The following is a 144,179-nucleotide window of genomic DNA, read 5'->3' on the forward strand; positions in this document are numbered from 1 at the left end:
TGAAACCATGTCAAAAATCTTACTAAAGTGACACCCAACATGCCATCCAATGCTGATTCTCCTCCACTGACGATACCTCTTACTTTGTTGCAAAAGAGATTAGATTTGACATCTTTTGTTCTTGACAAAGCTGTGTTGGCTGTTACTTGTAAGTGCTTAAAAATAGCTTGTTTACTTGCTCCATTATCTTTTCTGGGCACTGAAATTAAATAAATTGGTATATAACTTCCTATTTCCTTCTTTCCTTTCAACAATACTGTTTGTCCCTTTCTGACCTATAATATCCCTCCACTGTAAATTCTCAAAGATAACCACTAGTAACTGAGATTTCATCAGCCAGTCCTTTAAGTCCAGGTAATGTGAAAGCAGCAAATGTCTGAATGTCTCACCTGGTCCTTTGATAGTCAAGTCTAAAATCCATCTATTTTTCCAAGTATCAATAATGCTTGATATTAAAAAAAAAAAAAAAAAAAGAAAAAAAGAAAAGAAAATGAGGTGCAAAAATATTAAGCAGCTTCGCTTTTCTCAGTGCTGTCTGTCAAAAACTTTCCACTGCTGCCTGATATTGGAGTAATCATTTGTTTGATTCCTTTCCATTTCTGGTAACGTACTTAAAATTTCATGCTACTCCTGATATCCCTTGCTAGTTGCTGCCTTCATTTTCTGACTTCATCCCTGCACGATTGGACTACATTTTTGTAGCTCTCCTAAGTAACCTGACCCAGCTTCTCTTTTCTGGATGCTTCATTCCCGTCTGAGGTTCAGGAAGAGCTTGTGACAGCCAGGGCTGATCTTTTACTCTGCCCCTTAGCTCTTCTGCATGGCTAGTTCACTTTTTTACATTCTTGATGTTATTTCTTTGAGGAACTGCCAGCTCTCTTAAACATCTTTTTTGTCTGCATCATCTCCCAGAACATCATATTGACTGGTTGTATGAGTTCATTGGAGTTTACTTTCATGAAACACCTTGTTTTTATTTTGATGTTGTTGCTTCTTCCTAAAATCACAGAATCTCCCTGCAGAAAAACCCTGTGAAGCCACATATATATGTATACACACATATGCATATACATGTATACACACAACTTTCTTTGTGAAGAACATTGAGAACTTAAAAATCGCCTGGCTTTTCTGACCCAAATAATTCAGTTTAATACCTATAAAAAGAAATGAAAGATGATGGGTAAGTCACCAGAAAAAAAGCTCATCAGTCTGCTGGAAAATGGAAGCAGGCAGGACTCCTTACTCCTTTCCTAATAATCCTGTACATAAATTGTTTGTTTTGCATCAGCTATAGCTCGTAGGTAAAGGCCACATGTGAAGGCACTGTGGACCCATTTGGCTCCTGGATTAGAAGAGAGTGTTAAAAAGTTTTCTTCCATTCCGCTCTTTTTACTGGTGATTTAACTGTGACTGTGTAGACATTTATTCTTACATCTATTATTTATTCTCAGTTCCACCACATCAGGGGTCTAAGATGCTGCCCAGGCTTCCTGGTTTCAGCCTCCTGGGAAAATTAGGAGCAGGGAGAGGACTGCACCAGTTCACGTTTGACAGGCTCTGCAACAACAGCTGTAGAAAACAGCAGTATGTTGTCCCACTGGCTCTCGGGGAAAGAAATCTTCAGATGTGGTATCTAGCACTGGCTTGGGTTTAAAGGACATCTTTACAATATGCTTTCTTTTCCTCCATGTCTCCCAAGGACTTGTGGTGTGACACTTGGCACATTTCCATATCCATCTCTATAATGCAAACAATCTCTCGTTTTCCTGCAAAAGTTCAATATGACAGAAAGGGGAAAATATTTCAATCCTAATCAATCTGCATCGGTTATGAGTATACCACACTTGGCTATAAAGATTTTCTGTAGGCATATGTCAGTATTTCTTTGTCTTTCTCTTGTATATTTGTAATCACTTGGATTAGTATATTTTTACCTGTTTCTCTCATATTTTCTAAATATTAAATATTTATAATTTATGGAAAGGACTCATTTTCCTTGTTTCTGAAGAACCATTTACTACTCCTGAAAATGCTTAAAATAAATAGTTAGTAGTAATTTGCAATGTATGCAGAATACTAAGCTGGGCTGTACAAATTTCACTTTCATACAGAAGAGTTTGGGGGGTTTGGGGTATATATTTTGCTCTTTTTTTTTTTTTTCCCCTTTTCTCTTTTTCCATTAAAAAACCTCCTACAATCTCCTTCTCACAACCTTAGTTCAGTTTTGAATTTAAAATTTCACTTTCAAGTCATGGAAGTAGCAAAAATGAAACTGGGGCATGGAAAACACCAAACATCGGTGGTATTTAAGAGACAATTTCTCGCCAGTTTGACGTACTTATGCCTATCTCGGGCTCTGAAATAAAATCCCGAGAGTTTATACAATGGGAACATACCCTCTTAAAAAGCACAGGAAGGGCTTTTGAACTATTTGAAGTATTTAAAAGTAAATATTTATATAAGTGATATATATATATTTATAAATATTGCGTATTTATAAGCGTGGATCTCTACAAACTATAGAACTTCTCAGGTTTGCGGCGATTATAATATGCATTGCACAGTCGTGATCACTTGTGCACGTATAAGGCGGTGTATTTAAATATTATTTAAGGCAGCTGATTGGGTCTGTGCAGCTGTACCTTCACCCCGACAGTAACACCCAGACCCCGCTGCCGGCGGTCCCAGGGGTGGCCGTAGGGCATTGCCACCGTCGCCTCACATTTCCTAGCCAGAAATTCCTCCCACATTTCCCAGGCGTTGCCCGTTTACACCGAGGCTTCCCACGCAAACACCTGTCGTGGGGTAACCCCCCCCCCCCCCCGCCCTCAGGCGGCTTCCAGGGCGCAGGACCCGCGACCCCCGCCGGCCCGAACCCTTTCCAGCCGCCGGTGCCTCCTTCCCGCCGCAGCGAGGGGACGGGAACGGGAGCACAGACGGCTGCCGGACCAGCAGCCGCTGCCGTTTCCACCGAAGCCCCGCCGGCCCCGGCCCGCCGCGCCGCAAGATGGCTCCAGGGGAGCGGGGCGCCCCTTTCCCCCGCCTCGCTCGGCGAGGGGACGGCGCCAGGTTTGAACGCGGGAGGCCGGCGGACAGGCAGCGGAGGGGAACGGCCGGGTTGAGGCCGGTCGGGCTGCGCTCGACGCCGCCTCACGGCCCCCACTCCATCCCCGGACGGGGCGGATCGGCCCCTAACGGGGCCGCCCCCCGCAGGTATAGGCGAGGCGCAGGGATGCCGCCCCCGGCGAAGGGCCCGGGACCTCGTACCGCGCCTCCGCCGCCGCTTCCCCCCGCGGCGGGCGGGCGGAAGGGGGGCGGGTGCGAGGCCCGCGCCCCCGGTGCCGCTGCCGGGCATGCGCGGTGCCCCCGGAACATGGCGGCGGCGTGAGGCGGGCGAGGGCTAGGAGCCGCTTGACAGGCGCGGCAGCCGGCGCGGGACGCTGGGGACCCGCTTCCCGCCCGCCCGGTGAGTGGCGGCAGCGGCGGCGCTCACCGCAGCGCCGGGCAGGGCAAGGGAGGAGCGGGGAGAGGAAAGGAGGCGAGGCGGGGGTCGCGCCCCCTCCCCGGGCTCCCGCCGCGACCCCCGGGCGCTGCCGGGGGAAGGAGAGCGGGGGCGGCCCCCGTCCCCTTTCTTCCTTTCCGGGGCGTCTCCGGCTGCTGCCGCCTCCGACCCCCCCCCGCCCCGCCAGCCTCGCCGCGCCGGAGGCGGCAGCGGGTCCGGCCGGAGCTGCCCGGGGCTCAGGCACCGGGTCCCGCCCTCTCCGAGCTGCCCGCTCCCCTCCGCGGCGGGCCGGGCTCCCGGCGCGGCGGGTCCCAGCGGAACCCGCCGGTCACTGAGGCAGAAGCGGCTCTGCCTCCCGGCACCAACAGAGCTCCCCTCCGGGGCGGCGGTGGCGGCTCCCGGGCAGCGGGAGCCCCGGTGAGCAAGGGCGGCCCGCGGGTGGGGAGGGCTGCCCGCCCCGCCGGTGCCTCCGTGGCGGGGCTGCGCCCGGGACGGGCCCCCCTCCCCGCCGCTGGCTCCGGCGGCGTTTGACAGGAGCGCGGGGAGGGAGGACACGCCTCCCCCGGCCGGGGCGGCCTCCCCCGGCTCCCCCCACCGCCTGCCGCGCCCTCCCGGGGGTGTCCGGCCGGGCTGCGGCTCCCGCTGCCCCGCTCCTCGCCGCCGCGCCGGGCGATCGCCCTGGCTGGCGAGGTGCCGGGAAGCGTTTGTTAAGCGTGAAAAACGGAGACGCGTTAAAAATCCCTAATTCGGAGCGTGTTCGGTAAGGGGGGGGGGTGGGGGGGAGAGGCGGGAGGGGGAGGGGGCTGGCGGTGGCCGGCAGAGGGGTGTGTGTGTGGTGTGTGTGTGTGTTGGGGGGCACACTTGTCGGCTGGCTGTGGCACCGGTCGTGTTTTCTTCAGGGTTAAACTGCGTGTGTGGCAGACATCGACTGCCCACTAAGAGGGGCTTTCGTCTGCTCCGGAGATGCGTGGTGGTCCGAGGAAAGTAGTTTAAGCGTGCTCTGAAAAGTTCTGTTCTCTTAGAAGTGGCGCTCGTCGTCGCTGCCTTTAGCCACGGGGACAAACTGCAAAGCAGATTGCAGTGCTGTAGTAATTAAATTAATATTCAAGTTAGATTTTATGCTTGGTTGTTCTTTAGCAATAGACACTGGAAGTGTTTTTAAAAAATTTCGAAGTAGTTACTTACTGCAATTTGAAGTCCGTGCCTTTCCCTACAGTTATTTTCTGTTTCTCACTGATGAATTAGGCTGCAGGAGAAATAATCCTAAAGCCTAAAAGGTTTATTGAAGAGGTGAGATACTGATATCTTAGTGAGTTATAATGATGGAAACCCCACTTGTGACGCATGCATATCCTAACTAATGTAGACTTGGTGATTAGAACTTAAAAAGCATGGACTTGGTAGATTTGACATCAGCTTTTCAGAGCGTCCTGTGTCTGACTTGCAAACAGCTCTTCAGGTTCGACTGGTTATAAATTTTTTATTATTCAGAGTAGCGGTCTTAAACCTTTGGATTTTTAAAGCCTTCATAACTGCACCTTGCTCTTTGCAGAGAAAAGCAGTCGGTGAGGCAGTCGCGCAGGGTCGGTAACGTGCAGGAAGGCATTCACTGTGTTACACTTATGTTTGAAGCTCTCGTATTAACGTCAGGTAATAAATAGCGAACCCGTTGTGGCGTACCGATTCTCCACGGGCCACCATCAAGTGCCGCTCAGACCGTGGCAACCCACAGCCCACGTGAGCGGGCTCGCTAGTAGCACGTCCGGGGAAATTACTTGTACAACCAGGCTGCGTGCTTGGGGGCAGGGAGAGCTGGTTATCTCCCTTAGGGTATCATAAAACTTAAGTGCTATTTAAGGATGATATGACTTGAATTGATGTAAAGGAAAAGTACATTGAAGATACTTCTTTTGCTACTTTATGGAAGTTTCAGGAGGAAATGGGGAAGAGTACATGGTAAAACTGAAGCCGAGACCTGGAAGTACTTGTATGGCTTTTAACTCCAACGTAGTCTGCCTTTGAATACAAAAGTAATGTTTACTGATTTTGTTAGCTGATGAAATTGATGCTCTAGTTTTCTATTTGGTGCAAATATGTAGTAATATTTGTTTAATAATGTAGTAATATTTGTGTATCTTTCAGGTTGCTTGGTATTATATATTTTCACAGTAATGTTCAGATTTGGAAAAGACAAACACTAGCTTTTGATTACGTGTTATAGCTGCAAGTATAAACTACTTTAATGTTAATTAGAAGCCATGTAGATAGACAAATGTGACTGGCTCTAATGCGATTGTTCTTAAAATTCGGTCCTATGTTAAGCTTTTGTCTTGATGTAGGCAGGTTCAGGGAAGAAGCAATGACAGTCCTCTAAAATACGTTTCCTCTGACTTTGTATATTCTCACTTTGAATGTACAGATGCCTTTTTTTTTTTTGGTTCTTTGCTGTGGCTGTCCTTGCTGCATCCAGCTCCTGGGCTTTCTTAAGGCAGAGGCATTGTTTTCTGGAATAGCTGCTCCGGTTCAAAAGAGGCATTGAAGAGTAGTGTTTCCTTTACAAAACCAAGTGTAATTTTGTTTTCACCAGAGTGAAATTTGTAGTACTGAGAAAGCATTAATTCCAGTATCTGTCTAAAAGTTGTGTGTGTAAAACAACAACGCAGCTTTATTTAAGAAGAAAGAATGTGAAAAAAGCTTGAAGCAAATTTAGGTAGGTCCTTCTGCCCTTTGTACGTGGGTGTCTTTTTCTTATAATTTTGTCTCCTTGTTTTCTTACTGTTCCAGTTGGATCGTTAGCTGTGTGAGCCGTATTTACTCCCTTTACCGTTGCAGTCGATCCGTAATGGAATGGCTGTACAGGGAGAAATGAAGTCTGCAGTAAAGATCCCTTGATATTAAATAGCATCACTAACAGGAAACAACGTTTGTCATTAACTGTCCAGGACACTGCAACTGGTTTTCTTGCTTGTCTGGGTAGACTACCTCATACAAGGATGGGTGAAATACACAGTTATTCTTGCCTGTTTTAAGATAATCTTTGAAAATAATATTCAACAGTCTACTGTAATATTTTCTAAGTGTAAATATAAAACAAATTACAGGTAGAGACTGGGTTGCTGCTTCAAGGAGTCTACACAAGGGAGGTTGTTAACCAACTTCTTGACCTCCTCACGTTTAAAGTTTTGTTTATTCCCTTTGAAAGAAATAGCCTTAGGCACTCAGCCTTAGTGCTGATTGCTTCTTCCAGAGATTAAAATCTTAAATGTAAAGGACTATGCAGTTTGTGTTCTCTAAAGTGTAAGACACACAACGTAAATGGCCCAGAACTCTGAGATTTTTCTAGCATGTGGGAGAATCCAGAAAATCCCATATAAAGTTGATGAGGCTCAATAGAGCAGTTTGTAAATACGAAGCAATGGAAATGTTAAATGGAAAATTATTTGTGCTTGAATGTTACAGGTGTTTTCATTTCAGGTAGTAGTCCTGGTATTTTTGCAAATATTTCTGATTGATTTGCAGTTTGGCTCAATGTAATTTGAAGTCCCAGAATATTTATTAAATTCTGATACGATTTGGTGAATGATTCTTTTTTTACTGTGGTTTATGTTTTGGTATGTAAGAGTATTTTTACTAGTACAATTTGTACGGTTTCTTTGAAGACTTCTTTTAAGGTCCAAGTGTTCTGTAATTTGGTGATATCTTGATGTGGCAGGAAGCTTTAATATGAGTTAATATCAGTTACATGCAGTTGAGTTTATTTTTGCATTGCAGTGGTGACTGATAGTGAGGTAAACGTGGTGTGTGTGAACAGCTTTACTTGTGATGTCTCCACTAAGTGGAGAGACAATTCATTTGCTTGAAGTAAAGCCTCTAAAAAGTGAAGCAGTTAAGTCCTTAAGTGAGTTGTAGTTTATTACAAGAGTGTATTTCTGTGCAAATACCATTTTTGTACCTTCACGTACCTGACTTGACCTGGCTGGGCAATGTGTACCCAGCTCCTGCCACCCCTTGCTCCTGCAGCAGTGCTGGCCCTGGAGCTGCAATGCTGCCTCTTGCTCCTGGGAGCAGCAAGAGGTGATTTGGTGAGTGACCAGCTCAGTGTGTAAACTCCTCACATTGCCTAAAACCTGTATCCCGTATCGGTGATTTCTTCAAGTATCCGTTGTCTTCTGGGATGGGCAAGGGGGGCTTGCAGGAGTGGAGGAGTGGCTTCAGGTATCTGAGCCAACAGTGAGCAGGCTCCCCTTTTATCCGGAGCAGATGAACAGACGAAGGGTAATCGATGCATAAATGGTGATGATGACCCTCAGAGGTACTCATATCTCTTCCCTGTTAGTCCTTGTGCTTGCTCAACAAGGACACAGATCTGGAGGAAAGTCAAGGAACTGCATCACAGCCATTCAGAAAGCAGCATCTGTCTTTACAAGCTGCCTTATCTCGTTTATTTGGGCTTGCTCTGATACTTTCTCTCGTATACAGTGAACACTGGGCACAGGTATATACAGGTAGACTATTTGTAGTAGAGGGGGTATACTGTCTCCTACCCTTAGCAAGTGTCCTCCCAAGATCCCTGTCACACAAAGTAACAGGTTTAGTTTCAAAGTCCTTGGAATAGGACCAAAAATCCATTATTTTCTTATCTTAGATCTAAATGAATTGAAGAAGTATACGCTTTTTCTTTTGATGGTAAGTTACATGTCTCTCTCATTCCAGCAGTGTAGATTCAAGACTGATTCATAATTCTGGACTTTAACAGATGTCTGCTTTATGGGTAGTGGTTGGTCATTTTGTATCCAAATTGGTGCAATACTAAGTGTGTGCTTATTGTGGTTCTTCCATGTGCTCTCTTCCTGCCTGAATTACTTGCAGAGCTTAATATCAAAGTCTTTCTGAGATACTAAGACCTTTAACAGAATTTTAGTGCTCTTCCATTTGTTTTAGCAGGGGGGTAGCCTTTCTGCTCCACAGGGAAGATGCTGTCTAGATATCTTATGTCCAAACTAATCCTAAAGTACTTTTTCTTTTTTGGATGTGTTGGAATAATGCTATATGCTGCTGAAGTATGAACAGTGGTTTGGACTGATATTTTTTACTCATAAATGATTTATTTTCTGTGCAGCTCCCCATTTGTATGTTGTCATCTAAAACCAAGCAAGACATTGCATTAAAGGTAGATGTCCTGGTTAAATAATTCGACTCTAGGCCTTCAGCTTCACAAATCGGGTCAAATTCTATTTCAGATACCAAGGGAGTTCAGCCTTTTCATGAAAGGGGCAAACTTCTTTGATGGAAATCTAAGTCTGTTGTCTTCTCAAGGTAATATGATATCCCTTTTAGCGTAGGGCAAAGACGAGGTTGAGCCTTTCATCATCTCTAGCATACATTAGTTCAGGGAGCATCTGAAGTTTATAAAAGCTGCAAGAGGGTAGCACCATTTTAATGAGGTGCATACCTAAAATGAAGCATGTTACCATTATTTATGTACTGCATGGAATCTATCAGAGATTAATGCAGGAAGGTTCAGTGGAAGGAGTGCAATTCTTGGGGCACTTTTAAAAGCCCATTTAAAAAGCACAGTTTGTAAAAATGAGTCATGTACATGGAAGAATGTGGAAGGGTATCAGAGCTGCTCAAATTTGGTGGAACTCCTTATTGTCACTATCATCTGTCAGGGGCTCAGAGATTAAAAGGGCTGTAGCATGTTTGATGGCAACTCTCATACCAAATCTCTTGTATGTGTACCGTGCACTGGAATGCTTGAAAGAGGCAGACAGGGGTTTTCTGGAAAGGTCAGAAGATACGTGCTGAATTTAATCACGAAATAAACAGTGTTACTATTAGCTGGAAAACTTTCTATGTGGCGTATAATTTTTTTTCAGCTTGTTATAGGAAAATGCTACCTAGGTCCTTGTCTGAATATTTTCCAGTGCTCAATGGTGTAAGCACTGGGTGGAGGAGGGAGGGGGGGATCATCTCCAGAAAGGTGAGCTCCAGAAGCAGCAGAAAGGGAGATGCTCTGCCTCTGTCATGGGCTGGAGTGGCACACAGCCAGTGACAGCTGTGCTGAGGAAGAGGTGGAGGAGGTAGCCCCGTTACAGCCTGCTTCACCTGTGGTTTTTTTATAATCAGAAAGTTGTCCCGGGAAGTGGGAAAGAGAGATATGGATTTGCTGTGGATGTTCCTGATGCTTTGGGTCTTCACTTTCTTTTATTTTTGAAGGGTGCAGCAAATACTACTGCTGAGTATTTGCAGCTGTCTAGTCCTTTGAGCGCTTACGAGTTCTCTTCTCTGACCTGTAAACACTTTGGTAGCTGCAGAAATGTCTAGCAGCACTGAATGGTGCTTATGAATGTTTGTCCAAATAGATGGACAAATATTTTTGGGGGCATCTGCGTGAAGGATGACTTCTTTCCCTCGTGTAAGCGGATTAAAGAAAAATTTTCCTTTTTAGTTAGAGAAATAAGAAGTTGGGGAAACGGCACAGCCATCAGTATCAGTAGCACAGGTGAGCCCAGTGCGGGAATGCTGGTATGCCTGGAGACTGCAAGCAGCTCTCTGGGGTTTTCTCCCTTCAGAAACATCCTCTGGAAGGGGGAGCTATCAGGAAATTGCTTAAGGGTTTATTTAGTTCTGGTTGGTTTGGTTTTGTGCCCCTGATTAGATACCGGTATGTGGGACCAATGTAGTTGTCTCATTGTATAAGCCAGGATAGACTGCGGAGCGTTGGAGCAGCAGATAGACGTGGTGAGGCAAGTTCTGTCTTTGTTAATATACAGTGGCAGGGAGTCGCAGCCAGAATTATGTTGTTCGGGTTCTCAAGTGGGGAGAGAGAAACAGATACTTGAAACACTGGGTGAGGATGGTAGCAGAAGTGTGTTGCTGCTGGCATTGAGTACAAGTAATTGTACAAGTATTGAGGCAAGCGTGTTGCTCTGAAACAAGCGGACTCCTCCTGGGGTGCTGGCAGCAGACTGATCCTATGCAGAAATGTCCCAAGACTGTTCTCCATACCTTCAGTGAAAAAAAAAAATAAAAAAAAAAATTGTGCAGCCTATTTGACTTTCATAGATTTCTGCATCAGACTAAAGGTGTTTGTGTTTCTCTAGATACTCTGTTGGATGAACAAAAAATTTGGACCACAGGGATGGATTTGCTGGCTATGAAATACGTGGCTAGAGCTCTGTTAGATCATATCTGAACCGAGCTTCCACAGTCCTTTTCAAGTTTGGAGGCAATGTAGGTGGGAGGAAGCCAAAGTTGCTGAAGAGGTTGTAAAATCTCTCTTCCACCATCCCTCCTCTGCTTGTCTTTCTCCCCCTCGTCCACTTATGTACACATACTCCCTGACTGCTGGTTTTAAAGCTGGTGGCATTGCTTGTTGTCTGCCAAAGACAAGCGCAGAAAAGCTCTATAGGGATCTGTAGCATCTGGGCATCTCTTCCCATGTTTGCAACAGCGATTTCTTTTCTCCCTTACCTGCTGTATTTGCACTGTGATAAAAGTATGATCGGTGCCTCACAGAACAAATAGTTCGACAGCTCTCTTCTGTGTCAAGGGAGGCAGAGGAGATGTATCTGAGTGTAGAGAGGATTTCATGCAGGTACGTAGCTCTTCGCCAGTGCTAACCATACAAAATGGTTGGGGGTTTTTGGTGCGTAATTTAATTACTTTGCTTTATGAAAGAAATTTAGGTTAGGCATTTGAACAAAGCCAGGTTGAATAATGATGATGAATGTTTTCAGGAAGAGTACTTCAGGCTTGAAAGGGGAAGTGGAAAACAGCACAGAGATTGAGTGAGCTGAATTCACCAAAATGTTTAAACAATTTGTCGAACTCCTGTGCTACTGTAAATAAGTACCAGTAAACTACTAAAACTGGCAGTTTTACTTAAGATATGTAATGTAAGTGCTGCAAGCTGTATTTTTGATTTATTTTAATATAACGTTAAAATAACCTTTCATGTGGGAAGACTGGCATTTTAAGAATATTTAAAGCTGTTAATGGCCAGTCAGCCGCTTTGCTGAACTGCTGACTTCACACATACCATTTCCTTTTTCAGGTTTTTACAACCCCACATCTTCTGACTTTTAAAGCAGGATGGGGAGGGAGGGAAAGAGGAGAAAAGCTATTTTTGTTTTCCACTGGTAGCCATAGAGCAGCTCTAAAGTTTAGTTTTTAAAATTACTCTCAGATTAGTAAATGTTGAATCTACGTGACATAAATTGTTTCTGTTGTCTGTTGATAAAAGCTGTACTATTCAATTCGGAGACCTTACTTTTTGCTGTTCTAATTTATAAGTATTTATTTCTTGTTTCAGGAATTTTTAGGACAAATCTTTGGTCTAAACCTTGTTAATGTTGCTTTTGAAAATACACAATGCCTTGCTCTGTACTGAATAATACACTTAGTACAGTTTGAGAGTTCAGAGAGATTTTTGTAGTCTTGAAATGTATGACTTACTGTAATTACAGTTGCTCATATTCTAAAGCAGATCGTAAACTTACCTGGAGAGAGGGCAGAACATTTACAGGCAGTATTTTACTGCTGACAGCTTAAAAGTTTGTTTATGCTAATCACTTCATAAATAGTGAGCAGTGCAGTGTTGGTGACTTTCTGCGGAATTTTGCAAGTGCAGAAAATTTCATCTTGATGTTAAGGCAAATGACATTACAAAATGATATTTGTAAAATACTAAGTACCCACTCTTCCTTTAATAACTTAAGAAATATTCAAACTTAGTTGTAATGATACATGTGGCTAGCTAATATTTGCTTTTTTGAAAGCCCGTAAATTTGACAAAAGCCTATTTCTCTTGGCTCTGTTTTTATCAACTATAAGAGAAGGTATTCAGATATATCAGCTCATTAGAAATTCTGCTGTATGAAAACATGGAAGTTTAATTTCCTTTTCTTGAAAGAATCTCACTTTTTTTTTTCCTACAAAGAATGTTGACTAAAAGGCATTCCAACTTGGATCAAATTTCTAAATTTCTTGTCAGAACACTGACTGATTACGTATTTCTGTGCATAAATGAAAGAAGACCTGATCTTTATGTTTCGTTTTGAAATCATGTATGTGTAATGTTAACTAATACTGATTTTACAACTACAAACCTTTTGTTACATTTTATAAACTTCTGATGCATTTGTATAAGTTTTTTTTCCCTCTTAGCCTTTGAGATCTTACTTTTCTATAATGATGCCACAGTATGCTCTAAAAGGTGTAAACTGATTATCTCTTACAGAAATAAGGAAGTATATGTCTTGAAGTATACTAAATGAATTTACACACTGGGTAACTTGCTGGAAAGTAAATTTTCAGGTATTGGAAATGTGGAAATACTGCGTTTTATAGAAATACTCCTTTTAAGTCTTACTTTATTTGCCTCTTTTCAACCCCTTAAAGACTTGTGAAACTGGTATGAAATAGGGTTTTTCTTTAAGAGAGAACAGATGAATAGATGATTAGGTTTAAAAATAGGTATTCCAGATTTGTGAAGGATAACTTTGAAGGAATGCAGCTAAGTCACACTTCTGGTGGAAGCAACTGGTGCCTGTAGGTACACGTTACCCATACGTGGAAGCTGGAGTGGGAACTGTGGCTGCCAGACTGTGTGTCAGTCCTCGGAGGAAGCCATGCAGGTCCTTTTCTTGAAGGGCTCTCTGCAGTGTTGGCTGTAACAAACAGCAAGAAGGGAGCGTGGTGATACTGGCCAGCGATTGTAACTGGTGTCTCTTATGAATGCTGGTGGTGAAAGCAAATATAGGACTTGTACACACGAAAGAGTTGGGAAAGAGTATTTCTTTGCTTACATTGTGCCTATTCTCTGTCTATAACTGGTTTTGCTGTTCAAACTATACATAATTCTTTCCCCCCTTGTGTATGGAAATTTGATCTGGGAGCATTTGTAGAAGACAAAGAATGAAGAACGAGAGGGGCAAGTATAACTCATTCAGATTGAGCCTAAAAAATGTCTGCCTGTATTTCAAGCTAAAATTAAGAAGAACTTAATGCTTCAAAGTGGATGTTTTGTTAGATTCCTCTTCTGTGCTGTGTATCTTCATAATAAAAGAACAGCCTCAGTCCTTATCCATCAGAGACTGCCCATTGATGACTGTCACTTCCACCCCTTGAGGATGGCAGTGATGAGGTCTGAGATACTGCATTTATACCAGTGGTAGGGTCAAAAAGCTAACAGGCTCTGAAATTGGTATTACTGTCTTACCTCTGAGAATGAGGTGCAGAGTCATTGACAGAAAAACCCTAATCTTTTTCATGGGGGCTAAACCCACAATCTACTGGTTGCTTAGGCTTGTTTTAGATGTTATATTTATCTCTGTAATTCTGTGCTATGTATTTTTATGAGCGGGCATGCTGTCAAGATAAACGTGCACTGCAAAGCCTTAAATATGCATGACTTTTTTCAGGACATTCGGCTTACTTGAGTGCATGGCTTACAGTGAGAAGGATAATGGAGATCCGTAGAAAGCAAAACAGAGAATGATTTTGACATTTTCTGTAGAATACTAGCTTCTTTGAAATGCAGCAATACATGTCCTTTGAGAAATTCTTTCAAAATGAGAAGAGCAAAGTTAGACAGGAAAAATGTTTTTCATCCTGTTTTCTGACATCTAGTATTATGTAGTAGCAGCGCAGAGAAGGTGAAGGCTTAGGCTTGTCTACTAATACACTGCTTTCTGACAAAGGGCTGTCACAGTGGGAGGTGGCTAGTAGAAGTGATTTGGGGGGATTAACAATAAAAACTTCAGTAAGGAATTAAAGGCAGATGAATGCTTTCCATCTGATTTTTAAAAAAGTAACTGATGTAAGGGACACTAATCAGAGAAGGAATAAAACTCAGTTTACAGGATGAATTGAGATGTAAATGATGCAAATAATACACTTCGTGAGTGTGGAGGTACTCCATGCTCTTTAAATTGAAGATACTTTGATGATGAATCCAATGTTATCCTAGGTTCCTAGACTTTTTTTCTTGGTGTTTTCAGTTTCCTTAATTTACAGCAAACAGTTTCTCACTGGTGTCCCATATGGATTCTGAACTGCCATTCTCTAAATCCGTGAGTTTTGGCCATTTTCTGTGTATGACTGACAATCACTATGCTTAGCTTGGTCTTTATAACTTTGGTTTTTGTTCTGCTGCTTTGTGCACCCTAAGGCCATTACGCTTCAGCCTTGCCATTGCATTTCTTTGTTTGTGTATTTCTGACCTTGTTTAGTTTCATTTTTCCCTTTGTTTATAAAAGCTGATAGATTAATTTCTTAACCCCAGCTTTCTGTATCACTCATTTGCCTTGCTTGCTGAGGTGCAGGTACAAGAATGCCTTGAGCTCTGTTCTTTCTATGTAATTTTGCCAAAATATCCCTGGAAGTTTCTCCCCTGTGTTTGCTAGTGGCTTTCTTCTCTTCTGTGGTGGGTGAGCTGTGGGTTGAGCCAGGCTGGTGATGGTGAGTGCAGCATAAGAGGACTCTGTCTTGGTTAGCAGAGGACATAACTGCCTTGCTTATGGTTTGCCGCTTAATGATGCGAGGCGATGGAAAGCTGTTCCTAGGACTGCCCCCTGCAAAAGAAGATACGCTTTATTTCAGACTGACTCTGCTTTTTTTTTTTTTTCTTTTGAGGTAATTGGTTTTCATTTTGCTATAACTCAGCAGCATGTAGTGATTGCTAGAGGCTCAGAAATACTATTCTTCAATGTTTTCTGTGACAAACAGTGCTATCTACAAGCTAATTTAATAAGCGGCTCTAAATTGAATACTTAGGTGTAACTAAGTTTTAAGTAGCACCTCTTTGAAATAGTTATATATTGTATTCCTGCAGTTGCGTTTGTCTCATTTCGAACAGCGCTTTCAAAACTTTCAGTTGTCTTATATTTTTAACAAGCTGGTGGGCATGCTGTAAAATCGCCTATCTGGTACAACACAAGCTAATGAAAAGCTGGAATCCTTTTTATGTTCTGACAGACGCTCCGGTTGTGCTAAACTTGATGACTATCACTGCGGGGTTGGAATCTTTATTACTGCACCAAGTGCAATCTGGTACTTGGAACAAAAAGATAAAAACCATGCACTGTTTTAAAGTAATCTGTAAAAACAGTTACTTTGACTCTGCATCACCTTTCACGATTTATTACTTGCAGCGGAAAAGCTTTGAATTTTTGGGGGAGTCTACGAAAGTATCAAGTATTTCAAATTTATTTGATGGCTTAAAAGGATTTCTGTTCTTAATCCTGATGACCACTTATGCTATGAATGCTATTGTGTAGCAAAACCTGCTTATTTTATGGTAGTATTCAGTTTTATTTATTACTGCTTTCAAGTCTCAATCTTGAGAGTTTTTGTAATAACTGTCCAGCATGTTCACACATGGCACGCACGCACTAAATGAATTCTTCAGTCACTGGCATTTTTAAAACCGTATTTAATTAGTTTTAGCCACGGGACTTGCACTGTATAAAGTTTTCATCGTGCAATCCATCACCATAGTGTGCAATCTCCTCGAAGTTTCACTGAAATGTCACAGTTTCAGGAAAATACTCAGATGCCTCTCTTGTTACATGAGATATGTATGTGTAATTTTATTTTTTTTTTAGCGTGTGAGTATAAGATTCAAGAAATTGATAGATAACTTGCTTTTCAACTATTGTTCCTTTTATGTAATGCTGGAAAGGTGTAGCTTCTAAAAATATTACCTCTGGTGAAATTAATCTTGGAACAAGTCTGCACGTGTTTACATTTTTAAAAAACTCTCGAACTTTTGATAATATCAACTTTAACCTTACAGGAGTTCCTTGAAAGGAAGTGATCAAAGAAGATAATTCAGAAATTTGAATGTATTTTTACCCATCATTACTTGAACAGTTAATGGAAAAGGATAATAAACTTGGTGGCTTTGTTGCTTCGAGGCCAGAAAGCTTCAAATGAGTTTGACTTGAATTGAACACAGTCAAAGTTCAAAAAACTAGATGCTGGAGAAGAAAATCACTGTAACACACACACACACACACACACACACAAAAAAACCCCAAACCCAAAGTTTAGTTTTGTTGTTTTACAGTAGTTTAAGTAATTTGGCCCTTCTAGTTTCTAAACCCCACGAGAACATGGCTTGCTGCTTTTATCTGCAGTTAACATTTCCCTAACAGGTTCTCTGTGCTCTGTTACAAGTCGTAGAGGGCAGGGGTATCAGTGGGCCCTTGGGCCTTTGTGTAGATTTCTTACATTAGTGTTTTGTTTACCCCTTCCACTGTAGTAGTGCAAGTTACCGTGTGTTTTACCCAAAGATATTTAAAATGAATGATTGATTGACTCTCTGCAAGTGAGGCAGGATGAGTGGGTTAGGTTAAAAGTCTTTCTTCCATTTTTCAGTAATGTATGTTGGGGAAAAAAGGGAATAAAGCATGTTTCTTTGTATTAGAAATCCAGAGAAAATGCAAATCATTATACAATTAACTGTCTAAAACAACGAAATACACGTTTGGTTTCTGTATCCTTGCTACTTTGATACATCCATTGTTTACACACGGTTCTTCTACACATAGTTTCTTAAACATTTGCAGCTTAAAACCACCAACTTAATTATGCACCAACACAAAAAAAAAATAAAATTCCTCCTTTCCAAAAAAAGACAACCCAAACCCCAACAACAACCTCCCCCCTAACTTGTTGTATTACTACTCCACAGGAAACTGTTGTGCTGAAAGGAAGAATTAACTGGTCTTTCAACTTCAGCCTTTTTACTGTGAGAAGGAAGATCACAGAAGTGTTACCATGGGGAGAACAGCAGCTAAAGGTAAGGCCTGGTAGCTTTTATCCAAGAGGAAAGAAAATAGGGAACCTGTTAAACTCTCTTGTTGAAGGTGGAGGGTTATTACTTGACAATTACTATACCGCTAGATTAAAGAAGACAGTTTATGGTATATACTGAATACAGGTAAGTTCAAACTTTGCATTGTTTTAGAGTAAATATGCTAAATTTGGCTTATCCTGGAGTTCTGCAAGTTCAACCAAAGCAATTTTGTCCTGTGACAGCCTTGACACTGTTATCCTACTCTAAAATTGAAAAATGTGTCTAAGTGTGATATTAAATAAAATGTACTGCTTTATTCTGTAAACTGCATATAATTTAGCAGGACAATAACTGAGTAGTACAAGGAAGCAAATTTTATCACAGCGGATGGCATTAGCAGCTATCTCTGGAAGATAAAATGAACATTTCTATAGAAATTCATCAACAAATGCAGAGTATATTACAAAGATGTGATTTCTGCTGTGTCACGTCTTCAGAAGTTACTTGTGAGTTAAGTGCTAAAATAAAGAGTGAGACTGAAGAAGAAACAAGGGTGTTTGGGTTGGTGAAACAAAGAGAATGTGAAGAGGGAAAGACCCACGGTCTGAAACAAGGTTGCTGCTGCTTTTCAAAGCTTTCAGCTGGGTGGTCTTCCCCCAGAAAAGGCTGATAACACTTCGGTACTTTTCTGGAGCTTTCCACCTTCAGCCCAGGCTGCTTTATCTGCTTGTGTGCTTCCTTGGTAAATAATTGTCTTTTGCTATAATAGATTTTCTGTAACGGCAGGAGCCATCTGTTTAATTGTTGCACCAAGAGTTTATGGAGGAAGTCTGTCCCCTTCTCTTGTAGGTTTTCTGCATGGCTGTTTTTAAATATACTGAAAGAGACACCCTGTTCCAGGCAGATAAGATAAGAAACCCACTAGGCAAGCACAAAAAGAAGGGAAAGGAGACATTTCATGCTTTTGACTTGGTATCTTCAACTGTGTGCACTGAGGCTTGGTGAAGGATAGCTAAAAGGTGCTCACAACCACGTGTGGTAGGGAGTGAAGAAGGCCCCCTCCTGAGCAATGGTAAGTCTTGGGCTTGTCTTAATAAACTTCACCTGAAGGTGAGTAACTGCATGGCCTGGGAAGAGCAAATACCCAGAGGTATTTCACATCCATCAGGAAGAGACAAGGGGTTTCTTTGAAAAAAAGTGGTCTCCTGCCATGTTTTGAACACGCGTCAGAGTTGAAGACTTTAAGGTGGCTAAGAAATAGCTGCAGAAAACTCAAAAACATGACTGTGAACTTCTTTTTCCCAACACTGGACAGCAAGCAAAAGCAAGTCTTAGAAGTTTACACATGTATGCTTCCTCATGTAGCACACCATTCTGTGGTAAAAACTAATGCTATCAAAAGATGAGATGCTTGCCAGCACACAGACAAAGCAGTCATCTTCTTTATTGAACTGTTAACTCTTCCCAGAAAGAAGTGTTGTGGCTTTTTAAAGCATCTCAGACAAGAAGCTGGAGTTCAGCATGGGAATTTATAAGAGGAATTATACATTGGTCACCAGGATTATCTTTACCAGACCTTATATTCTGAAGGTGCCTTTTCTGACTGGTTGTTTTTGGGGGTTGGTTTTTTTTTGGCATTCACAAGTCAGTCGAGATAGCTTTGTCTTTTTTCGTCCTTGTCTCGATTTTCTTGCATGATAGATGTGGTTGCTCTTGCCTGCCTTCTGTTGAGTAATCTTATCAGCAGAAGAATTCTGTGGTTACAGATAGGGTGGGAGTAATGTAAACACATGGAGTTTTGAATCGGTAAGCAGAAAGCACTATGTTAAATTATCTTACTCTAATCTTGTCTTGTAGATAGAGCTTTAGTTTATGAAGTGCACTGTAGAAAAACAGTTACTGAACAATAGAATATGCTGCTTTTGTAATTTTAGTATATGCTGTATTCTAATCTTGCTACCTAGAAGGAAACAATCTTTCATGGCATTTTGAAAATAAGTATTTAGCCTGTATGTATTATAGGATATATATATATATATATTTCCATAGCAAATATATAAACTCTGTATACTTATATGTATTACTATATTTTGCAAACTTTCTTGAAAAATGGTATCCCATTCTTTGCTGTTGGTTTTTTTTTTTTTTTTTTTTTTTTTAAAAAAAAGCTGAATAGCATGTCATTAAGCCCAAAGTAGCAGCATTTCATTTTCATTTGTGTTTTGACAGAATGATCTAAAACATACTCTGTTTTACATTGGAAGACAGACTGGAACTTGTGTCTTTAAAAATGGACTTTATGAATAGAGGAAGATAGATGATGAATTAAACTGACCTACTTTTTTTTTGTTGCCATGTTCTTCAAGACTCTAGAACTTAATAAGTCTCTTCTGTCTCTAATGTATGAATAAAGTTCCTATTTTCAAGTCCACTTTTCAGGTTTCAAGGGATTAGATTTGAATGTGGCTAGGTGAAGGAGATGAAAATAAAATACTCTTTTTACCAGCAGAAGTATTTCCCTCTGTCATAACCTCATTTTTGAGGTTTGACCTCAAAGTTTGACCAAGCTGAGGGAGTCATCTTCCTCAGCCCAGTGATTTGATATAATAGTCTTCCATGTCATAATTTTGTTTTCCATGATCTTTGAAATTAAATTTACTAAAAGTTAGGATGTCAAAATTTCAAATGTAGATTGGCAAGCATTTAAAAAAAAAAAGGAAAAGAAAAAAAAAAACCAAACATGTATTTCATATTTATAATAAAATTGGGTAGATACAGGGTGTCTCATGTGAAAACAGGTTAGTAATTCTGGCTGCTAGTAACTTCACGTCTGCTTAGACAAAACATTCCAGCTTTGTAACGGTGTTCCCAGCATTGAAGGTTGGAATGCATAAAAGCAGGGGGAGCCTTTGAAAACAATCTGGTTTTTATTCAAACTTATTTTTGGATGCTTCTGCATGTGCTGGGTGAGTTTTACTTGAGCTTTTTAAAGAGTAAATTTCTGGCCATCAAAAACAAGTGATAGTGACGATGCTTTGGGTTTATTATGAATGAAGATGCCTCCACCTCAAATGAAATAGATACTTAAACTGCTATTGAGGAATTCATTTCTTCTCATTAATGTCATCATCTCTTCTTGTTCTTATAGTTTTCTAATGGCTGATGATAAGAAAAATGTGTTCCCGAGAGTGTTCCATTTCAGCGCTTGTATTTGCTGTAACATTTGTGAGATAGGCACTAAACCTAACTGGTACAGGAAATAAATAATTTGGGCGGTGGTTGTCAGTGAGAACTCATCTGGTGTCCAGGCAGCGGTTTTTCACATTCTTTCACCTGTTCTTGATGTCTCTCATCATGAAAGGCTGTCATCTTGTTTGAAGTCTGGCACTGTTGGGTAGATACTCTTTCATGACTGTCCTTTCAAGCTTTGGGTGTTCGCAGGAAGCAGTTATTAGTTTTCTTCAGTAAGTCTCTTATGTGGGACTCCATTGGATTTCCTCTTCGGAAATAAGTGGATCGGAAAGTTATCTATTCTGTAAGCTGGCAGCCTGATGTCTGCAACAGTCTCATGACTGGTTTTGGGAAAGCCTGACTAACTGAGCTTAGAGAACATGGCAGAAGGTGAGCTGGTGATTGCCACTGGCCAGTAGAAAACTAGCTGGATTCAGTTCAATCCCAAAGAGGCTGAATGGAATATATTTTGATCTGTAGGAGGAAGAAGGTGAATGTTAGCCTTGTTTATTGTCATTGTTACTGAGCTAGTTTTAACACTATCCCTTCTCGGATTCCCAATGAGTTGTTGTAAGGACCTAGGGTGTCCACTTGTGTGGGTTAAAGCCCTACTCCTGAGGAACTACTGGGGTTAGAGCTCTGTGGGCACCATCCAGAAGCATTTCAGCGGGTCCGCCTGAAGTTGACCTCCACAAGGATTTTTTTTTTTGGGAACCTATCAAGTAGAAAATGATTCAAAGCAAACGTCTTCCAAAAGAAAGAGCATATAAGTCAAGAAAGAAGACTGAGTCAAGGAATAAATATAGCATTTTATTTCCTTTTCAAAGGATCTGCGGTACTCGCCATATCTGCTTTAGGAGAAAGAGGTGATATTTTTGCAGCATATTTTGATCAGGTACTTAGCTGTAGGTATATTTTCTAGGACTGTGGAATCTGGGTTATTTTTGGAAGGTGTGATGGCCCTGAGTACACTGATAGGCTTTAACGTCTCTGACCAACCTCACGTGGAGCCTCCCCTACCCTGTCCAGGGCCCAGGACCCCATGTTACCCTCCCAGGCCATCAGCCCCTGCCCCAGTGATGCCGGAACAGGGCCGGTCTCCAGCTCCCCACAGCCCTGCCATGCCTGGCAGTGGGCCCTGTCAAGCTGGGCTCACCCGTAGGCCCATTGTCCTGTCCCAGCCTTGTTCTGTGGGTACCTGAGGGTGCCCAGTGCTAGGGCTGCCCCCAGTGCCTGCCCCCTGGGGTAGCTCCTGGTCAGGGTGGTGGGGTGGCCCTGCCCGGCCGCCCCTGGGGTGCCCTGGCCACTGCTGTGCCCTGGCCAGAGGAGCACCACATCTTACCCAGCACAGGGCCAGGCGGATGGCTTATCCTCTTCTCACTGACTGATGGGGGAGGATTTTGGGATTGATGACTTTGGACTTGATGATCTGAAAGGTCCCTTCCAACCTAGATAATTCTGTGGCAGAAGATTGTCGTGGTTCAGCCCTTGCTGTATGTGGTAATTCCTCAATAAATAATGAAAGAAGTGGGATGGAAATGGCAAACATCACATTTTGATAGTCAGTACTCTCTGTTTCAAGAAAAGTCTTACTTAGAGAAAACACAGAAGAGAAACACTATTAAGGCTTAATCTTTTCTACAGAACAACTCATTGTATCTCAAGTGTTTCTGATCACCAAATACTTCTTTTTCTAGGTTAGGAGTGTTTTTATTTCCATTGTGAGCCAATCAATAGTTAAAGACTTAAGTACAAGCAAATACAGGAGTCAGCTACCAACACAATCTTTTGGTATAAGTGAGCCATCCCTTCTACCGTAACAGTCCAGACTAACTAGGATGACCCAAGGCTTAAACTGAGGAACACACCTTCCCAGAGGAGTGGCTCCATTCCTGGTGCCAAGGTAGTTGCAAACAGAGAGAGTTATTATGCCATGCAGAGCTTGATAAACTTTTTAAATATGAAAATGTAGCTGTATTTTGGTTTCCAATGCAGTGTCATATTTGAATTGTGCTTGAGTCCATGAGTGACAAAAGCAGGCCATCAAGCCAACATATTTTAAAGACTAAAAGGAAGGAGTGGAACTGGCTCCCTCAATCTTCTTCATTCTAGCCTCCCAGTCCCCCTGGGTGTCTCTCATAAATGCTGAAATCTGACTAAAAGAAGTATGACAGACTCCTTTCTGTATGCGTGTAGAGATGAATGATAGAGAAGGCAGATTCTTCTGGATGATTTTTTGAAATAACTGACATGTGCACTGAGATAGCTGCTTGCATTTGAGTATTCAAGAATTTAAATATAGAATTGAATCTTTAACTCAGAAATGGGTTAAAGATGGGCTTGGGTTTTTTTTCTTGTTTTTTTAAGTTCATAGTGGTCTAGACAAGATTTAAAAAGGTGTATCCAGTGATCTTGAGGATCTCAAATTGCACGTAGGATGAGTAAAGCTGTTAAAAATTAGGATAGGGTTGCTCTTCATGGAGCTAATACTATATTTTCTGCAACTAGATTTATGCTGATAAGCTCTGCTTTTTCATGCTGTACTTCTGAATATATTTTGAAAGAAAAATAGTGCAGTGATTAAATTTATAGTAAAAATACCTTTTTGATTATGCACAGAAATGAATAAAAGTCAATATTCGGAACAAGACATTCTGTATAGTTTGAAAGCATTTTATGTTATGCTGGACATCATTATGATGTGAATATTACATTTATTATGTAATGGAATCTTGTCTTTTAGATTCAAAGAATATTAAAAAAGAGAAAGATGGAAAGAATCAGCAGGCAAACAACCCGTCTTTAACAAGTGGTAGGTATTGCAGCTGTCAGGTTTTTAGTTAAGGTACCCTAAAAGAAAAAATGTGTATTTGGATTGTGCTGTCTCCTGAGGCTTTTTCTTTTTTTTTTTTTTTTTTTCCCCCTAATCTCTTTGGCTATTACTCGTGGGTAGTTAAAACATACCATTGCTTTTCTCTAACTCTATTAGGAAAGTATGTCTTGGTATAGAAAATGATGGTTGAAACTGCTTGACTTGAGCCTGGTATTTTAATAGCCAAGACAAATACTCTTTATATATATAATCAAAGATGCTGTGTAAACATTAATTTTTTTAGATCATTACTGATTTGTCTGTTCTTCTCATCATGGATTTCCCAGTTTAATGTCTTGTCTGCCACAGTTATTTTCTCTTTCCTTAATGTGTTTGCTGGTGCCAAAGAAAGGATTTTCAGTTTAATAGTCTGAGTTTTTAGGACTGGTAACTGGATTAAATTGCCTGGGATTCTAATTTTATTTAAAAAAAAATTCTGTTTTCAAATCAATTGTGGTTTTATAATATAATTTATAATTTCCTCATTTTATAATGAGGAAACTACACACTTGCCAGAAATGATCCAGCTTCTTATCAAACTTAGACAGTTTTTGCTATCCTCAGCAAGTGCCATAGGGCAGCATGTACATGGGATTGCTGGCAGTTTAGCTTTTGTGGGCTGCAGTGAGAGGGCAACAGCATCCTTATATACCCTTTGTATGTTCATGTTGGCTGTTTGAATTTGGGGCAGTCAGAAATGTCATGAGTGCTGTTGACCAAAGTAGAAAATCTCTTCAGTTGCTGTTGATAAAATGTCACTGGATTACTTAAACTCTCCCTCTGCTTACATTTCTGTGCCCTCTGACTCCTAATAGATGGTGCTTTTCTTGTCCTTACAAGTAACGTAGTCACTGAACAAATGTGCTGAGATCCTAACAGGGTAGCTGGGTAGTTGAGGTGATGACTTTGCATAAAAGATATAACACCCTGTTACCACCAGTCATTGCATACCTGTCTGCTGTTGTATTTGCCAGAATTAATTCTTCCATTTCTTGGGATCCTAGCAGTGATGTTTGTTATTCTTCCCCATTACTTTGAGACACGAAAGGAAGTGTATTTGTGTCTTGTTTTGCCCCTTCTGCAGTGTAAGAGGAGCCCCAGTTAAACTGGACTCAGATAGCACGTTGGTGTTTTAAAATAATGTTGTCTGACATGACAGATGGAGCCCCATAAGACACCCCCCCCACCAGCAAAGTGCTTTTCATGTGTGGATAAGATAAACATATTTCATGAGTCGCTGGAAAACGACCCTGCCTCCTTCTTCAGTAGAGAGCAAGGTGTTGAAAAAGCTTTGTGGAGAAGCAGTGCTAAGCAGGCAAGCCTTATTCTGTCATCTGTGTTCTTCCACTCGGGACTACGCTGTTAGTCTAGGGTCAGAGCACTGAATTTACTCATGAAATCTAGATTGAATTCTGTCAGACACTTAGAGAGTGCTCAAGATCATGCAAGATCTCTCATTTTTCTATAGATGAGATGGTAATAATAAGTCGGCCCCTTTAGGCACCCAGCTGAAGTGCCTTTACACAAATGCACGCAGCATGGGGAACAAACAAGAGGAGTTAGAGATGTGCGCACGCCTCCAGGGCTACGACATTATTGGCATCACCGAGACGTGGTGGGATGGATCTTACGACTGGAGTGTTCGAATGGAGGGTTACAAGCTCTTCAGGAAGGACAGGCTGGGCAGAAGGGGAGGGGGTGTTGCCCTCTATGTCAAGGACCAGCTGGAATGTATGGAGCTTCACCTGGGGATGGATGAAGACAAGACAGAGAGCTTATGGGTCAGGATTAAAGGGAGCACGGGGGCAGGTGATGTTACAGTAGGAGTCTGCTACAGGCCACCAGATCAAAGTGACAGCGAGGATGTGGCCCTCTACAAACAGATAGGGGCAGCATCGCGCTCACACGCTCTGGTCCTCATGGGGGACTTCAACCACCCCGACATCTGTTGGAAGGACAACACAGCAGAGCACAGGAAATCCAGGAAGTTCTTGGAATGTGTCGACGACAACTTTCTTCTACAAATAATAGAGGAACCAACGAGGAAAGGAGCAGTGCTGGACCTTGTCCTCACCAACAAGGAGGGGCTGGTCGGGAATGTCAAATTCGAGGGTAGCCTCGGCTGCAGTGACCATGAGATGATAGAATTCAAGATTCATAAGGCAGCAAGGAGGGTGCGCAGCAAGCTGGCTACCCTGGACTTCAAAAGAGCAGACTTTGATCTCCTGAGAGATCTGATTGGTAAGGTAGCGTGGGAAAAAGAACTGGAAGGGAGAGGGGCCCAAAAAAGCTGGGTGGTATTTAAGGATTGCCTCCTCCAAGCTCAGGAGAGGTGCATCCCAAAAAAGAAGAAATCGGGCAAAATAGCCAGTAGGCCGGCGTGGATGAACAAGGAACTGCTGGACAAACTCAGGACCAAAAAGGAGGCCTATAGAGGGTGGAAGCAGGGAAAGGTAGACTGGGAAGAATACAGAGAAGCTGTCCGAGTCACCAGAAACCTGATCAGGCAAGTGAAAGCCCAGGCAGAACTAAATCTAGCCAGGGATGTGAAAAATAACAAGAAGAACTTCTATAGATATATCAGGGATAAAAATAAGACGAGGGAAGCTGTGGGTCCCCTCCGGAAGGAAACGGGAGACCTGGTCACCCAGGATATGGATAAGGCTGAGCTACTGAATGACTTCTTTGCCTCAGTCTTCACTGGCAAGGGCCCTAACCACACTGCCCAAGTCACGGAGGACAAGAACAGGGGCTCTGGGAATGAAGAACCACCCACAGTACAAGAAGACGAGGTTCGAGACCTCTTAAAGAACCTGAAGGTGCATAAGTCCATGGGACCTGATGAAATCCATCCACGGGTCCTGAGAGAACTGGCGGACGAAGTTGCTAAGCCCCTCTCCATCATATTTGAGAAATCGTGGCGGTCTGGTGAAGTTCCCACTGACTGGAAAAAAGGGAACATAACTCCAATATTCAAAAAAGGAAACAAAGAAGACCCGGGAAACTACAGGCCGGTCAGTCTCACCTCTGTGCCTGGCAAGATCATGGAGCAGATCCTCCTGAAATCCTTGCTAAGGCACATGGAGAATAAAGAAGTGATTGGAAACAGCCAACATGGCTTCACCAAGGGCAAATCGTGCCTGACAAATTTGGTGGCCTTTTACAATACTGCCACAGACTTGGTAGACAAGGGCAGAGCGACTGACGTCATTTACCTGGACTTATGCAAAGCATTTGACACTGTCCCGCACGACATCCTGGTCTCAAAATTGGAAACTCATGGATTCGATGGATGGACCACTCGGTGGATAAGGAACTGGCTGGATGGCCGCATCCAAAGGGTTACAATCAATGGCTCAATGTCCAGGTGGCAGCCAGTAACGAGTGGTGTTCCGCAGGGGTCGGTACTGGGACCAGTACTATTTAACATCTTTGTCGGTGACATGGACAGTGGGATAGAATGCACCCTCAGCAAGTTTGCTGATGACACCAAGCTCGGTGGCGCAGTTGACACGCTGGAGGGAAGGGATGCCATCCAGAGGGACCTAGACAGGCTGGAGAGGTGGGCTCGTGCAAATTGCATGAAGTTCAACCAAGCCAAGTGCAGGGTCCTGCACCTGGGACGTGGCAACCCCAGGCACAAATACAAGTTGGGTGGAGAATGGCTGGAGAGCAGCCCCGAGGAGAAGGACTTGGGAGTGCTTATGGATGAGAAGCTCAACATGAGCAGGCAGTGTGCACTGGCAGCCCAGAGAGCCAACCGTGTCCTGGGCTGCATCAGGAGAAGTGTGGCCAGCAGGTCTCGCGAGGTGATTCTGCCCCTCTACTCTGCGCTCGTGAGACCCCTCCTGGAGTACTGTGTCCAGCTTTGGAGTCCTCAACACAGAAAGGACATGGACCTGTTGGAACGGGTCCAGCGGAGGGCCACGAGGATGATCAGAGGGATGGAGCACCTCTCCTATGAAGACAGACTGAGAGAGCTGGGGTTGTTCAGCCTGGAGAAGAGAAGGCTCCGGGGAGACCTTATAACAGCCTATCAATACCTGAAGGGAGCCTACAGAAGAGCTGAAGAGGGACTCTTTGTCAGGAAGAGTGGTGACAGGACAAGGGGCAATGGTTTTAAATTGGAAGAGAAGAGATTTAGATTAGATATAAGGAAGAAATTCTTTACTGTGAGGGTGGTGAGGCACTGGAACAGGTTGCCCAGGGAAGTTGTGGATGCCCCATCCCTGGAAGTGTTCAAGGCCAGGCTGGATGGGGCTTTGAGCAACCTGCTCTAGTGAGAGGTGTCCCTGCCCATGGCAGGGGGGTTGGAACTCGATGATCTTTAAGGTCCTTTCCAACTCTAGCCATTCTATGATTCTATGATTCTATGATTCTAATTTTCATCCTGTGTTGTTGCTTGTTGATGCCATGGAAGAAGAAGGAACCTCTTGAAGCTGGATGAAGCAGGATGTCTTACAATGTTTTGGGCTAGCATCCAGGAAACCTCCAGGGTTTTCAGGGGGATGTGTGATAGCAAAAGCTGAAGAGGAGGACACATACAGAGATGTGAGAAGAACAGGTGAAAAAATAGACTAACGTAGGTAGAGAAAAACAGGAGGAGGAGAAAAATTCTAATTGAATGATCACAACATATAGAAGGAGGTACAAGGTATAAAGCAGGGTATGAAATACCTTACACTTAAGCTACTACGTCTGCAGGAGTATGTAAACAAAAATTCAAAGGAAACCTCATCTTTGACAAAGAGATTGTGGGATGAATACTAGAAAAGATACAGCTCTGTGTCAAAAGTCTCAGATCCATGTCAAGGGAACCTAGGGATGAGATGAGAAGATGAGGTGCTCTGTCTGCTTAGTGTTTAGGCTATGTTGATACTGTGTTAAACTAACCTGAATAAACCAGGACCTTAAATTCTATCTATCTACAAGTGACACTTAACTCACAGTTTGAATCTTCAATTTAAATTTTTTAAAACTTTGACTTAAACTAGACTGAAGAATTATGTAGAGTAGAAGAAGAAAGAGAGCACTTCAGCAAACTGGGCATTCACATATTGTTGGGAACAGATGGGTTGCCTCTGAGGGTGTTGAGCTAGTTGACTGATGTCACTGTGAGGCTTCTCTCTCATTTTGGAGAGGTCATAGTGATTGGGGAAGCTTCATGATGACTGGAAATGGGCAATCAGTGTGCCCAGTGTCAAGAAGGACAAGAAGGAAGCTCTGGGAGAATGATAGACTGGCCTGCGTGACCTCAATCTTTAGGAAGACTATGGAGAAAATTCTTTTGGAAGCCATGTCCAAGCAAATAAGGACAAAGATGCAGTTAGGAACAGCTGAGATGGATTGCCAAGTGTGAACCATGTGTGACTGCCTTTTGTGATAACTGATTCTGTAAACAAGGGGAGAGCAGTGGATATTGTTCGTCTCAACTTTAGCAAGGCTTTCTGTACAGTTTCTGTAGTGTCCTTTCTACCAAACTGGTGAGATGTGGTCTGGATAGGTGGATGGAAAATTGTCTGGACTGCCAGACATGAAGTCCACCTGGCAGCTGGTAGCTAGTGGCATTTCTCAGAGGTCAGTACTAGGGCTGATGCTATTTTATGCCATACTGACAGATGGAAATGATTGGACAGAACGCACTGCCAGGTAGTTTGTGGGCAACGACTAACTGGGAGAAGTAGCTGAGAAAAGTAGCTAGAGAAAAGGCCTGACAGGAACCCCATAAGATTTCAAGGCAAATGGAGAATCCTGTGCCTGGGCAGACTGGAGCCCTGCAGCAGCCCAGGCAGGAAGCTGGCTGCCTGGAAAGCAGTTTTGCAGGAAAGGCCCTGGAGTCCTGGCAGGCAGCAAGCTGAGTGCGGGCCAGCAGTGTGCTCTTGTGGTGAAAGACGTCAACTGCATACCGAGACATATCAGGAAAACTGTAGGCAGCAAGCCGAGAGAAGGGATTTGCTTCTTTTGGGTATCTATGAGACCGTATCTGGAGTAGTCTGTTCAGTTTTGAGCTCCCCAGTACAAGAAAAACAGTGCTATACTGGAGCAAGCTGGCTAGCAGTCCACCAAAAAAATAATGAAGGAGCTGGAGTGCAAGATGTAAGCAGAAAACTGGTACTGAAGCCAGAAAAATGGTTTCTTCAGCCGAAAGAAGAGAGCTTATGGGAAATTGTCTTGCTGTCTTCAGTTACCTGACAGGTGACTCTGGAGGGGACAGAGCCAGCCTCCTCTGAGGCACAGTGGAAGGATGGGAAGCAACAAATACTGTCTGGAACATGAGAAATTCCTGCTTGATGGAAGGGGAAAAAAAAAATCTTCACATTGAGGGCGATGGAACTCTGGAGGAGCAGGAGGCTGAACTAGAGACCTCCTAGGGTCCTTTTTAGCTTGAATTGCTCTGTGATTGGTGGGTTTGACGAGAAGTGATAGGGTATTGATACAGCATTGCAGAGAACATCAAGGGTCATTGACCCATGTGTCATTGCCACTAATGCAGGCAGCTATGGCATAAACTTAATTCCTTCATCTTTAAATTAGTCAGGCTGTTTGCCCATTGGATTGTCTTCGATCACTGTTTTAGAGTCTCATTCCTGTGTTGGTTACAAACTATTTTAAGTTTTTTCAAAAGGCCCAAATTAGCTCCTGGTGTGAGTGTTTTTCCTGCTTTTGGTATAAGCCAGTTCTTCAGCATAAAAATTCCTTTTTCTCTCTAGTTTTCATTTTGCTGGCGGGTTATCAAGTTGTGCTTGTTGCATAATGGGTTTTTCTTAAGCTGTTTAATTCAGCCTGCAGGTTTCAGTGGGAAGAGAAATGCATGTTAAATCATTTAGTGCAAGCTAATTTTCTTTAGGAATTCTATTTCTCGGAAGTTGCATGTTTTCAGGGACTTTAGAAGTAGGAATATATATAAAACCACTGCTTCTTTACCTGTGCTCACTGAGGACACAGAGAAGCTTCTTGTATGGAGATTTTCTTCAATGTGATTATCTTCTTAAACATGCATCTTGCATGTTGCAAACATCTACTCATCTCCTATTTCTATGACTGCAGTAATTAAATGATATTTATCACCATCTCTGAGAGCTTGGCTTTAATTTAATACAGTGTATCTTCATAACTGGAGAGGTTCTAATTTAAACTTCAGGTCATTGCTGCCTGATGAAAGATTTTTTGATAGCCAGGATTTTAAGCAAAGAGCCAGGCAATATTGTTTTCCTCTTGGCTTTATCTGCAGATAGCTGCTTGTGTTACTTTATGTGTCTTTCTAATACGTGCTCCCTGGAAAAAAAACCAAAACTGTTTGTTTCCCTCTGTACTTTTGGGTCATCCCACGAAATTTACAGTCCTGTTATAACAATTGAAATCATTTGGGAAATACTGGTATATGAAGATAATTTTTTCAGAGGAGGTGAATGAGGGTGTCTCCTGGTGAAAAGCACTGTCTCTGAAGTATCTACCTTATACTCTCTTTAACACACAGAGGCTCTGATTCATGATTACAACTTTTACATCATGTTAGATCTGAGACAGCTGGGACATAGCTAATGTTTTCTTTTTGCTAGGTTTAATTTTATTGAATTGGATACTTTAAAGTTTACTAAGGTAAGCTGTGATTAAAAAACAACATATTTTTTAAAAATCAGAAGTCAACCTGAAGTGACAACTTTATTATTAGACTCAAAGAACAATTTTTAGAAGATGAAACTTTGCCAGCAATTCATCATATTTAATTTTTGTAGCCTCCTTGGCCTGTCAATGAAAAGAGCAATGGATCTGGATGCTACTTTCTGGAGAAAGCTCTGAAGAGCCATTTCCTGAGCGTATCTTCCTGAAATACAAATATCTAACGTATGCTTAAGTTAATGTACCTTGTCTTTTGTGAGTAATACAAAATTGTATAAATGCTTGAATAAAATTTTTATTCCAAAATAGGCGGACTTCCAAGATGTTGTATGGAAACATCTTTGTAACCAGCCTACATACAGTCCAGACCACCAAATTAACAGCTTCTGGGATTTTGCTGGCTTGTTACATAGCTAACAATCACATGCCCTCTGCAGTGCCAAGGGCAAATTACTGGTACCCTTCCGAGTCTGTTATGCAAAAAAATAATAAAAAGAGGATCTCAGTAGGCCAGGGGGCACTTCTCTTCTGCTTGAAGCACTGTGTGTTTTCAGCTAAATGCTCTGCTAACCCAGGCAGACTCTGCGTTTGAGCTGCCACGCATCTTTTGGAAAAGCTGTGGGCGAGTGCTGGAAAATGCTGCCATTTTCTGATTGTTTCTTTGCTTCTCCTCTCTCCTGAAAATTGCAGAGATGTATTTAACTGTGCCCAGCAGCGTTTTCGGAAGGATTACTGATAAACCCAGTGTGGTTTCTCTGTCATCACCAAGGATTTTGCTGTAGGCTGTGTGAACGGCCATTGCTGAGCCACTGGGTGGCATCACTGCATCATTTTGGGGCTCATGGGTGATTTACTCTTCAGGAACATCAGAATGATGCCAAGCTGCCCAGACAAAAACAAAATAAGCAAAAGAGCTCACTCACATTTAGGAACAAAAACATTAGCCGTGCCACTGTAGTTTTTCTCTTTTGCTTTGTGTTAATTTAAGTAATGCTTGCTTATATGTTTGATGTTAGTACTTCATACTGTTCTATTCATGCAAAACTGATAACACTGATTAAATCAAATGCAGAATACACTCACCCATGCACATGAACAATGCCAATGTTAACACTGGAAAAAATACCGTGATTCTGTTGCTGAACACTGCCATAGTATTTATCCTGCTAAGGGAAACCTTTATCAGACTTCAGATGAAAAGAGACAAAGATGCAGTTGGAAGGCTGGGCTAATCCTTTTTGCTTTCTAGTGGATTGAGGATAGTATTCTCAACATACGTTTCAACAGAATCGACGTGTCTCTGTTTTTCAACATATATCATCCCAGTACTCCTTTGAGGTTATCATATCAGTCCTGCTATTAGTGGAACTAAGATACAGAAAGGCTAATGTGATTTGTACAAGGATGCTCAGGAGGTCTTGATGCAAAGAATTGAATCTAGATATCCTGACTTGTATCTTTGTATGTGGACCACAAAAGAAAAGAATTTGGGGGAGGTTTATATTGGTTTTGCCTATTGTGTGATTGCCCCTATGAATTAGCAGTACTCTTAAAATTACCTCAAGGGTTTTATGTTTTTCAAAGGTGGAGTTTCAATTTGAGAGTAATCCTGTTCTTGAAAAAAAATGTATTCTACAAGATCATTGGGTTTTTCTGTCCTTGTCTTTCCCCAACACCCCTTTTAATTTAAGTTCCCTTTAAAAACTGTCTGTATGGTCTTTTTTTTATCTTATGTCTTCCAGAACAGTTTAATTGGGATGATTATCTGAAAGAGACTGAATCAATAGCTGCCCCTCTACACTGTTTCAGACAGGTATGCCAGATACTGTTTTGCAAGAGTGTGTGTGTGTCTGCACGTGACAGGGTGATCCTGGAGCAACTTTTATGTTTAGACTGCTTGCAAACTTCCCATTTGACTTCTTTTGATCTCTAGTTATCAGTAGCTTACAGTTTTGGCAGATGCTAGCTACTGAAGTTTTTCATTCTTGATTTCTGCCTCAAGACAAACTTTGAGAATTTCGTTAAAATTGTAGCTTTGGACTCTGTTCCCTTTAAAAAAAAGGCTAGTTAATAAAAACAGATAGTCTTATCAGAGTTCAAAAATATTCCTACATTTTTCAATAATCTTAGAGGTACCATGGTCTTAGTGAGAATTAAAATTTGGCTGATTGTCAGAGGAGCCTTTATCCTGCCCCATTGCTGAAAGAGTTCTTTCAGTTCTGTCTAGCTACAAGATGCATGTGTGTGCGTGTGGCAGAGTTTATCTTTTCTGGATCTCTCAAATATGTTGAATTTTGTCTCTTTCTGAGCAGGGTGATTTTAACTAAGGAGTAACAGATATTCAAGTTTAAAAAAAAAAGCTAATCAAGGGAATAAATGAGCATACAAAGGAAATACTGGATTCATAACAAAGGGTGTTTAATGTACTATTTTATATTTTACATTGTGCCCTAAAAGTTTGATTTCTTCCCTGCCTGATGGTTTAATATGTATTTGCAGATGCGGTTTAAATCTATCGTCTCATGTGAGGTAATAACCTCCAGTTATTCAGCCCTCTGGAGACTAAGCCGACCTCTGCAGGGATCTCTCTCTCTGTAGAGGGAGCTGGGGGCGGTATTTTCCCAAGATGAGAAGTATCTTAGCTACATGAAGTTGCATAGGATGAGTTTTGGTCTGTAGCCTTCAGTGTATTAGGAAGATAGATGCTGAAGGAATTGGATAGTTCAGGTTGATAGAACTGTAATAGGTGTGACAAGCGGTGCATGCCTAGTTTAGTGGATTGGGCATGTTCAGATATGTATCTTCTAGGGCTTGTTGTTAGTCTGATGGTACTGTAAATTATACTGACCTCCAGTGGGGACCAAACAAAAAGCAACACAGAACAGAATAGTCTGAGGAGGAGAGGAAGAGTCACTCATTGAATCTGAAGTAGTTGCAGGAATGGAGAATAGGGGGAGAGAAATGCAGGTGGTAGCATTTCCTTGTTCTAGATCTTGAATCTCAGCTTGCTCCTCAGAGATGAGGATAAAGAACAAAGGGCCCCTCGTGTGCTGCTTTCAATGAGAGACGGCTAAGAAGAGCAGTGTCCATACCTGTGTTTGGGTGGAGCTTCAGAAATTAATTCTACAGTATGTCTTTTTCATAGTAGATACCAGCTCAAGGAAGAGACCCCAAATTCTGCTTGGTTAGAGGCAGAGGCCAGTAGCGTATCCCTTAGTCATTCTGAGGTTAATGCCATACTCATAGACGATAAACCACCATGACCAGAGTGTACGCTCCCAAGAGATGTAGCTACTGCAGAAAGATGCTCACAAGCCTTTTCTTGTGCCTTTCTTGCTTCTTCCTCTTTCCTCCTAATGCTCAAGAGGTCCAAAATGAACAACCAAGTAACACCTTAAATAAAGACACTTAAGTGGCATGCATTGATTGAGATAGATAGATAGATAAATCCAAGTGACCTGGATTGCTTAAGGAGTGTGTGGGTTGGAGAGAAGAGCTTTAATTTCTGTGCATAGCAAATTTCAAAACAATTTACATGTGCAGATTTTCATTTTTTTGAAGAGTTGACCTTTAAGTAGAAGGTGATATGTAATGTTAATTAGTGCAGAGCTAGCTACTTTCACTACATAATGTTTGCAGATTTTAGAAACTAAAATGCTTGAGCTTTGTGTAGGACTAATTTGACTTTTATTGGGTTACACATGAATTATATGTGTCATTATCACTCTGTGTAATGCAAAGAAATACACTGCTGTGGCCAGCCAGAAAACAAATAGCAGAGGGAAGCATAATTTGAAAATTATATTCAGAATTTGTGACCCATGGGAATTCTACAAAGTTTAAATTTAGTAGTAATTAAAAATGACCTGGGGAGCAATAAATTAAGGCCTCTACCATAAATTAAGATACAGGCACAGACAGCTAATGGAAATTGATTAAGTATTTATTTTAATTTAGAAGGTATTTTATCTGTTGCTCTAAGTTGTTTTAATTACTACTTAAAATTTCGGTGCATTCAGCATCCCCTTCTCTCACTCTGGGGCTTTTTTCCAAGCAGTTGAAAATTTTAAATAAAAAAGCTGAGTCCATTGTGGTTTGCACAGAGCTTGGAAAAGGCCGTTACTTGAACGGGTTTTGTTATTTTGCTGTGAGAATGGACTGTCATGGAGAAGCTACCTTTTTAGTAGAATGCCTTGAGTTGTTGGTATTTAAGCAAGCTTACCTTTTCTACAAACAAATAAACAAACTCCCCAACTTCTCAATTTCAGTTGCCTTTCAGGGTTGTAGAAAATAACAGCTTGACAAGCAATGTCTTGAAATTGAATTGCCCTTTAAATTTAATATGCTCAGGCTCCCCTTTCAGACAGCCTGCTGTCTAAATGCAGCATTGGCAGATGCTACACTCAGCGTTCACTGAATATTGCTTGCCTCTTTGTTTTTTGGGCTGGGGCTCCTCCAGGGCTCCTGCTGTTGATCTAGGATGTGTTGCAAATAGCGCACCTGCACACCATAGCACGGAGAGCAAAACGTATTAAAAAAAATTAAATGTGGTGGAGACAAAAATATCACTAGCACTTGTTGCAGGAGCAGATTTCTTTAGCCTTTTCCTGTGTACCCAGACAGATAAGTGCACCCTTATCTGCTTACTACGGGATCCCCACCTGACCAGGCAGGCAGGGGAAGGCATGTAGAAATCTTGTGAGTGTGAATGTCCATGGTTTTGCTTTTTCTACCTGCCTCCCCTATTAGGATTCAGATTGCGTTAGTCTGTGTGGGGTAGCCGCTGCATTTAAGTATCATGGGGAAGGCTGCCTAGAGTTCTCGGCGTCTGTGTTCAAGAGCAGCTTTATACTGGAAGAGTCGCAGTATAGGGTTTCCAGGGTGATAAGAGAATAGTCATCCTTTTTATTATACTTTTTAAAAGACTGCTGAGATAGGGTTGGGTAAATACTCTGAAAATACAGTAAATACTCTGTAAATACACTGTAGATTTTGTTATTATTTGCAAAGGTACAAAAAGAATGTAAGTTAAATGATAGTGTTAGCAAAAATTTCCGTTAATAAATTTAGGCTAGAAATGAGGAGATACCTAAATAGAATAGTGAGATTCCAGAGTGATCTTTCTACATGACTAGGTGAGGCATTTAGTCCCAGTTAGTGTTAATACTGAGTTTTGAATGTCATTCAATTATGTTAGTGCCTGCAGTACTACAGTAGGCAGGTACACAGCCTGCAGTCCAGTTGATCTCTGCCAGTAGTATGTTGATACATGAATGAAAAATATTCTCCTTCTCTCTTGTTCATCTTCAGCTTGTGACAAAAAGTTCTGCCCAGACCCGTTGTATTCATCACGTTTTTTTTCCCCGTGCCAGTCTTTTTCAAAAAATCTGATGTCTGCTAATTAAATTGGCTTTCCATTGTATGTGTGTGTATTCAGTTCTCTATGAATAAGCATAAGCTGCAACTTTTTTCTTAGCACAGAAGTTTTGTGTGACTTCAGGACTGTCTGTTTTCTTTCTGTAAAACGCAGTTAATGCTAACTCCTTTTTCTCCCTTCTTTCTTTGTATTGTAAGCTTTTTTTGATGCAGAAACTCTTTTCTTCCCTTGAGCTTTTGTAGTGCCTCAAGCAGTAGGGTCCAAATTTTGTTTAAATTTCCAAGGTACTACTATAATGAGAGTAACTATTTCTTTTGAACTGAAAGGTAATAAATTTTGTGGGTGTAGGGTTTTGTGTTTGTGTGGTAGTTTTTTTCCTTGTTTGTTTGTTGGTTTTTTTTGTGGGTTGGTTTGATTTTCTTTTGAGTTGAATGTCATGTTTCCTGATGTCCTTGTTTTACCTTCACTTCAAGTATTAATCACTGCTCCCCAACCTTTATGTGCATATCTCCGTCAGGATTCCCTTGTTACACTTCTTAGTAGTGCTTTTCTTTCTAGAAATCAGTCATATTTATGCAGTAGGAACATCAAGTATCTGAAACAGTAGCTGTTGGTAGGTTATCCAGCTGCCTTTTCTCACTTGCTGCTAAACACTCAAAGTTCAAAGGCTTCTTTGTATTTGCCATTTATATCATATGTTTAGATGAACGAAAGCCGTATATTGAACTGGCTGGTTAGCAATACTAACAACAATAAGAAAGTCTTTTACCTTTTATTGTAGTCTAGAATTCCACCTACGAACGATTTCAAAGTTGGTATGAAACTGGAAGCCCATGATCCTCGCAACGTTACTTCGGTTTGTATAGCTACAGTAATTGGAATCACTGGTGCCAGGCTAAGGTTGCGGCTGGATGGAAGTGACAACAAAAATGATTTTTGGAGGCTTGTGGATTCCTCGGACATACAGCCCATTGGGACCTGTGAAAAGAAAGGGGGCATGCTCCAGCCTCCACTTGGTAAGAAGAAAGCTTCTGAACTAATGTGTGTAGAGTATTGCTTTCATGAAGTCGATTTTACCTTTTTGTCTTGACAAATTCAATGATACTAACATTTCACCAAACCATTATTTAATTGAAAAAATAGCTAAGCAAGCTAATTCAGGGTAAGTGATTTGTGACTTTTTCTTCCCTTTGGATTCTTTTGATGTAATAACCATCAGAATAATTAATTTGAGTTCTGGTTGGTTTTGTTTTTTTTTTTTAATAGTCCTTTAGCGTTAAGTGGGAGTGTCTCTCAGCTTTCTTAATGATGAGGTACACTGTCATCTGCCATTCTGAAAATGTTCGCTCGCACACACCCTGCCTTATGAGTGTGTATGGATGCAACATCTCGGTTGATGCTGTGTATGCTGCTTTTAGTAGACTTTCATAAGCACTGGGGAAAGCCAGCTTGCCTTTTTCCTCTTCAGTAAATCAGAGCAGCCCACTAGAAGGCGCTCGCTGTTAACCATCCTGTGCAATGCTCATTTGGGCTGCAAGAGGGGCATCAGCTCAGGACGGTCTGAAGGTTCTTTCTCGGGCACTGAGCAAACTGGTTGTGGTCTGGGAAAGGCAGCATAGTGGGGGCTTAAGGACGGTATTGCAGCATTCTGCTCAGGGGTAGCTCTGAGCAATATGGATGACAACATTATGTGTTTCCCCAAACTGAGAAATAGTGCTTGGGCTTAGTCTTACTGAGGAAGTGTATTAAATGGGGAAGCGTACAAAGGAATTCCTTGCTATATGATGGATAGTCAGAGGTAACTTTGACTACTAGGGGTAATAATAAAGTGTGATATTAGCTTTCTTTGCTGTGATTAATGTGTATATTTAGATCTGCATTCTTGTACCATATTTGTTATAGCTTAAACATCTAGGTGTGGAAATCTTTAAAGAAATACATTTTTCACATTGGTCTGAAAATAGTTCTGCTTTTAAAATGGAGGAAAAATAATGACCAAAATTTATCTTAACGTGCCCCCAAACCCCTCACAACAGCAACACCCCCTCCCCTGTTAACCTGTTATCTTCTGTATTTTTTAGAAGATGGAAGAAATAACATTCTTAGTATATGAACTGTAAGCAGAAATTGGTTACTGCTGGTTTCCCATCTTGTTATAAACCTACATCTGGTTTAGTGTCTTCAGTAACTTTTATAGAGTTCTCATCAGAGGTTTAGTGAAGATAGGTATGCTTTCTCATAGTAGCCTCTCAAAAGACTTGTCATCCCAACTTGTTAAAAACTTTCAGTTCTTCTATTGAAAGATGAAGTGAAAAGTATCATTTCACTACAGTATGAAACTTGATTTGCTTGTAGAGGGACAAAAGGGCACAGGAGCAGTTGGCATAACTATTAAAGACACTTCACATAGATTATAAGGGTAGATTTTTGTGCTGTTGTGCTGCTTCAGAAACAAAAGAAAAGCAATGCAACCAGGGTGCCAGTCTAGAAGAACATAATTTGGGATAGATAGGTAGATACAGTTCGAGCCCAGAGGGGCTTTTTTCCTTCTTTCCCATGGATCTATAGAGGTATTGAATGAAAGCACTGGGAATTCTTGACACCTGGGGGAAAATATTCTAAGTTGGGGTTTTTTTGTGAGAAATTACTCAGTTTAACCTCTCTGAAGTTCATGGTTCAACCTTGTACAATGAATGCAATGATACCAGTATGAAAGAGGGTTGTAATAGAGAATAGTATACCTGTTTCTTCAGCTACACGTATGTACAGTGTTAAATGCCTGGCTTCGGTTCAGGAGCATAGTGCTTTTCAAAACATGTTTCTAAACCAGTCAGATGAATAAAACAACTCTGGTTACGTATAATGGGGGTCAGTGAATCCGTTAAGAAGAGAAACTTTCCACGATCGTCAGTAGACAGGTTGATGGCTTCTCTTCAGATACTGTTTCTTGCTCCTATTGGGTCAGACTGCTTGTAGTGCAGCATCTAACAAGCAGCTGTTTCCCTGCACCCAGGCATGTAAGTTTACCTGCCCTCCAAACAATTGCTGGTTATTCAGAAAAGAATGTGAGCACCATTATTTTGTCCCTCCTGCCCTAGATTTTTCTAGAGATAGGCTAAATTCCAACAATCAAACATTCTGGCATACCTAGATAAATTTTTGAAAAAGCCTTTTTGGCAGTTTTACAGCATCCTGTTCCTGGGCAGAGCTGGGAGCTAATTGGGTGTATAATTACCTCCTGTTAGACATTTAAGCAACTGATTATTTTTTTTTTCCTGAGTAGTAGGGAACCTTCTGGATACTAATGTTCTGCTTCTTTCACAATAACAAGCTAAACTAGTCCCTCCTACCTGATTTTTACATAGGTTTAATTATGCATGTTACATAAGGATTTTGAGAAAGTGATTAATGTAGCAAAGGGTTCCTGTTCCAGCCTCTGTTTTTCATAGGTGAGCGTTTTTGTTGGTGAGAGCTTAGTGTTCTCAACAAATTACAATGGGGATAACCTTTTCTCTGGTTTTACCAGGACAACTTAAGTTAGTTGAAACTGTTATTTAGTTGTCATTCCTCTGTCTTGCATATATGTCTTTTCTGGGCTAGCTGGCTAGGAATACTGTGGTTGAGTATCCACACATGCTTAGATTGTGTAAAGACTCTGGTATCAAACCAGTACTGATAATCAGCTCTGCAGTCCTCAAGTTACGTCCTTGTTTCTCACACGAGCTTTGTTTTCATGTGGTTTTGCATAGGTAGTTCCAACTTGAAAACTGTCTATTCAACTAAAGATAGCTTAAAGCTACAGGTTGAAGAACCATTATACCATATAATCCAATTTTAGATGACTTAATGATTTAACTGATTAAGAATTGCAAATGTATTCCATCTTTCTAGTTACATTTTTTTAAGAGAATCGTTGAAGCTTGGTTATGAGGGAACTCATGAGTTCCTGGCAGATTCTGGTACTATTTGCTTTGTGGAAAAACTTCCAATTTGCTCTATTATGTCTGTTTTTCTGTAGAACTTTGCCAGACGTATAACTGCTAAAGATGCAGAAAAAATGTCGACTATGTCTGTTATCTTACTCATTACTTTGAAACATCCATTTGGAAAGCACAGAAAGCAAAAGGGATTTTTATTTTGTTTTGGTTTTTTTTGTTTTTTGTTTTTTTTTTTAACTGGAAAGTAGTAGATTCTGAGGAAAGGTTATCTGGAATGAGAATGTTTTTAGCCAAATCTTTGTTCTGCTTGAATAAGGTAGATCATCTAAACGAATTTGATTATTGTTTGTGCTTTTTATTCAGTTGTTAATGAAGAATATTAAAGCAGAAACATCTTCCAGTTTATGTTTTTCAATATGATACATGCATTTATTAAAATAATTGTATTTTTGTTCTTCCTTGTTATGTGTTCTTTGGGTTTTAAGGCTATTTATTTATTTATGCATTCATTCATTTTAATGGGGGAGGGAGAAGAAACTGATTGTTCCTTTTTTTGGTCTGTGTTCTGGTGAAAGAATTAAAAGAGTCTTGAAAATAAAATGAGAGAAATAGAGAAGCTGGAGTGGAGGATGTTGGTTTAGAATAAGAGCAAAAAGCAGCCCTGAAAAGTAAGCTAGGCACTTGTGCTGGAGAAGTTCCACTAGACCAGGGACTATGTGGGACAACTGGACCATCTGTACTAGAACGTCATTAAGTCCTAGACATTTACCTGTAAAGTCACAAGTTAGGATGTGTGATTGTGCAGGCAAGTCACTCAGAATGGAAAGGCATTGCACAGCTTTCTGCACTGACAGTAACGCTGTCTGCTCCCTCTTGACTACTTTAATTTTGGCCAAGTCCAAAATAGAGGCAATGAGGCATTAGCAAAGCAGACTTTATATCCTTCTGATGTTTTGTTTTATAACCTGAAAGCAGGGCTATCATGTACAAATAATTTGTTTGTTACTCAGGGTTCCAGATGAATGCATCGTCTTGGCCAATGTTTCTCTTAAGAACTCTCAATGGAGCTGAAATGGCACCTGCAGCATTCTTTAAGAAGGTAAGAAGAAAGGGACTGCTAGTAAACAGCTTTCTCTCAATTGGTCCCTGGTTACATTTTTTAATGAGGATGCCAAGATATTACCCTGTTGTCTGCAGCATGAGAAGGCAAGACTGTTATTTAAAATGACTTTGAACTGGACTGACAAGCTACAAAGCTAGACAAGAAGTGATCTGCTTCCGGTCCATTGGATGGACACCTCTTTTCCTGAGCTGAGACTTTAAAGTATGGTGGGTTATTTAGAAAAATTGTATTAGCTCATTTTTTTGTGTTTCGTGAATTTAAGATATGCTGCATCTCACATTTCTTAATTGCACAATTTTCATGTGGTTGCGCACAGGAGTAAAAAAATTTTAGTGGGGAGTAAGAGCCATTGGAATACAGTGGGGCTTGGAAAGGTTTTGTTAAATGGATTCATTAGGCACATGCTCATAATTTAAAATGTAGTGAGAAAGTAGTTGAAAATAACAGAAAAAGCTGTTCAGTTTTTTTAAACATGACTCTTGAGTAAGTTACTATGAAACATGAAAAATTATATAAAAACAACAGTAATATTAAAATGATTTGTTGGTTCAATTTTTTGTTAGGGTGATAAAACCTTGCTGTCACATTGAATTACTTCATTTTTGATACTGAGAGTGACATTTACCATTATGTCAGCAAATCAAACAGTTGGGTTCAGACCTGCAATCACATTGCTTGCATGTTAACTTTTTGTAACTATATGCATTTTTTAGATAAAATTACTTAGATTTTCTGAGGCGTCATAAGCCATGCTTTCTGTGCTAGCCTACCAGAACATCTAAGAAGGCTTTTGGGTACTGAGGTTCCTGAGGTTGAGGTGGTAATTCAAGTTGCATCAGATCACAACTCCAGTTGTGGGGCTACATTTACACTGGTCACATTAATTGTGACATTGATTTTTGATTTTTGTTTTTCTTTTGTCCACTTGGAATTGGACTAAGGCCAACTGAGTTAACAGAAGCCTATAAATAATGTCCAGTGCTAATGAATTTTTCATGGATTAATTGAGAGGTGAAGCTTTTACTAGACAGTTATCAGTCCCCAGAAATATCCGTTCCCTGCAAACCTCCTCTTCTTTATTAGTATGTAATAATTTCATTTTAGTGTCTTTGCTGTCTTCCTGCCCAGACATAATGTATTGGGTGCAACGTATTCCTTGCGTAAATACTTTTAGTAGGGTCTTTCTGTCCTGGAGAATTTTGCTAATTATCCCAGCTGTGTTTGTGGGAACAGAGTCTAGACTTTTTTTAATACAGAAGAGCAAAAGCAGATTTGAAATACGAGTAAGCTTCCTTGAATGTCTACTATAACTTTTTTTGAGAGTAGTGAGTATAAGTAGTAAGGATGTTGAAGAAAAATAGAGGTTTTTCACTTCTTTTTTTGTTTTAAGAGGCCATAGAAATACAAATATTATACTGCTCTTACTTTTGTAGGAACCACCAAAACCTGTGCCAAACTGCTTTAAAGTTGGAATGAAGCTTGAAGCTATAGATAGAAAGAACCCATACTTGATTTGCCCAGCAACCATTGGAGATGTTAAAGGAGATGAAGTTTTTGTTACATTTGATGGTTGGAGAGGAGCATTTGACTATTGGTGCAGATGTGATTCTCGAGATATTTTCCCAGTCGGATGGTGTAGCTTGACAGGAGATGCATTACAACCACCAGGGAACAATGGTAAGATGACTAATAATATTGCTTAATTATTTTTCCCCTCAATTACAGCAGAATTTTAAAAACCAGCTGGCTGTATGCAGATAAGACTGAAGGTTTGATTTGTGCATAGTTGATGAGGATGAAATGTTGTTAAATTTTCTTTATGTAGTTTAAAGCCAATAGGATAGTTTCTGGGGAATAATTTTTGTCTGTTTGTAGTAACTCTGAGAACATGTTTTATTTAGTACTGTTAGGAGGGCTTTTGATAATCTTTAATTTGTGTGTTCTTGTGAAGAAGCTTGGACTTAAACTAGGTTTGCTGCTTGTATTATATAGTTAAATGGTTGTGTTTAATGATACTAATATATTTGCTGCAGAAGCACTTTATATTAAGCTATCTGCTAAGGAAGTCTTTGCTGCTGTGGTGATCGAAGGTTTAAACTATGAATTTAGTGTTTCCTCCTTCGTACTCACAAAATTCTGTCTTGAAACTGCCTATTCTGAATGCTTCGTCGTCCTCATACCTTTAAGGATTTTTGTACATAGGCTTATAGAGTCCCTTTAAATAATAGCCGCTGTGCTTTATAATGTACAGCTATCTAGCATAGAGAGAAAGGAAATGGAATAAAGCGGGATATCCCTGAATGTAATTCTTCTGCTACTCTGGGGACCTCTTGTCATGTATCTGTAGTGTAAAGCTTTTCTGTCAAACTGTTTGGGCTCTTCTATCCTCGCTCCCTTCAAATTTGACAGAAAGAGGGGTTTTTAAACAGGGAACCATATTTTAATTAATTACTTTAATATTGTTGACCAGAATAATTTGTTCTCGCAGTGAGCATTTTCACAGCTGTTTTTTTGAGGAATGAGTAAGGAATGAGTAGACTGCTATCGCAGAACTCTCACTGGAATTACAAAGGAACAGAAGGCAAGAAATCAATCATGTTTCCTGCCCTCTCCATCCCCATTGTTTTTCTCCATCTTTTGCCAGCAGGTCAAGAACCGTATGGAAAATCGAAGTGAAATTAGTTACGGGTACCTCTCCGTCCTTGTTTGTAGTTACTGTCTGCAGTTACTGCCAATGGTCATAGTACCGGTAACCTAGTTTAGTCTGTTTTGGCGGATTTCAGCAGGGGAACAGCTAGGTGTGTAGCTGTACTGGCAGATCCGGGACGATCTGCAAGTACAAACCTGCAGTGAGAAGTCAGGTGAGGACAATCTATATCCAGTCAGAAGTCATCTAATAGGTACCAAGCTGAACTGCACCCTTTATGTTTTCTGTGCTCCCAATTTGTAAAGTGTCTTTCTCGGCTTCTTGAGAAGGTTGACCTTGTCTTTAGAAGTCATGAATGAAATATGCTATTATGGTAAGTTAATTACATTAATTGCGGTGAAATAAAATTACTTTATACAAAAAGGCCTGTGTAAATGAGTGACGTAAAATTTTTAGAAGATATTTTTGTGTCAGTTTAGATTGTTGAGTCCAATTGCATCTTCTGGAAAGAAACATTATTAAATTGTTTAGTCTATTCCAGTTTCAGTACTGGAAAAACAGTAATATTTTGAGATAACATGTACAGAATTTTTCTTGCCTGATTAGTGCTTGATAGAGATCAAAGAGTTCTTTAACAATTAGTTAGTAAATTTGATTATGTATGACTGTTGTTCAGATAATAAAATAAACAAAATTCTTGAGTATGTTCAAATTTGCTGAAGGCTTGAAATATCTACCCAGGTATTTTTATGGATTCTATTGCTTTGTTATGAAAAACAATAACATTAATTAGGCATTAATTAAACCTGAATTAAGGTTCTTGCAGACTTGTAGTCAAAACTGAGAATTTTGGACATGGGATAGAAACTGAGGGCAGGGAGGTGCAGGCTGGGGATTTTGTTATTTTTAATTCCAAAGTGAGCCCAAAGTTAACTGCTGTTTCATTGAAATTGCGTGTGCTTCTTTTTTCCCCTTTCTGAGCATAAAGAATTTGTTCTTTCAATTTTGCTTCATGTGCTTATTTTTTATGTGCTGTTTGTGCATGTTATATGCACTTGTCAAATTTGCATAGCCAGATGAAATATTTTTTGCTCTCAGGTTATGTTTTCAACTGTTATTTGATCGCTTTTGAGCCATTAAAGAACTGTAATGATAGTCCTTTATTAAGATGTAAATAATAGCTTCAAGGAGAGTATAATCAAGTCATTTCAATTCAGAAATATGATAATGTTGTCAGGATTCTTCATTAAGTCACATTAACATTGACTATTCCTGTTAAGGAAGAAAGTATGACAGATACTATATTCTAGGGATTCGCTTGAAATATTATAGTATTATTCTGGTCTGTAGCTTTTTCCTGCAGGTTAGTTCTTTTTCTGAAAGCATTTAAATGTGTTAAATCACTAGTTAAAGGACTGAACACCCTCGCCCCCAGATTTTAGTGACCAAGCGAAACCAATATCCTGCAATCTAACTATGAAAGAGGTAAAGAGGTTAAATTTCATCCATACTTAGGACAACAATTTCCTGCCATGACTTATATTTTACGGTCTAGTTTAGCCCTTTGAAGGAGATGAAATGCAATAGTGTAGACAATATGAAAATTAGGGAAGATTTTTTTTTTTTTGGCTGTTTACTGTCTTAGCCATTTAGGATGCCCAGAGAGAATGTAGGACCTCTGTCATGGAAGCTTTTTAAGAAAAATTTAAACACAGGCTTCTTAGTATGGCTGAATTTATTCAGAACAGATTATATGGTCTTTATAGCCTTACCTTCTGTAACTTGCATAGGTTTTAGAAAGACAAGCTTGGGAACTAAGACAATTAATAGAAGATAAAATGGAGATGGTAGGTGAAAAGTTGTTTTGGACCAACTGTCTTTTAACATTTAGGCCTTAATCTTTGTGCTGATGTTTTGTCTCTGGTCCTTATCAGAAAATGTGATGTAGATGGACCTGGCTGACTGTCAGGGTGTGAGTACAGTGGTATGAAATGTAGCGTTCAATATTTACGCTAGCAAAAGCTGTGCCTAGCTAATATTGTAGTTTCTGTCATTAGAAATATCTCTGATAGTAGTACTTTATGCTATGTATGGTTTGACAGCAGCGTCTGATGTTGGCTTGGCCTGCTAGCCCAAGGTTAATATTTTAAGGACATGGTAGATTGTTTTCTCTATGTCTCTTAGTCACTTGAGTGCTTCTATAGATGACTTATCACTCAGAAACATTGGTGTGAAATACAGCTGGTGAAAGAAGTTGGCATGATAGTTTGTCTATGATACATCAATCTGAAGGACCATCTACTCTAGCAGGCTTTCTCCAGCAGTGGCTGAAAACAGATGTGTGAAAAATGAGAGAGGTTTGTAGAAGTATTCCTAATACCTGGCTGTGTACAATCCAGCAATCCAGCACCTTCCAAGCCCAGAATAATACTTTTATGCTGAGTACCTCCTGGATGAGCTTGATCTATTTTGTTCAGTTATATTTTGGTGCCATCTGAACTTTTAGCACCAACAACATCCTGTAGTAAGGAGTTCGGTACTTGAGTATACGTTCTGTGGAAAGGGAGGTATCTTTTTTCTTGCTGGTAGTTTCATTTGTTGTCTTTGTGTTCTTGTACTGAAGTAGATTCTTGTACTTCCAGTACTTGTACAGGAAGAGACAGTAAATAGTCATTCATTGCCTTCTTCATATCCATCTACCTTTTGTAGACCTATATTCTAGCTTCCCTCAGCTATCTGTATTCCAAACTTGTCAAATCCTGTCCTGTTTCATTTTTCCTTTTTGTGGGATCACTTTAATTCCTTTGATCACCCTTGTTCTTCTGTACTGTTTCCAGCTATGGCATTTTTGAGCCACTGGAACCAGAAGTACACATGGTATTTAAGACCTAGTGGCATTGTGGTGGTTTCTGGTTTGTTTTGTTTTCTGTTCCTTCTATAATTATTCGTGAATTGGTATTTGGGATTTTTTGACTACTACTGAGCAATGAACTAGTACTGTCATAGAAATATTTATTTTAATTCCAAGATGACATTTTTGAATACATCAGCTAATAGCCCATCATTGGTCACAGAACTGGATAATTTTGAATTACTTGACATTTAATTTAATCTGTTACTTCCTCTGCTGAGCAACTGCTCAGCTTTACAAGATCTTTTTGTACATCTTTACTGGCTCAAATAATTGTTCAGCAGTTGCCATCTCATGCTTTACTCTGTCCTCAATCATATATGAATCAAATGGAACAAGCCCAAGCAGAGACCTCATCAAGATTTCTCTAGAGTCTTCTCTCAGCTGTGGAAACATGTCTGGTTATTCCTGGCCACTGTGTTTTTTTCCAAGAAATTCTTTAGAAGGATCACAAAGATCTTCCCTTGTATCCATTGCCAGCTAAGGATTTTTTTTAAGAAGCTGTGGTGTGAGATCTTGTCAAGTGCAATTTCACAGACTACATCAATTTACTTTCCATTGTCTGCTTGCTTATTGACTCCTTAAAAAAACCTAATACTAGATTTGTGAGATGTGACTTTTTTCTACAAAAGCTGTGATTTTGTTCTCCTGCAACACATTATATTTATCTTTGGGTTCACTACCTCTGTTCTGTAGAAGAGTTTTTAGCAACTTGGCCAGTACAAACATCAGATGCCCTGTCCATAGCTAGCTGCATAGTGTTGGTTGGCATCGCATTAACCACCTTTAAATCTCTGAACTTGAGGACAAACTTGCACAGCACTATCAGTAGGTTGGACATCTCATTTTTTTGCTTTCCTTAAAACTCCTAAGTGCTGTATGTCCTCCCAACCCTCTACTGTTTGTTTTGTTTCCATTTCCTGACCTCTACTACGTGTACTTTATGTCAGAGAACTTGTTTCAAATCCTGTGAAGAGACCTTCTCATATGGGAACTAATGCAATGAGCTTCCTTGGAGTGTGTATGAATGAAAAAACCCATTCAATCTTGTTGCTTTGGTATTATCTTCTGTGTTTGCTCATTCTGAAATTTGATCATCTGTTGGGTCCGTGTAACTTCTGCTTTTGATAGCCTTTAAAAAGGCTTTTTAAATTTTGATATCTTTTGAATGTTTTTCTATTAATTCTTTTTCTAGGCCAAACATATTATGCTTTTCTATTTAGCCACCATAGATGGTAGTTTTTATTTTACTCAATTGGATAATAGAAAGCTGTTACTATGCCTAAGAATATTCTTGTATTGCACTGTAGCTAGTTGTATCTGATGGTTATGATTGAAGTAGATGGCAGATGACTGGAGATTGTCAGAGCAGTTTTGTTTTGCTGTTTCTATATAAATTCATTTTACTGTTTAGTCATTACATGTAAATGGCAATTACTTAGGCAAGTTACCTTTTTATTTATAAGAGAAATAAAACCTTTTCCATAATAGAGAGAAAACAAAAGAACAACTGTGGACAAGCCATTGATTTCACCATAAAGTAGTATCTATCATTTAGATATGAACAGCATCTGGAGAAGGATCAGTTTCTATATATCCCTGATCCTCACAGTCTTATGAAGCTGGATCTTTGATGCATAAAAGGGGTGGAAGGACTCATGAAGAAGGAACAGCTTTCTGTGTTCTACAGAAGAGAATTATAACCAAAGGAAGGTCATGTGGTAATCTAAATAAAAACAGTGATACGCTGTAGCTTTTATCCTTAGTCCCCTTCCTTCTGTCTGTTTGTCGTCTCCCCTCCCCTTCCGCATTGTGTGTCACCTCATCGCTTTTCTCCCAATTCTGTGCATTTATTGTCAGTGAGAGCAATCTTCTTTCATTATGCTAATCAGCCTGTGATGTTAAAGGTCTCCTTCAAAAGCTGTCTGTAGCAATAAGAGTAGTACAGGCTCAAGCAGAGATTAAAAAGTATCTTATTTGTCTGGTTTATGATTTCTTAGTTTAGTTTTATTTACTTTTCAGATGTACTCTCATTATTACTTTGCGCAGATTTTTCCAAGTGAGCTACTGGAGGTGCACTTCTCTGCGATAATGAAATGATGTCAAAATAGCTGTGCTGTATTTTCAGCTGTGTTGTTCACAAATGTGTAACATCAGTATAAACATAAGTACTACTCTATAACATTTGCAGATGAAATGAAAGAAGTGTTGAAATATTTGACAGAGCTACAGTTAGATCTGTGGAAAGCCTCTGTGTTGTTTAAAGTAGCCAAAAAAAAAACCAAACCCAGATAAGCATGGTAATTCTTAAGTTTCATTAAAGAAAGAAACAAATATTGAAATGGTACAATTTTGTACTGCTAGAAGTTTCATTTTTCTCTCAGTGCAGCCAGCTTCTTCTCACAAGCAGGTCACAGTAGTTAAATCAGGCACGTACAGCAAGCAGATTTATGCTGTCTTCAGAATTGTACATGAAAAACTCCTCAGTGCTTCTGGCTAAAATCTGATTTGCCACATTCTCTCACATGTTAAGCTTTTTTTATATGGTATTAATGTTTCTTGGCATCTTGCAGCAAGGCCTAGATGGAGCTGCTACGGGGCGGTAATCACTTGAGAAAAAATAAAGGTTTTGCCTTTCCCAAAGCTGTGACCTTACTGTAAGTCTGGTTTCCTCACAATCTTACCATGTTTATTTATAAGGTAGTGGTAATTTTCTTTGAAGATGGAAGTACTCTAACACGTGTATATTTGACTGTTACATGGAAAATAATTTTTTACTTTCTTTTCTTCAGGTCTTGTGGATACTAACGTCAGCAGTGGTTGTGTTGCCCAACTAGTGGATGGGATTGAGTGGATTTTTTTTCCAAATCTGTGTTAGTACTTATAAGCTATGTTAAGAATATCAGTGCTGTCATTCAGATATGGAGACAAAACAAATTGTGGCATTGCACTAACCATGCTCTGCATTTCTTTTTGTCTTCCTCTGAAGCTTGTTGCATTTTCTTGCTTCATTTTGGGCCCACCTTTCATCCTGCTGATGCTATTTGGGGAAAAATAGTGGTAAAACCTGGGCAGAATCAGTAATGATGGGGTGAAGAATCAGGATGTTAAAACTCTTAGCTGTTGTGTAGAGCTAGGCTTTGCCAGGCTTATTGACAAATTAATCATCAGCACACCTAAAGTGTCTTAAGGTAACTCAAGTTTGTGCTGCTTTGATAGTTTATCGGGTATTTACTTGCTCTCTTCTTTCTCAGCTTATCAACAAAATACTTTTTTTTTCACTTTTGTTATAGCAGAAGCTAAAATCTAGAAAGAGGAAAATTTCAAGCCATGATGTCCATGTCTTGCCAAGGTGGATGGATGTTGAAGCTTCCAAGTGCAGTGTTGCTTTTTAGACAGCAAAATGATGACTTATAACTGATTTTGTATCACAGCAACATATTAATTAGTATCTCGTATCTACCTCTTCAGCAGAAATGCAGTAATCCAAACACAGATAGAAAGAGGTGGCATGTGTTACAGATACTTATGCTTTTGTATGGTGCTCTTGTTCAATTGAGACATAAGGACATAAATTTTTATAATCCTTGGCAGTAAGCTGTTTTGAAAAATTGCTAATCTTTTCCACCTCCTCTCCCAGTTGTCAAAACCATCATGATAATAACTTACTGTATTAAGAAAGGTTAATTTTATAGTTTAAATCCTGAGCTAGAACTCAGAAGGTATGTTTTCATTACTTCCACTGTGGAATGTTCACATGGATTTAGGGTAAGTTGCTAAATCTCTTTGCCTTATTTTTTTTTAATCCATAGATGAGAGAAGGGTTAGGTTTTTATATTCTCAGAAGAGCATTTGGCTTGCATTTCAGTGAAGGCATAGGAACAATACCACAGTACAAACAGAATCATCTCTGTCTTGAAATAAATGCTGGTTTAAACACTGCATTACTGTTTCTACTGTCCTAATTGGCACCTTCACCTGAGGTAGCAATGCTCTGTTCACAGAATGTTTGGCAAAATGGGCCCCTACCTTGCTTTGTGTAATTTTAGTTCAGCTTTTTAAAGTCTTGTCTTGTAATTGCTGCTCTGTGACACTAACTGAATGGTAGATTTCTAATATTTAAATATGACAAATCTGAACCTATTTTCCCCTTGCTTTCCATAAAAACATAGAGTGAAACCATCGCTGTGGATTATCTGAGGGAATTTTACTAATTAGAATTGCATGAGAATTCAGGCTTCTGAGCTGTCATCTGCCCCAGCCCCTTCCCAAGTGCTGGAGTTTTCAAGTAGCTTCAGATTTCATTGTTGTCTTAAACATCTGACTTATTCTGGCAAGAGATGTTGGGGCCAAATTTTGCAGTCCTGCATGTGTCTGGGCAGTTTGCTCGCATTAGCAAGCAGAATTTGGCTCTCATCTGAAGTCTAATCTTTCATGTCCTTCTCATGCAAATGAGCTCAGTTGACTCCAGTGGATCTGCTTGTGCGAATGAGGGCTCAGTTGTGGCAATGCGTCTTTCGGCTGTGAGTTTCAAGATGATACTGGGTTTGGTGTTTCTCTTACATATGTTGGATGCACAGTTTATAGGTGTTGGATTCTCATAGAATGGTTTTGAGGAAAAAATGAGAATGTTTTGAGTGAGCAGTAATTGAAAGCATGCAAGCTGTTTGCGTGTGGCATGAAGGTAGTCACCTCACTAACATGACAGTATAACTAGAGCTCTGTGAACTTTGAAAACTCCATTTAGTTGCTAACGTTATTATGATTAAGTATGTTTGTGTAGCATGTTCTCTGCTTTTCAGTTATTGAGGACACCAGTACGGTTTTTGGGTGTAGATAAGAGACTTGGGAAGGAATGCCATGCAACGCATCCCACTCCTGAAACTGGAGCAGTGGATATTTGTGTAGAAGAGCAACATGACACAAATGCTTGATTTTGTTTGTGCAAATGAGAAGGCCTTTGTGATGCAAAGCAGCATCCTGAAAAGGCAAATGTGGGTTTTTTGGTTGTAAATATCCCAGCTAAATACTGCAGTAATTGCAAGCAGAGCTTGGCATTTTTCCTCTCTATTCTCTTCATCGTTATATTTTAACAAGTTCTCGTGAGACTATTAAACCGTCTTAGTTTTTGGAACATGTGGCCTGGTGGGGATAACTCTGTCCACAGATGCAGTGGGTTGGCAGCTCGATTTTGCATGTCTTTTCATTTCCCTCCAGATCCTGTGACCCAGCGTAACCTTTGGTCTCCCTCTGAAGGCCGGGGTGAAGGAAGTAAGAGCAGGTGACTGATGATCACTGTCAATACAGCCTGCAGACAATATGGGAATTACTTTAGCAGTCTCCCACTCCCTTGTGCTCCCCCCCCATCCTCTCTTAAATCAACAAATGCAAATAGCAGCCTCCTCATTTGCTGCGGTCTCCGGGAGGCTGCCCAGGCAGCATGGGCTTTGTTGCAGTCCTGCCTATGGAAAAAAGCGGCTTCAGCCCTAGGCAGAAGGAAAAATACCAAATGGGACCTGACCCCCCCTCCCTTAATGGTTAATGCTGCTAATATTTGGTCCTCTGGCGAATACAGGTAGGAAGATGCTGAGACAAGGGTACGTAGTGTGTGTGTTTCAAGAGGGCAGCCTGAAGTGGTTGGAGCTGTTTGCATTGTTATTCTTTGTCCGGTAAATGCCCTTCTGGAAGGGAGTAGGGATTACCCAGTGTCCCGAAACTCATACCTGTGCTCCTAGAACCTGTTGACGTTACAAGTGGCTGTGTATTTAACCGTAGCTGTGTCTTTGCTGTGCGAGAATAGAAATGCAATTGGTAGATTTCAGCATAGGCAGAGGCACAAAGAATTTGTGAACCAACATCTCTTTACAAGTTCATGATTGTTTTTTAAATGCATAGTTGTGTGGCACAGATAAATAAAAATAGCTGCATTTTATGTTGGTGTAAACATAATACAGGGTGCAATATGTAGTACTGTATTGTACAGCATGCAGTTGATACTGTTCTGTCCAGACGTACAGCTTAATGTGAGTTGTCATTCAGCAATTCAGAGACATTAGAGTAATGCTATGCCAGCATTTGGTTAAAATTCTATTCATCTTATTTTAAGCTGTCATTGCATATGAAAATAAGTTTGGCATACATAAATAAAAGGAAGGTGATCACTTTGCACATCCAGAAGGTGGTCCTTCTCAGATACCTAGGGATATCATGTTTGTATTTGATGTATTAAGGTTGCAGCCAGCGATAATGAAGAGATTTCTTCTGAACTGGCATTTAGGAATATTAGATTAGTAACCGAATCAGACAAATAGCAATGTATATAAATGCTCCTGCAGCTTTAAAAATGTGTGTCAGTAGTACTTATATTTTATAAGAAGTCTGTTTGCAGTGTGTATTTCATCTTACAGTGACATTTTCTATTGCAAATACCTTTTAACAGTTAAGTCCTGAATAAAAATTCAGAGTTAGAGTAACAGTTGTAAAGCTAGGTGCTGAACTGTTAAGATGAATATCACTCATAGAGCTAGACATTAAAACTGTTACTGTCTTTAAGTCTGTTCTTTTCTCAAGACCTCATTTCAAATGTATCTTCTAGTTTTATTTCGTGTTTTATTTGCTCACCAGAAATCCTCAATGTACCAATATTTTTGGAAAAGAAATATCCCAAATCCCCAAAAATCCAGGAAATCTATTTAGCAGCCCACTATGCTCCACTTTCAGTCTGCAGTTGCGCTTTGGATCAGACACTGGTGACTGACACAGTCAAAGCCTGCTTGAACCCTACCTTGCAATACTGCTAAGTTGTGTCACATTAAGTTCATAGTATTTAAGGTTAGGGTGAATCATGAAGTTTCATCATCAGGAGGATGCAAAAGGCTGTGGTAGAGGCAGTGTCATACTAGAAAGCCATCTAATTTCAGTCTAAAGACTTCAAATTATTTCAAATACGTTGTGTGTTCCTTTCTCAGACCTCTCACAACAAGGGTTCTTTGATGTCACAAAAATTTCCCATTTTCATCTTCTACTTACCTCTTTCACAGCTTCTGCATCTGTCTGTCAGCAATCAGGCCAATAAAAATAGAATATTTGTTGATCTTTTTGGACTTAGTAATTGGTTTTTGTTGGCTACAGGTACTGCTGTAGTGTGCTGCGGTACATGTTTTCACTGAGGATATGTCATAGAATCATAGGATGGTTAGAGTTGGAAGGGACCTTAAAGATCATCGAGTTCCAACCCCCCTGCCATGGGCAGGGACACCTCCACTAGACCAGGTTGCTCAAAGCCCCATCCAGCCTGGCCTTAAACACTTCCAGGGATGGGGCATCCACGACTTCCCTGGGCAACCTGTTCCAGTGCTTCACTACCCATACAGTAAAGAATTTCCTCCTAATATCTAATCTAAATCTCCCCTCTTCCAATTTAAAACCATTACTCCTTGTCCTGTCACTACATCTCCTGACAAAGAGTCCCTCTCCGGCTCTCCTGTAGGCTCCCTTCAGATATTGGAAGGCTGCTATGAGGTCTCCGCAGAGCCTTCTCTTCTCCAGGCTGAACAACCCCAGCTCTCTCAGCCTGTCTTCATAGGGGAAGTACTCCAGCCCCCTGATCATCTTCGTGGCCCTCCACTGGACCCGTTCCAACAGGTCCATGTCCTTCCTGTGCTGAGGACTCCAAAGCTGGACACAGTATTCCAGGTGGGGTCTCACGAGTGCAGAGTAGCGGGGTAGAATCATCTCCCGTGACCTGCTGGCCACACTTCTCTTGATGCAGCCCAGGATGCGGTTGGCTTTCTGGGCTGCCAGTGTGCACTGCCTGCTCATGTTGAGCTTCTCATCCACAGGTTCTGTGGATCCATAGGTTCTGTTTGACATCCTTCTGGTGTTCTAATCAGTCCAATGTGAAGGGAATTGTTAAAATAAAATCATCATTATTACTTCAGATGGTGAGTGAGTTGGGTGGAAAAGGTTGCTAACTACAAAGTTCAATTAAATCTGTTTACATCTTGCAGCTTCACGTCAGATTATAATATAGTCACATCATACACATGTTGGGTCAGTTTTGTATCGGGTTGGGAGATTCAACATAGAACCAGTTTAGTGTTAAGAATGAATAAAAATGATACTTTGTTTGATTTTTGGAAGTCCTTCTTCCAAATAAAATTTTAAGTCTGGGTGGCAGCAGGTAGAAGAATCTGGGTATAGTCATGTGAACTTAACTTTCTAAACTGACATCTCAGCCAAATGCTCATTAATGATACTTTGCCTATCATCAGTTTCTCTTCTTCAGTGAGATGATTTTCTTCACTGCTCAGAAGGTTTGTAGCTCCCTAGAAGTAGTTGGCATGTCTTGCAATTGTGGAAACTGCCCTCAGAAGTGAACAGATACTTTATGGGCTGTATAATTTGTGAAATATTTTGAAGGCCTTCTTGATGAATGGCACTTTACAAATATTTTATTGTAAAGAAAATTATGGGAAGCCTTTATAAGGTGAGTGGATTAATTGTTTTTTATTTTTATATGAATGTTTTTCTCTTAGGAAAGACCCTCTAAAATAGTGGGTATAGAGAGTTCTCTCTTGGGCTTTATTGAGGTTATATAGTTTTATGCCAACCACTTAAGTTCAAAATATCCAAGTATATTTATTTTACAATATAAATTGTGCACTACATTTTTATTTTTTAAGCCTTTGTTAGAAAAATTACTTTCCATCGTTCATTTTGAGGTTTTCCTCCCCTCCCCTTTTGTTTTTGTTTTTCCTCAGTTTCCATTACAAAGAGCAGTGCAAAAATCCAATCTTCCCCTTCCAAAGTGACCCGGCGTTCAATGCAGTCTCCACAGAAATCTGCTCCAGTACCAGCGCAACGGGGCAGGAAACCAGGTCGGGGCAAACCCCCTGGACAGTCTGCAGTTCCCAAGAAGGGCAGGTCTCCTAAAAATATTCCCTTGACAAAAAGCACCACTCATACTGAAAATCTTAAAACAAGGAAAAAAAGTTTAAAACCTGGAAAAAAGGTTAGTCCTTATCTACTACTTTACTTTATATTGCAAAATTCTGTAGTGAGATTTTTATTATTATTATTATTGTTTAATTTTATGTCTTCAGCCTTCAGGGCTTTAGTGTTTTCAGCAATTGATTGCAAGAAAAAGTTTAGAATAGTTATTCTGGAATATTTCAGTATAAACTTCTGCAGATTATTTTATTCCAGAACAAGATTACAAATTGCCTTATGGGTGAGTTGTTGGTGTTAAAAATTACTATTCTGGAATAGCCATTCCCAGTAAAATTCCAAGAGCCAGGGAGGCCTTTAGGGTTTTCAGTTTGGGTTATTTTGTTACTGAACCATATACATAATTTGCTTAATTTTTTTTATTTTTTTGGTTTGGTTTGGTTTTCTTGCTTGTGTTTACAAACAAAGGATTAGGAACAGTCAGGGCTTTGGTGCAAAATTTAGGCATTTTAAGCTTACAGCTGGATTTGCCAAATGGATCTCTTGGATACCCCCTAATCCTGGACATCTAACATGAAGCAGGAAGCTTCTTTCCAGGCAATATGTTTCTCCAGGTGTGGACCTAATTCTGCCCTGATCTGAAAGATGTGGTGTCTTTCTGCCTTTCTCCCTTCCAAGCTGAGTTAGACCTGGACGGTTGGCAGCTGCCTCCAGCTGCAGCTCCTTTGGAGCTGTTTGACCAGGTACAAACTGGCACTGCTGAAACCCCCCCTTACCACTCCCACCGACACCAACACTGGTGGGTAGACGATCCCAGAATGAGCTAATTCAGGGAGCTAAACTGGTAGACAACTAATGCAGCATCCCTCCCTCATACTGCCTTCTTTGTCTCCTCCACCCCCCAAAAAGGCACAAATGCTGCTGCAAGGAAGGACAGGGTCACAGCAGAGCAGATTTAGGCAAGTCTTGAATTGGCATGGAAGTACAATCTATTTTCTGAGGCTTGTTCACCCACTGCAAGCTGTCAAAGAGGAGTAGCAACCCTGCTATCTCTTTCCCCAGACAAGTTGTGTCTGTCCCTGTCCTCTTCTCTCCTTTGCATTAGCACCTACAGGGGAGTGGGGAGCATTGTTTTCTCTAGGATTTTGGGTTGTGGTTTTTTCCCCCTCCCTTGCCCCCAGGTTTTGAAAAGTTGAAGTTTTGGGTTTTTTCTCCTCTGCCCTGGGTCGCTGTGGGCTATGGGATCTATTGCTAGTGATGTGTGGGAAAGACTGGAGTAATGGCACAGGTGGGACGTCTCTCTTCAGTGATAGAGCTGATCAGTGTAAAGTGCCAGTGAAGTAACATTATTAGAGCATTCCTAGAAGGCTCTAGCACAAAACTGGAAGCAGGCACTTTGTTGAAATGATGACCACAAGGTAAGAAATGATCCTGGGGCCGAGTGCTGTCTCTTCTGCTGCCTGCCCCTTCCAGTTGGATGTCCAAACTGGTAGGCTACTGATGCAAGTGGTCTCCAGCTTTGTCTCTAGCTTCTGGCTTTATACATCTCTGGTGTATAGAAGTGCACAGAGACATAGATTAAAAAAAGAAGAATTTTAAAAGAATTTTTAAAAAAGAGTATAAAGGTGCTCCCACCCAGGCTCAGCTGGTGGATGGGGTGTTCTCCATAAGTCTGGGGGGCTTTAAAGGACAGCATTGAACATAGAACTTTCATATCTTAAGGATGTACTTGGGTATGGCAGGATGTGCACCTTCATATAAGACTTTTGTCCTCTGTGTCTCATGAAAAAGAAATTGAGACACTTTGTGTATCCTTTGAAGAATAGTTGGAGGCATCTTACCTGTAGAGGAGGCTTCTGGGCTCTAAATGCTGGGTGTCTGAAAGTATCTGCTTGGAGCGCTGCGTTTGGCACCTGGTCTGTGTGAGGTACTTGGGGGGATTTGCTTGGGGAATGGGGGTTACTGCTGACACTCCCTGTCTTGAGGCAGTGAATCTGAGATACCTCTGCACATTCCTGATTTCATCTGTGGGACAAGGCAACTAAGAGATTTTTGCAGAATCTAAATTTGATATCTATCTTGGGGAGTTTTACTACATTAACTTTTGCATTAAAAAACTTTAAAAATTAACTCCTTTTGAGAATCCATGGAAGGCTGTTATTGCTTTGGTACATGGTTAAATTGCCAGGATGTTATACATATGTGCAAGCTCTTTGGACTGTGACGCCTGTTAGCATAAGGGTGACGAGAGGAAACGGCTTTGAGGGAGTTCTGCACAGATAGGGTGTATCTGACATGGAGTGCCATACAGCCTGTATACCTCACAATACATAAGCAAATATAATGCAAGTGGTATGTGCCTAGAGATTTGAAAGTGCCTCTTTTTTCTCTTTTTCTTTTTTAAGATCGATCCAAGAAAAGCCTTCCAGCTTTTCAGGCTAAGTAATTGTGCTTCAGGTGTGAGCTGGCTATGTGGTAGTTCAAAACCCGTGTATTTGGGGAGATTGGTCTATGCCTGATAAACTGTAGAGTTGTCTGACTTTCTTTGCCCTTTTATGTTTGTTATGCTGTGATGTTTATCATTGTGCAGGTATTAACTTTCATTATACAGCTAGGAATGTTGAGCTGTTGTGTCATGCATGAGATGCATGTTGGGTTTTGTCTTTGGTTTGTCTGTCATAATGAAGAAGAAATATCTTTACGGCTCTTACATCTCTTTCATTATTTTTGAAAGTACAATTTGCATAACAATGCAAAGAATTCCTTCCAGAATTTCTTGAGGAAGTGCCTTGGTCTGAGCGTGGCTCACACATTTGACCCCACAAGAAGAGTGTTTTTAAGCATCAGGGTAAAGCCTGTGAAGTTGGCCATGTGGTGCCAGACTGTGAGCGGAGCTCTCTGCAGGCGAACGGAGCTGGTGTGCCCTCACAGCTGGCAGGGGCCAGCTGGCGACACCCTGACCAAGCGAGTGTGGTGAGCCCTGCTGGGAACGTGGCCTGCCTCGTGAAAAAACATGGCTTTGGGATCACAGTTTGCTGCTCGTCAGTTTGGGGTTGCAAAATGAGAACCCCGGCTGAGCAAGCATAACATGCTGTATTTGCAAGACGCATGCTCTTTCCTCCTGAAGAAGCAGAAGGTAGGAAACAGCTGGCTAGCCTCGCTATGCTGACGTGTTAGTGTGGAGGGAGTGTTCCTCTGAGTGTTCCTGAGTGTTCCTCCACAGAGTGTTCCTCTGTCTTACAGTTTAGCGTTTGTATTCTGTTTTGATGTCTACATTTCTCCCATTTCCTCCTCTTTCCCCTCAACTCGACCACCCGTATTTTGCAGCGGGGTGACAGACAACTGGGCCTCCAAAGATTCCCTGCTCCAGAGGAGCCTTCAGGAATGTCAGACTTGAGATCAAAAGCTCAAACTTCCCAAGTGCGTTTTTCTTCTCTGTATTAAGCATGGAACGAGACCTTTCTGTCACCCAGTATTAAGATACGTAGGCAATTCCTGACAAGTAATAAATCATTGCTTGGTTCAGTGTCTGACCTGAGCTGCCTTGTCTCATTCACAATGCAATGCCAAGCCTTGGCAGTCTATTCCTTATGTTCATGACGATTCCACCCAGTGCCATATTGTCAAGTAGTTTCTCTAGCCAAACTGATCTTCTCTGAACTGTAAAGGGCATGGAAATATTTTTTTAACGTGCCCTGGATTTCAGAAGAAAGTTAATTTATTCTTTGTAGGTGTTGTGAAGAAATTAAGCACTGCTGCTTTTAGGAAAGTATATATTTTGAATGCTTTCTACATGATTTTTTGTATTATATTTGGAAAATATGCTGCTTCTAAAAATGTAAAGGATGAATAGTGATAAATGTAAAAGGACTTAGCCTCCCTTAGCAACTTGACTGGATTTTCATTTCACTATAGATCAATTTTAGCAGTAAATCCTTACCACGTGAGTAGCCAGGTCTCTGCTGCCTTCAGCAGTGTCAAGACCTCGGGTAATCTCCTATATTCCGAACTTTTTTAGTAGGTAAGAGAATGAGAACATGATCTGTTCTCATGGAAGAATAAATGGTGAAGGAAGAGGTGATGAACTTTTCTCCAATTCATTATTTTTTTTATTTCCATGTATTTTCACAACATGTCAAAGTACATTAGAAATGCCTTCCTTGTGTATGTCTCTTTTCTAAACCCCAGTCCAAACGAAATTGCAACAAAATCCTCCTTTCCTTAGGTGGAAGGTAATGCACGCTGACCAATTTCTAAATCTCTGTTCTGCCAACTCTGGTTGTCTGTCATATGAAGCTGCAAATAAGTTTGATGTGGGAAAAGAAAAGGTTTTTGGCAGCCTATGTGACTGGATTATAACTACTGGTTTATTTGATACCTTGTGTAAAGCACCAATTCCTAGAAGTGATTAATTGGGAATTTCAGTCCCTTTTGAAACAAGCTGAGGGAAAATCTAGGTGCAGTGCAAAATTGACATCTAAATGTGACTCAAGTTTTATATGGGTATATATACACAGCCCAACTAACTGGTTTGAGTTGTGATAAACCCAGATGATTGGAAGGATATGGACAGGAAAATAATCCAAAGCACCTCTTCTATACTTCCTAAGATTCAGAAGGGTCATGAATTAGTATATAAAGCTCATTCTTTTCTCACTTTTCAGATAGAGGTAGGTTCCTTCTTAAGTCATTTATCATCCACTGCCTTACTTAAGTAGCTGTAAACGCGAACTGGCAGTTTCTGGTCTTCCTTTCCTGGACTTTTTCTCTGCTCTGTGTAGTACTTTTGTAATAAGGAACCACACACATTTGGTAAAATGGTAACTGATAGCAGAAAGATTTTGCATACTCTTTAAAAAACATTAAACATTTTGGCTTTTGTTTTTTTTTTCTCTAAACAGAAAAAAGTCTTGCCGGAACAACTGACTCCTGCATCACCTTCTCCTCATTCCTCTCCTGAGGGGGACAGTGGCACTACACAGATAATTAAAGATGGAATTAATTTGTCTGGTGCAACTGCAGCAGTTATATCCACAGGTAAAAGACAAAAAAAAAAAAAAAAAGACATTTTTAGTGTGAAATGGCTTCCATTTCAAGCAAATAAGTAGTGTCATTTTATGGTAAATACGCTGCAAGCTCATTACAGTAAATCATTATCCAGCTGCCTTATTTTTTAAAGTTATTTGTAGGTGGCAGTGTTACTTTGCAGAACTAGTGTTTTGATGCCTGCATTATAGCAAGAAGTGCTGGAGCACAGGGGGTTTTGATAGATTTGCTAGACCTGGCAGTTTGTTCCTGAGGAAGGAAACTGTACAGTCCTTTCATGTCTGTCCCAGTCCTTAATGTATGAAATGGGAATAGATGTAGCTGGAAACCTATGTGATGTTCTGATGTCATGCAGGCTGTACTGTATATAACGAAATGGAGATTTTATCTCTGTATAGCCTTACATTAAAAGAAACTCCGACTGTTTAAACCAAGCAAAGGCAATCAGAGGAAATACATTCCTCCTTCCTCTTATGTTTGCTTATTTTTGAAAAATAATGAAATATATCTTGAAAAGGGCTGGCAAAAGAGAAATAAGCTAGTTAATGAACTAACTCATTGAGGAACTTGTAACCCTGTAGTGAAGTTTGTGTGTTGTCAACTGAAATCTCAGAACTTTCTAAAACCTCCACAAATTGTGATAATTTTGTTTGGGGTGCTTTTTTACATTTAAGAAACTGTTTTTACAATAGAAGTTGTCAGGTTCTTCTTACTCCCAACTTCAGTGATGGATGAGGGGAAAATATGTATGTGTTTCCTAGAAAAATAAACCTTTCAGGAGGCAGTTGTTGTTGAGCCCAGACAGAAGATGCCATGAAAACTATTTTTGCTGATTTGTATCTTCGATTATTTGTACAGATAGGTTTCCTCCAGTTTGCAGAGATGAGAGAGGGAGCAGATATGGATGAAGACATAAGATCATTAAAATGCTTATAGAAATACTTCATTTTTAAAACCCCAAGTTTTTAACTAAGTCCAAATAATATTACAGTTTAGAAAAATACGGCAGTTTTCTGTATAAGAGAATGTTTAGATTGTATGCCAGATTACCGCAGAGGCATGTTTTTTCATTAAGCTGTAGTAATATCTTGGGTACATTTCTGGTCATGTGATAGCCAAGGCTAAGAAGAAAAAAATTCTTCAGTTACAGCTTTTTCCCATGTTTTTCTGGCTTGCTGTTCCTTTGAAAGACTGTTTGCATAGTATCTATAAAAAGTAATTTCAAAAATCCTATTTGATTGGCTTGTGCTAAGCTTTAAACCACCTTACAGTGTTTGTAGAGAAGTATATTTATTTTACTTAGCAGAGAAGGCCAAGTTGCCGTGTGGAAATCCTACATAAGCGGTACATGTTTTGGTACAGACATCCTTCAGTAGCCATTATACATGCATGTAGGACCATTATATATGCACGTTAGTGCTATACGAGTGCTTCAGAATGAGCATCAGTGGTAGGTGTATACCATAGGGTTGTCTTTGTTGCATCTTCTCAAACAGGAGGGAAATTAGGGCAGTAATTTGGTAAGACCAGCTTTTTAGAATCGCCTCTGGGTAGTTCAGAGTTACCTGACAGTAATTCTTTCTTTATTGGAACTAGTGTATGAACAGATATTAGTCAAAATAAAAGATAAGCGTGGATTATGACAGCTTTGTTACATTAGTGGGGTAGAGAAGGGCTTTAGAGACCAGAAAGAAGTGGATTTTAGGACTCAGGCAGAAGAACCTTGATAGAAGAGAGAGAGCGCACTTTTTGCATGCTCGGAAATAAGCATGTTCAGCTTCTTGAGTTGACCAGTGTATCTTTTCCTCAAGTTTAAAACTAAAAAGACAGTTTTGAGTTCTAACTTGGAAATATGTCTTAGTTCCTTAGCAGTAAATATGACTTGTTCTTTTTCAGTGTGCGTTTATGTCAACAAGCATGGAAATTCCGGGCCTCACCTGGATAAGAAGAAGGTTCAGCAGCTTCCAGATCACTTTGGACCAGGTCCTGTCAATGTGGTACTTCAGCAGGCTGTGCAGGCTTGCGTGGACTGTGCCTATCAATCTAAAACAGTCTTTGGATTTCTGAAATCTGGCCATCATGGAGGTGAAATGATAACTGGTATGTGAAGATGCTTTGTTTCTTCCTATTTTTCACTTGGTTGTGAACTTGGGGTAGGGCAGAACTGAAGTAGCTGCAGTGAGTTTATATTGCTTTTGTAACTATTTAAGCACAGTCAAGCATATATACTTGTGAACTACTTTACTAAGAGAGTATTGGTGGTGTGGGATTTATCTCACTCTGGGTCCAAGGTGATTTGAACAATTCTTTAAAATCAGAATTTAGCAATAGCAGTGCTAAATTACATATAGACAGTACAGTTAGATTCTTATGCTAAGTAGAGCTTGTGCACCTTATTTAGCAGCTGTAGCCAAACATTTGTTAAGTAAACTCAGTACAAGTGAAATGTCAGCTTTATTAATTCAAGTCATTCGCATAATCTTACTCATACACGGTGTTTGTGTTCTTAATGCCTTAACCAAGTGGGTGAAAAGTTTCAAACTAATCTGTTTAGCTTCCAGTCAAGTGATTCCACATGTTAAAGTTGCTGCTTCTTCCCTTCCCCCATTCCCCAGAATTGTAGCAGTATCTTAGGTCAGCGCTCATCCACCTATGTCCCCTATTATGGAACAGGTTTATTTCTGCTACATATTAATGGCAGGTCTACAGATAAATTATCTCTATATCTCAAATGGAATAGCTGCTGCTTGACATTTTTTCCTTCTAGGCTAGGAAATATTCTGTATAGCAGTTAGCATGTCAATTCATAATTCCATCACTGGCAATAAAAAGACTTTGCGTTACTTTAATCTCCTTACGTTAACACCAGATGTGAAAGATGATTAGTGGAATACAGGTTCAATTAAATCCTCATAAAGATGTTGCTGTCTAACAATATTTAAAAAGCAGCACCCCAATCTGCATATATTGGAATTTCAGGAAGCCTTGCTTATGCTTCCCTGTGAGTTTGTTCACAAAATGGATGCTGCTTCTCTGTTGTGTAGTAAAAGTTTAAGGGTGTTGTATGTGTGTGGTTTTGAAACCCATATTGCTTTATTTTTGCAAGATATATGAAGGTTTATTACATTATTAATACCTTGCTGTACCTAATTCAGACAAGTTAATTTTCCTTGAAGAAAATGCACTGAGATGGGCATTGCGAGTATTCTGTTTGTGATTGTTTATCACGAAGGACTAAATCATAGACCAGTGGCATATCTGAGCTGTGACTGAGAAGTTGAAAATAATTATTTCACAGAGTTGGTTTGTTTACATTCAAAAATTCTGTACGAAAAGGAACTACTGTTCTGCACCTTGCTTCACCCCAAGGCCTGGATTCAGAGGAGCCAGCGCTGTAGCCCTGGATTTGAGGAACTTGGCAATGTGGACTGCTCCCGAAGCAGAGTCCTGGTCCAGATGATAGTGAGCCACAAAACCCCAGTGGGTTTCTGGTGTTCTTGAGCTCTTGCCTTCTCATTGGCTTGTCGAACAGGTTGCTGAGAAGCGAGTGAGCAAATACTCCCTGTCATTTTATCAAAAATTTGTGTGATGTATTTTGAGAAGCACAAAATGTGACTTAGGTTAATGTAGCACATTACAACCAGCTGTGCATGTTAACAATAAGGAAGAAGAGGAAAGCTGCAGTAGAATAAAATGAGGAATTACAGAATGAAATTGTGAGAGTGTTTTCTTGTAGAGTTTTTGTTTGAAAGTGGTTTTGGAGCGTGGTTTGTTGTTCAGGGTTTGGGTTTTTTTGGACTGGCCAGAAAAAAAAGGTTGCAGCAGAGAATAAGCAAAGCTTAAATCTTTTGTGGACTAATAAACTTTCATGATGAGTATTATACCTGCTGTAGGAGGAAAGTGTGTGTAGCAGAGGGCGTCGATAAAATAATCTTGCTCGAATACATGTGAATAATTAGCGGGTTCTTTTGGTTCAGCTGCCAAAGAAAATAATTGTTTTGAATGGAATTGAATTTCGGATTTTTCCATCTTTTCTTGCTCAAACAAAAGCACAAAACATTTTATTTTTGCTTGATGCATAAGGTTTCAATTCAAGCAAATATAACTGAAAGGAAATTAAAGGCTTGATTAGCAAGCCTGCTAATGATGGTGGTGGTGTCAGCCCCATTTTTTCTCCTTGTAGCGCAGAGACTATGGTGTTTGATTGGATGAAATAGACTGAGGCTCAGATAAATCTTATCAAGCAGAGAATTAAAATCAGACTCTTGGGTGAGCTTCTTCACTATCAGACAAAACACATTTCTCTGATGGTTTAGTGCTCAGCCTTTCTCCTGGCTTGAATCGGCATTAAAAATGTACTTATACAATGGAAGATTAAGAAATGAGTATGACTCTTCGTCCTGGGCATGGCATTGCACACACAAGCTCCAGTTCCTGTTTATTTGTCATTAAAGGTTGAGGTTATTGCACCTCAGAAGAACTCCTTTTTATTTTTTCACCTAGTACTTACCTGGGAAGTAAGAGGCTTGTGTTGTCCCCAAGCAGAGCAGACAGTTAAGCCTGTGGATCTGGATCCCACACCCTTGGTTGGAGTTCGTATGGTTGCCCTCAGGTGTTCAGAGTACAAGGGAGCTGTGTTTGCACTGAGTCTTTATTTGTGGTTTTTTCCCATGGTATGTCTTGCTGGGGCAGTCACATTGCTTCAGCTGTTTCTTGCTTTACCCTCCTGACAACTCTAAGATAATATTGTTCTTTTCAATGCTTCTTTCCAAAATGAGAAATTAAAGCGTGGAGAATAAGTGATTTCCCTAAGGTCATATAAGAAGACCCGTAAGGCTATTATAAAGCATTTTAAATTTTTGCTGTAGCTGACTACTACCTTGCAGTAAATTTGTCAGAAGATCAGGCTGTGCTAGGTCTCACAGCCCATTTGCTCTCCAGAACTGGTTGAGTTCCAAGCAAAAATTTGCCTTCAGAGACCCCTTCCCCAAATAAGAGGTAGAGGGTGAGCCACATGTGGGACTGTGAATCATTAGCATTTCATTTGAATGGTGGAGCCTGGAAAAAAATGAATGGGCCATAGAAACACGTGGGTCCGGGATTTGTCCCTGTAGTACTGACTCTTTAAGCACTTGCATTGGGTCAGTCTGTCGTGAAAGTAGATGAGAGAGGTAGCATGTTGTTGATGCTAGCTGGTTAACTTCAATTAACTCTAATCAGAACTTCCTTACATCTACAGTGTAAGTAATTGACACTTCTGATTTCTTAAGGAAGCCTAAAATATGCTAAACTTGGGCGTTTTCTTTGGTTTTGTGTATATTATCTGTCTCTTTTGTAACACAATATGGAAATGTTCCCTAATTCAAATGTGTGAATAAAGGCTTTCTTGTCATTTCTGTTTTCTGGGTTTTTTTAAGTGCATCTGTTACCAACAAAATGTGATCCTTTAAAGCTCTACTTATCATTTGGAAACTTATGTTAACAACAGAAAACTGCATGACAGGCTGAAAACCAAGAAGACAAATTGATGCATAAAGCTGGTGTTTACGCCGCTTCTTTCTAGCCCTAAGTTTAAGTTACAAGTTTGTTCCTGCTTTGTTGTAATGTCTTTCTAGTCAGAAGTAACTCAAAGTTTCAGCTAATGTAATGGTAATTATTTATCTATATATTGGTAATACTGAGTCTCTTCAAAATCTTACTAATTTTCACAGAAAAGGAAAATACCATCAGCTGCAACACTCTGGGGGGCAATGAAGAAGGTCAACAAGTAAAAGATATAGACACATGTCCAGGCTCTTTGTAGTCATTCAGTTTAAAAGACACCAGATCCATTTGTAGCTGTTGTGGTATCTCTGCCACCTAGCTCCTGTTGAAATAAATGGGAGCTTGACCACTGTAGTGTTGACAGGAGGATAGATTTCTCTAGTGGTAAAATAGCAAATGGCAAAACAGTTTCTGTAGTCAGAATTTCGGTGGTAATGGATGCCAGCACACTACCACATGTATGCTCAGTTCAGTGAGAAACTGAGAAAAAAAAAAAATTAAACTGTTTTCTTCCTTTCTCTCTTTTTTTTTTAAAATGGCTAATTTTTTTTAGCAGGTACTGTAAAGGGTCTTTTTTGTGTTATCTCCTGTAAATAGGTGGTGGAGCGGTTGCTGTTTTACAAGGAAACAACAGAAATTACACATAAGTTTTGGTGATGAGGGAATAGTTGCAAGGTTTTTTTATGCTGATGTGAATCCGAAATTATTTTATTAAATTAAGTTCCCACAGAGCAAATTTAAACTGCCATGGTCTGACAGAAGGTAAAGTCGGTCTTTTGGATGTAAATTTGTTAATTTACCAGAATGATTGTTTACTCCTCTGGTTTCTTGTGTGGCTTAAATCAAATCTGGATGTCTTTTCCTTTAAGTGCATGATGATGTTTTACTCGACTTCATGATGCTTGGGGGATGTTTGACATCATCTTCTTATTCACAGCGTCCTTTGATGGGGAGAAGCACGCCATCAATCTTCCTTCTGTAAACAGCGCATCGTTTGTCCTGCGCTTCTTGGAGAAGCTCTGCCACAGCCTGCAGTGTGATAATCTCTTCAGTAGCCAGCCTTTCAGCCCTTACATGGGATGTGCACATAGCCCTACGGAGTATGATAGGAACAAACCAGGTACTGTTAGACAACTGTTATTTTCAAGCGCTGATATTTTTGAGAAGTCTGGTGATTTTATGAAATGTAACTTTCAAACCTGTCTGTCTATGACATGCATTGATGGAAATGAATACGCTTCAGTTCTTGGTGAATTGGTTCCAGTGCGGTAGTGCTTTGACAGGATGGGATAGCTCATACCACATGTGCAGAAATCATTTTGTTCAGCATACTCCTCCTTGTAGCCAAGCCAGGAAACATATGTATTGTACCACTGTGATACTTCTAAAAGGACAAGCTCAAAACTTCACATTTCATTTGTTAAATTTATGTTCGGATCGTAAAATAAACTTACAAAAAGATACTTACTGCCTTATGAGAAGGGGATTGCCCTGAAAGGGAATTCAGTCTGGCCCTTCCCGCACCAATAAAAGGTCCTGTCTTCCCTCTTCATTCACCTTACTCAGTGGCAGCTCCAAAAATTTTAGTCTACTATGTACAGGCCTGTCTTCTGGTAAAAAAGGTGGGTTTTGCAGGTGGCTGCTTATGATACTTTGTATGAGGCCTGTATCTTTTTCTGCTGCACTGGGAGCACAGAGTGAGGGGGAAATGAACTGACTCCTGCAAGGTCTCCCATCGGCTTGTTTGCAGGGCCTGGTATTACAAGTCTCAGCCCAAGGGTTAACAGGAGCCATCGCTGAGAAAACCTTGACATCAGGGCAGTTTCAGAGAATTCGTATTGGGTGCCAAGCCTCCTCACAGGTGTCTGAGAGCTGAATCTGTCTTCTGGGTGTTGCTTTAGGAAATAAAATATTCTTTTTTCTTTTTCTTTCATTTTCCCTTTCTAATGGAGAAATTATGTTTATAATTCTGTCTGTCATATGAAAGTCATTAGTTTTAACTCTTTTCAGAAAAGTAGCCAGGGTCCAAGGTAGTTTGGGTGATGACAGTATAAACTAAGCTGTACTTCAGCTTTGAAAGTTTGTGTCAAAATGGTTGAGTTTGTGTGACACAAGAAACTGAACTGTGATCTGGTGAATGGCTGATTCCTTTGTCCCTGGACTTTCGCCATGAACAGCTTTATGCTAGAATAGTAAGTGGTGACTTTCCTCTTCACAGCAAAAGAAGAAATACCTGAAAACAGGAGTGCTAAACGATACTCTCAGGACTCTCCACCGTATACCGCTCCTCTTTCCCCTAAGCTTCCCAGAAATGATGCTCATCCATCTGAAGGTAATTACATTATGTCGGGATTATATATGAGGATAATTTATGGTTTCAGTATTTCCAGTCAAAAAGGATCGAGTTCAACGTATGTGTCTGGTTTGTCTCTAGCCTTTGACAGGTCAGGGTGAAAGTATGTTAATTATTGATCACTGGCACAGATTTTGCACTTGGGGAAGATCTACTGCAAGTTCCAGCAGTCCTTCTCCTAAACCTGCTAGCCTTTTTTGTGAAGGGGCTCAGGCAAATAGTTGACAGATGAAGCTTCCTGCTTCATATATGGCTATTTAGCAGAAAACCAATTGCCTCCAAATGGATTAGGAGATAAATTGGAAGCAACTCTAGGCTGGGGCCATTAAGTGAGTAAGCGTGTAGCTGGATGATACAATTCAGCTGAGTTTATGGCTAGCTGCCAGCAGAAGTTGTGCTGCTCCTGCTCTCTTTGCCTCCATGCAGTGGGTTCCAGGCCCCACAGCTGGGTGGTGAGCTGAACCAGTGAGCAAAAGCACAGAAAACATTTTGGTGAAGCAAAGAGTTCTTTGCAGTTTACTTTTTGGGACTGACTCACCGTGGACTGGGATGAGCCCAGGGAAGGGTTGAATAAAGTGCAGCCATGGCCAGGAGAGCAGCGAAGCCTCCCCGTGGCAGCAGGCTGTTAGATTGATTTAGCTCACTGATGAATAGCACCTTTTCCTGCACTGCAGCTCAGCTGCAATAACTGAGCACATGTCTAGTCTTAGTCTGCCTCAGATGTAAAGTAAAGCGTCTAGGTTTAAATCTCAGTGAAAGCAACTTAGGAAAATGTGTGTTTTTTTACTCTGCATTTGCTGCTTAACTGGTTAAGCTATGGCAGCTTGTTGATATTGACTCGTCCTGTCTGATACATACATACTTTCTTTTGCTGCAAGATATTTGCACAGCATTTCAAAATGTTTTTATGAAATATGATGGGGTTTAGTTACTTCTTCCTTCATATTATTTTTTTTCTTCCTCTTTTTGGAGATCCTGGCATCGTTTTGTGTCTATTAGCATCAGTGGAGCAGAATGATCTCTTTTTCTGTACAGGTTAAAAAAATCATAGGACTACAGTTAAACTAGAAAGGATATAAGATTAAAATTTTCAAAATGATAGTTTATTTTAAATGGTACATGTTATTATTTTATATATATGTAGCATATTTACCTCTTTGTATATAATAGCAGCAGGAAATACAGTTCTGCATTAATTATTGATTTCTGTGTCTTTCCAAAAGAAGTGCTTGCTTAATTCCACAGATATATTGTACCCCTAAGTCAGATATTTCTGGTGGGTAGCTTAATGAGTGTAGAGCACTTAATTATACTCAAATTAAGTTGGTTCAGTTGGAGCAAAACAAATGTTTGAGTAGATCTGCATTATCCTGCAAGAAATCTTCCTCAAAGTAAACGTGCATGCACATACTGCTTTTTAGTCCTTGTTTGCTAATGGATCCCTTTTACAGATGAAGTTAGTATACTCCTTCAAATACATTTGAAAATCAATAGTTCATTATAAAGTGCAGTTACTTGGATAAAAAAAAAATAATTAAAATAAGTGTTTTGCCATGGTTTCAGAGGTTTGAATTTAGAGAATACTCTATGCATTTCAAGAGGCAAAGTGTTCTCTAGTGTTATGTGTTTCCCATTAGGGCAAAGTCCTCTGCTGAAAATCTGGAGGTAATTTTATAGCGGTCAGTCATGGGTTGGTTAGCAAGAAAGTTCCTGCCCCCAAAAAGTTCTGATTCCATTGAGACATAGTTGTCTTGAAGTAGTTGTTTTGAAATATCATTTGAAGGCAAAATGGAATAATTGTGGGAAAGGGTCTTTCGAACAGCTCATTTTCCTTCTGATCCGCTCAGGGATATATTTTGCAGATCTTGCTGTCTTGCCTGCTCACTAACAGTTTCTTCTTAAAGTTATGAAAGATAAAGTGGGGGGTGGGGGAATAACTCAGTCTCCGTTCCCCTGAAAACAGAGTGTTCTTACTACTGAAGCCAATTACATCATTCCCGTTATGTATGAGGCAGAACAACTGGCTTCTGATTCCCGGAGGAGCTTCAAGAAAACACAACGTCCGATTCCTGCTAAGGCCTTCAGTGTTTAAACAGTCTGTCATCCTTACATTTGAAACATAAGGCCTTTTATTGGCCTTTTATTAGTCTACCCAGAGATCAGGCATTCTGCAGTGGAACCTCCCGTCTTTTTCCATACCACCATTCACAACTGCTCAAAAATGTCAAGGCGGGAGAAGTGTGTCATTCGTTGCTACATGGATTGCAAAGCTCCGTTTGCTAGATGCCAATTTTGAATCAGCTGTCGTACCGGTCGACACTTTTTGACAAGATTGCAGCTGCTTTTTGTTTGTAGAGAAGCTAGATGGATGGAAAGGGAGGTGGATTGGAAGCTGTAGCTGCTGAACAGAAACACCACCTCTAAAAGATGATGGCCCTGGGAAATATGCCAGCTTTTCCACCTTGTGTATGTGAATTGAGAATTTACTGTAAGATAAATTCAAATGCTGGTGTCTTGGGGAAAAAAAAAGCAGAGTTGATCTTTCCCAGCCCTATTTACTATTGCTTACTTTAGGATATATAACATCAGAGAGAAATCTGGGATATAATTGGAATAAATACAACTAAATTCTTTCGCAACACAGTCAATTTTAAAAATCTTTGTGTCTTCAGAAATGTGACAAGGATTGCATAAAATTATTTTTAAAATACCCTATATTTGGGACTTCTACTTCTTTACTATAACTAAAAAAAGGTTTTTTCTTAAGACCTTACATGGAGTTGGCTGATACATGCTTAATAGTCTAGTTGAAGCTTTCTGCTAGGGAGTATTGTCTCCATTATTTCTGCCTTTCAGGACTTCTGAAATCTGAATCTACAGGTTCAGTCAGTTAAACCTTAGGCTCCTTCATATAGCTTTGCTCTAACTATAAAGTATCACCTCTGCCTTTTGGTCTTGGACTGAGATTTCTGTTAGTGGTTTCATGCTCTACAGGTCTGATTTTTCCCCTGATTGGCTGCCCTTTAATTTTATAGTGCTTGTCATTGGCTACACCTCTTAAAAGCCTCTCCGAAATTCTATAGAATGATGGCTTTTGTTTTTCATTTTGGTAAGTTGCTGCAACTACTTCAAGCTGACAAATGTAAAGAAGTTAGTTTTCTTGTTTGATTGTTTTCTTGGAAACCCTCAGTAGCCGCTTCTTTGCCTTTGTGATTCAAATCTACCAAACTAGACAGTTTTGCAGTGGTTGCTTTGAGGGCTGTATATGTGAAAGAGAGGGGCTTGTGTCCATGAAAGCTGCTTTATTCCATGACTATCAAGTTTAGTAAAAGATGTTACATAACCTTGCAGATCTTGCCTTACTGAATTCACTAAGTAGGGAGCTGGCTGTCTGAGTGGCTTTGTTCCCTTTCAGGATTAATGCTGTCTGAAGACCAAAATGCGCTTAACAGTTCTTCACTGCACTCCACTTTTAAACAGGTTTCATCAGAGAACCGAAGACCTCAAGAAGCAAGTTGAAAACATGCTTGAGAAGCTCACTGGGTTTTTTAGGAAAATACTCTTCCTTTAGTTTTAATTGGGTATTAACCCAAGAAATTCTTGAAAGTTGTCATATAAGAAGGGTAGTAAAAACTTTATTTCAGGAACTTGTTCTGCAGAACATACCAGTTTCTTATCCTGAAGAATATGCTGCTCCACTAACATATGTTTTATAACTTCACTAGAGTATTTTTCAAGATGGTAGTGTGGGGTTTACACTTTGGTGAACCTGTTAGCTATATTTTCCAGCTCTTAACTCTCCTGCCAAAGCAACATTTGTTTCATACAGATTTGTACATCATGCTTCCAGCTTCTTTCTTGGGCTAGGTATTGGCCTGATGCAAACAGATGGATACATATGATTGCTAGAAAATGGAGTGGCATTCTCACTGATTAGGGTTTTTTTTTCCCCTCGTATAGCATATTTCTCCCAATCAGACCTGGATTCGGTTGACTGAGAGTGGAATTTTCAGTAATTAAGCAAATCTGGCTCCTGTCACATGGCACAGGGAGAGGGACCCACTGAACTCTGCTTGTTGGCTTAGAAACAATATTGACAGGCTCTAAAAATTCACGAGTCTTCTAAGCAGGCATTGTTTGTGTTTTGCAGGGTAGAAATTAGCTGATAAGCGATAAGAACTAAAAAGGGGAATGTTGTTATATTCCCTTACTGAGACTTTATTAACTGGTTCAGTCATTTACACTTACCTTTAGCTTTCCGGACTCTGTGCTCGTAGACCCCGCCCTGTATGAGAAACTAACTGTATGTAGATAGAGTGTGGTGGTCAAAATGAGTTACCTTAGTGTGCTGTACCTGGCACTTGCAGCCTTCTGTGGCTTTGCCTGCAACCTGTTGAATTCTTAATGACAACCTCTGTGTCTGAATGTATTGGGATCTATAGCTGATAATTGTCCACTTGTTTTGTTTATGAAGTTAGTGACTCCCTCTGCTGTTTAGAACAAATTAAACAATTGCTAATTAACGTGAGAGTTTTTACTCATATTAAAAATTTCTTGCCAGATAACACACTTGTACTGGTTAGCTTTTTGAGAGTATGTTTAAAATAAGATAATGAAAATGCTTGACTAAGCTTGTTTGATGTATCAATATTAACGTCAGACAAATTTACCCCCCAAAATTTCCTCTGTTACTTCCCCGTTCTTTACAAATACAACTGAAATGATTTTTGGAAGACTTTCTCAAACTTGACATACTAAATCTTTTGCTACAAATAAAAAAATGTTAAAAAAATGAAGTAAGAGCCCAATGATTGCTTGAGGAAAGGGGGCAAACATTCAGCAGCCAGTGACTGCCTCAGAGGAGATTTGTTAGCAGGCTTACAATCTGTCAGTATCTTCAGGAGAACATAGCAAGGAGTTAAATAACAAAGGTGTAATGTCCATCACTTTGAACATATCAATACTTGCTTTTTGTGTAGCAGAAACATTACCTATAGAGGAAAACAGCACTTCCAAAGAACACCGATTTTCTGAGGACTCTATGGATTCTGCACTTAATTCTGTAAATCCTTCAAGCCCCACCCGTCGAAATTCCACGGAATATTGTACTTCAGGGAGTGCAGCATATTACAGGAATTCCCTTCAGCCAGTGACTGCTACCTCAAATTCAGCCCCAATCCTGCGCAGGCTGTCCTTGAACTCTGCTGGGAGCAGTGGATACTATGAAGTTAGTAGGAATCGAATACAGAGGCGGATTGAAGGTATGCTATATAACTAAGCTTTCCAAAGTATATAACTGCTTTTATTGATGTACAAAGTCCGAGAGTTATGAATAAAGAAGTTCTTTGCTATAGAAAAGCTTGAGTATGGAGTGAAACGTTGTGCTGTTGCCAAGCATGTCAGGCTTGCTAACGTAACTGCAAAAGCAGAACTGAAGCCTCTTAGAACTAATACTGCGGTGCAGGCCGGGGGCGAGGAGGTCCTGCCTCCTGCACCTTACTCTCACTCCTGTTATGGACCCTGCGGCAGGCCAGACCGAGGAGGGCTGATTATATGCAGCTCGCTTCCTGAGCACCTTACCAACTATTGCTGTGTTGCTGAAATACAGGGATAGGGTTTCCTCCTGTCCCGCTCTCCGACTGCACAGCTTAGCTTGCCTTTGCCACATTCCCAGTTAATGCCGCCTGGGGACCCAGGAGCCAAGTACAAGTTGAATTAATCCCTCTAGGTATGTCATAGTGCTAATGTTTATGCTGCTGTAAATATTTGCAGTTAAATAAGGCATTTAAAGACAAATGGAACAGTTCAATATTATTTGGAGGAAAAGAAAACATCTTTCATTCAATGTATTGCAAAGAACACATAATAAAAGCTGCATGTTAATATTAAGAATGTCTTATGTAAAATGAAATGTCTTATCTCTGTATAGGCTAGTGATATTTCTTCCTTTCACAATATTTTTGTACTAAAAGCTGCAAGTTCCACAACTGGACCAGATCTGAATTCACTGAAAAGGGAACCTTCAAGAATATTGAACAAGGATCCTTCCACCTGGTCAATAGAGGAAGTAATGCGTTTTGTGAAAGAAGCTGATCCACAGGCACTAGCTCCACATGCAGAACTCTTTAGGAGACATGTATGATACATATCCATTCTGTTCTAGTAGATTGTGTGTTGTGTTAATCTCTGAAAATACAGCTTTCATGTCTATCACTATTTGCAATTGAAGGTAGAATAAACTCTACTCTCCTCTTCCTTCTCACTGTGCTTTTATATGGTGGGTTGATCAGCAAAGAGCTGCTTTCTTATTTCATTGTACATAAGGCCCTCCAAAAAGAGGCTGGTGTTCTCTTTAGTAGTAGTTCACCCTTGTTCTGCACCAGCTCCTACGAACAGTTAAATCTCAGAGTAAGCTGGATTGGAAGGAAACCTCAAAATAACTTTTAACGGAGCTTCCTGTCTTATGTTTTATTCTTACTTGTATAACAAGACTAAATGTCACTTGTTTTGTCAGGTTTATGTTTAAAAAAAATAAGACACAGTGGTTTTCTTTATGGTTTTTTAAGGAACTAATTGCCTGTCTACAGTATGTAATGCTACTAAGAGCTTAGGACTGTCACATTTCAGCAGCTTCTCAACCAGGCAGTTGAAACCTGACGAAGTTGTCCTTGGTCTTGATCCTAACAATCTGTCTAGTTTAACCAGGACGTAGATCTGTCTTATTTCACAGATTTAGATGGTCTGTAACCCCTTCCTCCGTGTGACTGTTTGCATGCGCATGCCAGAATCCTCCCACAGCTGTGTTCAAGGTTCAGCGCAAGGCCTCAGTGCTCGGATCATTTAATCACTAACTGCACAGACCTTCCTTTGCAATTTTTTTTTTTCTTTTTTTTTTTTTCTCTTGACCCATTCACTTTTTTTCCCTTGGCTGGTACCTAATTTTGAGGGCTGTTTGGTCAGTTTCTTTTACTTACTATAATTTTCTTTAGCTTCTTAAAAACCTTAATGACACGTTAAAAGACCTAAAATTAAATTTCAGAGGCCATCTGTAAATATCAAATCATACTAAGCTACTGTTTTATTGCAGTATAAACAAGTATAATGTACTTTTCAGTTTTTACCATACAGCTTGTTAAAGTAGTTGTATGTTGTGTTTTTTCTCTCTTCCACAGGAAATTGATGGGAAGGCACTACTTTTACTGAGGAGTGATATGATAATGAAATATATGGGACTGAAGCTGGGGCCTGCCCTAAAGTTGTGCTACCACATTGAAAGACTTAAACAAGGAAAGTATTAGCCAGTGGGGACACCACACATATGTGTGTTCGCATCATACTAAGCTCTCAGGTTCACAGCCATCGCCTTTATTTGAAAATATTTTGCTGATATAAATCATCTTTATTTTTTGAAAATGCTCTCAAAATGTTAAAAAGACATTCAGGACAAAGAGGTGGTGGAGAGTCTGTATTACATTCTAGTATTTTGTGAACTATTTCAGAAAGTTTGCAGGGAAGGACAGTTGATCATACTGGGGGCAGGCAGTTCGGGTAACTGTGCTCTCCGAATCCTGGAAAGTGCGTTCTGTTACAGACTTCAGCTAATGTGTTCATAATCAGAACCAAAACAGCTGAATCCCAAAGGAAAATAATAAAGCAAACCAGCATCAGGTGCTAATAATTTTTACAGGGGTGGCTGTAAACTTTTATATTGCAAGAAAAATTAAAAAAAAAAATAAAAAATCTCATCTCAGTAGTGAATACTGTGTCTGATCCTCCAGCACAGTAATACTCTAGTATATTATTCTAGATTATTCTTCGTAGATTTCCATAAAGGGAATAGCCATATGAATTGGTCATGGGTGATGGAGGTGTGGGGAAGGAAGGGTTATGGAGGAGAGGGCTTAATACAAATATAAGCTTTTATAAAGTGTGATTATCAGTCCTTTGGTAAGTTATGAGGACAAATGTATACCATATATTGTCAATTTATGCAGGCAATAAATATTTCTGTTTCGTGGAAGGGCATATTGGCTGTATGAACAGCCATTTCTGGGACAGACTGATTTAACTGGAATAACGCATCCCCATTTTAAACATTCCCTCTTTTTGCTAAGTTTGGCATGAATATGCGTGTTCATGCTTTTTATATATACACACGTATGTGTTGGGGAAATACATACTATATATATAAAATATACATACACACTGTACATATGTATTCAGTTTTTTAATGTGTACTTTGCACTGTGCCAGAGACAACTGTACAATTTCGTGTTGTTTTTTTTACCAGTAAATTTAGTTGTGTACTACTTTCATTAGCACCTGTTTAATTTGTTGTCCATTCTTGGGAGTCAGAAGGTGACAAACAATCAAAGGGTGGCTTTACTCATACAGGCGAGATCCCTGTACTATGCAATACTCTTGGTTATTCATCCCTTAACTCTGAACCATGTATTCTGGTATATTTCTAGAAAGACACATTTGGTTCCAATGTTTTGGGCTTATAATTCCTACAAGGGAGTGCTACTATGTAACCGATAAGCCTTTTTTGGGGTAAAATTGGGGCTGTTTGTATAAGCTGCAAGAATGAGTGGTGATAATAAAGCAGTTTATTATCACTGCGAGTTGTAATATACATCAGGGACAAGAAAATATACTTTGTGTGTAGGAAACTGAATGTACTGTATGTAATAGTGCAAGTGATAAAAGCTATTTGCTAGGGAAGGTGTAGTCCTAAAATGGTAGGGTTTATTATATTTCTTACTGCCTTTTTATATGAAAACATATAGTATAAATGTATTTTTTACAAATTCCTTTTCTGAAAATGCCTTGCTTTGCCAATAGTCTGATCCTCAGGTTTCAGCAGAGATACTGCTGCAAAATAATAAATTTTGTGGCTCACAAGTGTCCAAGTATTTTTTGTTAGTTTAAGTGACTGCAATGAATTCTAATTTAGCAAGTCATTTGGACTTTGAGAATTGTTTTTATTATTACATCATTAAACATTTGACACTAAAGGTTATTTGTATCGATTTGTTTTGCATATCTTTTGTGGTGCATGTATGCTTAGATGAATAATACGAGCATGCTCTTTATAGTAAGAAAAGGTCAGAGCATTGATTGGAGAAAGAGTATTTTCTCTTTGTGTTAGGAAAATACTGACTTGATTGTTGGTGTAACTGTATGAAAGTTAGTTATATATTGAGGAAAACATCATGACCCACATGTTCAGTATATTGTTGATACCTTGTTTGTTCCATGCTTTATTATGCTGAATTTCAGAGTTCCTTAGCATAAAAAGATCTCATATGATTTAAGCAGAAGTAATTGACTGAAAACAGTTTTAATTTTTTACATTGCCATTGGCATAAGAAAAACAAAGATGTTTAACTGTTTGGCCTTTATAGAATGACATTTTTGTACATGGCACTATAATGGGTATAAATATTTGTTCAAGGCTTTCTGTGCACCCGTGTGCACAGGGATTACTGTGATGTTGCAGTACCAGAATTTCACCGGGTGCTATAGCGTGAGATTCAAGCGCTCCAAGTGTTGTAGCAGAATATATTTTTTACTCGTTATTTTCAATGGGATGTTCTTATCTATCAGCAAAAATAAAGTAGTTTGTTCATTGTTGTAACTGTCCGTTTTGTTTGACGTTGTGTGTGTGTGTGTGTGTGTGTGAGCGCTGTTTGCGTAGGCAAGGGTAGCTATCTTATCTGGCATTTGGCAGTTCTTGACAGTTCACGTAAACATCTGATGTAAGGAAGTTTTAATCAAAAGGGTAAAATCATTCCAACATTGTTTATCTGAAGCAATTAATGTTTGAACTTGGGTTGTTCTATGCTTTCAAAATAACAGTTTAGGAATGTAGTCAACTTTGTTTTTGCTTGTAGCATTTTGCCACTTACAGCTTCAAGAGTTCTCATATAACCACTGAGGGGAAGAGACCACTTTAAGTCCTGCGTTCAGGTGAAGTTTGAATCAAAGCAGTTAATGGCAATAGGGTTGAACTTCATATACTAAATGCTTTCTTATTTCTATGACACAGAAGTCTGTTGTTCTGGTGGCTGTTCGCAGTGATCAGCCTGTGCTTGAGAAGTAACTTAAATTGAGTTAATGGTAACCTCAGATCCTTCCGTGGCTGATTATGGAACTTGGTAGTAACAACTGTCCAGAGGCATTTTGCATCTTATTGCTCTCAAAAGATACTGAGTGTCTTTTTGGTGCGTATTTTGATAGAGAAGACAGCCTGATTTATTCTCTTTGTTTCTCTGAGTTGCTTTTCTATCAGCCAGGATTCATCTGCTTATCTGGTTCTGTATCTTTCAGTCATCTTGCAAGACAGTGCCATAACTCCTCAGTGCATCTTAGGATCTCTTCTTAAGAGATTTCTTATTTGAAATTAAAATGCCACTGCTTGGAAAGACTAGCAGCTCTCAGAATTCTTGTCACAGAAGACCGATGCAGTATTGAAATTGGAGAGTGGTGTATGGCAGGGTGATTGCACGTTGCGCTTGACACGACTGCACTTCTAACAAGTTTGTTGTGGCTGTGTACATACTGTAGGACTCTTTCAGGTGTGACAGTGAAAGACAGCAACATCGTGTTATCGATGTTGGCTCAAAGGATGGAGCATCTTCCCCTTTTTTGTTGCTTTTAATAAAGGCACACCATTTTTTATGTCAGGAGGTAGACACAGGGGCAAAGATGTTCACCTGAATACTCATGGCATTTGTAGAAACTCGTCTTCCTTTCCAGTCAGTGGGGGATATAATTTGTTCAAAAGCAACGTTAACCGTCTCTGTAACTCTGATGACATTTTTATGTGAGTCTGTGGATGTGATTGTGTATGCCCTGAACATGATGCAAAAATTCTGTATTTAAGTATCTCAAGTATTCCTATAGGGGAAAAATGAAGCCCTGAGTAACGATGACTAAAATTTGAACCTGCTTGGGTGAAACACCATGGAATTTGGTGAAATTTGGAGAATTGAAACATGGGGATGCATTGAATTACTAGCTTATCTTCCGACTTAACTCAGAAGGCTCCAGTCACCTTTTCCTATTCGTGTATTATTCCTGTGGGCCAACTTAGGATCATCTTTTCATTTAAATTCATTTAAATATGAATAACTAATGAAAGTCTATTCATATCTATGTATATGTGAATCTATAATGTAAAAAATTCTTAATTTAAATGGCCTGGCATCCAGAACCAAGGAGTCAGAGCAGCCTGTGTTCAGCTAACTTGAAGCAGAGGCTGGTAGTCACTGTTTTAAGATAATTTGCATTACACTATTTATCTGTTCTGTTTCCAGTTTGAGCTTGACTGTTTTTTTTTTTCTGTTCTGCATTATTAAAGATTATCTTAAATCTGCTTGGTGTTTTTGTCTAGACCACTTAGGAAACTTTTATGCATGGTTCTCTATACCATTTACTCTGAAACTATATAATTTTTTAAAGCTTTTTCTATAAGAGAGTTAAAATAGTAACTGGAAGTAATGAATCATAGAATAGAATCATAGAATCATAGAATGGCTAGAGTTGGAAAGGACCTTAAAGATCATCTAGTTCCAACCCCCCTGCCATGGGCAGGGACACCTCTCACTAGAGCAGGTTGCTCAAAGCCCCATCCAGCCTGGCCTTGAACACTTCCAGGGATGGGGCATCCACAACTTCCCTGGGCAACCTGTTCCAGTGCCTCACCACCCTCACTGTAAAGAATTTCTTCCTTATATCTAATCTAAATCTCTTCTCTTCCAATTTAAAACCATTGCCCCTTGTCCTGTCACCACTCTTCCTGACAAAGAGTCCCTCTTCAGCTCTTCTGTAGGCTCCCTTCAGGTATTGATAGGCTGTTATAAGGTCTCCCCGGAGCCTTCTCTTCTCCAGGCTGAACAACCCCAGCTCTCTCAGTCTGTCTGAGTGTATAGAAAGCTGTACAGAAAGCAATGCTACAGAGACAACCAAAAATACTGCTCAGCATAGATGTGAGGGTTTTCAAATTAAATATAGCAGGTCTTATATCTACAGCTTTTTGTGTTTCTAGGTTTGTCTTGTATCTACCCCGTTCCAGGTGAGAGTTGAGGAGTGTATCACAGAGCTGAGGACTAGCTGAGGTTAAAAGGGACCTCTGGAGATCATCTGGTCCAACCCCGCTGCTCAAGCAGGGCTACCTACAGCCAGTTGCTCAGGACCGTGGCCAGACAACTTACAAATACCTCCGAGGATGGAGACTCCACAACCTCCCTGGAAAGCCTGTGCCAGGGCTCAGTCACCCTCGCAGTGAAAAACTTTTTTCTGATGTTCAGAGGGAACCTCTTGTGTTTCAGTTGGTACCCACTGCCTTCTGTCCTGTCACTGGGCACCTCTGAAAAGAGGCTGGCTCCGTGCTCTTTGGACCCTCCCTTCAGATATTTCTATACATTGGTGAGATCCCTCTTGAGCCTTCTCCAGACTGAAGAGTCCCAACTCTTTCAGCCTTTCTTCACAGCAGAGATGCTCCCATCCCTTCATCATTGTGGTCCTTCATTAGATTCTCTACAGTATGTCTGTGCCTCTGTTGTACTGGAAAGCCCAGAGCTGGCTCCAGGTGTGGCCTCATCAGTGCTGAAGAGAGGAGAAACGTCACCTCCCTTGACCTGCTGGCAATACTACTTGTGCAGCCCAGGGTACCATTAGCGCCTTTGTGGCAAGGGCACGTTGCTGGCTCACGGTCCACTTGTTTCCCACCAGGACAAGCTGGCTCCTTTTCTGCCAAGCTGTTTTCCAGCTGGGTGGCCTCCAGCACATACTGGTGACTGGATTTGTCCCCAGGTGCAGGGCTTTGCTTCCCCTTGTTGAACTTCATCGGTTCCTGTCCACTCATTTCTACCGCCTGTTGAGGTCGCTCTGGTTGGCAGCACAACCCTCTGGTGTACCAGCTACTCCTGCCAGACTGGTGTCATAAGCGAACTTAATGAGGGTATGCCCTGCCCCATCACCCAGATCATTAATGAAGATGTTAAACTGGATTGGACCCAGTATTGATCCCTGGGGTACATGACTATGGCTTGTATCAGGAATAGCGTGGCCAGCAGGAGTAGGGAAGTGGTTGTGCCTCTGTACTCGGCACTGGTGAGGCCTCACCTCGAGTACTGTGTTCAGTTCTGGGCCCCTCACTACAAGAAGGACATTGAGCTGCTGGAGTGTGTCCAGAGGAGAGCCACCAAGCTGGTGAGGGGTCTAGAGAACAAGTCCTATGAGGAGAGGCTGAGGGAACTGGGCATGTTTAGTTTGGAGAAAAGGAGGCTGAGGGGGGACCTCATTGCCCTCTACAACTACCTGAAAGGAGGTTGTGGAGAGGTGGGTCTTGGCCTCTTCTCCCAAGTGAATAACGACAGGACCAGAGGAAACGGTCTAAAGTTGCAGCAGGGGAGGTTTAGATTAGATATTAGGAAGAATTACTTTACTGAGAGAGTGGTCAGGCACTGGAACAGCCTGCCCAGGGAGGTGGTGGAGTCTCCATCCCTGGAGGTATTTAAGAAACGTGTAGATGTGGCACTTCAGGGCATGCTCTAGTGCCCGAGATTGTTGGGTTGGGTGTTTTGTTTTGTGTTTGTTTGGCGGGGGGTGTTTGTGTGTTGGTTTTTGTTTGTTTGTTTGTTTTTTTGTGTGTGTCTTTGGTTGGACTTGTTAACCCAAAGGTCCCTTCCAACCATGAAGATTTTGTGATTAGTCACTGGCCTCCAACTAGACTTTGTGCCACTGCTTGTCATCTTTTGGGCCTGGCCATTCAGCCAGTTTTCAATAACCTCACTGCTTATTCAGCCTGTACATCAGCAGCTTGTCTGTGAGGATCTTTTGGGAGACAGTGTCAGAGGCCTTCTTGAAGTCCAGGTAGACAATATTCACTGCTCTCCCCTTGTCATTTCACCATGGAAGCTTATCAAGTTGGTCAAACATAACTTCCTCTTGGTGAAGCCATGCTGACTACTGATGATCATAATCTTATTCATGTGCCTGGAAATGAGTTCCAGCATTAGCTGTTCCATCACCTTCCCAAGGATTGAGGTGTGGCTGAGTGGCCTGTAGTTCCCTGGTTCCTCCTCCTTGCCCTTCTTTCCTCTGGTCTTCAGGCACTTCTCCCATTCACTGTGATGGATCAAAAACTATGGAGAGTGGCCTTGCAGTGCCATCTGCCAGCTCCCTGTGCACTCACGGGTGCATCCTATTGGGCCCCTTAGACTTACTATGTGTGTCCAGTTTGCTTAAGTATTCCCTGACCTGATCCTTTTCCACCAAGAGTCCATCGTTTTTGCTCCAGCCTCTCCCCCTGGTCTCTGGGACCTGGGGTTCCCGAAGGCTGATCTTGCTTGTAAAGACTGAGGCAAAGCAGCCATTCAGTTCTTCAGCCTTTTCCGTGTCCTGTATAATGAGGTCCCCATCTCATTCGGCAGTGGGCCCACGTTTTCCCAGTCTTCCTTTTGTCACCTATAGAGTGTAGTCTATTTTAATGCAGCATCATGTGACAAAACACATTTTAAAAGTGGATAGCAGTATTTTTTCTTTGATTGGTTAGGTAGTAATATAGTAAGAGTAAAATAAGCATTTAATTCCAACATTAGATGTGTGAAACTGTTTTAAAACTTCTGAGCAGCTTCATCTTTCTGCTCTCTCTGACAAATTGAAGCTACATAGAGTTAGACTGGCTTGGTTTAATAAGAGAAAAAAAAAAAAGGAAAAAAAAAAGGAAAAAAAAGACCCTCTCGAGATCAATTTCAAAGGTCATATATTCCTCCTCTCTTTTTTTATTACATGTAAAACTATTGGAGTGAGTAAAAAGTGCTCGTTTGGAACTGCCTAAGAGTGATGCGGGGAGGCAGAAGCTGATTTCACATCCACTTCTGTGGTGAAATGCTTCCTTTTTTTTTTTTTTTTTTTCTTTTCCTCCAGCCTTGATTATAATCTTTCACTCTGTAAAGCTTACTAACTAGCCCATAATCCCGGGATCGCGTTCCCGGACTGTCAGTGCTCCCGTTGGTTCAAAGGTCGCACAGAACCATTTTGAGACTTCATCTTCTTAAAATCTGAACAGTCTGTTGTAAACGCACGGTGTTTTGAGTCGGCAGCTGAGACATTTTATATCTTTTTTAAATTATTTTTTCTACAGTCAGAACCTCAGAGGTTGTTGGTTTTTTGTTTTTTTTGTTTTTTTAAATAGGAAAATATATCTATTTTAAAACTTTGCCCTCTGATGGTTTGTCCTAAATAAATTTTCAGTACTGTGGCTGCGTAGATGACGGGAGTCCTGTATGTAGTTAAAATACGCCATTACAGTGGTCCAATAAACTTTTAAATCCCTCACTTACATGAATCATCCATCCCTGTCCTAGCAGATCATTTTGATTAGCTGTAATTTGTCCCATTTGAATCAAAATTGACTTCCATCAGCTCCAGAATCTCCCGGTCCTGCTGTACAAGCTGAGGAGCCCTGCATGAGCTGCTTCTCCTCGTAGCTTTATGGACCACTGCTAGTTTTATTTCAGCTTTCATTGTCTGCGGGGAGACTGTTTAGCGCTGCTAGCGAAGGCTGCACACCTCTACTTCTTTTCTTTTTAAAGTACATGAAGACATTTTCACCCACCGAGATTGACTTCTCAGCCCCTGAAATCGAAGCCCCTTCCAGGGCAAACAGGACGAGCAAAGCGACGCCAGCGTAAGAGGAAAGGGGGATTGCATCCCGTGTTGTGTGAACAGACAAATGCGAACAGATGTACAGCTCCGAGCTGGCAGAAACCCTCTCTGCCAATGGTTCCTTTCTAGTTATGACAGCTGGAAGGAAATGAATACACCACAAAACCACCATGGTAATTGCCATTACCCTGCCTTGGCAGTCTCAGCGCTGAGGTCAGGAACTGGAAAGGCAAGGACTCATCTACCCTCCTAGGTGGAGGCAGAGGCGGATTGGCAAGGCACTGGGAAAATCTTAATGAGCGGTGGCGCACCTTAGAAAGTGTCCAAATGTAAGAGGCTGTAATTTTACTAGATTTCTCCCTTTCTCATACTGAGGTTTTTTTCAGTAGTTAGGGAGGCGCTCTGTTCCCCCAAGCAATTGTGCTAACGCTGTCCCAGATCCCGAAGAGCGGGGTTTTCAAACAGCTCTGAACTCTTTCCCTCAACTTCCATCTCTTCAAACCAGTACTACCAAACAGGTCTTCCTCCTGTCAGAGACCCTTTTGAGGGAAGGATCTTTGCATGTGCTCCTTACTCCTGTGTGTTTTGAAGAATAAGAGGAGGACTCTGCAGTTTGCTTGTTTTCTCTCTGATGTATGTACCGACTATTGCTACTGATTTCAGTCCTTTCCTGGGAATGTTGGTGGCACTCTTATGAAGAGATGCCTCTCACCTGGGCAATGTTCTTCAAGGTGTGGTCTACAAAGTCCTTTTCCGTCTGTCAGTCTGTCTCTTTTTTTTTAAGTCCCTGTGCTTGCATGAACAAAATAGAGGGGAGGGAGAAATTAATAAATAAATGCTGAGTTTTAGTCTACCCTTGGTTTATGTTTGAGCTTCAGGGGTGAAGTACTAGATGGGTCATTGTAATGTACTTGGGACATGTTGCATATTAGGCTTAGTGGGCAATAGTGGGGGGGTTGGGATTTTTTTGGTTGGTTTTAGTTTTGGAGGTTTTTGTTGGTTTGTTGTGTGTTTTGGTTGGTTTTTTAAAAACTGAATTCTGTCAGCTGTTTGTTTATTTTCAAGGGACCAGCTTAGCCAAAGGGAGCCTATTACTTTAGTACATCTTTGCATTCACCATAGTGTATTAATTGTAAACTGTCTTTGCCTGGGTGGTGTTTGGCTACAGGAAATGAACAGGTTGGGGAAAGTTTAAATGTTTTGAAAGAAAACAGAAATGGAAGCCTGGGATGAGTGATAGAGTTTGCGTGCAATAAACATGGGAAGGAAAATATATGAAGAATGAAGTAATGGAAAATTGGAAAGGAGAAAACCAGGTGGATACGCTAACTTAAACTGTTTCAGATTTGGATGCACTGACTTTGAGTCACGACTGGTGTCTCTGACTGTTTGTGTTGAGCTGGGATTTTAAAGAAGAAAATTAGAAACTAACGTTTTGAACTGTGTCAGGGGTGTGAAGTATTTTATCTTGACGTGGTTTCATCTGAAAACATGGGCTGAATCCTTGTAATTCCCTACCCAGTTCTTGGGATGTCCTGTCTCTGTCCTTACATTGTTTCTCCCTAATTGAATGAGCTGCTGCTATCAACTCTCTCTTGAAGTGATTTCTTTTAAAGGCAGACCAGTTGAGGAGCCAACGCCTAGGAATACAGGATTGGGTTTAAATTCGTGTAACTTCCTATCTTTATATCAGTTGTCTAGACTCTCTCACGTTGTAGTCCATGGAGATCTAGCTGACTGAGTTGAGGGCATGAGTGATCTGACCAGATACCAACATCTGCTTTACGAAGAGATGAATGGCTTTCTTGACTATTGGTTTTATTGACTAGATTTCCAGTATCTATCATGGGAGCCTCGATACCTATCTCACTTAACTTCAGCATATGTGTTAATTCCCCACCTAAAGTGCTGTTCACTGTGAGATGGAACAATCACCTTACTTGAGTCCTTCATTGAAAGACCTAGTTGGTGTTCAGAAGGAAGTGTTCAGGTGCCCATTGTACTAACCAAGAAATGCTGGCCAGATCCCATGGTCTACCACACAAGGGGTCTCGCTCGAAACTCCAGATGTCCAGAATATCTAGCCCAAAAAAGTCTATCTATAGAGAATGTTTCTGCTCTCTTAGATCTTTGTTGCTGCACAGTTTAGAGCGCTGTTGCATATCTCTTGTGGCAAAAGGCAGACAACAAGCATTTAAATATTCTGTTGGTCTTTTTTAACCCCACCCTGACCCCCCTGTACACGAATATGGGTGGTGCTAGGTGAGTGTGGCACATGCACCATCAGGCTTTAAGATCGAGTGTGGTGGCTTTGTGCCATCATGGTTGAGCTGTGGAGGGTCTCTGAAGGGCAGGCACGTGTTCTTTTATGCTGGACCGTGCCCTGTGGACCAAGCTTTCAAGGTACTTATTTTGAAACATTTGTTTAAAGAATGAAAAATCCACTTGATACCTTTATAACTGTGAATGCAGGCAGGGTGATTTTTTTTTTTTCCTCACTAAACAAGAAATGAATCAGAAGCCTCAAAAATTAATAGCTTTCCCATGCCCATGTTTAGTGATGGGACTTTTAGGGGTTTTCTTGCAGTAAGCAAGCTCCAGAAAGAAGGACCTCCTTATTTCATGTTACCCTTGGTCTGTGAGATGCCAGACTAGTACAAAACGTTGCCGTATCTTTGGTTCTTAAGCAAAGAAAGGATGGGAACTTCGTCGATGAGGATGTGGTGGGAAGGACGATATCGAAACAATGCAGAAAATGTGACTGTTTTGAGACAGCTGTGGGCTAAGGAACATTAGTAATCCCAGGAGCAAGGGGGGGCCGGGCACAGGCTGACGCAGGGGTGCGATGTGTCTGTTACCAGAGCTTCACTGGAAACACGCACTTCTTAACAGTGAGAACTAGTATTTTACCTGGAAAATAGTGCTCCCTTCCAGATATTTGCTTAGATTGTACCCTGCTGTTTGCTCTTTTAATTTTCCCCTCTTAATTTGAATGCATCCTAATAATTTCAGTACCAGGATATTATGCTATTATTCTAGGAGAGCTTGGGATATATGGGCACAAAGCAGCACTAAATATTTTAGCGATTAGTAATTTTTCTCCCCAAACATGAAGAAATGTTTCAGATGGCTCAACAACAGAATGGATTTTCCTAGCAGGGCTGCGATACCAGGTTTTTAACAACTGTGGAAAATATGTTTTCCGCACTAAAATTAGGGGATTTACTTGTGTGTGTAGGACTGCCCCGGAGTACTCTGAATTGCAAACTTCAGAGTTAAGAGTATGTGGTATAGTCTAAGAGAGATGCAACTTGAAATAAGAGGAGGGGGAAGCATTGGGGAAAAATGTGAAAGGTGAGTGAAAAAAGCAGATTGCACAAATTAACATCATTAACGTGGCAGTGGCAGGCTGGCTGCATTCGGGAAGGCGGGAACTGATCCCAGCCAGAGGAAAACAAAGTCTTTGACTGAGCCCTTCAGCATGTTTTTATAAACTTGAGCACAAAAAAGAAACTAAAACATCTGGCACCAGGATATTATGCAATGTTGTTTTATGCTATTTTCATTGTCTAAGATTCTTCGTGAGGACTGTTAACGAATCACTTATTGTTGTCGGATCGCTGTCCTGAGGTGCCTCTGTGCCAGAGAAGGGGCACGGACTTCTCTGAATCGCTCCCTTCGGTGCTCAGCAGCCCCTTCTGTGCCAGCCGGTTTCCCCAGCAAGCTTTTGCGTGCGAGAGGTGCGTGAAGCTGCTCCTCGGACCCTCGTGGGTCAAACCTCCGCAGGGTGGTATGACGTATCTCGGTGCTCTGAGGGGAACTGAGCAGAAAACGGGCGGAAGTGGTTAAAAAAGAAAAGTTGGCGCCGATCGGGAGACCTATCAGCGTATCAGTGTTGTAGTGGCTAGGAGTGCGAGCGGTAGGAGAGCCTCGCTCACACACAGTGCTTCAGGCCTGTGATGCGCAGAATCGAGTGCCTTCGCTGTTCTCCTTCCCCTCCCCTTCCCGCCGGGCTGGGTTTGCTGCTGCTCTTCCGCATCGCCTGCTGTGTCAGGGCAGGAGCAGAAAGGCCACGCTGCCCTGCGTGCTCTGCCTGTGGGGGGTTTGATGTACGGGCCCCCCCCAGCCCTCGCTTCTCGGCTGCCTTCAGCCCGAGGAAGCGTTCCCCTCCCAGCGCTCGGTGCTCGCCTTTCTTCCCGCTCTCGCTAAGCCCAGTGGCCTTGGAGCCTCGTCTTTGAAGCTGACACCTTCTTTTTCTCTGTCTGTCATCTGCTCGTGGCCAAGGGCTGCAGCTTTGCTTCTCCCTTTCGTTCTCTGGCTGGCTGCTTGCTAACTTGAATAAAGGTGTGATGCTCACAGGCCTGGAGGTGGCTCTTATCTCGGCTTCCGCTGCCTGCTTTCATCTCCCCGTTCTCCACCTTTTCCTTGCGCTCGTAATTGTCTGCCTCTTACCTGACTGCTTCTCTGTTCTCTCAGCCTAAAATCCTCCCCGTCTGGGTAAGTTCTCTGGCTGAAAAGCTGCTCATTCTTCTTTTGGATTCCTTTCTGTTGCTCACAGCCAACTCCATGTGCCCAAGCCTTAACCCTGGTCCCGGGGCTGTGTCTTGGGCAACATAGGGGAAGGGGACCGGCTGCCCCCCAGAGGAAAGCTCCAGGCTGATGCATCTGAGCTCTCCCACCCCTGAGGCTGCCGGGTACCGTGGCCTTCATCCCTGCTCCCCTCCTCGAGTTCGGTGTCTGGCTTCCTGCGAAGCCCCTGCCTGATGGAGGGAAGAGAGCAGTAACCCCTGTAACACTCTCCCCCCTCACCCACCCCCCCTAATAAAAGCCCACACCCAAAGTCCAAGTCAAAGGACACTTGGAGCCAACAAGAGGTGCCCTTGAGGGTCTGCACTGCTTCTCTCTCTCTCTACCTTGCATATACCCATCATTGTAAAACATCTTCCTCCTACCATTACGGCTTAATGACTTTCCCTTCAACTTCACAAGAGGTATTAATGTCTCCATTAACAGCCACCAGAAATGGAAGCTCCATATATCACGAGTGCAGCTCCACGTCCTTCTCCTCGTACAGAAGTTTCAGAAGCAGTTAAAATGTAGCCCTGTAGAAAATTAATGGCCCAATATACAAAATCTGTAATTGCTGCTAGAGGCGAGGAGGAGGAGGAGGAGGTGGAAGTGCTCAATCTTGGTGTAATTAAGTACCTTGTTCTGTGGCCGCTTCTCCCCCGTGCTGACGGGATGTAGGACTCGTGCTTCACACACGAGGGATGGTGGGAGGCAAATGGTCCCTACTTAAAGAATTGTTTGCCCAATAGAGTTTAACATCAGGAGAGGTGCTGGTGTGTGGTTCCTCTTCATGTGGCACAGCCTTGAAAGCTGAAGTTGCATGAAAGGGTGGCAGGGGAAGGAGTGGGAGCTGCCCTAAGCCTTCCTGGAAAGATGCTGGTCAGAATATCCCCCCACACACACTGCAGTTTAAGTAGTGGAAAAGGCAGGTGGTGGGGTGGGTGAGCCCAGTCTGCTCTGTCCATCCGTTTCTCATGGGGTGGCTTCAGCCTGTGTCGCCTTGTGGCAATGGGGATGTTGGTAGTGACCAGCAGCGGCAGGGAGCTCGGTCCTTCTGGAGATGGCCCCGTAAAGCTGGGAGGAGGCTTATCCTGGGGGGGGCGGAGGGGGACGCTAGGACAGTCGGAGCCTGCTCTGCTTTTCCTCAGCCCTGTTTCAGAGAGGGAAGGTTGCAGTTACTCTTGTAGTGGTCTGGGGGAAGATGCAGCCGCGTGGCTGCTGGTCTGGTCTGCTTTCACAACCTGTACCAGTTGGCTTTAAACTGAATTAGTTGCCCGTAGGCGTCGGGTGTTGTGGCAGTGCTCGTGTGGGTTTATAACGCCATAAAGCTGATTGAGCCTCATTTGTTGTCAGGGTTTCTGGGGCTTGTGGTCTAAATTCAGTTAAACGGGAGTACTGTGTGCAGAGCAGGCCGGCAGGTAGCCCGGGCACTGAACTTAACCTGGCAGCACGTGCAGCTCCCAGTAAAAGGCCTGTGAAGAAGAGGAGGGGAAACCTCGGCACCTGCAGCCAGTGTCGCCGAGGGGCGCTGCTCCACCTGTCACAGGCGATGCCCTCCCTCCGCCTGCTGGGGATGCTGCAGGGGATGAGGCTCGCCCAAGGATGGCGGGGATCGGGGTGGATGACGGTGGAGCAGATGCAACCAGCAGTGTGAGATGCACACATTTTATTTTTTTTTTTTTAAGAAATTAAAAAGAAAATAATAAAAAAATCCCAGAAACTTCTTTGTTAAATGAAAATTATTTTAAAATAATCTGGTGTAGCCCTGGGGAAAACTACATCCTCGGAAGGTTTCTGACACTCTGGAACGGGCCCAGCTGAAACAGAGTGGGGCAGTGGCAACTGGGACGGCCGTCCCAAGGGATGTCGAAATCCTGAGCCTCTGCACTGCAACAACCAGAAGATGACACATTTCATCAGCAGAGTTTCTTGGAAGGCGCAAATCAAAGTAGCGGAGTATTTTCAATGAAGAAAAAAATATTAAAAAAAAAAATACAGTCAGATGACTAAACATTAATGAATCCATCAACACTTTACGCTCTTTTGAACATTGTCAGTTCTGCCAGCTTTGGGAAAAAAAGAAAAGGCTTTAAAAATACTTAAAAAGCAAAGAGTTTGACAGAATTTGATGCTGCGCTTATGTGAAAGTCCTCCATTTTCATACCAAGCAAGAGGGCAGCGATCGGTCAGCCCAGGAAAAGAGAAACGGCATGCCTCGCCTAACCTCCTCACGCAGATGCCTTTTCTGAATAGTGAATCGGTACCTGCTGGCACCAAAAGTTTCAACAGATTTTGGCACGACACCGGTGCCTGAGGGTGCGATTAGACTTCTAACCCTGGAGCCGCTTCTTTGGGCAACTCCTCATTGCGCGAACACCTGCAAAAACCTTCCCCAAACTGTCCAAGAGGAGTCTTGGAAGCAGGTAGGCTGCCGCCAGGTAAAGGCAGGCACAGTTAGCGTGCGACGGCATCCAGCTGATGGGTTTAGAATGGCTTTTTTTATTTAAACAGTACTGGTGCAGTGCTGGGAGCATGTTGTTTGAAATAGTAAGGGAGAGTTTTTCTGCGTAACAGCTATAGCCCCCCAAAAAAAGGCAGCGCCCACCAAAACCTGGTTTCCTGCACTCATGTTTGTCCTTCCGCCGGGATGGGTTTTTTTTCAAGAGAGCCGTGTGAACTTAAAAGCTGACGTAGAATAATGCATCTCCAGCTCATTTCCATACACACGTGCAAAACCGTAACCTACCAGAACTTTTATTTGAATTGTACATTCACATTTCTCCATTGACGTGGGCGGCTTGTACGCTGCCGAGTGATAAAGTTACACAGTTCTGCTCTTTCACGTGCATCGGTTTCAGCCATCAAAGAAACTTAGAAAACTAACAATAAGCAACTTTTCCATATATCTGTAGTCAGGCTGGGAAAAATTATGCGACTTTCCCTTCCCCTCCTGTCCCCCGGCAACCGAATTCCCCTGACTTGTAGGCTTTTCTCTCTTAAATGACTGCTAATATTACTTAATATTTTGAGACGGTTTCCTATGGGTCTCTTGCAGTGAAGCTGGCGTTAGGTGCGCACGGGGCTGTGCCGCTCACTCGTTCTCGCTCCTCCAGAAGCTCGTTTGGGCACATCGTTAGCGGCTGTTGGGATGTGCTCTCTGACAGTAAGTATAATTTTTCTTAGCCTGTTATTTTTTTTTCTTTACATTTTAGGCTCATCACAAATCAGCTGCGGTGCTTTACAGTTTACAGACTTTTTTACCGCACCTTGTCCGTACACTGAAAGCAATTCAGAAATGACAAAAAAATGCCGCAACCAATTAGCACGTACAAACATTTATTTTGAAATTTCCATTCCGACCGTTATGAAGAATTACATCATCAAAGCACTTTATGGCAGTGAAAATAGCTCTTACCCCTCTGACTCATCCATTACTCCATTAAAGCTGCAAAATGTGCAATCCGCTTGAAAAATAGGTTGCTTTTTATTCAGTTTCCCATGAAAAGTCAAAATTTGATAACAAAAAAAAAAAAAAGAAAAAAAATCCAAACCAACCCAGCTTATAGGGACTCTACATCTGATCCTCTCCCCCTTCCCCCAAAAATAACTTACAAAGATAGTTTAAAGTTTTAAATGAGTTTAAAACCAAGTGCATCTTTTTTATTATTTTTTTTTTTTTCTGCTTCTTCTTCTCATAATAATCTTAAAATTCTAAAAACCCATAATTTACTTTCTTGGAAAAAAGGCAGCGAGCCGTTGCTTCTTGATTGGAAGAATATGTATCTCCGGCGAGTTCATTTTCTTTAGCTTTACGCTCCTGTTTTTGACGGGTTTCCTGAGGGCCTCGGCGCTGTCCCGGGGCTCGGGCGGGCTCTTCACGTCGTAGCACTGCAGCACCGAGTCCTGGGGCAGGTCCCTTTTGAAGGAAAAGTTTTTGGTGGAGACCCCTGACAGGCCCTTGATCTTGCCGCAGAAGATGGTGGGCACGGCGTCCTTGACCGAGACGATGACTTTGGCTGTCTGCGAGGTGCTGACGATCTCGATGTTGTTGCCGGCCTTGGGCTCGCAGCCCGCCCTGCCCGCCTGCTCCACCAGCCACTTCTGCGGCTGCCGCAGCAGCTCGGCCGACCCCCCGCTTGTCCCCTTGCCCGACGCCTCCTGGGGCTTGCAGGGGGTGAAGGGGGTGGCCGGGCCGGGGAGCTTGTCCGGCGCGGGGTGAGCAGCGGCCTCGGCGCTGGTGGTGGTGGGGCTGGCGCCGGCCGCATCCCCGTGGGACGCCCCTGGCTTGCGGCAGGAGGCAAGGGACAGGTCCAGCGCCCCGTCCTCAGGGGGTGGTGGCGGTGGCGGTGGGGCAGCCTCACTGGCCCGAGGCCCAGGTGGCCCTTTCATGGAGAGGTCCAACGCCTCGTTATCGCCGCCCATCTTGATGACGGTGTGGCGGCTCAGCTGGGGAAACTCCCGCGGGTGGAGGAGGTCGAAGGGCTTCGTCTCCTCCTTCTCCAGCGGGGTCTGGGTGCCCTTGCAGGAGTGGGGGGTGAAGAGCGGTGGCTTGGGCGGGTCGGGGGCCGCCTTGGCCTCAGCGCCGTGGGGCACGGGGATGGGGACAGGGATGGGGATGGGGACGGGGACGGGCAGGGGCACGATGACAGGGTAGGGTACCAGCAGCGTGGCGGGGGGGACCAGCGGGGAGAGGGGTGAACTGAAGGCCTGGGGTGGGAGGGTGGCATAGTCGGGGGGAGGCTGGCAGGGGGCAGAGCCCAGGGTGCCCTGCGAGGGAAACAGGTCCTGAAGGACGGCGGCGAACCCCGGCGTCTGAAAGACGGGGGGCAGGACAGGCTCCTGGGCTTGGCCGGAAGGCTTGGGGTCCAAGAGCTGGGGCTGCCCAACGGGGGCGGCGGCAGTGGGGGGGAAGAGGCCAGTGTGCAGGGGGCTGGCAGGGCAGGTGGTCCCTGGGGGCAGCACCAGGGGCGAGTTCAGGTGCTGGAAGACATGCTGCTCCAGGAGGACGGGCAGCGGGACGGGGCCCTGGGTGGTCATGACGTAGGGGGTGGCGGCGTTGGTGGCTGGCATCTGCGGGGCGGCGCTGCCGGCCACCTGCAGGTGGATGGGCAGAACGACGGGGCTGTCCCCCAGGCAGATGGGCTGCAGCACGGTGGCCGCCACCTTGAGGGCCACCCCGCTCTGCGACTCGGCTGGTGGTGTCAGGATGGAGGGTGCGGGGACGGTCACCAGCGGGGACAGAGCCTTCTTCATCAGGTCAGCCGAGTTGATGTTCCAGGCCTCCGCCGTGATCAGCTGGGCCACCCCATTCTCCAGCTTGTTGTTGGCCATCGCCGAGGGCGAGCTGGTGACGTCCATGGGCAGGTTCGGGGTGTCCTTGTACAGCTCCTCCATGTTGCAGGGCTTCTCGGGCTCTACCAGCGCTGCCTCTACATCGCTGTCAGCGGGACCCGTGGCGGCTCCGGGCTGCCAGGAGCATCAGCACCGACATAACTTGGCCTGCAAGCCAGAAACATATTTTAGGCACCGCATAAATCTCCTCCTTAAAATAATATTTGCAATTGCCTTTAAAGACCCCATCGCCAAAGAAAAGCTGTTAAACGTTTCCACGCTTCAAGCTAACGGCTCCATAATACCGCATAGTATATATACAGAGATGCTGGATATACATACATCCGTGAGTGTTGTACGAAAAGTTTTGAGGAACTTACTTATATTTAGCCGTAAACACAGATAATTTTAAAGGCCTTGAGGACTGCCTGCAGCCAACCCCTCCCTGCCCCAATGCACAGCCTGAAACGAGGACTCGGGCCGTCCGCTTCATGTTTTTAAACAAAGCTTCACATAATGACAGTGCACAGCAGAGCCAAGCAACAGCGCGCTGTTTTAACTCAACAAAAGCCCCCAAAACAAACATTTCTAAAAATACTGTGGCTAAGAAATGGCCCGCTGTGGGCGAAGGGTCCTTGCTTCCCCTAAAATACTCATCCTTCTTTCATCCCAGTGGGATTTACTAAAAGTGAGCAGGCAACTGCCGCACGCTGACTTACAGCACCTCCGAAACTGCCCTGTGCAGGGTGACAAAGAAGCAAACCCAAACCAAACCCCGACGTTCGCCCTGCCACAGAGCTAGATAGAGACAGTAAAGTGAACCAGGCACCTGAGTCATAAAAGACACAGAGAATAAAAAAAAAAAAAAAGAAATCAAAGCAACTTCAAATTAATTTTGACAGCCCAACCCTTTAAATTAACCAAGCGGACGGCAATTAAAAAAAGGGCAGAGATGGTTTCCATTCATGATCGCGATGAAATGTGCAGCCTATTTCCTAAGAAGATTAACACCCCTCTCCCCCTGGAAAAAAAACCCCAAACCAGCAAATTAACAGTGCTGTGCATCCATTTATTTAGAAGGATAAATAATTTCTGCCCCGCGAGCTGCCGCCAGCAGATTTTGGCTGGAGGCTGGCCGCTCTGCCTTGACGCCGCCCATGCCTCTCCCGAAGTGCGTGGCGCATCCTGCTGTAGTAATAATCACCATGGAAACTTGTCCAGTTTCAACTCCGTTACCATGGGAAAGCACCGGCGCACCCCAAATTTACATTTTTCACCTGCATGCAGCCACATCCTGCTCCTTATGAGTGAAATGCCTGCCATCGCTGCCGGCCAGGCCAGTGGGAGGAAGGCCCTTCCCCGCATCCCGCAGGCTTGCTGGCCTTGGGATGATAGCGAGGGCAGCGCCACTCCGAAATTTTATGGGCTAGGAATCCCAGCCTGGGGATGCATCTGCATCTGAGAACATGCAAAGAGCTCCGCTCGCATAGATGTTTGTAGGGCCAATAAACCTGCAAACTAAGAGAGGACAGGGAAAAAGGGGGAAAAAAAAAAGCGAACCCCACGAACAAAGGCTAAAAAATGGCCAAAGCAGGGAAGCGGGATATCTCCCCAGTCTCTCCCGAGACCCGTAAATCCTTGGATTTGGCAGCGAGATGCCACAGCGAGTGCAAGACTACAGAAATGTTGGGAGTTAATAGTGGAGGCTGGTTGGGTAAAATGCTAGTAATTTATCAGGCGCATTTGAGTTTTTAAAAAGGATTTTTAAAAGTAAACAGATGAGTCATTTCTTTTCCTCTCCTGCTGCTGGCTTAAAGAGAATAACTCCGGATTTTTGTCATGAAAAGTTCTGCAAAAAACATTCACAAATACAGGGTTGAGGGTTGTTTTGTTTGTTTCCTTTTCCAGTCTCAGCTGAGACAGATTACAGGCAGACAGAGGTGCCCAAACACCAAAAAACAAGAGCAAAAATCAAATCCCTTATTCAGAAAGTGACAAATATTGGTACCAAAGAAACTGACTCAGTGTTGTTTTGAAAAAAAACAAAAAACAAAAAACAACCAGAAAAGCAATCGTTTCTAAAAATAAAGACAATGAGACTGCTCAGCAGATTCAAGCTGGAAAGAAATAGACGTTATTGTTTCAGTTAAGGAATTAAAAAGCCATTTTCTACTGCTCTTATATAATCTCTCCCTCCCTCTTTTAAAAATGACCATTTTAGAACCCTGTGGTCTCTGCAGCGCTCACCAGCATCTCTGCTCCTCCAGCTGCTGCAGCACAGCGAGTATTTTGCACATGACACTGGCTCTTCCCCGTGTTTCTGTTTGCTTGAGAAGCGTAAGATCGCGATGTTTTCATAGGGAATTAATGCTCTGGCGGGGATAGGAAATGACCCCCCGTTCCCCTGGCAAACCCATTTAACGTTGAGAAATAGAAAAATTAAGATGAAAATTATGCTGCATAAGAGACTTGAGGGATTAGCATGCTGTATGGACCCAGCGAGAGAGAGAGACAGATCACTGCCAAAGATGAAAGTATAAAACATAATAAAATCCCCCCATTGCTACTTTAAAAGGCGACAGGGCTGGAGGCAGAGGAAATATCTAGATGAGGGGAAGAAGAACTCATCTATCACCATCAGACACCTTGAAGAAATGCCTGTGGGATTGGTTGGGATTTTTAAGGCATAGTCAAACACTGTTTTCCGTGCTGAATGCTATACATTTCTGGGATCTATAAATATATATTGTTGAGTTCACAGTCCCACACTGCCTCTGGGAGGGCCCCGCTATGTGAGGAGAAGTAGAAAGACAGAAAGGTGAGGTGCAGCCCTCGACCCAGGTTTATGGTCTAGGGGTGAGGTTTTTTTCCCCCCTCACCTTTCCTATGTGGAAGCATACCTTTCCCTACTTCCCATGCACCTGCTTCTTAAGCATGTGATCGCTACCGAAAAAAAAGAAAAATACATATACACACTTAAAAATATTTCACAATCCTGCCCGCAGCCGGCAGCTTGGCAGTAGCCGGCTGCCAGGTGGAGCGGAGTCCCAGCGCAACTGCCCACTGCACCCTGTAAAGCAATTTTCGGTTTCACCCGGGAGGCAATCCCAGGGCTGCTAAACATGTATTACACTAGGCACCTATTATCAAGGTCAGTAAGCAGACTGAGTGAAAAGGATCCAAGTCCCTAAGCCTCAAAAGGGGAAACGTTTGAAGATATGGGATCAAGAGACAGTTTGAAGTTGTCCAAAGAGCTGTTTTGTAGTTCCTGGACTCCCTTTTTATACTATGTACACTGAGTACATGGTACAAAACCGTAAGTCAACATGGAGATGACTTAAACTAAAGTAAATTTTCAATGTTGGTATTAATAGTGATAGCTGTACTATATTTCTCCTTTAAAAAAAAAAATCAACCTGAAGCATGTGCCAGGTTTGGGTTTTTGTAAGGTTGCTGCTTCACTGCAAATAAAGTATTCAGAGTTACCCAGTTTTAAAAACAAGCTTCATCTACCTAATATGCACAAATGCAGGTAATATAATTCAGTGAAATTGCCTTAAGTTTCCTCTGTCTACCACACCTCAGTGCCGGAAAATCAATTAATTTCACTTCCCTACTTATCTATTTAATATTTAATTTGCTGTTTGTTTTAATTGAAAGAAGCTTGGAACGCTGAAAAGAGCCCTATTGTAAATAACCCCAGCTTTCCCACCGGGGTGGTGATAAGAGTTAAGTTCATGGCACTAGGCAATGATGTGTGTAACTGTACAGGAAATGGTGTGTTAGCTACACAGAAATGCCATGAAAGGGGTGGTGATAAAAAAAAAAAAAAAGCTATAGAGTTATCTCCTGCTGATGGCCGTGCACCAGACTGTTCTCAGGGCTGTTGCGTGCCTTCCTGTGAGACCACAGGACTGCGCCATACACAGTTATCCTCCTGCTCCGCTTGCTTGGCCGTACCGCAGCTTGTACCTCAAGCTATCGACACAGAATTCAAATTATACTGTGCACACTACCAAAAGGGTCTCAAGATGCCCCCTTTGTGGGATGCCCTGCTCAGTATCTCCTGGAAAAACTGGGTTTCCTTTCATTATAAACACAGTATCAAAACCAAAACAAAATTAGATATCGTGTCCTAATGGAACAGCTTGGGGACAAAATTATGGATGGACTTGGACTTCAATGTTTTGCCAAAACTTGCTGCTTGCTGTCACGGATCCTCCTGCCAGAAGCAACGTGTTTGACTTTAGCTCTGCAGAAGCCCATCACAAGGCCCGGGGTGAGAGCATCCCTGACAGGGACACCCCACCACCCTTTGGGAGGATGGCAGACCTGCAGAGCACCCCTGGTGGCAAACACCCAACCAGAGCACCATACCAGGTCCTGCACGCCCCGGTCCCCGTCGGGCTGATCGGGCCACTGCACGGCAGCACGTCCCATCACCCTCGACGCACCGTGAAACCAGCCACCCAACCTGTGTCCTGCTGGGACACAGGTTTCTGAAGAAGCTCCGGGTTGGGCCTCCCCGTCCTCAGCAGGTCTCAGTGGCCAAAGCCTGACTCATCTTTCTGCATCCTTCTGCAATAAATATGCAAGTGGGCAATGAGGACACATATTGACATAGGCCAACAAACAATAAATGGTCTTCCATCCTGCAGTTTTTGCTTTGTATAGTTGAACCATACACAGCTAAAGGCTTTACCATATTGTTATTGGTGCCTTGTTGCTAGAATAGAAAATATGTATTTGAATAAAGGGAGCTTTCATATACCAAATACATGGAGCCATTAATACACAAATAATGTCCAGGTTGGCTGTCCCATACATGCAAACCACAGATGATTTCAGTAGTGTTTGCTTTTCACATTTCTCACCGATTCACCTATTCAGGCACCTGGGACCGACACTCCCGACCACCCCTTTTAGTAGTGTAATCCTCAAGCACCAAAGGGCAGAGAAGTAACCAACTCACAGCTAATGGTGAATTAACCTTTTCCCCCATGTTTCACCAGTCGTGGGTGCTGTGTTTGATACCCCCCCATGCACCTCAGTCGGGTGCAGAGGCACCAGGAGGGCGGATGGGACCTGTCCTCTCTCTGCTTGCAGGAGGCATGATGGTGACCCCCTCTGAGGTACAGGGCAGGCAGAGTGGAGGACAGCTTCAGGAGATACCAGACAACTTCAGAAGATGCCAGGGGAATAACAAGGCTCTGAAGCAGCTCATGCAACAGGTACTCTTTTATTTTCCACTACTGCATTATGGATCCTTCCGGGAGGCAAACCTATTTGTGTCAAGGCTCCCATCCAGGCTGCTAAGCCCTGGGGGAACGAGAGGGAAAGGAAATCATTACGGCAGCGCAAAATGGCATGTTATAGATGGGACATTGACAATATGTATACACTGCTTCAGCACAAAGCACGATCGTTCTCAAATGCAGCGGCTTGACTGGCTGATCCTACTTCGGTCTTTTAAATAGTTCAGCTGAGAAACACCACGGTGGTCTGCCTATTGCACGGGCTGATCGCCTGCAAAGAGCCGCGTTACAGTCATATATTTGCTAACTATATTGCTGTTGTCAACAGGCTGTAGTTAGCAATCCATTCTGGGGAGGAGAGAACTCACTTTCTTCTCATTTAAAAACAAATCAGACCAATTGAAAAAAAAATCCTGTCACGGATCTGAAACCAGTGTCTTTATTCCCAAGGGCAATATATACAAGACAGACGATAAATGCTGTGGAAGGACTAGAGCATTTGCCTGACAAATTTCAACCTGTAGTGAATTTTTATACCCAATTTGAAAGCCTCGCAAAACCCCCTGACATTTGTAGTGGAAACTGTGAAATACCCCAAGTGTAAGGGACTCGGCACACGCCGCTGTACTGCCAGATGCCTCTTCCCTCCCTCTGCTCCATTCACAAACTATTCTTATACTGGGATATAACACTTGACTGAAGGCTTCCTACTTTCAAAAGGACCGCCACTCATGCAGTATATAGTATTACATAAAAGCAGGTACTATAAAAACAGGGCTACTTCGAAATTATTTGAGATTGATCTTGCTATTCCCAAATGCTCAAGTTTCTCATATCCGCAGCACATCCCAGTTCCTGGGATCTCTAAACCGTCATGCTTGGAGGACCCTTGCAGCAAGTTTGCAAATAGAAAACCTTTCAAAAGGTGGTTTATTTTTTTCTCTTAGCATAGTACAGAAATGCTTAAGCAGCGGCAGCTTGCTTAGCCTGCAGTAGGCTGAACACGCACTCTGAGGCGGAGACAGCGCGCAGCAGTCTGATGTATTAAACCTGACACGTGAAGAGCAAATATAAATTTGCCAGCCGTAATTACTGCTGAGTCACGTGCCGCCCAGTTCGGCGACTGGGCTCCAGTCACTGGGCAGTGACTTCAACCCAGCAGGCTCTTCCGGCCCAGTGCAGCTTTCACACTCCAAATTTCTGTTCAAACAGGGAAGAGGAGTTGCCTCTTCTGCGACTGCAGAAGCATCCATTTAAATGATCGATGCTGCTGGCAGTTTGCAGGTGTCTCCTCTCAAAGCATGACGTAGTGCTTCGGGATGGGGACATCAGCAGCTGCAGCAGCGTGGTGGGACGGGTGCATCCATGACCCAGCAAATCACACCCCTGCCCTAAGCACCTGCAGAGGGGAGGTGCTGCCTGCGTGGCACTGGGTGAGCCTCTTCTCATCAGCAGCTTCCCAAAAGCAAAACTGTAGGTCTGCTTGCTTCTCAGAAAGTCCTGCCGCACTCCCTGCCTCTCAGTCCCATTGTGCACCTCTGCTTGCTCAGAATCACTCAATCACAGACAGGTTGAGGTTGGAAGGAACCTCTGGAGGTTATCTGGTCCAACCTCCCTGCTCAGGCAGGGCCATCTACAGCCAGTTGCCTAAGACCTTCCAGGCAGCTTCTGAGTATCTCCAAGGAGGGAGGTTCCACAACCTCCCTGGGCAACCTGCACCAGTGTCTGGTCACAATCACAGTGAAAAAGTATTTCCTGATGTTCAGAGGAAACCTCCTGTGCTTCAGTTTGTGTCCATCGTCTCTTGTCCCGTCACTGGGCACTGCTGAGAAAAGCCTGGCTCTGTTCTCTTTGCACCCTCCTTTTGGGTATCTGTATACATTTTTGAGATTCCCCCTGAGCCTTCTCTTCTCCAGGCTGAACAGTCCCAGCTCTCTCAGCCTTTCTGCGTAGGAGAGATGTTCCAGTCTCTTCATCACCTTCATTGCCCTTTGCTGGACTCTCTCCAGTATGTCCATGTCTCTGCTGTGCTGGGGAACCCAGAGCTGGACACGGTGCCCCAGGTGGGTCCTCACCAGTGCTGAGGGGAGGTGAAGGATCACTTCCCTCAGTCTGCTGGCCCCGCTCCTCCTAATGCAGGCCAGGGTACCATTAGCCTTCTTCGTGGGAAGGGCATGTTGCTGGCTCATGGTCAACCTGGTGTCCACCAGAACCCCCAGGTCCTTTTCTGTCAAGCTGCTTTCCAGCTGGGCAGTCCCCAGCACATACTAGTGACTAGAGTTCTTCCTCCCCAGGTGCAGGACTTTGCACTTCTCCTTGTTAAGTTTCATGAGGTTCCTGTCCATCCATTTCTCCCACCTGTTGATGATCCTCTGGATGACAGCACGACCCTCTAGTGTATCAGCCATTCCTGCCAGTTTTATGTCATAAGCAAACTTTCTAAGGGTGCTTATCATCCAGATCATTAATGAAAATGTTGAACAGGACTGGACCCAGTATTGACCTCTGCGATACACCACCAGTCACTGGCCTCCAACTGGACTTTATGCCACTCACTGATCACCACCTTCTGGGCACAGCCATTCAGCCAGTTTCCAGTCCGCCTCACTGTCTGCTCATCCAGCCCCGTACATCAACAGGTTGCCAATGAGGATCTTTTGGGAGACAGTGCCAAAGGCCTTCCTGAAGTCCAGGCAGACAATATCCATTGCTCTCCCTTTATCTGCCAGGCTTGCGTATCATACAGTAGGTCAGCTTCCCATGGGGAAGGCAAACCAGCAGTGGGTGAGAGTCTAAGAAAGTCTACATTAAAATGGTATCAGGGAAAAGCTGAACTTACCCTAGGGATATCTCTTGCATCCAAGCTCCTAAGATTTACTATACCTTGACCTTCATGGTTTTCACACACGCGGTGCACCCACGTGTTTACTTTTGGGGTGAGATCGTAGGAAGAATGCAGACTCACACTAGCATTAAAAGACTTCTTAGGCTTGAAAAGTAAAGTGCATGATTTTCCTATGGGAAAAAAATATTTTAAACATTTTTTCCTGTCATCAAATATCCCATTTAACTGATTATTTAGTATCATTTTCAATCAAAACATTATATTCGCCAGCAAAGCAAAGAAAAATGAGCTGTTTTGAGAACACAGAGCTAAACAAAACAAATGAGAGAGCTGTTACTTTACAGTAAATTTTAAAAACCATGCATTTTGTTTTCCCAGCAACCGATACACCAATGATAACAAGAGGAAAAGGATACCAATTAAACGTAATTGCCAGCCCTGCTTCCCCCAAAACTTGAAACAAAAAGCACTCAGTGTCAGCCTGATAAAATATTTGCTCCTTTCCCAGTCAAGTGCTTTATTAAACAGTCCTTAAAGCATCTCAGTTCTTACAAAGGCTTTCCAAGTTTGATGTCAGTGAAACAACTTCAAAGCCTCATTAGTTCCCTGGCGGAGGTTTGTTCTCTGAGCAGAGACACTCGGCTCGCTATTTTGTCCTGACCCTCTCCACTGATCCCAGGCTCAGATATTTTTACTACATTCATTTGATCTTTTCCGATATCCAGATGAGAATTGGTATTGGTGTGGCAAAGGCTGATGTCAGTTGCTGGTCTCTTCTTGCTTACATGAATCTGTCTTGCTCCTGGCTATGAAGGATGGGGTCCCCTCACAGATCAGTTACTAAGTCTCAGCCGACAGGTTAGTGAGGTAAAGTTAAATTAGTTTCTAAACTGCTACCGCACTTTTTCAGGGGTAACATCTGACTTTGCCCCATTACACCAGCATGGTTTTGACCTCTTTGGCTGTCTCCCACCTACCCACACAAGTGAAGCACGCTAGAGTACCCCTTGAAGTGTAAACCAGCTTCACCAGCTCAAAACTCATACACGAAATGCGGTGCCGCCACCACCACCACACACATACCCCAAGAGCCCCATATCCCCTCCTTATGGCACTTAAGCTCCAGTTAAAAACCACCTTTTCTTGGTGCAGACAAGGCCAGAATAGAGCTAACCTCAGCACCGTTGATGGGACTGCCCTTAAACTTGCCTCGCTTCTAGACCTTCTTGAGACACAGAGGAAGAAACATAAACCAGGATGAATGTCTTTTAAGGTCATGGGGGTTGGAACAGCAAATCACAACAGCAACCCATCTTCAATCAACTGAAAGTCAAATTTTCACATAACTCCTCACCGTCCTATTATATTCTGGCTTAAATAAATAAATAATGAGAAGACAAGCAAAACCAAGTAAAACACTGAACCTTCCATCTCACAGATCCTTTTTGGTAAAGCAGGAATGCTTCTATCTAAGACCACAGGTAAGGACATGCAGTTGATTAACCACATGCACACGTGGCACCCAGCTTGCCACGGTGGGTTGAAAGGGCAAACCCCATCTCCCACCTGCAGCTCTGATGGCTCTCAGAGGCACAGATACTGTCCCAAATGACATGATGTAAGGATGGGCCAAAGAGCTGGGGACCGAAAACAGAGTCATCAACTTCTCTTCTCTTGTGCGACATGGTCTCATGGGCAGATACGAAGGCGCAGGAGTATCAGCGTGCTGCTTGGGGAGCAAAAGCGTAGAGGAGTCTTTCCTCCCCCGGTGCAAAATGCCGTTATTTAATACCTCGTCCTTTCCCACTGGCATGAGTAACCAAATGCTCCTTCAGCTTGCCACCTCAAGAGCGAGTTTTATGTTCATAGCTTCCGATTTATTGGACTGACTCTCCTTCTCTTCCACCCCATCCCTTTGATAAACCAAGCCCGGCCTTTTATCAGCTACATGATGGCACTAATCCTCAGCAGAAAGTACGCCCACGTCACACAAGAGTGCTGCACACTCTTGCAGCACTCTATCTAAAAATGTGTGGATGGAAAAAAACTTCCAAGCAAAAATATCCCCTTATTTTCATCCTTGCAAAATTTGTAAGCAGCTCCAGGGATTTGTTTAAAAGAGCCAGAAAAATGTAAGACTTCTGTGATGTGAAGAAAAGCGCAGCATTTTTTCTTTGAATTTCACATCCTTTTACACGCTCACTTTCATCACAGCGTCTGTACCAAGTGTTTCCTGGTCTGACTTTGAGGGGCAGAGAAATGACCTCTTCTTTCCATCATGCTGTGATGCACGAGATGTCAGCTGTCTGATTGAATTCAAGATAACAGCAGCATGAGATGCAACACAACGGTGCTGATGGATGTAATGAGAAGATCTCACAACTTTTCAATGTGTTTTCGCCCACAAAGACCAATTTTGCTCTCCTAGAAGCCCCTATGCTGAACTGCGACTCTGACCACAAATGACATGTAAACAACAGAAAATACTGAAAATCTGTCTTGTTGCATCTCAGTGCGACTGCGGGTTACTGCTGTTCTGTTAACTAGTCCACGTTACCTGTAACACCTACAAACACCCCACATGCAATGCATACATGCAACTACTTCTTCTCTAGTGCCTTTTGCCTCATTCATTTGGCCATGAGGTCTTCTGGGCAGCAATTGTTTTGGCACCTGATTAGCACAATGCACAGACCTCATCTTGAGGTCCAGTTACTGCTGCAACCCAGATCATCCATCACTTGTGAGGATGAGTGGGCACACACACACAGGCACACTCACCAAGGTGGCATGGGGCTGCCTTCCCTCTCAGTCTAGCTGCTGGCCACTACTTGCCATTGCCTTCCTCCAGTGTGCCTTCTCCTCCCTCTTCATCATGTTTCTCTGCTGCTGGAGCACTTACAGTCTGCCTAAGTGTGAATGTTAATGTCCGAATTTTACGATTTTGATGCTATATGAACAGAGACCTTCCAGCCAGTTCAAAGGAGTCTTCTCCAGCCGGGTATGCCAGCTCTAACTGACACACTGCTCACACTGTGTGGAGGTAAGACTATTCCAAACTGTCCCCAGTCTACACAAAAAAAAGTATTAATGCTCTTTGTCGTCAGGGATCCAGACTCCGACCACTCAGAAAAAAAGGGCTATATTTCAGGAAATTCAGGCAGGGCAACCACTGCTGTAAAACCAGAACTGCTAGTGCAGGTAACTGTAAATATTATTTTCTGGATACTATGAACCAGTCAACATGAACACATTTTGCAGATGCGTATTGCAAGAGGAAACAAGGTCGGTCCTGCCCATACTTTTCCATCAAACCTTTGGAAAGCACATACATCATGATGAATGCAGTATACCAAATTTTGTTATTATCACCTCCCCTACCTTAATGATGGCCACGTGGTTCCAGAAGAGGAGTGCACTGCCATAGGATATAGAGCCCCTGACAGATTTACTGCAGCATTTTTCACCAGCAATTTCCACTGCGATGTGTGCTATTACGTGTTCAGAAAAACTTAGGGAAACTGCAGGATGCAGAACGACAATTACATCTTTCCCAGATGAGACTACTACGTTAATGGATCGGCGTCATCCATCACCATAGATCGTAAGTCCTCTGGGGAACGTCACCAGACCACTCCAATAAATCTGACTGGGAGATTTCGTATTTGGCTGTTCAGCTCAGCCTTAGGAAGCAGTTTAGCAACACAACAACGCTCTGCAGCATGACTATGGCTGAGCTCTCCCAGTGAGGTGATGTTGCTCTATGGCCATGAAGCTCTGGGTGCAGGAGTTCCTGCACACCAGCATGGAAAGGCACTCTGAGCTGCAGCCTGGCATTAATTTCTCATGTGGTCAGTTCTTCAAAGAACCAAATTGCGGTATGCAGATTGTAGACTGTGAAGGAAGAAACCTGACTGCACAGCTTTGTTCCTTTATCAACAACAACAAAGAAAAGAAAATAAAAAATAAAGAAGAACGAAACTAACAGACAAAAAAAAAAAAAAAAAAAAAACAAAACTGCCAGCAGACCGGTGCAGCTCTGAAGTAAATTTTTTTGCTGTCAATCTTGATTCTTCAAGCCACCTCAGTCTGCAGGCAGAGCAGACTGTCTGCCGTGAAAATGTAAGGTGATGCTCTATTAGAGAAGAACATACTTCTCACAGGCTCTTCCTTCGGGAAAGTCAAACAAATAACCCACAAATAAAAACCACCATGGCTGTACCTTGTCCTAGCTTATCCTTGTAATAACAGGAGAACCAGACCTGAAGCTGTCTCCTGTCATCTCCTGCACTAATGCAAATACAGGAGCAGTGTAAGAGCAGGCTGAGGGGAAGGTCAGCCCCATCGAAGCCCTTTTGGGAGGCAGCTCCGAGCAAGGGGGTCCGAGGGCACTTTTGTCTCTCCTGCTTTGTGTATATTCTGTTTCAGGCAACGATATATTTTCCTGACACACCATTCATGTAGCTAAGCATTTCCTCATACAGTACTGGGGGTGGGGATCTGCCACAGCATTGCTGCTCCCAGGTTTAACCATTTCGAGCCCTCTCTTCCTTTAGGTACTAGCTTTCACCACCCTCCCCAACCTATGATTTCCCCAATGCCATGGGCGATGCACATTGTCCTTCTCCCTCACCCTTTGGTACACAACGGGAGGGCATCAACACCAATGCCTGTTTCCACCAGGATGGGGCCACCACCAGACATGCCCCCTGAAATGGGGCCAGCCTTGGGGTGCCGCCTGTGCCTGTCCAACCCTCCCCATCCCCACGTGCCAGCCCTTAGGCTCCTGGTCGCCAGGGTGGTCAACCCTCTCCCACTGTCTCAGTATGGTTACAATGAGTTTGGCCAGAGGAACAGGAATGGAGACCGATGGCTTGAACTACTGCAGCTGCTGCAGCAGCGAGTACCTGATGGTAACCAGAAGGAAGCACAATGGAGCTTCGGAGATTAGCAAAACAAGGAGGAAGTAGTTTTAACTACATAATAATTTCAGGGAGTAAAAACTGCCTATAGCCTGCATAAGTCGTGAGAAATGGCACATGCTCGTCTTGCCTCAGGCAAATCCATATGTTGACAGACAAGCTCAGCTACAAAAATGATACCCTTTCTTGCAGATAGAAACAGCAAGAGCACCCAAGAAGTACAAAATATTCAGTATTTTCTTGGCGGGGTGTTAGAGAAAACAACAGTGTTCATTTAAGAGCTTGCTGTTGGCAAAAAGGGAGGGCGGATGCCTCCAGCTCTTGCCTCCTGCACAAGCTCTCCACCATCCCACCAGCGGGGCAGTCAGCATGAAGTCTCCACACCTGCCCCCTCCTCAGGGTGCTAAGCCACTGCTGGCCAGAGGGGCTGCAGCACCTTTTGGCTTCTCCTATGTGCAAATTGTGTGTCTGCTCCATGCCACCCTGAAAAACTCCACAGCACCAGCTGGGTTGTCCTGGCCAGGCCAGGGACGGGTGCTCTGCGAGGTGCCAGAGCAGTGCATGCCAGGCCACTGGGCTCCTGGGGGGCCACTGCTGGTGAGTCTTTGTCCAGGATCGCAGCTGAGGGAAATCAGAGGAGTCTGCAATAGGAGAGGCACAGCAGGAACAAGCTGCACAGCAATAGGGATTGCAAAAGAAGCCCAGAGAGCTAAGCTGGCAACCAAGAAAACCTCTGGTTTTACCACATGTTGGTGGACATGCTCATGTGCCAAGCTGGGTAAACATCTGAACAGCACAAAACAAACCAGAGGAGACAGCTGTACTCTGTCTCCCTTTGCAAGCCCAACTTAATATTCCCCCAAAAGGTGTCATGACCCATAGTTTGAGAAACTGAGCAGACGCCACTGGCCACAGCTGCACCAGGAAGGGTGGCCACCACGGCAGGCGTGAGTGACCACAAACCAGGAGCTGAGCTCTCTGCCAAGATGTGCTCCATACTGAGAGGGCGCTGGAGCCACCTCGTAACTCAGCATCCCTAATTTCTTCAATGGGAATTGTAGAGTCATAGAATTGTCTAGGTTGGAAGGGACCTTTGAGATCATCGAGTCCAGCCATCAACCTAACACTGACAAAACCCCCACTAAACCATGTCCCTAAGCACCACGTCTACCTGCCTTTTAAACACCTCCAGCGATGGTGATTCGACCACTTCCCTGAGCAGCCTCTTCCAATGTTTGATAATCCTTTCGGTGAAGAAATTCTTCCTAATAAGGAAGGAAGGACAAGCTGAAACGACCGACGTGCATTTCCTCGGCTGCCTCGTACAACTAACAGGGCCATCTCCACGAGGTGCATTTCCCAGAAAACACTTCATGCAGGTTAACTCCAGTAATCTCAAGGGATGGTAGCCAGCTGCTGGCTGCAGCTCTTGCCTCTGTTCAGGCAAGGGCCCTTGGCCCTTGGACCCTGCTGGCAAAGACAGTGCTGGCCCCCATGGCTTCATGGAGTACATGGCCACGGGGTGCAGGCCCCTGGCACGCATCCATCTTCCCACCCCCAGATGTCCTCCGTGTCCAGTGTAAAAGCTCCCACAACATGCTGCAAAAGCATGAAAAATCAATATGCTCCATTGACTTTTTGTCTGACATTAGCAATTTTATAGCTTAATGCTAACCAGAGTAAGTAGGAGAGCATGCTGCTACCAAAAAATTAATTAAAGGGAGGGGGGAAGGGGGATCTCCAAAGATCCCAAAATCATCCAGTACGATGAACACCTGGTAAACACCCTGCCCTGTCCTTACAGTGATTAAGGACGATTTGGTCCCTGCTCTGGGACGAAGCTTTCACCGGGACCCAGCCTCAGTGCAGGCTGGCAGAGGCTGAGGGGCCGGAAGAAGAGAATGGGGCACTGGAGGCCGGCTGTTTGGGTTTAGCTGTCTAAACAGGCACTGAGGGATTAGGTCCCTTCGCGTCCTTGGCGCTAATTAAAGGTTGTTTATTATTCGATTGTTCTCGATAGCGTATATTTCTTCTTTGTGTAAACACAGCCGATGTCTAAAAAAAAAACCCAAAAACCCGCAAACCCAAAAGGAGTGGAAAGGCCCGGGCTGAAGCGAGTGATGGGGTGTGATGGATGCCCCACTGCCCGCCCCACCACACCAGCGCCCGGCTCTCCCCGGCCGGCAGCCGCAGGCCACTCGATGCCAGGCCAAACGCTGACTCCAGCCATTTCTTCCTCCCTGGTCATGGCTTGGGCAATAGTTACCAGGAAGAGAAGGTCTGGCTGAAGCATTTGCTCTCGGAGCAGCAGCAGCCACGTGTAATGAGAGCTTAACAAGGTAGCTGGAGTGAGGGCGCTATGATGGCAGAGTAAACTCGTTAATGGAGCGTCCCAGGCATTGCTTGTACACACAAAACGTGCATCTGGAACAATGGGCGGCATCCCCTCAACCACAATTTTTGGGGCCATAGAAAGGGTTTACCTAAATGCAGTCACACAAGGCCCTCTGGCAAGGTCTACGTCCTTGATACAGTTGGTGGAGAAGGACAGGTGTCTCCCCCAGGCCTTCGCTTTAGGTGGGCCATGGGCACCGAGTGGGTTTGGCTGGGTCTTGAGGCCAGCCTTCACATTAAAAAGCCACCAAAGCTGCCAACTCAGGCACCCGGGAGAACAGAAATGCAACCTCCTGCTGGTTGCCTACATGCTCCTGACTCTGCGTGGCTTTGTTATGATGCATTCTTAAATACACAGTTACCCCTCTTCCTCAAAAGGCCTTGTTATGTTGCAAAAGGACAGACGCAAAAGGCAAAAGTACCTTTTTTATAGGTCTCTGTAACTTTTAAGCATCTGACTCTGAACTAAGCAATGCTTTTTTCATGCAGATTTGTACGTGTAATCTAAAAAAATGAAACTGGTCTATCAATCTGCTTTTAATGATGCAATGCGCTACCCTTCTAAATGTATAGAATTATTTTTGTCTTTCTCTTGCTGCATCTTACAAAGGTAACACACTGGAGATTCAGTAGTTGCATTTTTAAACATGTTTATCTGGGTCACTGCTACTTACAGTGTAAGAAGATTTAGTGAAGCCAGTTTAGCATCAGGCTGGTGTAAAGGAAAAATTCTTTAATTAAAACCAAAAGAATGATATTGTTTGGTGGGTAAAAACCTCAACATTATCAAATTAAAGTCTTTGGACTGATTCAAGAAGAAACTAGACCTCTGGGCGATTTCATTCAAAAGGCACTTGGGGTTTTGGGGGGTTTTTTTGCTCATCACAAATTATTTCATGTAATCTGCAATTTCAGGTACAGAAAAGAGAACTGAGAGCACTACAACATCAGGATGACATTTTCTTAAGTGGTATGATGCAAAATCACGAACAAGAGAAGACCGTGATTCCCGATGATGGTGGTCCACCTGATGCTCACGGAGTGGTGCCAGTGTGTGTGCCAGCTTGCCCAGAGAAGCTGCACTTCATTGCCGTGTAGTGGCCATCATGGAAGATGGGGGAGAAGGCAACCTGTTTTGATGGCACTGCTCCCAGATCCTTCCACTAAGACACAAATAAGCTGCAGACAGAAGAAAGCAGGGTGGACATTCAGAAGCCAGGAGAGGCACCTAACATAGTCTCTGTGCCTTTCCAATGGTCCTAGCTTGGTTTTCCACTGTCTTGGAAAATGCCAGAAGAAAGGAAGATGATGTTCAGGAAAGGTGAAGCTGCCACTCAAGCAGGAAATGATGTGGGAGGCTGAACGGACACCATGAGATGAAAATCTGAGAGCGCCCATGTGACGTGAGAACAACATCCCTCAGCATCATGCTGTCCGTCGGGTGACAGGGAAGTGACTCAGAAGATGAGCACACTTCAAAGGTTCGTGAAAGACTGGTTTATTTTAGCTGAAGCCCATCTGTGGTGGATCAGGGAGGACCGCAAGCAGAAAGCATCCGCTCTGCATCCTGTGGCCACTGCCGGAGCGATTCATCCCCCAGGAACAAAAGCCTTCCTCCTCTTTTCCCTTTCTTCTGGTCGAGAATGGAGGAGGGCAGGCGGGGAAATAGCTGTCATTGTCGCTGCTGAACTGCAGCCAAGCCAGCGGAGGCCTGACGCCGCAGAGGAGTGGGATGAGATGCTCGGCGCCCGCCCCGACGTGCCCCACGATCTCTACAACAGAAAGCTCAACAATTGTCTGTCCATCACTAGGGTATCGGTGTGACAGAAACATTAGGTTACAGACACCGTGATCCGCAGTTAATTATTCCCCAGATCCAAACAGCAGCAACACAGGGAGGAAAAGGACAAGAGTGTAGTCGGTAGTTTGATCCTGTTATTGATTGGATGCTAACAGAGGGAAATAACTAACTATAAAATATTTCCTTCAGAAACAGGGAGGAAGGATGATGGTTTTTTGTCAGATTATTGGGGGCAAGAAAAGGACAATAATAAATTCTCAAAGCCCTGAAGTTTTTACTTACTTTTTCCAAATATGACAGATTTGTTCCATTTTTTGCAGGGTTGCTTTTTGTTTGTTTGTTTGTTTGTTTTTTCAGTTCCCTCAACCTATTGCTTGCTGACAGGCAGCACAACAGCGTATCACTGGATATGGTGATCTACAGCTTCAGTCCTTGGGGCTCCCATTTGATTGGAAGAGGGCAGCTCCTGGCACTCCCAACCCCTTCTGCAGCAGAAGTCGTCTCACAAACAGCAGGGTCAGCTACAAATCAAGACCCCAGAGGAGTAAAAGGCTCAGTATCTGGCCCCTTAGTTAGAGATGACTTATTCTATCACACGGTTTTCAGAGATTTATCACTTCCTTTACCTTCCTCCATACGCACAGTGAAGAAAATCTGTTTTAAACATGTGACAGGCACGGTTTCCACCAGAAAGTAAATTCTGGAGATAAATAAAGAAAAAAGGAGCTATTTTTAAGCCAGAGATGATCACCATGCTGATGAGTGAGCACAAGTGTCTGAACACAAGTGTCGTTCAGCATATTTACAAGATCAGCTTGCCACATCATTTTTCAGATGATCTGAGATCCCTGGAACCCCTTTCTTCAAAAATAGGGCTATAAGAAGTATCTGAATGTCGGCTTAGGGTTTGTGCACATAGGCATGACCGCTTTCTCCTCAGGCGCCTTTGAAGTCTGCCACTGGTCCTTATGGAGAAATGCATTTAGCCCTAATATCTGGTCCCGCAGGCTGTGAAGCCCTGCATTCAACTTGGTGGGATTTTGGTGCAACAGCTTCAGAGAGCTGTATTGGATCAACGCCAGTAATGCAAATACCTTTGCAAGCAGCTTGGACACCAGTCCTGCGAAGACCAGGACCATACCCCCCAAAAAATCAAGCAAGGTGCAAAAAGAGAGGGAAGGAGGGTAGGATGCAGAGCTCCTGACATCTGTATTGCAGAACTGGAAGGACCTCTGGGTTGTCTCCAGATCAAAGGACCACTTGATAGCAGTCACCAAACGCCTTCTAGCAGAACACCAGCATTCATCTCATCCTTTGCACATCCTCCCAAGAGAGGCCACTATGTTGACATGCTTCATGATTTATTCCCAGGAGTAGCTGCAATGGAAGGAAGTGGTAGCACATGGAGACCTGGCACCAGCAAAGAGATTGGGGGATCTAATTCTGGGGACACACATGGTGCTGCTGTGAAAAGTGGAGATGGTGCAGGGTACAACATGCAGAGAGCTTTGGGCATTTAAAAAAAAAGCAAAAAAAAAAAAAGCATGACTGCTGTAGGAAAAATGAAGAGGGGAATGAAGGAGAAAAACCTAGAGCTGCTGACACAAGGGATACGATGAACAAAGCTGCAGAGAACACCTGAAGTAGAGGGGGTAGAAAACTGAGTTTGTTAGGGGAGATTCACAAAACAGTATCAATGAAGAACTGCTGTGCAGCGCCCTTAGCTTGCAAAAATAAGACTCATTGAGGGATGTCTACTCTCTTTCTAAAATAGTTGCCAAAGATGGATGAAAAATTCCTCTGGTCACAAATGTGTGATCTATTTCCATAAGTTTGAAAGCTGGAGAAGAATTGGGGTGTCTTGATCATATTCCAGAAAGCCAGGGCATGCAAACAGGTTTCTTTGGGCAAACCCATGCTCTCTTTTGCAGACCTCTGTGGGCTCCCCACTGTCTGAATAGGAAGATCTGGTCTGGATTGAAGGCTTTTTGTCTTCTAAAAGGAAAGAATATTACACTGAAGCCATTCTTAAGCAATAACATATCTTCGGATGACTGAAAAACAACTTTCAATGCAGTTGTCATTTACTAAGCCATTAAGAAATTTCTTATCATTGCCTTGAAGCCACAAATTCCTGTGGCCTCCTTAGACCCACTTTGCACTTCAAATTCTAAAATCAGCACAATAGCAAAGATGATTAGAAAATGTGTGTTATGATGCAGCCAGTTAAAAACTAAGGAGAATGTCTCAAGCTTTAGAACAAAAGGTTACCACAATTTAACAGACAGCCTCCAATCTGAGAAATAAAACAACTAAAGTAAATAAAATGGAGTCTGAAAAACAAAGAAAATATATTCTCAGGTCAAAATGTAAAAGAACTTGGAAGACCCAAAGACGAGCCAATACAGGTTTTCAATTCTATTACTTTGATTTAATAAAATTCTTTGGATAGTGTTGCTTGCTCAGTACAACCATAGAAATTGGAATGGCAAATACTGTACTGTGATTTATGGATTGAAAGGTTGTCTGATTTCATTATGCTGGTAAATATAACAGTGCAGACACCTTCTCTTGGAAAGCTATTTCTAAACTGCTACATCAATATTCAGATAATCAAAATTGATATTTACCTTCTACAGGAACAGCATGTGTGTGTAAGTCCATGTGTGCACACACACCTACATTCTTAAATATTTCTCCATCTTTCATATTGCAGGAATACATGCTACAGGGACTGCTGCTTTATCCCAAACCAAGACCTACGCAGCTGCAAGGTGCCTAGTCTTTCATACAGGATGTTTCTGCTAACTGTATCCTCCTCTCTCACTAAAATAAATTCAAGCAGAAGTACCAAGAGGCTCAGTTCAACTATTTGTTATTCCAGATCTACGAAGGCGTAACTTCACCTTCAGTTTACAATGACATAATTGATGGAGAAATCACTGAAGTCCTAAGACATGCAGTCCAACACTTATGTTAACTCTATTTATGTTTTTCAGTCAGAGTAGAGCATGGTAAATCATCTTTTAACTAAACATCACTTTTCACTCATGGTCTTGCAACACAAGTACAAAGCAGCATTTTAAGGAAGACTTCAGAGCCTGCATGCTGCTACCTACAGCACCATGGGGCAGGAGGCCGACAAGGAAGCAAAGGATGCGAGATGGCACCAGTGAAGGAGAGAGAGGCAGAAGTGAGGAGAGAGGGACAAGGATGTCCTCCTGCAAGGTGCAGCCTGGTGTCCCTGCCAATTTCCTTTGCACACCTTGTACCATGCATCCCTCTTCCTCCCTGTCCCCCAAAGTCCTGCCCTGGTCATTTTTCCCTTCTTTCCCATAGCACAGAATCACAGAATCAATCATAGAATCATTGAACAGTTTGGGTTGGAAGGGACCTTTAAAGGTCATCTAGCCCAACCCCCCTGCAATGAGCAGGAACATCTTCAAGTAGATCAGGTTGCTCAGAGCCCCGTCCAACCTGACATTGAATGTTTCCAGGGATGGGGCATCTACCATCTCTCTGGGCAACCTGTGCCAGCGTTTCACCACACTCATTGTAAAACATTTCTTCCTTATATCTAGTCTAAATCTCCCCTCTTTTAGTTTAAAGTCGTTACCCCTTGTCCTATCGCAGCAGGCTCCGCTAAAATGTTTGTCCCCATCCTTCCTGCAGGCCCCCTTTAAGCACTAAAAGGCCATAATAAGGTCTCCCCAGGGCCTTCTCTTCTCCAGGCTGAACAGCCCCAAATCTCTCAGCCTGTCCTCATAGCAGAGATGCTCCATCAGGCTGACGATTTCTGTGGCCCTTCTCTGGACTCACTCCAACAGGTCCATGTCTTTCCTGTGGTGAGGGCTCCAGAGCTGGATGCAGTACTCCAGGTGGGGTCTCACCAGAGCGGAGTAGAGGGGCAGAATCACCTCCCTTGACCCACTGCCACACTTCTTTTGGCAGTGAGATTAGACTTCAGGATGGCCACCTTAGGGGGCCAAGAGAGCCAAGGTCACACAGCAGGCGTTTCACATGCTCTGCAGCATCAGGGGAGCTGTAAGCAACGAGGACACCCCTCCAGCATGCAGTCCCACAAAGCTGGCAGGTACTGCAGCCCAGGCGGCCAACAGGACTCCATGGCAGAGACTCAGCATCAGGCTGTCCTGCAAGCCATGCCTCCGCATGTCCTCCACAGCCAGCTTGCACAATCGGTGTTCCCCAGCCCTTGCGGCAGCAAGCCTCCAGGGGGACGCCTGAAAAGGGTCAGGAGTGGATTATGGAGACAGCAACAGAAGCTCCAAGGACACACACTCATCCACTGCAGAAGGCGGAAGAGTGAGGGCACGTCTAGCCATGATAAATAAACCAGGCCACATCCCCATTTCTGCACAACGCTGCAGGAGCCCACAGGGTGATCCTTTGCCTTGTCCCCCTCGATCATTGTCACCAGGAACAACAACCGGATCTTATCAGCAGAGACATTTCTGGGAAGGAGTGACTTCAGGACACAGTGTCCTTCCCCAGTCCCTTGAAGCCCCGAGACAATTTACAATGCTGTCACTTGTACATACTCCCGCCTCATCTGCACAGTTCTTGCCTCTAAACTTAGCAATTTGATTTCTAAATAAATGTCCTTTAGAGCTCTTCAGAGACCTTGATGATAAGCCCTTTTATTGATATTCCAGTTCACTTTTTCAAAATATTTGCAGATTATAGGATAAATAGTGTTTGCTTTTATCCCTTCTTTGGGAGATAACAGTTCCGTAACTTACGTTACCCAGATGAAAATTTATTGGGTAGCAGATCCTTTATTGGGTAAAACAGATCCTTTCCAAAATTAGCCTTTACCCAGTTACTCTTCCATAAACAAGCAATGATTTAAAAAATCCTCACTGAATAGGAGATGTTTGCAGTCACAGCATCAACTTGCACAGATGTTAAAAAGTGTAAGGATAACAAAGCTACATCATCCATATTTTACAGCATAAAGATCAGGGATGAAAAACTACGGAAAGCTTCCCTAATGAAATGTCAAAGCCAACTAGCTTCACTCCAGCTAATCCGCAAATCTTGATGACAGTGCAGATTATCCATCCTGCTAAACTGGCAAGCGCCCAAGGAAGCTCATCTCCCAGGGATTACACCCCATTTAGGTTTGCCTGCCTCTGAATTATCTGGAAGAACCCTGGAGGAAACAAGTTTCAGATCATCCATTTCTTTCTCAGGGCTTTCAGTACACTACCCAGTCTTAAAGCATCAAGCAACAACAGCACATGTACACATACACACAGAGACGGAGCCCCAAATATTGACTTTACTGTGCAATAGGCCAGTCACCCGTAGATACCAGGCGGAAAGCTGCTGACAGATGCTGCAATATAAACCTCCTAAGAACCTCCAGGTTTGGCGAAGAAATCCTCTGTTCTCCATCTACACTGCCCCGACACTTGGATCTGAAACGCACCCGAAATGAGAGATTATTTTTTTCTCACACTGGTTATCTATAGAAGATCCTTTTTATAAGTCTCTGTTGTGCAGCTCCTGAATGTCAGGCCCAGCAAATCAAAACATTTTATTGTAATTTCATATTGTTTACTTTTGCGAGGCAGGATCTTGGCAGAGATGAGTGTTTCCTCCAGGGACGAGGAGGATGGGGGTGGGAGGGGGGGAAGGACAGCGGGATGGAAGGAAGCATTTTAATGCAGACTTCCTCATTGTCTGCTTTAATAGGGACCCTGGCTGAAACACAAAGGAAGAGGTAACTAAAAAGACCTTTGGCTACAATTTTAGAGACCTTGGAGAATGGGTGGGCGCAGACCAGAGGGCCATGGCCGAGAAGGTGCGGGGAAGGACAGCCTCCTCTCTTCTGTTTCCACCATACTCCCATGCACCTCTGGAGAGCCAGCGTGTGTCCCCTCCCCAACCTACAGATGCTCCTGGCTCCTTCCCCAGACCCTTCTCCAGCGCCATACCACGGGCAGGTGGCCCTCTGAAGAAGACGGCACTACCAGAGCACTTCTTTCCCCATCAGGACCCTCTTGCTCTCCCAGTAAGAAGGGGAGGCTCCTCACACCCTACCGGCCAGGAGCACCAGAAACCTCCAGTGATCCCACCACAGGCATCTATTTTTAAACTGCACTTTTCCAGGGAGATTTGACTCCCAACGTTCAAATGTTTGGGTGATCGATATTTAAGCTGATGAGAGCATTTAAGAGCTCTAGGTTGGCGAATAAGGCATTTGGAATTTTTAACACGTCACATTCACATCCCCCACAAGTACGTGGTTTCACTTTGCACGGGAAGCAGCCTCCCTGCCTGCTGCTGAAGCCACGGTCGCCTGAGGAGCCTGCAGGAGCCGGATAATGCCAGGACAGCAGCACGGCTGAAAGGGATTTTATTGACTTCATTTTGTCCCCAACTGTCTACACCAAGGGCTCAGACATTCTCACTGTTGTCTTTAAGCCCAGCTTCCTTGGGCTGCTTTGCACGAGACAAAAGACCCAGGAGCAGACACATGGAAGGAGCACGATGCCTTGAAGCCATGACTTTCCCTGTCTCCGGGACTGCCAGTGGTGGCAGGCAGACGGGCAGAAAGCAGGCGACAGCCCCCTGCTCCCACGCTGCCTGGTAAACCTCGGCAGAGCCCAGCTGCCTGCTCTCCGCTGGGCATAACAAATCTCCCTGTCCTTCGGCATCGTCTCTCTCTCTCTCCCCTCTTCCCAAGCTTTGTTTGGGTAGAGAAAGTGGTTCACAAAGACCTTTGCACAAACTCACCCCAACAGCAACTGCCTTACTACGTAAAATGATTCACTGGTGTTTAAAAATCCCACAAACAGGAGCCCTCGCCGACTTTATGACCGACTTCCCACGAAGGCGCTGAGGCCGGCAATCGCTAATGCTCCGTCTGGCATCGACTCCCTGCGAATATCTCCCAGCAATAACAACTGATAGTAGAGCTCGGAGCGTACACATCATCCCCCTGTTTGTACATAAATTCCCTTTAAAAGGATTTCGGCATCCTCATGCTGCTTCTTCCCAAGCGTTCAGGCTCTTAAAGCCAAGTCAGCCAGACAGAATGGTGCCACGCAACTACAAACAACACGGGACAATTTTTTATTACAATACACGGCACTATTATTTCTAAAAGCACTGACAGTAATATGCAGCATGTAAAAATACACATTCTTCATAAAGAGGTTAGATACTAATTCCTGCAGCTTAATTTTTTCTTAAGGGCACCAGCCCATTTTTCAATTAAGGCAGGATAATATTATTAATCATAAAAAATTGCTGATGTGTAAAATTGTTTCCTTTCTAGCTAGCATTGGCTGAGAAACATCAGACACGCTGCCTCTGAATTAGTCTAACTTCATGGCAGTATGGAAGCTGTTTCATCCTTTTCAGCAAGGATTCATGCCACTCGCAACCTCGGCCGTGGGAAAAGGTGCAGCTCCCTGGGGAGCATGTGGAGGCAGACCCGGCTCCTGGAGGAGCAGGTCCTGCAGCAAGGCAGCTTGCCCTGCATCTCTGCTGCACCACGTGCAGGCTGGCAGCAAGGAGCCTATGGATATAGAGTCCCATGGAAGAGCAAGAACCATTCGTCGTGGGGCATAACAGCCAGCATCACAGGGCAGCCCCATGCCAGGAATGTGTTTTAATGGTCTCTGTTACCTGAGCGTTTCCAGGGCACCGTGTTTCAGCACCCCCTGAAGAGAGAGATGGTGTTTCTGTCCCCTCCCTCAATTTTTAGTGCTAAATTTGGCACTATGGGACTCTCTGGTGAGAAGGTCAGTGCTTGCTCTTTAATGTTTTTTCCCCTTCCTCTGCTGCTGAATAGGTTTGCTTAATTCCTTCCAACATAACTGGGCACCTTGCCTACAGACTGGGCCACCAAAAGCAGTATGAAGGAAAGAGAAGAATTTAGAAAACAACCCAAAGCCTATAAACTAGTACATTAGGAGTAACAAAACTTCTCCTTGCCCTGTAGTAAGCAAGGGAGACACCTGGACTCTTGCTTGGCAGGCCCTGAGATGATACTACAAAGGCGCAGGCTCATGAGCATCCTCCAGAAGGCGGGGAGCTCCCTGCCGTGGTACTCCCTGGTATCTGGCTCCTCACCCTGGGAACCTGGTGGATCACTCCTGGCATGAGTGCCCAGCTCTACCCCAGGCTAGACACATGCACGCTTTGGGCAGACAGGAGGGGACCAGTGTGTGCCCTGGTCTTACTCCTGTAGGCAGCTGGCCGTGCCCTCCAGGAGCCCTCCACGAGACACAGGCAGAAGCATCCCAAGCAAGGAGCAGCACTGCCCCAGGCCCCCTGGCAATGGGGCTGGGAGGTGACCCTCCAGCAGGTTTGCTGGGGATGACGGAGCTGGAGGGAGGCAGCCTGGCTCCTGGCTCTGCAAGTGCCTGAGGCATACTTCAGTGGCATGGATCCAGACAAAAAGCCCTGTATCCAGCCATGTGTCCAACCCTCTTCCCATCTATGGGCACTTTCCCTCCCACACATCGCTAAGTCATATATCCTCTGACTTCTGTTGAGATTTCACACTCCCCCGCTTACAGGACCTCCCACGAGCAGCTCATGGCAGTTATCTCCTTTGCAGCTCAACCTTTGCCCATTGCCTGGAAAACCTTCAGCGTCACTCCCAACTTGTGTGCCCCCGCCGTTCATCTCCTCCCTTCCTGATCACATTTCTCCCCTGATCTGGAAACCGCATCCTCCTATTTTTTTCCCATAGTGATCAATCTCCTCCCAGCTGCAGAATCCTCCTATTTTTCCACAACCAATCAACTCCTTAACACAACTCCCAGTTATTGGTAGCCTTGTGCCATTAGTTTTCTGACATCACCAAATCCTTTCTTATCTGAAGTTGTTTTTATTTATATATTCATATATAGGAAAGGCCATCTTCCACCATCTTATTAACTGCTGAACAAAAGTGAACGCATAGAGAGAAAAGGCTGGACGTTTGGACCACGTTGGGGGACGCCCCACCCCATGGTTGTTGCCTCCTGGCAAATACTACCAAGAGGAGCACTTCACTCGAAGTCTGCAGAGGCAAATCAAATAAATAGAAATTGCGAGTTTCAGCCAAAAAAATCCTTTCTGACGAGAGTCTCTCCTATTCATATGACTCATCTCATTAAGATCAGTGAGAACTGGAAAAAGCCGCAGGACGGAGTTTGCGTGTGTCTCCTGGCTGAGATGGTCAGCTGTGTTTTTCCTTGTGAAAAGGAAAACTAACCCTGTGCCACCAAAGCAATAAACGTAGTGGGATTACTGGTCAGCAACATGCCAGATACCGCTTCCAACTGTGCTATAGTTAGTAACCACTCATTGGCAGTAATTGTTACAAACAACTGCATTACCAGAGAGAGATTTTCATATTATGTATACACACACATATATATGTATAAAAACAGCACTTTGTACAAATCCAAAGTATGTGAGGTTAGAGCTAATGGGCTAGCTTTGTTGAGCATCTCAAAAATCAAATTAACTGCAATCAAATTCATGGCACAACTCAGGGCTCATTTCATTACTATCAGAAAATTCAATCTCTGAAATCTTACAATATTAAGCTAAAGCAATGATCTTTCTGTTAAAGTTCTTTCTTTTTTCATTTTAAGGTGAGAAAAAGCTGGTGGGCCTGGGGAACGTGGGGGTGGGGATTCCCGATGGATACTACTGAAAGCTTGGCAAACATTCAATCAATTACTCTTATATAAGGGAAGGGAAAAAAAAAAGCACCCCTTCAAACACATTCTAAAATACATTTTGCAGTATAAATTCTACCTCTTGCATCTATTTCTACATCATGCCTTTTCTTGCAAAGATTAACTGTATACACACATGCACATATATATGTATACACATATTTAAATTCAAAATATAAATCCATTAGGGAGCTACTTAAATCTGCTCATTGCTGCAATAACTAATCATCTTATCTCTGCGCTGTACTGTACGTGGGAGAGTCAGAAGTTCATTACATTAAACGCAGGCATTTTCCCTTTTTTTAATGAAGCTGCCTTTTTGGTTTATTTTACAATAGGCACTCTTTAACCTTACTGCGAGACCTAGATGTAGAATACTCACTGCAATTTCAGCCTCCTTTTCTATCCCTCCTCTTCAAGGTTCCCAGCCAGGTTTCTCTGTGGGAGTCAAGAGTGGTTTTAATAAGGCAGATGAGGCAGGGCTTCTCCACCGCTTTTGACAGAGGTGAGGTGGTCAGCTCTTTATTGACTTTCTGCAGTACTGCAGCTACGGACCGTACAGACAATCTTGCTTTATGAGCATGCACCAGGCAGGAAATGGGCCTGGAAATTTCCAGCCGGCGGTGTTTTTGATGCACTGTTTGAAAAGCTGCACGATGTGCATATAAAGGAAATGAAGGAGAGCCTTTTTTGTTGTTGTTGTTGTTGTTGTTGTTGCTAACCCATGAGGCTGCAGTCGCTACACCTACCTAGGAATGCCTGCTCAGGAGCCATTTTAAGAATTAACATGTCTCAGCAAAAGGAAGAAAAACAACGTTTGTGCATGTGAGAGAGTGCTGCGTATCAAAGATCCTTTTATAAACGCTTGGAAAAAAAATCACATGGGAGGTAACTAGCCGCTAAACGATTTTACTGTCCCTTTCTTATGTAAGCAGCCCCAGCACATATACACTGTATACAGTGCACAGCTGCACTGATATACACACATCCTCACAAGGGGATGTGGAAAAAAGGAAGCAATCACAGGCTGGTATCATGTACTATTAAGGTTTTATTGATACCAGCGCGGAGCAACTGCATCACTAATTAATGGATGCTCACAAGCTACACGCATCCTTCCAATCAAGTGGCAATAAAACCAGGTAGCCTCCTTCACCCTCACACATATATTATTTCAGCTATTTACGCTCATCCCATATTTTTTTGGTCTTCTGCATGCCCACCCTCCCTCCCCTCCCGACCCACACCTACACCAGCAAGGTATATTGGAGCTTCCCTGTAAGGTGGAGCGAGCCCCTCTGAGCCAGGGCAGACGGGGGCCAAACAGGAGGTTTTGAACCCCTCGCCCCCTCCCCAAGATGCTTCCGCATACGCAGACATAAAAATAACTTTGCAAATCAGACTTGGCATCTCTCTCTACCTCTTCTTACTCCCTGCCCAAGGGGGATAATACCCTCCCGCCCCAGGGGAGCGCAGGGGCGATGAGAGCAGATCAAAGGCGGCAGGAAGGTTCAGACACTTTGGTGACGGCAGCCCTACAAAAGCTAGAACAGACTTCTAGCTACTAGGAAAAAGCCACATACGTGTACCCACGCCTGGGGAGCGCTGACTGCACTGGGGATGCAAGCTCCAGCTCTCCCCCAGCTGCAGCAGCATCAGCTGCAGAACTGCTCCTGTCAAGGACCAGCTGAGGAAGCCAGGTCCCACCTCCTGCTGAAGCACCGCACCTGAGTATCCAGAGCTCCACGGTATTTATCACGATTTCACGTCCTTCTGCTAATTGCAAAGCTCTTGGGGACTCTAAAAATGAAGCTATACACACAGGGGTGAACACACAGGGGTTCAAAAGTCTTACAGCTGTAGTGTCACTATCAGAGCATATGCCCTTATTGCATATGCAAGATTTAACTATACGCTTAAATTCTTCCAACTGCAGTGGGACATAAGGATTTGCTTAACTTTCATTATGTGCTTAAGTGTCTTTTCTCAATAGATAGGCTTTCCTGCACAAGAACTTTAACTTATACTAGCCATTTGTTTTATAGTTACTGGATAATACATCTTGCCTTTCCAAGTACAACACTGGGCTACTTCCACTGCAGGGTATTATTCATTGCACATAAATGGAAGAGCAGGTAGAAATCGCGGCAGGCTGGATTTTTAGTTAGCCACCTGAAAATGCCACATGGACAATGATGGGCAGATGATACTGCTGCATACTGCAGTGTTGTCTGAGTGCTCCCGAATTTTTGCCCACTAGATAAGCATCGGTAGACAGCTATAACACAGTCCTTAAAGGAAGGTGAGGTGTGCTATTGCACAGAATTCATAGCACAGAACCTTTTCATACTGTGTTCTGCATTTTAGATTTCAAATGCAGCTACAGGGGAACAGGTATCCTGTGAAATAACAGATGTTAGACTCTCACCACACATACACTGCTTTAATTCAGGTGACCTTGCCGAATTAGGAAGCTAAATACAAGGTAAATGTCCACCTTCTCTCCTGAATGCCTGTCTTGAGTGGACCTGGTTCTGCTGATGTTTGGCTGATCTGTGTGTCCTCCCAGTTCCCCAAAGCATGTTCTTACAGCAGCTTGGCTTGTTTTTCCAAATCAGATGCTGCTTACTTCATGAATCTCATGAATTGTCTTTGCTGATAGGAATTAGCAACTGCTTCAATTTAACCTTTTGACTTGGCAGAAGCTGGAGACTGGCCTGAACCTGCTGCCAGTTTGCACTCTGGGTCTACTCCCAGTAGGCAATAGATGCTCAAGGCTTCCGAGAGTCATATGCCATACACTGATTTCATCAAAATCACGCACAACTTTCACTCTTTAAAGCTCAACTTAAACAGTCAAACAACTAATGATTTCTTTAATTCTGCGGGTCTTTTTTGTGCACGTGTTTAAAATACTCTAAGAGAAGAAACAGGCTGGCATTGTCTTTTGGTCTTCTGCTGGTGGCAAAGCAGATTATTCCTATCGTATTCTGCAGGGGTGCTGTCAAATGCTGTTCCAGGCTGTGGGCCAAAACCTACCCCCAGTCCATGTGCTCAGTTCCCACTGGCATCAATGATATCTCCACCATGGACTGACAGTAGTAAATGGGCAGAGATGTGCTGGCTGCTCAAATAGCACGATCTATGTGCTGAATAATTCATTTTAAACTGTTGCACAGATGTCAAAATGTTATTGCTGATTTCTAGCCAGCAGAATGGGCGTTTCTTCTCCCGATACGAGTGTGTCACTGCCTGTAATGCCAGAGAAGAGCTGGGGGATGTCTCAGCAAGACAGTAAAGCCCATACATGGCATGCCTGCGAACGTACAATTAAAATGCTCGTTATAGGCCACCTTTCACTCTCCTTATTAGGATTCTCCTGTGGACACACTCACCCGTGGCCTCCAAAAAATTTCAGAAAAGCAGGTTAAAACACTTTGCAGCTGCATAGGCTTAAGTGTGTGGTCTCAAACAATCACTTTGGATTTTCTGTAAAGTTCCAGAGAAAACCTCTAAGTACAAATGACTTAATCCAAACAGCCATGTTTGGATAACAAAATAAAACCCAACAAACAAAAAAATCCACCCACCTCTGTAAATGATAAGTAGATCTGTTCTACTGAGATTGTCAGCCTGGCCACAGCAAGAGCCCCACAGTAGAGTCAAAGATCTCCCTCCCCTCCAAAAGAAAGGAAAAGAAAAGGAGTTTTTCCTGTGTTTCCCCTTTCGCCAATCCTGGACCAGCCAATCTTTTCGCCTGGGCTTAGCACCGAGATCACCCAGGAGCTGGGTTACCCACCCACCGAGCCAGCCAGGTAGACTCCAGCTACTGATGGCCAGCAGCCACCTCCAGGAGCGAGGTGGGACTCCCGCGTGCACAAGGGTTTGGGTGGCATTACCAGAGGTGGCCGAGTGTGACAGGAGGGATGGGAGAAAACCAGGAAAGATGCAAGAAAGCCAGAGGTTTAGAATTGAGATCAGAGACTAGCAATCTCTGACACAAACCGAAAGAGCAAATGCAGCCCAGGCACATCTCTACTAGGGATGTGTCAGCTAAAAAGTGTGATTTTCCATAATCGTAGATGGGCTTTTCTCATGTCAGTTGGTCAATGGGGAAACAGACCTAGGCTTAATGAGGTCTAATTTGTTTTAAATCCATAGGTTTCTTTTTAATAATTAACAGTCCCCATCGCTCAGCAAAGTCATTCCTTACCCCTGACTACTTGCTATTAGGAATGAATTTACTGTGAAATACTGCTAAAAGGTGGAAAGCAAGTGACATAACTCAAGTTTTAATTAAAAAATATATATATCACACAAAGCAAGAGCTGCAGAAGGAATCATAACCGAATAAGCAAAAAAAATCCTCACTCCAACCCAATTCCTACTCTCCCCACTTCATTCTTTTTATGCTGTTTGAATTCTTGTAATTGGTTTCTCTTACTGGATGCCCTGTGCCCAGATCGCATGTAAGGTTTTCTCTCTGCGATTCCAGGAACTAGAGAACGTGTCGGCATCATTACCGTGAACATTACACACGCTCACACGCGAGGGTCCAGGAACTACAATTAACACATTAAGAAATAATAACTGCCAAGGGAGCAACGAAAGATAAACAGCATGGAGCTGATGTAGCAAGAATTCTGCTTGGAAAAGGGGCTGTCTCTTGGGTAACGGGCAAGGGAGAGAAATCGAAGCGCCGTGCAGCGCTGCCCATTTAGCAAAGAAATCCCCAAAACCGGTTGAACAACTGTTTACACATTAATTTCTTGAAATTTAATTTCACTAAAAGTATTGCTGGCTTTAAACTAGATTTCAAAGGAATCCAAAGGCTCGTGTTTACAGAGAAATAATACTCGTGTCTTGTTTGAAAGTTTAAACTTGATTGGATTTTGCTATTTGAAAAATTGTCTTCAAGTGCTGTGGCTTTGTTGTTTTCTTGTTCTGTTTTTTTAATAGAAATTTCTAATTTCTTTTATATATAACAGCATATATGTATTTTATATATATATAAAATATATATTTAAAAAACAAAAAAACCCCACTTTTATTCCTTCTTATTGCTAACTATTTTGATGATTGCCTTTTTTTTGTTGCTTTCCTTTTTTTTTGTTTAAATGAAATTGAAAGAACTACACTATTTTCCAAATTTTCCCAAGGATTTTTAATGAAAAAAAAAATTCTTTAAATTCCAGAATCTTTTATTAAAGCTTTCAGTCTGAAAATATTTTCTGTGAGTAGTCCTGCAGAAGCTGCCTAACAAAAGCCTGCAAGAGCACGCCTGCCATTTGGATATGTTTTTCCACCACTGTAAGGATGAGAAACCATGGACCACGCTGGTCCTTTCGAATACCAGCCTTGACTTTTGCAATTGCTTTCAGCTGGACCAGCGAAAGGCCTTAATACTTTATTTTTCACTGAGATTAGGAGCCGAAGGAACAATGATGACACGGGCAATGCTTATGAAATGCATCTCTCCCACCTTGGGGCTGCACAGCCACAGAAAACCCAACAAAAATATATTATAACCTCTTTTCTTCATTCACTCGTTTCCCTGTGGGGGGAAAAGGAGGCAGAAGAGGCGCAGACACGAGGGTAGGATGAGCAGCCCTGCTCAAACCCACCGTTTGGGGAGGGAAGGGCTGGCCCCTCTCAAGCCGGGGCGATGCCTGTCACCTATCTGGGGACTCGGGCGCAGGGTTTCCACGCGAGGCGCCATCCCCCACGCTGCCCCCAAGCATCCCTCATCAGTCAGCTAAGACATTTCAGCAAATCACATGGCACTTTGTAAAAACATAATTGTTTTTATTTTCCAATTTTCCATGTTTTGTGTAGAGTGCTGCTGTGTTCAAGCGAAGTGAATAAAAGCATAAACAGTAAGCACCATCTGGAGAACATTCTTCCAGCACGCTGAGAAATAGCAGCCGCCTGTGCGCTACCTGCTATAAATAAATGTCATTAAAAAATGTCCAAAAAATTGTTTGTTCCTATTTGATGGAACCGCAGCCAGACTGAATTTTCCTTAACCCTGTCTTTGGGTACCTGCCATCTTCGCAACAGAAAAATAAAGAAGTGGATGTTTGTTTCTCAGTCCTTTACGTTAATATGGGTATCACTAACAGAATATCAACCCTACACGTTATTCTAATAACAGCAACAGAGGTTGCAATTTAGGAGTAACACATGAACAAGATATTCCAAATCCAAACGCTTTTTAAACTGTATCAGGTTCACAATATGGTGATACCCCTCAGCCTAGCAAGAGAACGGGTAAAATTATTCTTGCTTTAAACTGACAGTGTATCAGTTTGGAAGGAAAAAAAAAAAAAAAAAGTCGATAATTTCTTTTCAGTCTAGCACAAAGCTGCTCCAATCTCCCTCTCTGCTGACAAAATACAGACCAAGTTGGCTGTGGGGTTGCGATGAGGCTCTGTGAAGGGTCGGCGTTTGCTGTGTTTGTTTAATCACTGCAATTAGAGCTATGCAAATAATGGAATTGTTTGCTATGGTGGCCAGGCTGGAAAAAAAAAAAAATTAAAAAGAAATGTTCGGGTTGAGCAATTTAAGAACTATTTTTTTCTTTTTTGGTAATATGAACAAAAAATAAAACCATTTTGTTTGTTCCACTCAGAGGGCAGCGAAGCCTTGAAAGAATCCATTCAGTTTGAAATGAAAAATACATTTTCGCACTGGAACAAAGCGTTTGAGCATTTGACATTTTTCCCTTCTCTTTTTGTCAGACAAGCATGTTCAGCACCCAGAAAGGGATGCTTCAGAGAGCTTACTGGTGTTGGGGGAGGGAGGAAAGGATTTGACCAGCCCTTACCCTAACCTCAGGCACATCTCAGGTCTTTGGGCAGGGACATTGCAGCTTTCTCCCCCTCGGCTTCCCCACCGTGATGCTCTGCCCCGGGCACCCCCGGCTCGGGCAGCCCAAGGGGAATCTTTTTCATAGAATCAATCATAGAATGTTTATAGTTGGAAGGGACCTTAAAGATCATCGAGTTCCAACCCCCCTGCCATGGGCAGGGACACCTCCACTAGACCAGGTTGCTCAAAGCCCCATCCAGCCTGGCCTTAAACACTTCCAGGGATGGGGCATCCACAAGGGCAACCTGTCCCTGTGCCTCACTCACCATCTTCCTGCTCTCCCCTAGGGCATGGGGCTGCCACACTGCTGCCAAAGCATGCCAGGTAGGCACAGCTATGGGAACATCTAAGTAACTTCACTGATACTGGGCCAAAGCTGCACCCCAGTTACACCCATGCCATTTTGAACCAGCAGCTAATGAGGATAATATCTGGCCCCTGGTTTTGGGAAGAGATGGTTCTGATCTCAGGAAAGTCAGTGAAAAAAAATTAAAAAGCCGACAGGAACAAAAGGACTAAATCCACAGCACTTAGGCTGCGGAACAAAAGGGTTGGGGAAGCCTCAGGTGAAAAGTGACCCCAGTACCCTAGGCACCACAAGATGCATGCTCCTTTGGAGAGGAAATGTCTTCCCTTCTCAGTGCTTCAGGGAACACTTCATCTGGGTTCCAGGTGAGAGGGAGGTACACACATGGCTCAAGAAGGAGGCTGAAACTGCCCATGGACCTGGGAAATAGGGTACCCCCCCACCAAGCACCCAGGTCTGGATGAAGCAACTGCCTGGAATCTTCCACAGCCATAACAATTTACAATTGTCTATTAAAAAAACAACAACAACCTCAAGTCAGAATGGTCCCTGGCATGGTATGGCTCTTCCCAGGTCTGCATGAGGTCAGGATGTGCTTTCTGGTACAATGCAGGGCCAAAGTAGCTGGAGGTTGATGCAGAAGACAGCCCAAATCCTCACTGATGAACCACAGCTACCAGTGGGGAGAAGGATTTGAAGAAATTCAGGGGGAAAGAGTGTTTCTCTTTTTTAAAAAAACAAAGAACCCCAAACTTTCAATTATTAAATGTCATGAAGCAACAGAAGTGAATTTGTCTTGTGAAACAGCATCCACAAAATTGGCTCTGGGTCCCTCGAAGGAGAGAGCGGCAGTGATTCCCGAGGCACAGGGCGCATTGCCAGCCTAGCTCCCCATCATCATTTCAGGGCAGGAGTGGAAATGATGGACATTAATCAGATTTGGTCCTTCCCTCGAGCGATACTGCTTTCTCCAAAGCCCAAAGTTGTTGTGCACTGAGTGGTTCCTCTAAAGCCTTGCTTTCAGCTGGGACTGGTCGCCGTTCTCACTGGAAGCAAAGACATCATTCCCACTGTATTTTATTTTCTGTTCTCAGAAGGACTCAGTGTGCCAGGAACTGTATGAATAGGGATGAGGGCACAGTCCATTCCCTGATGAAATCATCATCTCAAACCCAGCAAGGGCAGGAAATGATAACGTGGTTATGGTTCCCATTAGCCATATTTTCCTAATATAAATATTTTAGCTACTTTTATTTACAGAGTCTACTTACACTAGTTAAATGAGATACTTTGCAAAGGGATACTTAAGCTGACTGGAAAAGAAGACATTGGACTACCGGTTTTGTTAGGATGATGATTTGCTTAGATGAATAAGGTTTCCCAGGCCAGGTGTGCAGGGAAGGCAGGTGGTGGGAACGTGTCTATCTGTCTGTCTATGCACGCACACGTGTGTGTGCGTGAGTGTGTGTATGGGGGGGGGCTGTTTGTTTTGTTTTTGCCTTTGGTCAAATTCAAACAATGTGCACTAACAAGAAGTAAATGTCATTTTCCTCCCATCCATCTTAATTTGGCATCCATTTTAAAGCTTACCTTTGACCTTTTAAAATGTTAATACACTTAAGCAGATATAAAAAACACAAAGCTCCTGGAAAAATTAATCACAGCCATATCACAATGCTAGTCTAAAACTGTAACATCAGTTGTTTTCCTCTTTAATTTTAAGAAACGTTTGTCCGATGAAGCAGCAGTAACTATGCTGCAATTAGCTATTATTTCCTTTCCAAACAAATATCCATATTAAATCCTATAGCAAACCCCTATCAGTATAAACAGCACAACCTACTATGAATTTGTTTTATTGAGTAACTGCCTAGAACCACAGAAAAGGTCTTGAAAAGGACCTTGAGAAGTCGCCTAACCCATCCCTCTGCCCCAGGCAGGACCAGCTGTATCCAGACCATTCCTGACAGGAAACCTTATTTAGTCTTCCTTAAATAAAAGTGGAAAAAACTGCACCAATCAAAATACACAATATAAATATGAAAATAATTCATATATATGTGCTATGTGTACAAATATGAAAATATAAAGAAACAACTCTGTCCTAAATGATAATTCTCCCACTTCTGACCACTTCATACCCTTCAACCAAAGGGTTCAAAACAGGAAACTCTAGTAGAAACACCTCCTTCCTTTTTAAAAATAAAAGGCTGCTAGCTTGAGAACCTCTGGCACCTTTTCTCTAGAAAAGCGGTTTCAGAAGTACCGGGTCCCAAAATATTTGGGCCTTTATGCTTCAAAGCAAAGAGCTCTTCAGTTCCACTACAAAGCAAGTAAGAAGCCAGAGTGTTGACCAGCCTCTCCAGTAACCAAAGCAAACCTAAGATGTCTGGAGCCTGTTCCTCATCAGTAGCATCCACCTCTTCTTTTGACTTAACCGTTTCAGGTGGGAGGCTGAACAACGTCCCTCCGGGACAGTCATTATACAGCTCTGCGGTTATGCACTATAAATGTGAGGATCCATGGCACGCAGCCATATGCTGCTTTCACCTTCTTCTCTGTTGCACCTGATGGCATCCAGAGCTAGCCCCATCAATTTAATAACCCCTTCAGAAGACAGAAAGCTTTGGTGACAGCCAGAATGGATCCTAAGACAAGTGAAGGTTTCATGGCTAAACACATATGGGGAAGACCTATGGCTGCTACCTGAGCACCCAAAAAAAAAAAAAAAAAAAAATCACCCAAGAACCTAAATGGAAAACCCAAACCAAAGGTATACGTATTCCTTCAATGAGCAGGGAAATACGCAACTGCTTTCTTCTACCTACCAACATTACTTTGATTCTAACATTACTTTGGTTCCAGCAGAATTGGAGCATGGCTGAGCAGTCTTCTGCAAACTGAACACCTGCTTAGGTACAATGGTGGGGGGAGATGTGAGATACTGAGCCTGGCACCACCAGCTCCATGAGGGAACACCACCCTTGCACGTATCCTGCATGCGTGACGCAGAAGAGCTGTAATGCAGAGCCCAGTTTCTTCCACCATGGAAGCTTTGTGAATCCACCCTAACCGTACACAGGTCCTCCTGTAGCAAACTGGTGAGACGTTACTCCATCCACGCCCTAGAGACCAGAGATGACAGCTACAACAGCAAGGCTCATCTGTGCGTTCCTTCTTCTAAGATACGCTTGTGTGCATCTGCCTATGAATATATATATTTATTTATATCTACACAATACACACTCTTGCCAGTAGAGAGTATCCTGTGCTAAAGGGACCTTTTGCTGTCACATCAGGAGACCTCCAGGGCTGCAGCCCCATGCTTCCATTGATCTTCTGGGCAGAGTCCTCTAATCCAACTGCTTTGGCATGGGGCTTGGGGAAAACTCTCCCCCATCATCCCACAGCCTGGAGAGCAAGGCTCAGCCACGCGAGGCCTGACTCGGCACAGGGCAGCGGTCCTCTTCTCCCACCTTTCTACAGGGCAGAGAGCTCTCTGGCCGAGAGCTGCCTCCTGATCCCCAGCCCCAACGCCAAGGCTGGAGATGAGGGCAGCTAATATATCTGATGGTGATGCCTGACTGCTCAGTTAGGAAAATCCTGATTATAAACCAAAGCACTGCCCTTCCTGTTTGCTTTGCAGTGGCCTTGTGTGCATCCAGCTCTACTGCAAGCAATCCATCACCAACAACCAGAAAGATGCGTATCATACACACACAAAAATAATTCATGTTTCACTTCGTTTTCCACGTCTTCCATTCTCAGTGCCCTTCCGCATCGTCTAGTTCAATGCTCTTTAATATCTGTTCTCTAACCAAAGGACCACCTAATTATTTTTTTAAGCCAAGGACCATTTTGTGCTGTACCGTCACTTAAACTTTCAAAGACAGGAAATTTTTGAAAAAAATAAATAAAATGAGTATGTCCCACTTTTCCACTCCTGACCCTGTATTTGCATGCACCAGAATGCACATGTGCCACTGTCATACTGCTTGTGACTGTGTTATTCACCATCTTCTGATATTCATGGACTATTAGTTAAATAACACTCCTCTAGCTAATTAGTTGATTCACTAAGCACAGATGAATAACTGATGAGCTACAAAAAGTTGCTATTGTCTGAGTCAGTCACCAAGTAACTAACTTGGCCCTTCAACCAGGGAGAAGTTTTCTTCTCTGAAAGGTGACAAGTAGCTCTGTAATGACTTCTATTATTTTCCCAATAAACTCAGAAAAAATAGGACATTGCAGCTAAAAAAACACAGAAAGAGAAATTAGCTGCTACTGTCATTAAGGATTCAGAGGCTGAAAAAGAACAGTTGGTGCAATGCAGCTGGAGAGGCTTTTTGGACTAAAGTGATTATTCTCTGGCCATTAACGAATTATTTGTTTTGCTGGAATGCAAGACCTGCACTCCTCCAAACAACCTGCCTTTGCCACGAGAAGCGCACTGTCTGCTGGAGCCGTTGTCCTCTTGGTCCTCCCAGTGGCTACCACTCTTCTCCCACCTCTTTGTTTCCACGCCACAATAAAAGGAGAGAAATAATTAAAAGGTTGAAGCACATGCAGACACTGGAGGAGAGATTGCTCTTCTAACCTAGCCTGACCAACTGAATTTGGAGCTAGAGGCTAGGACGTTCAGGGGGGGCGTCTGCCCTCAGTGGCCACACTGAAGCTCAGTGAAGTGTCACGGTGAACTTCCTTTGCCTCTCCTGCCGACCAGAGCTCACCCCCAGTCACTGGCTCAAAGTTAAGAAGATAAGAAGACATTTATGGAAGTGGTCAGTCCTGGGGCTTGTTCTGAGATCTTTGCACCCGCCATAGGGGAGGCAGGGGGGGTACCCAAACCCGAGCCCAGCTTGCTCTTCAAGCCAACAGCAGTTGCCTTCCTTTGCTATAGTGGCTGCTCTCGAGCCACTTCAGGGTAGCGCAAGCAACACAGGGACCTGGAAGCCACTAAGCTGAAGGACATTTTTTTTTTTCTGTGGAGTGTGAAAGGGACAGGAGACCTGTCTCAGGCTCTTTGCTTAATTCTTGAGAACATTTATCCCTGCATCTGATGTTGTGAAGGAGCATTTCCAAACAATTACATACCCTATTAACTAGCAAAAAGAAAAGGGTACTGGAAACAGATCCAGCTCGGAGGGGTCCAGTCACTCACACCCAAAGCCAGCTCCAAGTGCGTGGAGCGGCAGCTGCCGCAGGGGTCCCCCAGGACACCCGGCCACCCACGGAACTGACACAATCCCACACATGCCACCCTGTAAGCTCACCCACCCACGTTACAGCGCTACTCTGCACGTTAATGGATAGTGTGGATAGACCTGCTTAAGGAAAAAAGAAAAGGGAAAGCCAGAACTAACAAGCAACATTAAACCACCCGGCAGAGCAGCTCCTCCACAGAGCGCCTTATTCACGCAGTTGCTCGGTGCCCTGGAAAGGATGGGCAATATTGCAAACCCAGGAATGGAAATTCCTGAGGAGAACCGAGACGGGTTAATAATGATCCGTCACAGCTTAGGACCTCTCGTACAGCCACCGCCTTCTCGAAATCTAGAGTCCGCTGGGAGAATTTAGGCCTAAGGCTTTGAACAAAAAATAAGGAAAACTTTTTCTTCCTGAAGACAGTCTATGAAACCCAGGCGATGCTGAAAAGTGTTTTACTGTATTGTTATTCTGTAGATGCCGATTCTGGAGGCGTGACCCAGCCCAGCCTGATCTTAAAACAAAGCCATTCATGGCTAGCACCACAGATTGCCAACCGACTCCTCCGCTCAAAATAAAATAATAATAATAAAAAAAAAGCACAAGTACCCCCATAAATCATTCATCCATCCCAGTTTCATAACGAGAATATTTGTCGGCTCCCATTTTGCTTCCTTTTCTCCAGCTGCCTGCTCTACAAAGCCACCATTTCAGCTGCCTGTGCATACAGACTGGCGGGCACGCTGTGCCGCAACAGCTCCTGCATCCCCATCCTCCTTCCCGCAGAGAGGATGGCCACCTCTCTCCCAAACCCTTGCCGGCACTGCCAGAGACTTTTCAGGGGATTTTTTTTTTTTTTTTAAAAAAAAATATATATATATTTATCAGTAGCTCTGGGGCACCCATCAGATGTACTCAGCTCCTGTAACAATCACGTGATTTATGTAGAAGTAATTGGGGTTAAACTATCTGCCACATCAAACTCTTCACATTTGGCCCCATCTCTAGGACCTAGAAACATCTGAAATAAATAAAGCCATGTGTCATTTAACAGGGTCTGGGCTTAATTAGGATCATTCTGGATTTTATGGGAGAAATCTTGTACTGCCAGCTTTATGTGGCTAGTCCATCACTTGCAAGGTTATCTGCTTCTTTTTTCCCTCTTCAGTACCTACATCGAAATATTTCTATTTCCACACAGCCTTTTTTTTTTTTTTTTTAATCCTCCAACCAGCCGGATGACAACCACTCCTTATCTTTGGCTGTCTTCCATGCTAAAATAAGAATGCCGTTGTTACGCCAAGGGAGCTGCACCCTTCCACCTCCGTTCCCTCCCGACGTGCACACAGCTGGCTGCGCAGGAACGCCCGAGGTGCCATTTTCTGGCCATTTTTCTGTGATGGTGTTGCAATTTACCCTCTGGCGACGATTTGTATTTCTAAATCACAGCGGGCCTCACTCGTGCCAGGGATTTCTACAAACCTCAAGTGACAAGACGGTCTCTGTCCTGAAGAGCTGGTGATACTCAGCCCATCTTCGCTGCCACCGCTTCCCTGCCCTGACTGGTGTAGGCTAGCTGACACGAGGGCCAGCGCGCAGCCAAACACCGCTCGAGCGATGCCGGCCCATTTGATCAGCAGCAAACGAATGACTGGATTAGAAGAGGGATAGGATTAGAGGTTGACGAATCGTTGCGAGGCTGCTACGTCTGTATGACTGGCTCCAGCAGCAGCATTTGAATGTCCAAATGGATCCCCCCCAGGGAGCAGCGAGGTACCACCTGGAATGGGCTTCAGGCTGCTGTGTGCAGGGCGGTTGGGTAAAGGTACAGGGTTTGAGCGAGGGTCTGAATTGACAGCTCGGTGTAGGCAAGCCCTTGGTGGGACATGGGCAAAGAAGAGGAGGAGAGCAGAGGCAGGGAAATGATTTGCCCAAAGCTACACCAGCAATTTGTGGCAGAAACAGGAGCCAGATTTTCTAAAAAAAAAAAAAATAAATTAAAAAAATAAAAAAATAAAAATGAGTTCCTCACGCAGGAGATGAGCCAGCTGCCTTTGTTACATGCAAAGGCATTTTTCCCTGTAATTCACACCGCTGCAGGCTGCACACAGCCAATGCCAGCTTCCTGAAGTTGTAGCGTGTTCAGGGCGACCTGCTCATCGCACGCGTCATGACTGGCTCCGTCCTCCAGCCCGCGCTTGCAGCCCAACCCGTTGCGCCTTGTAAAAACTTATCACTTGCATTTTCGGCAGGAAGCGATCAAGACCCTGTAAAAACCATCACTCACTGGGGTGATTCCCCCTCTGACCTGGACAGCTCTGGCTACCGGAGCGCCTCCAGAATTTAATGTACGCTCAGAAACTCAGCATCACTCTCCGGCTAATTTGAGCAGTTATCCCCTCTTCAAATTTGGCTTCAGTCATCTCTCAAGGTGAAAGGGATTTCAGCGTCTCCACGGGAGTTCCACTGGAGCTTCTCACAGAAACGCTACAAAATTCACCAGGGACACCAAGGACAAAATAGTGAGGGTGCATTAATTGAAGCCTGCCTGCTCTAGCAGAGCTGCGCAGGAAAACGTGCAGGCTATCAGCAGCCTCCTGGACTAGTTACTGTAGTTACATCTGATTAACCAGGGCCACTCACAGAGTCATGAAAAGGTAGGAAAGGCTCTTCCAAATCTACATATTAAAAAACCATGGAACTGTGCTGATTCTCCATCCTGTACTATGCCCGAAACACCCCGATCAGCAGCATATTTGTGAGGAAATTTACTTTAAACGCTAAGCTAATTTGCTTAGCGATAAATGACATGAAAGGTTATTCAGAAAAAAAAGAGAATATTTCCTCATCGAGTTTAAACGGAAAATACCTGAAGAATTCATGGGCAACCAGATACTCTTTCCTCTTTAACAATACATCCCCATTAGACAAGATATATATATTTTGAATCCTGCATTTTAAGCATTATTCTGACGGAGAACGGCACGCGAGAAAACTAACATCAACAACAGCGACTAAAACGAAGCCGAAGCCATCTCAAAAAAAAAAAAAAAAAAAAAAGAAAAGAAAAGGAAAAAAAAAGGAAAAAAAACCAACCCCGAGGCAAGGCGAACGACTGCCCCGCAACTCCGGCACCGGGCTCCGGTGCATCCCTCCGCCCCATCTCCCTCCCCCGAGGGATGCAGAACTTCTGCAGCCCGACACTTCGCCCAGGCGCCCACCGCCACGCACGACCGGGGCGCAGCCCAGGACCCCACGCCCCCGCCACAGCCTCATCCAGAAAATGCCACGGAGGGGAGCAGGGAGGGGGGGAAGACGGCAGGTGACAGCAGGTGACAGCTCGCCCCTCCTGGCAACCTTCGCCGAGGGAGGAATTTCTGCCCCAACTTGGGAAACGTAAATCTTCCCCCCCCCTCCGCCTCCTCCTCCTCCTCCCCGCTTGTGACCGGCTGCGAGAGGGACCCCAAATCGTCCCATTCACCGCCCATCCTGAAACCCACCCTGCATTTTCAACCTCCTTCTTCCACCGCGCGGACCCGGGCGCAGTGACCCGGCCGTGTTTTGTTTTTCCCGTGGGGAAGGGGGTGCGGGGATGGGGAACGGAGGGGGGGGGGGGGGGTGAGGGGGGGGCGATGCCTCGCCGCGGCACGCACCCACGGGCGTGATTTTGGAGAAGTTGCGCAGGCAGGAGGAGAAGGAAGAGGAGGAGGAGGAGGAGGAAAGAGGGGGATGCCTCTCCCCGCCTCGGTCCTCCGCCGCCGCAGCCCCACCGCCGGGACAACCCGCACAAAGCCGCCGCCGCCGCCGGGGTCTCGCTGCGCCCGCTCGGCGCCACCAGAAACAATAGTCACGGGCCCAAGCGGGGACGGCGGAACCGCCGCCGCCCTCCCCACGCTACCGCAGAGCCCGGTCGCGGGTGGGAAGGCGAGCGTGTCGGGGGGGAGAAATCCCGCAAAACGCCACCGCCCCGGCCAACCTGTCACCGCCCGGCGCGGCACCTACCTCCGGTGGAGGGTGCGGCAGCCCCTAGCTGGGCTCCATGGAAGGGGGGGAGATAACGGGGAGCGGGGGGGGGGGGGGGCCGCAGCAGCCGCCGCCCGCCTCTGTCAACCCCGGCCGCCGCCGCCGGGGACGCGCCGCCCTGCCCGGTACCGCGTCCCGCTCCCCCCGCGCCGGGCGGGGCGGTGGGCGGGGCGAGCGGCGCTGGGCGGGGCTTTACCCGCAGCAGACCCCGCCCACCAACCGATCGCTCCGCCCTCCCGCCGGCGCACCACCCTCCCGGCCCGCCCCCGCAGGGAAGCTCCGTGGGGGCGCGGAGTGGGGGGCACACGCCGGCGGGGGATGCGTGGGTAAGACCCCCAGGGAGAGTCGCAGGTAGCCGCCCACAGCCCGGGAAGGTGTTGCAGCATCTCCCGGATATTTTTTCCTCCCCGCTTGCTGGAAGTTTTGACCTTGTCCCCTCCTTTCAAATCGAAATTCCAATTTCCTATTATTTTTTTTATCCCCCTCTTTTTTTTTTTCTTTTTTTTTTTTTTAATTTATTCCTCTCCATTTTCCAGCCTTGGTCTTCCTTGTCCCTGTTTTCCCATACGACTCTGAACATCCCCTTGACCACAGACTCCAGGTTTTTAAAATGGTTTTGTCAAGGGCAAAAAGAGTTTTTTTCAGAGGTTTCAAATCGCTCTTAGTGCAGCCAGCAGCTTATTGGAAGGTGCGGTGCATTAAACTAAATCCGTGGCTAGTATTACATAATATGCCCTCGAATGTACATAGAAGATGATTGTAATTCCATCTGGATTTCTGTTGATATTAGCAAACCGCTCGAGATTTCCTCTTGCGGTTTAATGGGCGTTTCAAAACCTTTGACTGGGGCCGGATCAAACAGATTATGATTTAAGAAAGGGTAAGGCACGCACACTCATGACATCGTAGGAATTAGGGAAAGAAAAAAAAAATACTTAGTAGGTCATCTGCCTAATCCATCTTCCGAAAGAGAGTAAGAATGTCCCCCATAGGATAATTTATGGGCATTTGTCTAGTTTTCTTTCAAATGCTCCAAATATGTGGCTTCCTCATTGCCCGTAGGAATTTAGGTCAAGCTGCCTGAGGGTGAATTTCGTAGCATCTCGGGATTTAACATCCACTACTGTTATTCCAAGGTTTTTTTTCCCAAACTGTGCAGTTGCAGTTGGTCATTTCTTTCTTGCTCAGCAGGACGGAAGGATTTTGGCCATCACTCTCCCTAAGTTGAGAGCCCAAGGAAAATGTCAGCTCCGTGCTGAGTGCGGCCAAAAGAATAAGTCAAATGTCAGGACTTGTTAGAATAGCAAGGGAGAAGGAAATAGATTTTACACGCATCTGTAAATATGCATTGCACCTGCATCCTGACTACTGCTGTACCTCTGGTCTCACCATCTCAATAAGGGCATGGTAGAGCTGGAATAGGTTTGGAGGAGGCTGGCACTGATGATCCATGGTTTGAAGTGGCTTCCCAGTTAGGTACATGCAGCCCTGGCAAGAGGCACCTGAGGGGAGATGTGACAAAGGTTCCTCAACTCATGAGCAGCACGGACAGAGTGAGGAGGGACTGCCAGCTGTGACTTCCAGCACAAGAAGCGGAGGTCATTAAATGCAGGTAGCAGGCGGGGGCTTTGCCTGACTGTATGGAGGTGGTTCCCCATATGAAGGGAGAATGGATGGACTTACAGAAGAGAAATCCACGGAGGGCAGCCAAATCACAGCTGGCGCAGAAAGGTCCCTCCACCACAAATGGTTCATGGTGGGGCTTGCTCTGTCCTTACACTCTCCCTCAAGTGTCTATTGATAGCCACTGTCTACCTGCCAGCAGGGAATACACCTCTCAGATTTAATGTCACATCTGGGTTAATATTTTGCTGTTCACAGCTTTCCTAACACCATATTGAGTAGAATTGCGTACTAAAAGGGATGAGTGGCTTTCTGGAAGGTATCAGGACAGCAAGATGGAGGAGTCTTGCAAGCAAACAGAGAGGCAGCTGGGAATGCTGGCAACCAAGCAGGCAGCTTGGGCTGGTAGTCAGGAACGTGAGGAGGAGGTGGTGACTGAAATGCACAATAGTAAAACTGTCTTTAAACAGTTTTATTTAAGAGTGGAAGAAAGTTCTAGTTTGAAAGAACGGAGCGGCTAGTGTTTCAGGACTGTCAGCTGTCACACGAGTGCTGGGATTATGTTACCACCTTTCCGTCAAGAACTGGAAAAGGTGTTGTCAAACGTATTCATTAAGGCTTGTGTGGACTGTGTGACATTGCGTGTGGAATGGGATATGCACATGTATGAAATCATGAGCCTGTCATGTCATTTTATGCTCTTGGGAGGGAGTGGAGAGGATGAGATTGGTGCTGGTGTCGTAAGCTCTTAATGATGTAAACCTGTTACTCAAAATTCAGTTCTTGAAGATGTCTGCTCGTTTCAGTGGGAGAGTGGCAATGCTGTACCAACACACAGCACGTTGTGGACATTGGAAGCGTCAAAGCCCACTGGAAAAACCATCATTATGCATCGAGTCACCGAAGAGAGAGAGTTGCGGGCTGCAAACAAGTTTCTGTCACCCTTCTAAAATGTGACAGAAATAATCAAATCTAGCGGTGGCCTGGGGACAATGACCTTAATTTAAAATCAATCAAAAATCCCGCTGTCAATGGCAGCTGATTGCCCTGTTCACATCTCAGACTGATGCTCTCCCAGGCCTGCCATCATCAATGCTGTTACACAAGTGGGCAAGCATTACATCGTCTTCTTGTCTCCCCCTCTTCCTCCATGTCTTTGAAGCTGAGAAAGCACAGCGTCAAACACTTCTCTGGGTTTCTGACAGAGGAATTGTTTCTGTGCATTGGTTTATAAAGCTGTACAGGTGTGCCTCAGCATGGCCACTTCATCCATGAGGTTTCTCCTGAATTTGCCTGTTCAATAGTTTGTATCTTGGTACAACACCAGGAGAAGAACTCGCTTTGGTAAGATGGACTGACATGCAGGAGGCAAACTACAGCAAGAATGCAAATGAAGGGGTCCAAGCTTCGTACGTAAGTGGCCTTAGTGACTCACGGACATAATTCTTTATGGGACTGATCCCACGGATGGTTTTCACAGTGTTCATGTGGGAAAACGTGTTCAGGTAGATCAAGATTGTCAGCGTTTGCCTGTCAGGTTCCTCCACCTGCACCTGGATCTCAACACGAATTCGGGCATGTGGCACTTGTGAACTCTTTGTTCAAAAGCCAGGTGGCTAAGGTAACTCTATAGAGAGGATTTGCATGAACTTTATGTATTGCCGGTGCAGATAAGTATACCAATGGGCTGTTACTCTTTCCTTTTGTGAAGCATGTAAACCAGTCGGCAGTGTCATTCATCTCGCCCTATTACTTTGTCTCATAGAAACACTTTGATCCCATGACAGCACTATACAGTAGCAAAATTAATGCTGCCAGGTGTGATTATTAGTATAAGAATACAGGATGCATTGCAAGCTTTAAACTGGAATCCCAAATTCAATATAAGCACCCACACTACAAATGCTGGGTGGGGAGAACTGACAGAGAGGTGCACACACACTCTCTGTTGCGGACTTTTGGAGCATGGCAAGAGTGCTTGTCTCACCCAAAATGGGGATTTTGAGTAGATGCAAGATTCATAGTGACAGACGTAATTTTCAGTTTTTCCTCTAATAATATATAGACAGTAGGAAGCCCGTGGCAAGTCTGAATTGAGTACTAAGCAGCTTTAAAATTGTTTAAGGCATTATCTATTATAAGGAAGTTTATAAAGCTCCATCTCCATTATTCGAGTTTTCACGAGGTCATAATCCACTTGACCCTCGTGGTTTATTTCATCACTATTGTCCCTCAAAGGAATTATAACCTTTACCATTACCACTTGCTAAATATATCAAGAGGTTTTAGTGACATTATCATAAATCACCAAGCTCAGCTTTGTTGCTTGTAATGTGACCATTGTATTTTTAAAATTACTTTATAATAAGAGCACATGCTAACAGATATGAACGTATTTTGGCTTTTCTTTTATATTTAAAAATTGCCTTTTTCGGAGGTCACCTGAACTTGAAGTGCTGGCTTTTTAGGCAATGTTTCTGGGATCAAACATCAAAACTACAAACTCAAGGATATTGAAATCAAGCAGAATGACTTCAGGTAACACCATTCTCAGCATTTTTTCTCTTTTCACTTAAATGTATGAGTTTTCATTAGAAATCGTATCGTAATTTGATTATCCTGAAACCAGTTATTGAGAAGAGCAAAAGTATCACAGGTAAGCCATATGTTGCTATAGGAGTTTTTAAAAGGGCAAGTCATAGGGAAGCTAATTACAAGTGAGAATTTTGGATAAAAGCAATATGTATAATTCTGTTGCTTTTTTCATTTCAGTCTTTCAGCAGGGGAAAGTGGGTTCCATGTCAGTCCCCCGAGGGATCTTAAAGAGAATTTGCCACATAAAAGATGTGCTACTGAAGCCAATTTGCAGTCGCACTAAAGATCAGCAAGGATCAGAAGTTGGCCTCAAAGCATTTTGACAAGACATACCTTGTAAAATGGTAACTGGGATCCAGTCAAGCTCCTTCTGGCTCCACGAAGTCTTCACCATGCTGTAAATCAGGCTTTCTTGCTGGAACTGCTGGGATCTAAAACTGTGCGAGATTCATCTTTGTAGCATATCTAACATGATATTGTGGGGCAGGTCTGGGCATAAAACACTATTTCAGTTGACGTACGGCAAAACACCTTGAACCAAAAATATCTCATCTGATGAAAACTTGGAAATCCATCTTTGGGGAAGAGGAGGAGGAGTTATCTGTCTTTATTCTGCAGAGCTTTCCACTGTGGCAGATAGGGGTATAGGGGTGCACGTCAGCATCCTCCACCTCCCCACTAACCCACGGGCTTGCATGTCTATGGTGTATTAATTTACATCTCAACTAGTCACTCTTCAACCTTTATGGTCAGGGGAGAGAAATAAGCACTTTTAGGATGCAATTCATTTGACCTTTCTTAGACATCTACTTTAGGAAGAGATAAATCACTCCCCCAAGCATCTATGTCTCTCTGTTGATCACAAAAGGACCAGAGGGTGATTAGTTCAGAGGCAGGTATGTATATTGCAGGCTGTGTACATGCAATTAGGCAAATCTCAATCTGGTTTTCTACAATGATGCTCTCATAATGGCTGTTGAAGTGCATTATAAAGACTTTATATATATATATATATATCTTGTGAGTATAAAAAATAACTTATTTTTCTCCTTCTTTAACAGTCTTTATCTTTGAGAAACATTAAATTAGCAAGGCCTGCATGTTGTGTTGGAGCTAATCGTGTTGTCCTCTGTTCAGAATTGTTTTCAGCTGCCTAGTGAGAAATTGCCAATTTCTGCACCTTTGCACCCTGTGACTTTTGCCAAATACTTGTCTGATTTGATGTAATTTAAAGGTGAAGGAAGGGCATATTTTACACCAAGGAAATGCATGCAGCATTAGAAACATCTCTCGTCACTGTATATGACTAGAAAGCAAAGTTGAATACACATACATTTTTGTTTTTATTTGATAGCAGGGCAAGATTTTAAAAACTATTAGTAATAAAAAAAATCTATGGCAGTGAGAGTCACTGTACTGCCATAAACCCACTGAGCCCATGTACAGTACATCTCAGAAAAGGCCCAAGGCTCAGATGTCTATCTCTATGTTCTTGTATTCCCAACAAGCAGTGAATAATGCATTAGTTTTGCTTCAAGCATCCTATTTTGAATATGCTTTAGCCAGAATTATAAGCTTTCATGTAGTGTATATTGTTCACAGAGGTCATGCTCTGTGCCCATGTAGTGCTGTCTCCAGAAGTGCCCTGGTACAGCACAGGGAGAGGTTTCACTAGAAATGTTCCTTTTTGGTTGTGACCATGGGGTCCTCCATGATTTCCATATTACAGGGCCAGATCCAGCTGGAGTCGGTGGAAATGTCCCTGCGAACACCACGGGTCTTTGGCTCAGGCCCAAAATATTTAACAAAGCAGGAGGAGGGAACCTTTTATATTACACTGATATGGGAGGACTCCTACTTTCTGTCCTTGTACTGCTCTGTGGAGACCAACCCTGAGACCGTCCATCCCTTCACCCAGGCACCCCAATGTGTGTGTGCTCAGCTGCGCTGAGAACATCCGAAGCTGTGTAATAACGAGTAACCGCCTGGAGCTGTCTTGCAGTTGGCCAAGGTGAGGATAGCCTGAAGAGAGCCTTTCTTAAACCTTTAGGTCTTGACGAGGGCCACCAGACCCCCGGTACTGATGATGGCCCTTGTCATCTGCCAAGCGGGAACTTGTTTGAGA

At 43.2% G+C, this 144,179-nt stretch overlaps 2 protein-coding genes across 2 annotated transcripts; one reads left to right on the plus strand and one right to left on the minus strand.

Moving 5' to 3' along the window:
* Window positions 1-4,032: 4,032 nt before the first annotated feature.
* Window positions 4,033-76,635, plus strand: SCML2 (Scm polycomb group protein like 2). The gene is made up of 15 exons (XM_074169110.1): window positions 4,033-4,265; window positions 17,208-17,315; window positions 23,287-23,355; window positions 32,778-32,848; window positions 37,194-37,428; window positions 41,361-41,449; window positions 42,907-43,150; window positions 55,794-56,044; window positions 60,882-61,017; window positions 62,923-63,126; window positions 67,508-67,690; window positions 68,789-68,902; window positions 73,903-74,184; window positions 74,896-75,059; window positions 76,096-76,635. Exons 2-15 carry the CDS (start codon window positions 17,294-17,296, stop codon window positions 76,219-76,221), a joined length of 2,190 nt encoding a protein of 729 aa, XP_074025211.1. The 5' UTR covers window positions 4,033-4,265; window positions 17,208-17,293; the 3' UTR covers window positions 76,222-76,635.
* A 15,862-nt stretch (window positions 76,636-92,497) lies between these two features.
* RAI2 (retinoic acid induced 2) lies at window positions 92,498-94,564 on the minus strand. Its single transcript, XM_074155887.1, has one exon. The coding sequence runs from the start codon at window positions 94,562-94,564 to the stop codon at window positions 92,897-92,899; it is 1,668 nt and encodes a 555-aa protein (XP_074011988.1). The 3' UTR covers window positions 92,498-92,896.
* Between the last annotated feature and the right edge of the window lie 49,615 nt (window positions 94,565-144,179).

This window comes from Numenius arquata, chromosome 1 (genome assembly GCF_964106895.1).
Source record: "Numenius arquata chromosome 1, bNumArq3.hap1.1, whole genome shotgun sequence".
Lineage (NCBI taxonomy): Eukaryota > Metazoa > Chordata > Aves > Charadriiformes > Scolopacidae > Numenius > Numenius arquata.

Coding starts and splice junctions, on each gene's coding strand:
- SCML2 (XM_074169110.1), top strand. CDS start 17,294: ATGGGGAGAACAGCAGCTAAAG. Junction 63,127..67,507: donor TGGAGGTGAAATGATAACTG/GTATGTGAAGAT, acceptor TCTTATTCACAG/CGTCCTTTGATGGGGAGAAG. Junction 74,185..74,895: donor AATACAGAGGCGGATTGAAG/GTATGCTATATA, acceptor TTGTACTAAAAG/CTGCAAGTTCCACAACTGGA.
- RAI2 (XM_074155887.1), bottom strand. CDS start 94,564: ATGGAGGAGCTGTACAAGGACACCCCGAACCTGCCCATGGACGTCACC.